This window comes from Haematobia irritans, unplaced genomic scaffold, assembly GCF_050003625.1.
Source record: "Haematobia irritans isolate KBUSLIRL unplaced genomic scaffold, ASM5000362v1 scaffold_8, whole genome shotgun sequence".
NCBI lineage: Eukaryota > Metazoa > Arthropoda > Insecta > Diptera > Muscidae > Haematobia > Haematobia irritans.
The window spans coordinates 222133-366311 of NW_027445841.1; the positions used below are offsets into that span (position 1 = coordinate 222133).

At 34.2% G+C, this 144179-nt stretch overlaps 2 protein-coding genes across 2 annotated transcripts in view; both read left to right on the forward strand.

The window, feature by feature from the left end:
* The first annotated feature begins 26841 nt into the window (after nucleotides 1-26841).
* LOC142242846 (uncharacterized) lies at nucleotides 26842-111818 on the forward strand. The gene is made up of 2 exons (XM_075314366.1): nucleotides 26842-30599; nucleotides 110969-111818. Exons 1-2 carry the CDS (start codon nucleotides 26842-26844, stop codon nucleotides 111816-111818), a joined length of 4608 nt encoding a protein of 1535 aa, XP_075170481.1.
* Nucleotides 111819-139591: 27773 nt separating this feature from the next.
* The window catches only part of LOC142242847 (uncharacterized), a 5757-nt gene continuing 1169 nt past the window's right edge, over nucleotides 139592-144179 (forward strand). The window contains exon 1 of the mRNA XM_075314367.1: nucleotides 139592-144179. This exon is cut by the window's right edge and continues 1169 nt beyond it. Within this exon, the coding sequence (XP_075170482.1) occupies nucleotides 139592-144179 (4588 nt within the window).

Here is a 144179-nt window from a genome sequence, read left to right on the forward strand (position 1 = left end):
ATCTCCTTAAATATGCGTCCTAGAGCGAAAAGGACGATAATTCGTGACCACCCTCAAAAAATTGAAAAATCCACCCAAAACCTAAAAAAATTGAAATTTTTATATGAAAAACTTCTTTTGGCCATATCTCCTAAACTAAGCCTCCTAGAGCGAAAAGGACGATAATTCGTGACCACCCTCAAAAAATTTAAAAATCCACCCAAAACCTAAAAAAATTGAAATTTTTATATGAAAAACTTCTTTTGGCCATATCTCCTAAACTAAGCCTCCTAGAGCGAAAAGGACGATAATTCGTGACCACCCTCAAAAAATTGAAAAATCCACCCAAAACCTTAAAAAATTGAAATTTTTATATGAAAAACTTCTTTTGGCCATATCTCCTAAACTAAGCGTCCTAGAGCGAAAAGGACGATAATTCGTGACCACCCTCAAAAATTTGAAAAATCCACCAAAAACCTAAAAAAATTGAAATTTTTATATGAAAAACTTCTTTTGGCCATATCTCCTTAAATATGCGTCCTAGAGCGAAAAGGACGATAATTCGTGACCACCCTCAAAAAATTCAAAAATCCACCCAAAACCTAAAAAAATTGAAATTTTTATATGAAAAACTTCTTTTGGCCATATCTCCTTAAATATGCGTCCTAGAGCGAAAAGGACGATAATTCGTGACCACCCTCAAAAAATTGAAAAATCCACCCAAAACCTTAAAAAATTGAAATTTTTATATGAAAAACTTCTTTTGGCCATATCTCCTTAAATATGCGTCCTAGAGCGAAAAGGACGATAATTCGTGACCACCCTCAAAAAATTGAAAAATCCACCCAAAACCTAAAAAAATTGAAATTTTTATATGAAAAACTTCTTTTGGCCATATCTCCTAAACTAAGCCTCCTAGAGCGAAAAGGACGATAATTCGTGACCACCCTCAAAAAATTTAAAAATCCACCCAAAACCTAAAAAAATTGAAATTTTTATATGAAAAACTTCTTTTGGCCATATCTCCTTAAATATGCGTCCTAGAGCGAAAAGGACGATAATTCGTGACCACCCTCAAAAATTTGAAAAATCCACCCAAAACCTAAAAAAATTGAAATTTTTATATGAAAAACTTCTTTTGGCCATATCTCCTAAACTAAGCGTCCTAGAGCGAAAAGGACGATAATTCGTGACCACCATCAAAAATTGAAAAATCCACCCAAACCCTAAAAAAATTGAAATATTTATATGAAAAACTTCTTTTGGCCATATCTACTAAACTAAGCGTCCTAGAGCGAAAAGGACGATAATTCGTGACCACCCTCAAAAAATTTAAAAATCCACCCAAAACCTAAAAAAATTTTAATTTTTATACGAAAAACTTCTTTTGGCCATATCTCCTTAAATATGCGTCCTAGAGCGAAAAGGACGATAATTCGTGACCACCCTCAAAAAGTTGAAAAATCCACCCAAAACCTAAAAAAATTGAAATTTTTATATGAAAAACTTCTTTTGGCCATATCTCCTAAACTAAGCCTCCTAGAGCGAAAAGGACGATAATTCGTGACCACCCTCAAAAAATTGAAAAATCCACCCAAAACCTAAAAAAATTGAAATTTTTATATGAAAAACTTCTTTTGGCCATATCTCCTAAACTAAGCGTCCTAGAGCGAAAAGGACGATAATTCGTGACCACCCTCAAAAAATTCAAAAATCCACCCAAAACCTAAAAAAATTCAAAGTTTTATATGAAAAGCTTCTTTTGGCCATATCTCCTTAAATATGCGTCCTAGAGCGAAAAGGATGATAATTCGTGACCATCCTCAAAAAATTGAAAAATCCACCCAAACCTAATATATATAGCGAAAAGGACGATAATTCGTGACCACCCTCAAAAATTTTAAAAATCCACCCAAAACCTAAAGAAATTTAAATTTTTATATGAAAAATTTCTTTTGGCCATATCTCCTAAACTAAGCGTCCTAGAGCGAAAAGGACGATAATTCGTGACCACCATCAAAAATTGAAAAATCCACCCAAATCCTAAAAAAATTGAAATTTTTATATGAAAAACTTCTTTTGGCCATATCTCCTTAAATATGCGTCCTAGAGCGAAAAGGATGATAATTCGTGACCATCCTCAAAAAATTGAAAAATCCACCCAAAACCTAATAAAATTGAAATTTTTATATGAAAAACTTCTTTTGGCCATATCTCCTTAAATATGCATCCTAGAAAAGGACGATAATTCGTGACCACCCTCAAAAAGTTGAAAAATCCACCCAAAACCTAAAAAAATTGAAATTTTTATATGAAAAACTTCTTTTGGCCATATCTCCTAAACTAAGCGTCCTAGAGCGAAAAGGACGATAATTCGTGACCACCCTCAAAAATTTTTAAAATCCACCCAAAACCTAAAGAAATTTAAATTTTTATATGAAAAACTTCTTTTGGCCATATCTCCTAAACTAAGCGTCCTAGAGCGAAAAGGACGATAATTCGTGACCACCATCAAAAATTGAAAAATCCACCCAAATCCTAAAAAAATTGAAATTTTTATATGAAAAACTTCTTTTGGCCATATCTCCTTAAATATGCGTCCTAGAGCGAAAAGGACGATAATTCGTGACCACCCTCAAAAAATTGAAAAATCCACCCAAAACCTAAAAAAATTGAAATTTTTATATGAAAAACTTCTTTTGGCCATATCTCCTAAACTAAGCCTCCTAGAGCGAAAAGGACGATAATTCGTGACCACCCTCAAAAAATTCAAAAATCCACCCAAAACCTAAAAAAATTGAAATTTTTATATGAAAAACTTCTTTTGGCCATATCTCCTAAACTAAGCGTCCTAGAGCGAAAAGGACGATAATTCGTGACCACCCTCAAAAAATTGAAAAATCCACCCAAAACCTAAAAAAATTGAAATTTTTATATGAAAAACTTCTTTTGGCCATATCTCCTTAAATATGCGTCCTAGAGCGAAAAGGACGATAATTCGTGACCACCCTCAAAAAATTTAAAAATCCACCCAAAACCTAAAAAAATTTTAATTTTTATATGAAAAACTTCTTTTTGCCATATCTCCTTAAATATGCGTCCTAGAGCGAAAAGGACGATAATTCGTGACCACCCTCAAAAATTTGAAAAATCCACCCAAAACCTAAAAAAAATTGAAATTTTTATATGAAAAACTTCTTTTGGCCATATCTCATTAAATATGCGTCCTAGAGCGAAAAGGACGATAATTCGTGACCACCATCAAAAATTGAAAAATCCACCCAAATCCTAAAAAAAAGAGCGAAAAGGACGATAATTCGTGACCACCCTCAAAAATTTGAAAAATCCACCCAAAACCTAAAAAAATTGAAATTTTTATATGAAAAACTTCTTTTGGCCATATCTCCTTAAATATGCGTCCTAGAGCGAAAAGGACGATAATTCGTGACCACCCTCAAAAAATTTAAAAATCCACCCAAAACCTAAAAAAATTTAAATTTTTATATGAAAAACTTCTTTTGGCCATATCTCCTTAAATATGCGTCCTAGAGCGAAAAGGACGATAATTCGTGACCACCCTCAAAAATTTGCAAAAATCCACCCAAAACCTAATAAAATTGAAATTTTTATATGAAAAACTTCTTTTGGCCATATCTCCTTAAATATGGGTCCTAGAGCGAAAAGGACGATAATTCGTGACCACCCTCAAAAAGTTGAAAAATCCACCCAAAACCTAAAAAAATTGAAATTTTTATATGAAAAACTTCTTTTGGCCATATCTCCTAAACTAAGCCTCCTAGAGCGAAAAGGACGATAATTCGTGACCACCCTCAAAAAATTCAAAAATCCACCCAAAACCTAAAAAAATTGAAAGTTTTATATGAAAAACTTCTTTTGGCCATATCTCCTTAAATATGCGTCCTAGAGCGAAAAGGATGATAATTCGTGACCATCCTCAAAAAAATTGAAAAATCCACCCAAACCTAATAAAATTGAAATTTTTATATGAAAAACTTCTTTTGGCCATATCTCCTTAAATATGCGTCCTATAGCGAAAAGGACGATAATTCGTGACCACCCTCCAAAATTTGAAAAATCCAGCCAAAACCTAAAAAAATTGAAATTTTTATATGAAAAACTTCTTTTGGCCATATCTCCTAAACTAAGCGTCCTAGAGCGAAAAGGACGATAATTCGTGACAACCCTCAAAAAATTGAAAAATCCACCCAAAACCTTAAAAAATTTAAATTTTTATATGAAAAACTTCTTTTGGTCATATCTCCTAAACTAAGCGTACTAGAGGGAAAAGGACGATAATTCGTGACCACCCTCAAAAAATTCAAAAATCCACCCAAAACCTAAAAAAATTCAAAGTTTTATATGAAAAGCTTCTTTTGGCCATATCTCCTTAAATATGCGTCCTAGAGCGAAAAGGATGATAATTCGTGACCATCCTCAAAAAATTGAAAAATCCACCCAAACCTAATATATATAGCGAAAAGGACGATAATTCGTGACCACCCTTCAAAATTTGAAAAATCCACCCAAAACCTAAAAAAATTGAAATTTTTATATGAAAGACTTCTTTTGGCCATATCTCCTAAACTAAGCGTCCTAGAGCGAAAAGGACGATAATTCGTGACCACCATCAAAAAGTGAAAAATCCACCCAAAACCTAAAAAAATTTAAATTTTTATATGAAAAACTTCTTTTGGCCATATCTCCTAAACTAAGCGTCCTAGAGCGAAAAGGACGATAATTCGTGACCACCATCAAAAATTGAAAAATCCACCCAAATCCTAAAAAAATTGAAATTTTTATATGAAAAACTTCTTTTGGCCATATCTCCTTAAATATGCGTCCTAGAGCGAAAAGGATGATAATTCGTGACCATCCTCAAAAAATTGAAAAATCCACCCAAAACCTAATAAAATTGAAATTTTTATATGAAAAACTTCTTTTGGCCATATCTCCTTAAATATGCATCCTAGAAAAGGACGATAATTCGTGACCACCCTCAAAAAGTTGAAAAATCCACCCAAAACCTAAAAAAATTGAAATTTTTATATGAAAAACTTCTTTTGGCCATATCTCCTAAACTAAGCGTCCTAGAGCGAAAAGGACGATAATTCGTGACCACCCTCAAAAATTTTTAAAATCCACCCAAAACCTAAAGAAATTTAAATTTTTATATGAAAAACTTCCTTTGGCCATATCTCCTAAACTAAGCGTCCTAGAGCGAAAAGGACGATAATTCGTGACCACCATCAAAAATTGAAAAATCCACCCAAATCCTAAAAAAATTGAAATTTTTATATGAAAAACTTCTTTTGGCCATATCTCCTAAACTAAGCGTCCTAGAGCGAAAAGGACGATAATTCGTGACCACCCTCAAAAATTTGAAAAATCCACCCAAAACCTAAAAAAATTGATATTTTTATATGAAAAACTTCTTTTGGCCATATTTCCTTAAATATGCGTCCTAGAGCGAAAAGGACGATAATTCGTGACCACCCTCAAAAAGTTGAAAAATCCACCCAAAACCTAAAAAAATTGAAATTTTTATATGAAAAACTTCTTTTGGCCATATCTCCTTAAATATGCGTCCTAGAGCGAAAAGGATGATAATTCGTGACCACCCTCAAAAAATTGAAAAATCCACCCAAAACCTAAAAAAATTGAAATTTTTATATGAAAAACTTCTTTTGGCCATATCTCCTTAAATATGCGTCCTAGAGCGAAAAGGACGATAATTCGTGACCACCCTCAAAAAATTGAAAAATCCACCCAAAACCTAAAAAAATTGAAATTTTTATATGAAAAACTTCTTTTGGCCATATCTCCTAAACTAAGCCTCCTAGAGCGAAAAGGACGATAATTCGTGACCACCCTCAAAAAATTCAAAAATCCACCCAAAACCTAAAAAAATTGAAATTTTTATATGAAAAACTTCTTTTGGCCATATCTCCTAAACTAAGCGTCCTAGAGCGAAAAGGACGATAATTCGTGACCACCCTCAAAAAATTGAAAAATCCACCCAAAACCTAAAAAAATTGAAATTTTTATATGAAAAACTTCTTTTGGCCATATCTCCTTAAATATGCGTCCTAGAGCGAAAAGGACGACAATACGTGACCACCCTCAAAAAATTTAAAAATCCACCCAAAACCTAAAAAAATTTTAATTTTTATATGAAAAACTTCTTTTGGCCATATCTCCTTAAATATGCGTCCTAGAGCGAAAAGGATGATAATTCGTGACCATCCTCAAAAAAATTGAAAAATCCACCCAAACCTAATAAAATTTAAATTTTTATATGAAAAACTTCTTTTGGCCATATCTCCTTAAATATGCGTCCTATAGCGAAAAGGACGATAATTCGTGACCACCCTCCAAAATTTGAAAAATCCAGCCAAAACCTAAAAAAATTGATATTTTTATATGAAAAACTTCTTTTGGCCATATCTCCTTAAATATGCGTCCTAGAGCGAAAAGGACGATAATTCGTGACCACCCTCAAAAAATTGAAAAATCCACCCAAAACCTAAAAAAATTGAAATTTTTATATGAAAAACTTCTTTTGGCCATATCTCCTAAACTAAGCCTCCTAGAGCGAATAGGACGATAATTCGTGACCACCCTCAAAAAATTGAAAAATCCACCCAAAACCTAAAAAAATTGAAATTTTTATATGAAAAACTTCTTTTGGCCATATCTCCTAAACTAAGCGTCCTAGAGCGAAAAGGACGATAATTCGTGACCACCCTCAAAAAATTCAAAAATCCACCCAAAACCTAATAAAATTGAAATTTTTATATGAAAAACTTCTTTTGGCCATATCTCCTTAAATATGGGTCCTAGAGCGAAAAGGACGATAATTCGTGACCACCCTCAAAAAGTTGAAAAATCCACCCAAAACCTAAAAAAATTGAAATTTTTATATGAAAAACTTCTTTTGGCCATATCTCCTAAACTAAGCCTCCTAGAGCGAAAAGGACGATAATTCGTGACCACCCTCAAAAAATTCAAAAATCCACCCAAAACCTAATAAAATTGAAATTTTTATATGGAAAACTTCTTTTGGCCATATCTCCTTAAATATGGGTCCTAGAGCGAAAAGGACGATAATTCGTGACCACCCTCAAAAAGTTGAAAAATCCACCCAAAACCTAAAAAAATTGAAATTTTTATATGAAAAACTTCTTTTGGCCATATCTCCTAAACTAAGCCTCCTAGAGCGAAAAGGACGATAATTCGTGACCACCCTCAAAAAATTGAAAAATCCACCCAAAACCTAAAAAAATTGATATTTTTATATGAAAAACTTCTTTTGGCCATATCTCCTTAAATATGCGTCCTAGAGCGAAAAGGACGATAATTCGTGACCACCCTCAAAAAGTTGAAAAATCCACCCAAAACCTAAAAAAATTGAAATTTTTATATGAAAAACTTCTTTTGGCCATATCTCCTTAAATATGCGTCCTAGAGCGAAAAGGACGATAATTCGTGACCACCCTCAAAAAATTGAAAAATCCACCCAAAACCTAAAAAAATTGAAATTTTTATATGAAAAACTTCTTTTGGCCATATCTCCTTAAATATGCGTCCTAGAGCGAAAAGGACGATAATTCGTGACCACCCTCAAAAAATTGAAAAATCCACCCAAAACCTAAAAAAATTGAAATTTTTATATGAAAAACTTCTTTTGGCCATATCTCCTAAACTAAGCCTCCTAGAGCGAATAGGACGATAATTCGTGAACACCCTCAAAAAATTGAAAAATCCACCCAAAACCTAAAAAAATTGAAATTTTTATATGAAAAACTTCTTTTGGCCATATCTCCTAAACTAAGCGTCCTAGAGCGAAAAGGACGATAATTCGTGACCACCCTCAAAAAATTCAAAAATCCACCCAAAACCTCAAAAAATTGAAATTTTTATATGAAAAACTTCTTTTGGCCATATCTTCTTAAATATGCGTCCTAGAGCGAAAAGGACGATAATTCGTGACCACCCTCAAAAATTTGAAAAATCCACCCAAAACCTTAAAAAATTGAAATTTTTATATGAAAAACTTCTTTTGGCCATATCTCCTTAAATATGCGTCCTAGAGCGAAAAGGACGATAATTCGTGACCACCCTCAAAAAATTTAAAAATCCACTCAAAACCTAAAAAAATTTTAATTTTTATATGAAAAACTTCTTTTGGCCATATCTCCTTAAATATGCGTCCAAGAGCGAAAAGGACGATAATTCGTGACCACCCTCAAAAAGTTGAAAAATCCACCCAAAACCTAAAAAAATTGAAATTTTTATATGAAAAACTTCTTTTGGCCATATCTCCTAAACTAAGCGTCCTAGAGCGAAAAGGACGATAATTCGTGACCACCCTCAAAAATTTTAAAAATCCACCCAAAACCTAAAGAAATTTAAATTTTTATATGAAAAACTTCTTTTGGCCATATCTCCTAAACTAAGCGTCCTAGAGCGAAAAGGACGATAATTCGTGACCACCATCAAAAATTGAAAAATCCACCCAAATCCTAAAAAAATTGAAATTTTTATATGAAAAACTTCTTTTGGCCATATCTCCTAAACTAAGCCTCCTAGAGCGAAAAGGACGATAATTCGTGACCACCCTCAAGAAATTGAAAAATCCACCCAAAACCTAAAAAATTGAAATTTTTATATGAAAAACTTCTTTTGGTCATATCTCCTAAACTAAGCCTCCTAGAGCGAAAAGGACGATAATTCGTGACCACCCTCAAAAAATTTAAAAATCCACCCAAAACCTAAAAAAATTTTAATTTTTATATGAAAAACTTCTTTTGGCCATATCTCCATAAATATGCGTCCTAGAGCGAAAAGGACGATAATTCGTGACCACCCTCAAAAAATTGAAAAATCCACCCAAAACCTAAAAAAATTGAAATTTTTATATGAAAAACTTCTTTTGGCCATATCTCCTAAACTAAGCGTCCTAGAGCGAAAAGGACGATAATTCGTGACCACCATCAAAAATTGAAAAATCCACCCAAATCCTAAAAAAATTGACATTTTTATATGAAAAACTTCTTTTGGCCATATCTCCTAAACTAAGCGTCCTAGAGCGAAAAGGACGATAATTCGTGACCACCCTCAAAAATTTGAAAAATCCACCCAAAACCTAAAAAAATTGAAATTTTTATATGAAATACTTCTTTTGGCCATATCTCCTTAAATATGCGTCCTAGAGCGAAAAGGACGATAATTCATGACCACCCTCAAAAAGTTGAAAAATCCACCCAAAACCTAAAAAAATTTAAATTTTTATATGAAAAACTTCTTTTGGCCATATCTCCTTAAATATGCGTCCTAGAGCGAAAAGGACGATAATTCGTGACCACCCTCAAAAATTTGAAAAATCCACCCAAAACCTAATAAAATTTAAATTTTTATATGAAAAACTTCTTTTGGCCATATCTCCTTAAATATGGGTCCTAGAGCGAAAAGGACGATAATTCGTGACCACCCTCAAAAAGTTGAAAAATCCACCCAAAACCTAAAAAAATTGAAATTTTTATATGAAAAACTTCTTTTGGCCATATCTCCTAAACTAAGCCTCCTAGAGCGAAAAGGACGATAATTCGTGACCACCCTCAAAAAATTGCAAAATCCACCCAAACCCTAAAAAAAATTGAAATTTTTATATGAAAAACTTCTTTTGGCCATATCTCCTAAACTAAGCGTCCTAGAGCGAAAAGGACGATAATTCGTGCCCACCCTCAAAAAATTAAAAAATCCACCCAAAACCTAAAAAAATTGAAATTTTTATATGAAAAACTTCTTTTGGCCATATCTCCTTAAATATGCGTCCTAGAGCGAAAAGGACGATAATTCGTGACCACCCTCAAAAAATTGAAAAATCCACCCAAAACCTTAAAAATTGAAATTTTTATATGAAAAACTTCTTTTGGCCATATCTCCTTAAATATGCGTCCTAGAGCGAAAAGGACGATAATTCGTGACCACCCTCAAAAAAGTGAAAAATCCACCCAAAACCTAAAAAAATTTTAATTTTTATATGAAAAACTTCTTTTGGCCATATCTCCTTAAATATGCGTCCTAGAGCGAAAAGGACGATAATTCGTGACCACCCTCAAAAAGTTGAAAAATCCACCCAAAACCTAAAAAAATTGAAATTTTTATATGAAAAACTTCTTTTGGCCATATCTCCTAAACTAAGCCTCCTAGAGCGAAAAGGACGATAATTCGTGACCACCCTCAAAAAATTGAAAAATCCACCCAAAACCTAAAAAAATTGAAATTTTTATATGAAAAACTTCTTTTGGCCATATCTCTTAAACTAAGCGTCCTAGAGCGAAAAGGACGATAATTCGTGACCACCCTCAAAAAATTCAAAAATCCACCCAAAACCTAAAAAAGTGAAATTTTTATATGAAAAACTTCTTTTGGCCATATCTCCTTAAATATGCGTCCTAGAGCGAAAAGGACGATAATTCGTGACCACCCTCAAAAAATTGAAAAATCCACCCAAAACCTAAAAAAATTGAAATTTTTATATGAACAACTTCTTTTGGCCATATCTCCTTAAATATGCGTCCTAGAGCGAAAAGGACGATAATTCGTGACCACCCTCAAAAAGTTGAAAAATCCACCCAAAACCTAAAAAAATTTAAATTTTTATATGAAAAACTTCTTTTGGCCATATCTCCTAAACTAAGCGTCCTAGAGCGAAAAGGACGATAATTCGTGACCACCCTCAAAAAATTCAAAAATCCACCCAAAACCTAAAAAAATTGAAAGTTTTATATGAAAAACTTCTTTTGGCCATATCTCCTTAAATATGCGTCCTAGAGCGAAAAGGATGATAATTCGTGACCATCCTCAAAAAATTGAAAAATCCACCCAAACCTAATAAAATTGAAATTTTTATATGAAAAACTTCTTTTGGCCATATCTCCTAAACTAGGCGTCCTAGAGCGAAAAGGACGATAATTCGTGACCACCATCAAAAATTGAAAAATCCACCCAAATCCTAAAAAAAATTGAAATTTTTATATGAAAAACTTCTTTTGGCCATATCTCCTAAACTAAGCGTCCTAGAGCGAAAAGGACGATAATTCGTGACAACCCTCAAAAAATTGAAAAATCCACCCAAAACCTAAAAAAATTTAAATTTTTATATGAAAAACTTCTTTTGGCCATATCTCCTAAACTAAGCGTCCTAGAGCGAAAAGGACGATAATTCGTGACCACCATCAAAAATTGAAAAATCCACCCAAATCCTAAAAAAATTGAAATTTTTATATGAAAAACTTCTTTTGGCCATATCTCCTTAAATATGCGTCCTAGAGCGAAAAGGATGATAATTCGTGACCACCCTCAAAAAATTGAAAAATCCACCCAAAACCTAATAAAATTGAAATTTTTATATGAAAAACTTTTTTTGGCCATATCTCCTTAAATATGCGTCCTAGAAAAGGACGATAATTCGTGACCACCCTCAAAAAGTTGAAAAATCCACCCAAAACCTAAAAAAATTGAAATTTTTATATGAAAAACTTCTTTTGGCCATATCTCCTAAACTAAGCGTCCTAGAGCGAAAAGGACGATAATTCGTGACCACCCTCAAAAATTTTAAAAATCCACCCAAAACCTAAAGAAATTGAAATTTTTATATGAAAAACTTCTTTTGGCCATATCTCCTAAACTAAGCCTCCTAGAGCGAAAAGGACGATAATTCGTGACCACCCTCAAAAAATTGAAAAATCCACCCAAAACCTAAAAAAATTGAAATTTTTATATGAAAAACTTCTTTTGGCCATATCTCCTAAACTAAGCGTCCTAGAGCGAAAAGGACGATAATTCGTGACCACCCTCAAAAAATTGAAAAATCCACCCAAAACCTAAAAAAATTGAAATTTTTATATGAAAAACTTCTTTTGGCCATATCTCCTTAAATATGCGTCCTAGAGCGAAAAGGACGATAATTCGTGACCACCCTCAAAAAATTGAAAAATCCACCCAAAACCTAAAAAAATTGAAATTTTTATATGAAAAACTTCTTTTGGCCATATCTCCTTAAATATGCGTCCTAGAGCGAAAAGGACGATAATTCGTGACCACCCTCAAAAAATTTAAAAATCCACCCAAAACCTAAAAAAATTTTAATTTTTATATGAAAAACTTCTTTTGGCCATATCTCCTTAAATATGCGTCCTAGAGCGAAAAGGACGATAATTCGTGACCACCCTCAAAAATTTGAAAAATCCACCCAAAACCTAAAAAAATTGAAATTTTTATATGAAAAACTTCTTTTGGCCATATCTCCTAAACTAAGCGTCCTAGAGCGAAAAGGACGATAATTCGTGACCACCCTCAAAAAATTCAAAAATCCACCCAAAACCTAAAAAAATTGAAATTTTTATATGAAAAACTTCTTTTGGCCATATCTCCTTAAATATGCGTCCTAGAGCAAAAAGGACGATAATTCGTGACCACCCTCAAAAAATTTAAAAATCCACCCAAAACCTAAAAAAATTTAAATTTTTATATGAAAAACTTCTTTTGGCCATATCTCCTTAAATATGCATCCTAGAGCGAAAAGGACGATAATTCGTGACCACCCTCAAAAATTTGAAAAATCCACCCAAAACCTAATAAAATTGAAATTTTTATATGAAAAACTTCTTTTGGCCATATCTCCTTAAATATGGGTCCTAGAGCGAAAAGGACGATAATTCGTGACCACCCTCAAAAAGTTGAAAAATCCACCCAAAACCTAAAAAAATTGAAATTTTTATATGAAAAACTTCTTTTGGCCATATCTCCTAAACTAAGCGTCCTAGGGCGAAAAGGACGATAATTCGTGACCACCCTCAAAAAATTCAAAAATCCACCCAAAACCTAAAAAAATTGAAAGTTTTATATGAAAAACTTCTTTTGGCCATATCTCCTTAAATATGCGTCCTAGAGCGAAAAGGATGATAATTCGTGACCATCCTCAAAAAATTGAAAAATCCACCCACCTAATAAAATTAAAATTTTTATATGAAAAACTTCTTTTGGCCATATCTCCTTAAATATGCGTCCTATAGCGAAAAGGACGATAATTCGTGACCACCATCAAAAATTGAAAAATCCACCCAAATCCTAAAAAAGTTGAAATTTTTATATGAAAAACTTCTTTTGGCCATATCTCCTTAAATATGCGTCCTAGAGCGAAAAGGATGATAATTCGTGACCATCCTCAAAAAATTGAAAAATCCACCCAAAACCTAATAAAATTGAAATTTTTATATGAAAAACTTCTTTTGGCCATATCTCCTTAAATATGCGTCCTAGAAAAGGACGATAATTCGTGACCACCCTCAAAAAGTTGAAAAATCCACCCAAAACCTAAAAAAATTGAAATTTTTATATGACAAACTTCTTTTGGCCATATCTCCTAAACTAAGCGTCCTAGAGCGAAAAGGACGATAATTCGTGACCACCATCAAAAATTGAAAAATCCACCCAAATCCTAAAAAAATTGAAATTTTTATATGAAAAACTTCTTTTGGCCATATCTCCTAAACTAAGCGTCCTAGAGCGAAAAGGACGATAATTCGTGACCACCCTCAAAAATTTGAAAAATCCACCCAAATCCTAAAAAAATTGAAATTTTTATATGAAAAACTTCTTTTGGCCATATCTCCTAAACTAAGCGTCCTAGAGCGAAAAGGACGATAATTCGTGACCACCCTCAAAAATTTGAAAAATCCACCCAAAACCTAAAAAAATTGATATTTTTATATGAAAAACTTCTTTTGGCCATATCTCCTTAAATATGCGTCCTAGAGCGAAAAGGACGATAATTCGTGACCACCCTCAAAAAGTTGAAAAATCCACCCAAAACCTAAAAAAATTGAAATTTTTATATGAAAAACTTCTTTTGGCCATATCTCCTTAAATATGCGTCCTAGAGCGAAAAGGACGATAATTCGTGACCACCCTCAAAAAATTGAAAAATCCACCCAAAACCTAAAAAAATTGAAATTTTTATATGAAAAACTTCTTTTGGCCATATCTCCTTAAATATGCGTCCTAGAGCGAAAAGGACGATAATTCGTGACCACCCTCAAAAAATTCAAAAATCCACCCAAAACCTAAAAAAATTAAAATTTTAATTTTTATATGAAAAACTTCTTTTGGCCATATCTCCTTAAATATGCGTCCTAGAGCGAAAAGGACGATAATTCGTGACCACCCTCAAAAATTTGAAAAATCCACCCAAAACCTAAAAAAATTGAAATTTTTATATGAAAAACTTCTTTTGGCCATATCTCCTAAACTAAGCGTCCTAGAGCGAAAAGGACGATAATTCGTGACCACCCTCAAAAATTTGAAAAATCCACCCAAAACCTAAAAAATTGATATTTTTATATGAAAAAGTTCTTTTGGCCATATCTCCTTAAATATGCGTCCTAGAGCGAAAAGGACGATAATTCGTGACCACCCTCAAAAAGTTGAAAAATCCACCCAAAACCTAAAAAAATTTAAATTTTTATATGAAAAACTTCTTTTGGCCATATCTCCTTAAATATGCGTCCTAGAGCGAAAAGGACGATAATTCGTGACGACCCTCAAAAAATTGAAAAATCCACCCAAAACCTAAAAAAATTGAAATTTTTATATGAAAAACTTCTTTTGGCCATATCTCCTTAAATATGCGTCCTAGAGCGAAAAGGGCGATAATTCGTGACCACCCTCAAAAAATTGAAAAATCCACCCAAAACCTAAAAAAATTGAAATTTTTATATGAAAAACTTCTTTTGGCCATTATCTCCTAAACTAAGCGTCCTAGAGCGAAAAGGACGATAATTCGTGACCACCCTCAAAAAATTGAAAAATCCACCCAAAACCTAAAAAAATTGAAATTTTTATATGAAAAACTTCTTTTGGCCATATCTCCTAAACTAAGCGTCCTAGAGCGAAAAGGACGATAATTCGTGACCACCCTCAAAAAATTGAAAAATCCACCCAAAACCTAAAAAAAATTGAAATTTTTATATGAAAAACTTCTTTTGGCCATATCTCCTTAAATATGCGTCCTAGAGCGAAAAGGACGATAATTCGTGACCACCCTCAAAAAATTTAAAAATCCACCCAAAACCTAAAAAAAATTAAATTTTTATATGAAAAACTTCTTTTGGCCATATCTCCTTAAATATGCGTCCTAGAGCGAAAAGGACGATAATTCGTGACCACCCTCAAAAATTTGAAAAATCCACCCAAAACCTAATAAAATTGAAATTTTTATATGAAAAACTTCTTTTGGCCATATCTCCTTAAATATGGGTCCTAGAGCGAAAAGGACGATAATTCGTGACCACCCTCAAAAAGTTGAAAAATCCACCCAAAACCTAAAAAAATTGAAATTTTTATATGAAAAACTTCTTTTGGCCATATCTCCTTAAATATGCGTCCTAGAGCGAAAAGGACGATAATTCGTGACCACCCTCAAAAAATTGAAAAATCCACCCAAAACCTAAAAAAATTGAAATTTTTATATGAAAAACTTCTTTTGACCATATCTCCTTAAATATGGGTCCTAGAGCGAAAAGGACGATAATTCGTGACCACCCTCAAAAAGTTGAAAAATCCACCCAAAACCTAAAAAAATTGAAATTTTTATATGAAAAACTTCTTTTGGCCATATCTCCTAGACTAAGCCTCCTAGAGCGAAAAGGACGATAATTCGTGACCACCCTCAAAAAATTGGAAAATCCACCCAAAACCTAAAAAAATTGAAATTTTTATATGAAAAACTTCTTTTGGCCATATCTCCTAAACTAAGCCTCCTAGAGCGAAAAGGACGATAATTCGTGACCACCCTCAAAAAGTTGAAAAATCCACCCAAAACCTAAAAAAATTGAAATTTTTATATGAAAAACTTCTTTTGGCCATATCTCCTAAACTAAGCGTCCTAGAGCGAAAAGGACGATAATTCGTGACCACCCTCAAAAAATTCAAAAATCCACCCAAAACCTAAAAAAAGTGAAATTTTTATATGAAAAACTTCTTTTGGCCATATCTCCTTAAATATGCGTCCTAGAGCGAAAAGGGCGATAATTCGTGACCACCCTCAAAAAATTGAAAAATCCACCCAAAACCTAAAAAAATTGAAATTTTTATATGAAAAACTTCTTTTGGCCATTATCTCCTAAACTAAGCGTCCTAGAGCGAAAAGGACGATAATTCGTGACCACCCTCAAAAAATTGAAAAATCCACCCAAAACCTAAAAAAATTGAAATTTTTATATGAAAAACTTCTTTTGGCCATATCTCCTAAACTAAGCGTCCTAGAGCGAAAAGGACGATAATTCGTGACCACTTCTTCTTTTGGCCATATCTCCTTAAATATGCGTCCTAGAGCGAAAAGGACGATAATTCGTGACCACCCTCAAAAAATTGAAAAATCCACCCAAAACCTAAAAAAATTGAAATTTTTATATGAAAAACTTCTTTTGGCCATATCTCCTAAACTAAGCGTCCTAGAGCGAAAAGGACGATAATTCGTGACCACCCTCAAAAATTTGAAAAATCCACCCAAAAACTAAAAAAATTGAAATTTTTATATGAAAAACTTCTTTTGGCCATATCTCCTTAAATATGCGTCCTAGAGCGAAAAGGACGATAATTCGTGACCACCCTCAAAAAATTGAAAAATCCACCCAAAACCTAAAAAAATTTAAATTTTTATATGAAAAACTTCTTTTGGCCATATCTCCTTAAATATGCGTCCTAGAGCGAAAAGGACGATAATTCGTGACCACCCTCAAAAAATTGAAAAATCCACCAAAAACCTAAAAAAATTGAAATTTTTATATGAAAAACTTCTTTTGGCCATATCTCCTAAACTAAGCCTCCTAGAGCGAAAAGGACGATAATTCGTGACCACCCTCAAAAAATTGAAAAATCCACCCAAAACCTAAAAAAATTGAAATTTTTATATGAAAAACTTCTTTTGGCCATATCTCCTAAACTAAGCGTCCTAGAGCGAAAAGGACGATAATTCGTGACCACCCTCAAAAAATTCAAAAATCCACCCAAAACCTAAAAAAATTGAAATTTTTATATGAAAAACTTCTTTTGGCCATATCTCCTTAAATATGCGTCCTAGAGCGAAAAGGACGATAATTCGTGACCGCCCTCAAAAAATTGAAAAATCCACCCAAAACCTAAAAAAATTTAATTTTTATATGAAAAACTTCTTTTGGCCATATCTCCTTAAATATGCGTCCTAGAGCGAAAAGGACGATAATTCGTGACCACCCTCAAAAATTTGAAAAATCCACCCAAAACCTAAAAAAATTGAAATTTTTATATGAAAAACTTCTTTTGGCCATATCTCCTAAACTAAGCGTCCTAGAGCGAAAAGGACGATAATTCGCGACCACCATCAAGAATTGAAAAATCCACCCAAATCCTAAAAAAATTGAAATTTTTATATGAAAAACTTCTTTTGGCCATATCTCCTAAACTAAGCGTCCTAGAGCGAAAAGGACGATAATTCGTGACCACCCTCAAAAATTTGAAAAATCCACCCAAAACCTTAAAAAATTGAAATTTTTATATGAAAAACTTCTTTTGGCCATATCTCCTTAAATATGCGTCCTAGAGCGAAAAGGACGATAATTCGTGACCACCGTTAAAAAATTGAAAAATCCACCCAAAACCTAAAAAAATTTAAATTGTTATATGAAAAACTTCTTTTGACCACCCTCAAAAAGTTGAAAAATCCACCCAAAACCTAAAAAAATTGAAATTTTTATATGAAAAACTTCTTTTGGCCATATCTCCTAAACTAAGCGTCCTAGAGCGAAAAGGACGATAATTCGTGACCACCCTCAAAAAATTGAAAAATCCACCCAAAACCTAAAAAAATTTTAATTTTTATATGAAAAACTTCTTTTGGCCATATCTCCTTAAATATGCGTCCTAGAGCGAAAAGGACGATAATTCGTGACCACCCGCAAAAATTTGAAAAATCCACCCAAAACCTAATAAAATTGAAATTTTTATATGAAAAACTTCTTTTGGCCATATCTCCTTAAATATGGGTCCTAGAGCGAAAAGGACGATAATTCGTGACCACCCTCAAAAAGTTGAAAAATCCACCCAAAACCTAAAAAAATTTAAATTTTTATATGAAAAACTTCTTTTGGCCATATCTCCTAAACTAAGCGTCCTAGCGCGAAAAGGACGATAATTCGTGACCACCCTCAAAAAATTCAAAAATCCACCCAAAACCTAAAAAAATTGAAATTTTTATATGAAAAACTTCTTTTGGCCATATCTCCTAAACTAAGCCTCCTAGAGCGAAAAGGACGATAATTCGTGACCACCCTCAAAAAATTGAAAAATCCACCCAAAACCTAAAAAAATTGAAATTTTTATATGAAAAGCTTCTTTTGGCCATATCTCCTAAACTAAGCGTCCTAGAGCGAAAAGGACGATAATTCGTGACCACCCTCAAAAAATTCAAAAATCCACCCAAAACCTAAAAAAAGTGAAATTTTTATATGAAAAACTTCTTTTGGCCATATCTCCTTAAATATGCGTCCTAGAGCGAAAAGGACGATAATTCGTGACCACCCTCAAAAAAACTTCTTTTGGCCATATCTCCTTAAATATGGGTCCTAGAGCGAAAAGGACGATAATTCGTGACCACCCTCAAAAAATCTAAAAATACACCCAAAACCTAAAAAAATTTAAATTTTTATATGAAAAACTTCTTTTGGCCATATCTCCTTAAATATGCGTCCTAGAGCGAAAAGGACGATAATTCGTGACCACCCTCAAAAATTTGAAAAATCCACCAAAAACCTAATAAAATTGAAATTTTTATATGAAAAACTTCTTTTGACCATATCTCCTTAAATATGCGTCCTAGAGCGAAAAGGACGATAATTCGTGACCACCCTCAAAAAATTCAAAAATCCACCCAAAACCTAAAAAAATTGAAATTTTTATATGAAAAACTTCTTTTGGCCATATCTCCTTAAATATGCGTCCTAGAGCGAAAAGGACGATAATTCGTGCCCACCCTCAAAAAATTTAAAAATCCACCCAAAACCTAAAAAAATTTTAATTTTTATATGAAAAACTTCTTTTGGCCATATCTCCTTAAATATGCGTCCTAGAGCGAAAAGGACGATAATTCGTGACCACCCTCAAAAATTTGAAAAATCCACCCAAAACCTAAAAAAATTGAAATTTTTATATGAAAAACTTCTTTTGGCCATATCTCCTAAACTAAGCCTCCTAGAGCGAAAAGGACGATAATTCGTGACCACCATCAAAAATTGAAAAATCCACCCACATCCTAAAAAAATTGAAATTTTTATATGAAAAACTTCTTTTGGCCATATCTCCTAAACTAAGCGTCCTAGAGCGAAAAGGACGATAATTCGTGACCACCCTCAAAAAATTGAAAATCCACCCAAAACCTAAAAAAATTTTAATTTTTATATGAAAAACTTCTTTTGGCCATATCTCCTTAAATATGCGTCCTAGAGCGAAAAGGACGATAATTCGTGACCACCCTCAAAAATTTGAAAAATCCACCCAAAACCTAAAAAAATTGAAATTTTTATATGAAAAACTTCTTTTGGCTATATCTCCTTAAATATGCGTCCTAGAGCGAAAAGGACGATAATTCGTGACCACCCTCAAAAAATTTAAAAATCCACCCAAAACCTAAAAAAATTTAAATTTTTATATGAAAAACTTCTTTTGGCCATATCTCCTTAAATATGCGTCCTAGAGCGAAAAGGACGATAATTCGTGACCACCCTCAAAAATTTGAAAAATCCACCCAAAACCTAATAAAATTGAAATTTTTATATGAAAAACTTCTTTTGGCCATATCTCCTTAAATATGGGTCCTAGAGCGAAAAGGACGATAATTCGTGACCACCCTCAAAAAGTTGAAAAATCCACCCAAAACCTAAAAAAAATTAAATTTTTATATGAAAAACTTCTTTTGGCCATATCACCTAAACTAAGCCTCCTAGAGCGAAAAGGACGATAATTCGTGACCACCCTCAAAAAATTGGAAAATCCACCCAAAACCTAAAAAAATTGAAATTTTTATATGAAAAACTTCTTTTGGCCATATCTCCTAAACTAAGCGTCCTAGAGCGAAAAGGACGATAATTCGTGACCACCCTCAAAAAATTCAAAAATCCACCCAAAACCTAAAAAAATTGAAATTTTTATATGAAAAACTTCTTTTGGCCATATCTCCTAAACTAAGCCTCCTAGAGCGAAAAGGACGATAATTCGTGACCACCCTCAAAAAATTGAAAAATCCACCCAAAACCTAAAAAAATTGAAATTTTTATATGAAAAGCTTGTTTTGGCCATATCTCCTAAACTAAGCGTCCTAGAGCGAAAAGGACGATAATTCGTGACCACCCTCAAAAAATTCAAAAATCCACCCAAAACCTAAAAAAAGTGAAATTTTTATATGAAAAACTTCTTTTGGCCATATCTCCTTAAATATGCGTCCTGGAGCGAAAAGGACGATAATTCGTGACCACCCTCAAAAAATTGAAAAATCCACCCAAAACCTAAAAAAATTGAAATTTTTATATGAAAAACTTCTTTTGGCCATATCTCCTAAACTAAGCCTCCTAGAGCGAAAAGGACGATAATTCGTGACCACCCTCAAAAATTTGAAAAATCCACCCAAAACCTAAAAAAATTGAAATTTTTATATGAAAAACTTCTTTTGGCCATATCTCCTAAACTAAGCGTCCTAGAGCGAAAAGGACGATAATTCGTGACCTCCATCAAAAATTGAAAAATCCACCCAAATCCTAAAAAAATTGAAATTTTTATATGAAAAACTTCTTTTGGCCATATCTCCTAAACTAAGCGTCCTAGAGCGAAAAGGACGATAATTCGTGACCACCCTCAAAAATTTGAAAAATCCACCCAAAACCTAAAAAAATTGAAATTTTTATATGAAAAACTTCTTTTGGCCATATCTCCTTAAATATGCGTCCTAGAGCGAAAAGGACGATAATTCGTGACCACCCTCAAAAAATTTAAAAACCCACCCAAAACCTAAAAAAATTTAAATTTTTATATGAAAAACTTCTTTTGGCCATATCTCCTTAAATATGCGTCCTAGAGCGAAAAGGACGATAATTCGTGACCACCCTCAAAAATTTGAAAAATCCACCCAAAACCTAATAAAATTGAAATTTTTATATGAAAAACTTCTTTTGGCCATATCTCCTTAAATATGGGTCCTAGAGCGAAAAGGACGATAATTCGTGACCACCCTCAAAAAGTTGAAAAATCCACCCAAAACCTAAAAAAATTTAAATTTTTATATGAAAAACTTCTTTTGGCCATATCTCCTAAACTAAGCCTCCTAGAGCGAAAAGGACGATAATTCGTGACCACCCTCAAAAAATTGGAAAATCCACCAAAACCTAAAAAAATTGAAATTTTTATATGAAAAACTTCTTTTGGCCATATCTCCTAAACTAAGCGTCCTAGAGCGAAAAGGACGATAATTCGTGACCACCCTCAAAAAATTCAAAAATCCACCCAAAACCTAAAAAAATTGAAATTTTTATATGAAAAACTTCTTTTGGCCATATCTCCTAAACTAAGCCTCCTAGAGCGAAAAGGACGATAATTCGTGACCACCCTCAAAAAATTGAAAAATCCACCCAAAACCTAAAAAAATTGAAATTTTTATATGAAAAGCTTCTTTTGGCCATATCTCCTAAACTAAGCGTCCTAGAGCGAAAAGGACGATAATTCGTGACCACCCTCAAAAAATTCAAAAATCCACCCAAAACCTAAAAAAAGTGAAATTTTTATATGAAAAACTTCTTTTGGCCATATCTCCTTAAATATGCGTCCTAGAGCGAAAAGGACGATAATTCGTGACCACCCTCAAAAAATTGAAAAATCCACCCAAAACCTAAAAAAATTGAAATTTTTATATGAAAAACTTCTTTTGGCCATATCTCCTAAACTAAGCCTCCTAGAGCGAAAAGGACGATAATTCGTGACCACCCTCAAAAAATTGAAAAATCCACCCAAAACCTAAAAAAATTGAAATTTTTATATGAAAAACTTCTTTTGGCCATATCTCCTAAACTAAGCCTCCTAGAGTGAAAAGGACGATAATTCGTGACCACCCTCAAAAAGTTGAAAAATCCACCCAAAACCTAAAAAAATTGAAATTTTTATATGAAAAACTTCTTTTGGCCATATCTCCTAAACTAAGCCTCCTAGAGTGAAAAGGACGATAATTCGTGACCACCCTCAAAAAGTTGAAAAATCCACCCAAAACCTAAAAAAATTGAAATTTTTATATTTAAAACTTCTTTTGGCCATATCTCCTTAAATATGCGTCCTAGAGCGAAAAGGACGATAATTCGTGACCACCCTCAAAAATTTGAAAAATCCACCAAAAACCTAATAAAATTGAAATTTTTATATGAAAAACTTCTTTTGGCCATATCTCCTTAAATATGGGTCCTAGAGCGAAAAGGACGATAATTCGTGACCACCCTCAAAAAGTTGAAAAATCCACCCAAAATCTAAAAAAATTGAAATTTTTATATGAAAAACTTCTTTTGGCCATATCTCCTAAACTAAGCCTCCTAGAGCGAAAAGGACGATAATTCGTGACCACCCTCAAAAATTTGGAAAATCCACCCAAAACCTAAAAAAATTGAAATTTTTATATGAAAAACTTCTTTTGGCCATATCTCCTAAACTAAGCGTCCTAGAGCGAAAAGGACGATAATTCGTGACCACCATCAAAAAATTCAAAAATCCACCCAAAACCTAAAAAAAATTGAAATTTTTATATGAAAAACTTCTTTTGGCCATATCTCCTAAACTAAGCCTCCTAGAGCGAAAAGGACGATAATTCGTGACCACCCTCAAAAAATTGAAAAATCCACCCAAAACCTAAAAAAATTGAAATTTTTATATGAAAAACTTCTTTTGGCCATATCTCCTAAACTAAGCGTCCTAGAGCGAAAAGGACGATAATTCGTGACCACCCTCAAAAAATTCAAAAATCCACCCAAAACCTAAAAAAAGTGAAATTTTTATATGAAAAACTTCTTTTGGCCATATCTCCTTAAATATGCGTCCTAGAGCGAAAAGGACGATAATTCGTGACCACCCTCAAAAAATTGAAAAATCCACCCAAAACCTAAAAAAATTTTAATTTTTATATGAAAAACTTCTTTTGGCCATATCTCCTTAAATATGCGTCCTAGAGCGAAAAGGACGATAATTCCTGACCACCCTCAAAAAGTTGAAAAATCCACCCAAAACCTAAAAAAATTTAAATTTTTATATGAAAAACTTCTTTTGGTCATATCTCCTAAACTAAGCGTCCTAGAGCGAAAAGGACGATAATTCGTGACCACCCTCAAAAAATTCAAAAATCCACCCAAAACCTAAAAAAATTGAAAGTTTTATATGAAAAACTTCTTTTGGCCATATCTCCTTAAATATGCGTCCTAGAGCGAAAAGGATGATAATTCGTGACCATCCTCAAAAAATTGAAAAATCCACCCAAACCTAATAAAATTGAAATTTTTATATGAAAAACTTCTTTTGGCCATATCTCCTTAAATATGCGTCCTATAGCGAAAAGGACGATAATTCGTGACCACCCTCCAAAATTTGAAAAATCCACCCAAAACCTAAAAAAATTGAAATTTTTGTATGAAAAACTTCTTTTGGCCATATCTCCTAAACTAAGCGTCCTAGAGCGAAAAGGACGATAATTCGTGACCACCCTCAAAAAATTCAAAAATCCACCCAAAACCTAAAAAAAATTGAAATTTTTATATGAAAAACTTCTTTTGGCCATATCTCCTTAAATATGCGTCCTAGAGCGAAAAGGACGATAATTCGTGACCACCCTCAAAAAAATTTAAAAATCCACCCAAAACCTAAAAAAATTGAAATTTTTATATGAAAAACTTCTTTTGGCCATATCTCCTTAAATATGCGTCCTAGAGCGAAAAGGATGATAATTCGTGACCATCCTCAAAAAACTGAAAAAAGGACGATAATTCGTGACCACCAGCAAAAATTGAAAAATCCACCCAAAACCTAAAAAAATTGAAATTTTTATATGAAAAACTTCTTTTGGCCATATCTCCTTAAATATGCATCCTAGAGCGAAAAGGACGATAATTCGTGACCACCCTCAAAAAATTCAAAAATCCACCCAAAATCTAAAAAAATTGAAATTTTTATATGAAAAACTTCTTTTGGCCATATCTCCTTAAATATGCATCCTAGAGCGAAAAGGACGATAATTCGTGACCACCCTCAAAAAATTGAAAAATCCATTTAAAACCTAAAAAAATTGAAATTTTTATATGAAAAACTTCTTTTGGCCATATCTCCTAAACTAAGCGTCCTAGAGCGAAAAGGACGATAATTCGTGACCACCCTCAAAAATTTGAAAAATCCACCCAAAACCTAAAAAAATTGAAATTTTTATATGAAAAACTTCTTTTGGCCATATCTCCTTAAATATGCGTCCTAGAGCGAAAAGGACGATAATTCGTGACCACCCTTGTTATCGACCGTATCAAGTACCAAACAAAAGCACACCACTGCTCAAGCATTTACAACGCTGTAACATCTGATTATCATACTTGTACTAAATTGCATACCCCTTTTATTTAATATATCCGCTTTATTAGCTTTACCCATTGTAACCTCAGGCGGTGTTACGCAACAAAATATTTAAATTTGTTAAGAAAGAAAACTAAGGTATAATTTGAATAATCATTGAACTATCAAATAAATAAAAACTTCGTTTTCAGAATTTTAAAGCTTACCGAAGGCTCAACGAAGTCGTATTGCTCTTAAAACTTGGTTTTATTTTCAACATTTCTTTAAAATTCTTAACTGGAAATATGGCGCAACACAACGCAACTTTGAATGCCCGGTGTACCCTGTGCTCCGATCCCGATGATGGAAATATGATAGGCTGCTCTAAATGTAATACCATTTATCATTATAGTTGCTGCGACTTAGACGAGGAATCTGATATCTGTCAATGGCTTTGTGAGTTTTGCTGTCAAAGCATACAGCAAAACTCCCTATTGAATACCAACAAATCACAAGAAACCCATTCTGTCCAATTTGCTGGAATAGCCGCAGCAAGTCAACATGATGAAACCAACAACGAAATTGCTGGCTCTTCATCAACTCGCCAAAACTCGCCTCTCCGTACTGGTTCAGTCATGAAAGATATTAACTCTCATATAAGTATAAAAAAACAACTCCAACTTAAAATGCTTGAAGAAGAGTTCCGGTTAAGAGAAGAGTTTCTGAGACGTAAGTATGAGTTGCTGCAGTCAAACGATGAAGAATTGAACAACGAGATTGAACACACCACGACTCTCTTTAATAATTATGCCTCTACGCAAGAGAGCCCAATAATTCAACAAAACGCTGACGCTGACAGAGGTTTACACAACCCTCACTCAAACTTGAGTGATAGCTACAGAGCTGATATTCATTCGCTCATACATCAGCCACAGTGCCAAAGCACAGTTATTCAGCGAGTTCAAAATAAAACTTCTTCCCCTCCATCCCTCTTTCCACAACCAATTGTAGAAGTGCCACAGAAGGAGAATGGAGCGAACATTCTCAATGGAAGTAATCAAAACAAAACAAATAATAATAATAACAACACCTACACCATAGCCGGTTGTCAAAACGCGAATTCTTCCAATTTTAGTAATTCACGTACAGAGTGTAATTTAACCACAACGCAAATCATGGCTCGGCAATGCATTTCAAAAGATCTTCCACCATTTAATGGGGACCCAAGAGAATGGCCCATATTTATAAGTGCCTTTGAACAAAGCACTAACATAGCCGGTTATGGCAACGATGAAAATCTAATACGACTCCAAAAATGTTTACACGGCAAGGCCCGGGACGCAGTGAGGAATTGTTTAATGTTACCTGAGATGGTTCCAGACATAATACGTACTCTGAAAATGTATTTTGGTAGGCCGGAATGTGTCGTAAGAAATCTTATTGACGAAGTACGTAAAATGAATATACCCAAAGGTAAACTCGACGCTCTTATAGAATTCGGGTTTGCTGTTAAAAACATATGTGCTACCATTCGCGCATCTAAATTGGACGATTTTTTGATAAATCCAACTCTTTTGTAGGAATTAGTTGAAAAGCTTCCACCCGATACCATATTTCAGTGGGCAATTCATTCTAAAAACATCACGCGTCCAACATTAGTGGACTTTTCCAACTGGTTGTATGACGTTGCTGAAGCCACATGCAAAGTTACGGTTCCTGTATTCGACAGCCTTGGCGATAAACGCTCATCGAGAAAGGAAACCCGCCTAAATGCCCATATAAACTCACCATTAAACAAGAAACGAGTCAACTGCATTGTGTGTGAGGAAAATCACAAAATTGCCGACTGCGATCAATTTCAAGCCTTCGAAGTTGCCGATAGGTGGAACATTGTAAAAACCAACCACCTATGTCGCATATGCCTTTGCAAGCATAGGGGACATTGTTGGTTTCGAAAGCAGTGCGGTGTAAGTGGTTGCACTGTTCAACACAACCCTCTATTGCACAGTGATGTCGGACTACTGGAGAAGACGGTAACTACACTTAATAACCATACAAACAAAGAAGGTGAGTCCTATTTTCGTATTGTACCCGTCACTCTTCATCACGATAATAAATCCATATCAATCAATATATGCCCTAATGGACGACGGTTCAACGTTGACTTTGCTTGAAGAGAATGTTGCTAACATGTTGGGGGTCCGCGGTACTATTGACCCTCTTTGCATACGTTGGACTGGGGATGTATCACGTCGCGAAGATAGTTCTAGAGAATTTGATTTGAAAATATCGTCGACACATAAAAATGCCAAAATATTTCCTATTAAAAATGTCCATACAGTTAAAAACCTCAATTTGGCAGCAGAGTCAATAAACGTTGAAAACATAAAGGAAAAGTATTCGTATCTTCGGGATATACCACTTATAGGTTACGCGAATGCTGTGCCCTCCATGATTATTGGGGTTAACAATCCAAACTTAATAGCTTCCATGAAAATACGCGAGGGCGGCTGGAATCAGCCCGTTGCCTCCAAAACGCGATTGGGTTGGACAATCTTTGGAGGAACACAGAAAAGAGTGTTCAACTTGAATATACACAAATGTGTTTGCGGAAGTGACATAATATTACATGATTTGGTAAAGGCGTTTTTTTCTGACGAAAATATTGGTATTTTACCCCCCGAAGCAATGCCAAATTCGAAGGAGGACCAACGCGCTATTGACATTATTGAGAACACATGTTCGTTTAAAGATGGTCGATACGAAGTAGGGCTCTTGTGGAAAAATGACGGGATAGTGTTACCACCGAGTTTAAAAACAGCTATGAAACGATTGGATTGCTTGAAACGTAGAATTTTGCGAGACTCATCTTTGGCTAATGAATTACAACAACAAATTTCAAACCTGTTGGAAAAGAAATATGCCCGTAAGCTTTCAAAAAGTGCCGCCGAACAACAGGGTGGAAAGATATGGTATCTGCCTACATTCATTGTTAAAAACCCTCAAAAGCCGAACAAGGTGAGATTAGTGTGGGACGCGGCTGCCAAATCTGGGAACGTTGCTTTAAATGATTTTCTCCTTAAAGGGCCAGATCTACTCATTCCTCTAATGCAAATATTATATAAATTTAGAATTGGCGCTGTGGCGATATGTGGAGACATTGCAGAGATGTTCCACCGCATTAAGGTTCAAGAAGAAGATGCATGCGCACAACGTTTTTTATGGTGGGGTGAAAACGATACAATTGATGTCTACCAATTAGATGTACTCACATTTGGAGCTTCTTGTTCTCCATTCATTTCACATTTTATCAGAAACAAAAACGCAGAAATTCATTGCCAAGAAATCCCGGCAATTTTAAACGCTATAAAAAATCAGCACTATGTCGATGATTATATTGACTCTACAAACACTGTTAATGAAGCTATAGATTTAGCTTTAGGCGTTCGAGAGGTCCATAAGAGAGGAGGGTTTCATATGCGAAACTGGGCCTCCAACTCTACGGAGGTTCTGCAAGCTCTAGGGGAACCCAGTGGATGCGAGAGCAAAACTTTTGAGGTAGAAGTCGGCATAAATCAATGCAATAAAATTCTCGGTTTATACTGGGAACCAAAAACCGACGTCTTTAAAATCAATTTAAAATTTGTACGCCTTAATCGACCGGTCCTCGTCGATGACATTGTTCCAACAAAAAGGGAGGTACTTCAGGTACTAATGTCTGTTTTTGATCCGTTGGGATTTGTCTCATGCTTCATGTCGTATTTAAAAATCGTCTTGCAAGAAATATGGCGTTGTGGAATAGAATGGGACCAGCCTCTTACAAGCGAACTTTTCGAAAAATGGAAGAAATGGTTGCAGTGTCTACCAATAATAACAAGAATTGAAATTCCTCGATGCTATTCACACTACCTGCAAAGTCCAAATTGTGTAGTCCAACTACACACATTTGTCGATGCTAGCGAGGAAGCATTTGCGGCCGTGTGTTATTTCCGAATTGAGTTTGAAGGCAAAGTTGATATACGATTAGTAGCGTCAAAATCGAAGGTGGCGCCCCTTCAACCAATGTCCATCCCAAGATTAGAATTGCAGGCTGCAGTAATAGGAACGAGGCTAATGAAGACTGTAGAATGTCATGGGATACAAATAGAACAAAGGGTTATGTGGACAGATTCAAAAACGGTTCTAAATTGGCTCGTTGGAGACCCACGGAAATATAAACAATTTGTGATGTTTCGTGTAGCAGAAATATTAAAGTATACAGATATTGCCAATTGGAGATGGGTGCCGTCAAATAATAATATAGCCGACCTTGCCACAAAATACAAACCACCAACTTATAACTACAAGGAGTGGTTCGAGGGCCCATTATGGCTAAAGAAGGAGGAGTCGAAGTGGCCACATAATGCTACAGACGCAGAGTTGGATATGACCGAACTACGCCCACGCTATTTAAACATACACTCGAGGAAAAATGTTTCTATTGTGATCAACTTCGACTATTTTTCTAGTTGGTTTAGACTTTGTCGTGCTATCGCTAACTGGTATCAGATTTTCGATTATTTATATTTGAAAGTAAAAAATGAAAATAGTATACGATACAATGTGGTCCATATAAATAAGGCAAAAAATTTTATCTACAAAAATGTTCAACTGTCCTGTTTCCCGGATGAGTATGCTGCAACACAAGTGGGAAAAGTTACGAAGGGAGCATTTGTTGGACTGCATGTTTTTATGGATTCGAATGGGGTCATCAGAGTGAAAAATAGAGCACAATATGCAAAGGAATTATGTGGGGTTCAAAAAGATCCCATTATTCTACCGTGGAACCACCATGTTACACGTCTCATTGTGTTACACTATCATGAATCTTATCACCACCTAAACCATGAAACTGTAATAAATGAAATACGGCAACAGTATTTTATAACAAGACTGAGAGTCCTTTATAAAACCACTAGGAGAGGTTGTCAAAAATGTAAAAATGATTTAGCTAAACCAGTTTCACCTCAAATAGCTCCTTTGCCTCCAGCTCGTCTAGGTGCATATCAGAGACCGTTCACATTTGTGGGTGTGGATTATTTTGGTCCTATTTCAATAGTATCTGGCCGGAAATCATTAAAGCGTTGGGGTGTTATATTCACTTGCCTAACCATCAGAGCTATACATATTGAAATAGCACACACCCTAACTACTGATTCTTTCCTTATGTGTTTGAGGAATTTTATGGCAAGGCGAGGTACACCTTCCGAAATTTATAGTGATAATGGAACAAATTTTCGAGGCGCCGAAAGATTTCTCAAACAAGAGTTGGAAAAAATAAATTATAACGATGTGCAGAGTGCCTTGAGTTTTAAGGGAATAACCTGGAGGTTTAATCCTCCCGCAGCTCCTCATATGGGGGGAGCGTGGGAGCGGCTGATAAGGTCCATAAAAACAATTCTTTATAAAATATCACCGTCACACAAATTTTGTGAAGAAAGTCTACGTTGTGCTTTGATGGAAGTCGAGCTTATAATAAACTCGCGCCCTCTTACTTACGTCTCGCTAGAAACTCAGGATGAAGAAGCAATTACACCGAATCACTTCTTACTAGGTAGCTCAAATGGGTCGAAACCATTTTGTAGCTCGGAAGATCTAGACCATAGGATGTGTCTCAAACAAAGCGAAATATTTGCTAATTTATTCTGGCGTCGATGGGTAAAAGAAATGATCCCAACATTGACTAGGAGGAACATATGGTTTGAAAAGGTCAAGCCGATTGAAGTTGGAGATATAGTTCTTGTTGTTGACGAAAACGCTGAGAGAAATTCATGGCTAAAAGGAAGAGTTATTGAAGTAATAACAGCAAAAGACGGGCAGGTGAGAAGGGCAAAAGTCAAGACTATTAATGGAGAAATAGAGCGCCCAGCTGCAAAATTAGCAGTGCTTGATATCGGTTCGAATTTGAGGTAAGATTTTTAAAATCTTACCGGGGGGAGAATTGTTATCGACCGTATCAAGTACCAAACAAAAGCACACCACTGCTCAAGCATTTACAACGCTGTAACATCTGATTATCATACTTGTACTAAATTGCATACCCCTTTTTTTTAATATATCCGCTTTATTAGCTTTACCCATTGTAACCTCAGGCGGTGTTACGCAACAAAATATTTAAATTTGTTAAGAAAGAAAACTAAGGTATAATTTGAATAATCATTGAACTATCAATAAATAAAAACTTCGTTTTCAGAATTTTAAAGCTTACCGAAGGCTCAACGAAGTCGTATTGCTCTTAAAACTTGGTTTTATTTTCAACAACCCTCAAAAAATTTAAAAATCCACCCAAAACCTAAAAAAAAATTAATTTTTATATGAAAAACTTCTTTTGGCCATATCTCCTTAAATATGCGTCCTAGAGCGAAAAGGACGATAATTCGTGACCACCCTCAAAAAGTTGAAAAATCCACCCAAAACCTAAAAAAATTGAAATTTTTATATGAAAAACTTCTTTTGGCCATATCTCCTAAACTAAGCCTCCTAGAGCGAAAAGGACGATAATTCGTGACCACCCTCAAAAAATTGAAAAATCCACCCAAAACCTAAAAAAATTGAAATTTTTATATGAAAAACTTCTTTTGGCCATATCTCCTAAACTAAGCGTCCTAGAGCGAAAAGGACGATAATTCGTGACCACCCTCAAAAAATTCAAAAATCCACCCAAAACCTAAAAAAAGTGAAATTTTTATATGAAAAACTTCTTTTGGCCATATCTCCTTAAATATGCGTCCTAGAGCGAAAAGGACGATAATTTGTGACCACCCTCAAAAAATTGAAAAATCCACCCAAAACCTAAAAAAAATTGAAATTTTTATATGAAAAACTTCTTTTGGCCATATCTCCTAAACTAAGCCTCCTAGAGCGAAAAGGACGATAATTCGTGACCACCCTCAAAAAGTTGAAAAATCCACCCAAAACCTAAAAAAATTTAAATTTTTATATGAAAAACTTCTTTTGGCCATATCTCCTAAACTAAGCGTCCTAGAGCGAAAAGGACGATAATTCGTGACCACCCTCAAAAAATTCAAAAATCCACCCAAAACCTAAAAAAATTGAAAGTTTTATATGAAAAACTTCTTTTGGCCATATCTCCTTAAATATGCGTCCTAGAGCGAAAAGGATGATAATTCGTGACCATCCTCAAAAAATTGAAAAATCCACCCAAACCTAATAAAATTGAAATTTGTATATGAAAAACTTCTTTTGGCCATATCTCCTTAAATATGCGTCCTATAGCGAAAAGGACGATAATTCGTGACCATCCTCCAAAATTTGAAAAATCCACCCAAAACCTAAAAAAATTGAAATTTTTATATGAAAAACTTCTTTTGGCCATATCTCCTAAACTAAGCGTCCTAGAGCGAAAAGACGATAATTCGTGACCACCATCAAAAATTGAAAAATCCACCCAAATCCTAAAAAAAATTGAAATTTTTATATGAAAAACTTCTTTTGGCCATATCTCCTAAACTAAGCGTCCTAGAGCGAAAAGGACGATAATTCGTGACAACCCTCAAAAAATTGAAAAATCCACCCAAAACCTAAAAAAATTTAAATTTTTATATGAAAAACTTCTTTTGGCCATATCTCCTTAAATATGCGTCCTAGAGCGAAAAGGACGATAATTCGTGACCACCCTCAAAAATTTGAAAAATCCACCCAAAACCTAATAAAATTGAAATTTTTATATGAAAAACTTCTTTTGGCCATATCTCCTTAAATATGGGTCCTAGAGCGAAAAGGACGATAATTCGTGACCACCATCAAAAATTGAAAAATCCACCCAAATCCTAAAAAAATTGAAATTTTTATATGAAAAACTTCTTTTGGCCATATCTCCTTAAATATGCGTCCTAGAGCGAAAAGGATGATAATTCGTGACCATCCTCAAAAAATTGAAAAATCCACCCAAATCCTAATAAAATTGAAATTTTTATATGAAAAACTTCTTTTGGCCATATCTCCTTAAATATGCGTCCTAGAAAAGGACGATAATTCGTGACCACCCTCAAAAAGTTGAAAAATCCACCCAAAACCTAAAAAAATTTAAATTTTTATATGAAAAACTTCTTTTGGCCATATCTCCTAAACTAAGCGTCCTAGAGCGAAAAGGACGATAATTCGTGACCACCCTCAAAAATTTTAAAAATCCACCCAAAACCTAAAGAAATTTAAATTTTTATATGAAAAACTTCTTTTGGCCATATCTCCTAAACTAAGCGTCCTAGAGCGAAAAGGACGATAATTCGTGACCACCATCAAAAATTGAAAAATCCACCCAAATCCTAAAAAAATTGAAATTTTTATATGAAAAACTTCTTTTGGCCATATCTCCTAAACTAAGCGTCCTAGAGCGAAAAGGACGATAATTCGTGACCACCTTCAAAAATTTGAAAAATCCACCCAAAACCTAAAAAAATTCATATTTTTATATGAAAAACTTCTTTTGGCCATATCTCCTTAAATATGCGTCCTAGAGCGAAAAGGACGATAATTCGTGACCACCCTCACAAAGTTGAAAAATCCACCCAAAACCTAAAAAAATTGAAATTTTTATATGAAAAACTTCTTTTGGCCATATCTCCTTAAATATGCGTCCTAGAGCGAAAAGGACGATAATTCGTGACCACCCTCAAAAAATTCAAAAATCCACCCAAAACCTAAAAAAATTGAAATTTTTATATGAAAAACTTCTTTTGGCCATATCTCCTTAAATATGCGTCCTAGAGCGAAAAGGACGATAATTCGTGACCACCCTCAAAAAATTGAAAAATCCACCCAAAACCTAAAAAAATTGAATTTTTATATGAAAAACTTCTTTTGGCCATATCTCCTAAACTAAGCCTCCTAGAGCGAAAAGGACGATAATTCGTGACCACCCTCAAAAAATTGAAAAATCCACCCAAAACCTAAAAAAATTGAAATTTTTATATGAAAAACTTCTTTTGGCCATATCTCCTTAAATATGCGTCCTAGAGCGAAAAGGACGATAATTCGTGACCACCCTCAAAAAATTCAAAAATCCACCCAAAACCTAAAAAAATTGAAATTTTTATATGAAAAACTTCTTTTGGCCATATCTCCTTAAATATGCGTCCTAGAGCGAAAAGGACGATAATTCGTGACCACCCTCAAAAAATTTAAAAATCCACCCAAAACCTAAAAAAATTTTAATTTTTATATGAAAAACTTCTTTTGGCCATATCTCCTTAAATATGCGTCCTAGAGCGAAAAGGACGATAATTCGTGACCACCCTCAAAAAGTTGAAAAATCCACCCAAAACCTAAAAAAATTGAAATTTTTATATGAAAAACTTCTTTTGGCCATATCTCCTAAACTAAGCCTCCTAGAGCAAAAAGGACGATAATTCGTGACCACCCTCAAAAAATTGAAAAATCCACCCAAAACCTAAAAAAATTGAAATTTTTATATGAAAAACTTCTTTTGGCCATATCTCCTAAACTAAGCGTCCTAGAGCGAAAAGGACGATAATTCGTGACCACCATCAAAAATTGAAAAATCCACCCAAATCCTAAAAAAAATTGAAATTTTTATATGAAAAACTTCTTTTGGCCATATCTCCTAAACTAAGCGTCCTAGAGCGAAAAGGACGATAATTCGTGACAACCCCCAAAAAATTGAAAAATCCACCCAAAACCTAAAAAAATTTAAATTTTTATATGAAAAACTTCTTTTGGCCATATCTCCTAAACTAAGCGTCCTAGAGCGAAAAGGACGATAATTCGTGACCACCATCAAAAATTGAAAAATCCACCCAAATCCTAAAAAAATTGAAATTTTTATATGAAAAACTTCTTTTGGCCATATCTCTTTAATATGCGTCCTAGAGCGAAAAGGATGATAATTCGTGACCATCCTCAAAAAATTGAAAAATCCACCCAAAACCTAATAAAATTGAAATTTTTATATGAAAAACTTCTTTTGGCCATATCTCCTTAAATATGCGTCCTAGAAAAGGACGATAATTCGTGACCACCCTCAAAAAGTTGAAAAATCCACCCAAAACCTAAAAAAATTGAAATTTTTATATGAAAAACTTCTTTTGGCCATATCTCCTAAACTAAGCCTCCTAGAGCGAAAAGGACGATAATTCGTGACCACCCTCAAAAATTTTAAAAATCCACCCAAAACCTAAAGAAATTTAACTTTTTATATGAAAAACTTCTTTTGGCCATATCTCCTTAAATATGCGTCCTAGAGCGAAAAGGACGATAATTCGTGACCACCATCAAAAATTGAAAAATCCACCCAAATCCTAAAAAAATTTAAATTTTTATATGAAAAACTTCTTTTGGCCATATCTCCTAAACTAAGCGTCCTAGAGCGAAAAGGACGATAATTCGTGACCACCCTCAAAAATTTGAAAAATCCACCCAAAACCTAAAAAAATTCATATTTTTATATGAAAAACTTCTTTTGGCCATATCTCCTTAAATATGCGTCCTAGAGCGAAAAGGACGATAATTCGTGACCACCATCAAAAAGTTGAAAAATCCACCCAAAACCTAAAAAAATTGAAATTTTTATATGAAAAACTTCTTTTGGCCATATCTCCTTAAATATGCGTCCTAGAGCGAAAAGGACGATAATTCGTGACCACCCTCAAAAAATTGAAAAATCCACCCAAAACCTAAAAAAATTGAATTTTTATATGAAAAACTTCTTTTGGCCATATCTCCTAAACTAAGCGTCCTAGAGCGAAAAGGACGATAATTCGTGACCACCCTCAAAAAATTCAAAAATCCACCCAAAACCTAAAAAAATTGAAATTTTTATATGAAAAACTTCTTTTGGCCATATCTCCTAAACTAAGCGTCCTAGAGCGAAAAGGACGATAATTCGTGACCATCCTCAAAAAATTGAAAAATCCACCCATAACCTAAAAAAATTGAAATTTTTATATGAAAAACTTCTTTTGGCCATATCTCCTTAAATATGCGTCCTAGAGCGAAAAGGACGATAATTCGTGACCACCCTCAAAAAATTTAAAAATCCACCCAAAACCTAAAAAAATTTTAATTTTTATATGAAAAACTTCTTTTGGCCATATCTCCTTAAATATGCGTCCTAGAGCGAAAAGGACGATAATTCGTGACCACCCTCAAAAATTTGAAAAATCCACCCAAAACCTAAAAAAATTGAAATTTTTATATGAAAAACTTCTTTTGGCCATATCTCCTAAACTAAGCGTCCTAGAGCGAAAAAGACGATAATTCGTGACCACCATCAAAAATTGAAAAATCCACCCAAATCCTAAAAAAATTGAAATTTTTATATGAAAAACTTCTTTTGGCCATATCTCCTAAACTAAGCGTCCTAGAGCGAAAAGGACGATAATTCGTGACCACCCTCAAAAATTTGAAAAATCCACCCAAAACCTAAAAAAATTGAAATTTTTATATGAAAAACTTCTTTTGGCCATATCTCCTTAAATATGCGTCCTAGAGCGAAAAGGACGATATTTCGTGACCACCCTCAAAAAATTTAAAAATCCACCTAAAACCTAAAAAAATTTAAATTTTTATATGAAAAACTTCTTTTGGCCATATCTCCTTAAATATGCGTCCTAGAGCGAAAAGGACGATAATTCGTGACCACCCTCAAAAATTTGAAAATCCACCCAAAACCTAATAAAATTGAAATTTTTATATGAAAAACTTCTTTTGGCCATATCTCCTTAAATATGGGTCCTAGAGCGAAAAGGACGATAATTCGTGACCACCCTCAAAAAATTGAAAAATACACCTAAAACCTAAAAAAATTGAAATTTTTATATGAAAAACTTCTTTTGGCCATATCTCCTAAACTAAGCGTCCTAGAGCGAAAAGGACGATAATTCGTGACCACCCTCAAAAAATTCAAAAATCCACCCAAAACCTAAAAAACTTGAAATTTTTATATGAAAAACTTCTTTTGGCCATATCTCCTTAAATATGCGTCCTAGAGCGAAAAGGACGATAATTCGTGACCACCCTCAAATAATTGAAAAATCCACCCAAAACCTAAAAAAATTGAAATTTTTATATGAAAAACTTCTTTTGGCCATATCTCCTAAACTAAGCCTCCTAGAGCGAAAAGGACGATAATTCGTGACCACCCTCAAAAAGTTGAAAAATCCACCCAAAACCTAAAAAAATTTAAATTTTTATATGAAAAACTTCTTTTGGCCATATCTCCTAAACTAAGCCTCCTAGAGCGAAAAGGACGATAATTCGTGACCACCCTCAAAAAATTCAAAAATCCACCCAAAACCTAAAAAAATTGAAAGTTTTATATGAAAAACTTCTTTTGGCCATATCTCCTTAAATATGCGTCCTAGAGCGAAAAGGATGATAATTCGTGACCATCCTCAAAAAATTGAAAAATCCACCCAAACCTAATAAAATTGAAATTTTTATATGAAAAACTTCTTTTGGCCATATCTCCTTAAATATGCGTCCTATAGCGAAAAGGACGATAATCAATCGTGACCACCCTCCAAAATTTGAAAAATCCACCCAAAACCTAAAAAAATTGAAATTTTTATATGAAAAACTTCTTGTGGCCATATCTCCTTAAATATGCGTCCTAGAAAAGGACGATAATTCGTGACCACCCTCAAAAAGTTGAAAAATCCACCCAAAACCTAAAAAAATTGAAATTTTTATATGAAAAACTTCTTTTGGCCATATCTCCTAAACTAAGCGTCCTAAAGCGAAAAGGACGATAATTCGTGACCACCCTCAAAAATTTTAAAAATCCACCCAAAACCTAAAGAAATTTAAATTTTTATATGAAAAACTTCTTTTGGCCATATCTCCTAAACTAAGCGTCCTAGAGCGAAAAGGACGATAATTCGTGACCACCATCAAAAATTGAAAAATCCACCCAAAACCTGAAAAAATTGAAATTTTTATATGAAAAACTTCTTTTGGCCATATCTCCTAAACTAAGCGTCCTAGAGCGAAAAGGACGATAATTCGTGACCACCCTCAAAAATTTGAAAAATCCACCCAAAACCTAATAAAATTGAAATTTTTATATGAAAAACTTCTTTTGGCCATATCTCCTTAAATATGGGTCCTAGAGCGAAAAGGACGATAATTCGTGACCACCCTCAAAAAGTTGAAAAATCCACCCAAAACCTAAAAAAATTGAAATTTTTATATGAAAAACTTCTTTTGGCCATATCTCCTTAAATATGCGTCCTAGAGCGAAAAGGACGATAATTCGTGACCACCCTCAAAAAATTGAAAAATCCACCCAAAACCTAAAAAAATTGAATTTTTATATGAAAAACTTCTTTTGGCCATATCTCCTAAACTAAGCGTCCTAGAGCGAAAAGGACGATAATTCGTGACCACCCTCAAAAAATTCAAAAATCCACCCAAAACCTAAAAAAATTGAAATTTTTATATGAAAAACTTCTTTTGGCCATATCTCCTAAACTAAGCGTCCTAGAGCGAAAAGGACGATAATTCGTGACCATCCTCAAAAAATTGAAAAATCCACCCATAACCTAAAAAAATTGAAATTTTTATATGAAAAACTTCTTTTGGCCATATCTCCTTAAATATGCGTCCTAGAGCGAAAAGGACGATAATTCGTGACCACCCTCAAAAAATTTAAAAATCCACCCAAAACCTAAAAAAATTTTAATTTTTATATGAAAAACTTCTTTTGGCCATATCTCCTTAAATATGCGTCCTAGAGCGAAAAGGACGATAATTCGTGACCACCCTCAAAAATTTGAAAAATCCACCCAAAACCTAAAAAAATTGAAATTTTTATATGAAAAACTTCTTTTGGCCATATCTCCTAAACTAAGCGTCCTAGAGCGAAAAAGACGATAATTCGTGACCACCATCAAAAATTGAAAAATCCACCCAAATCCTAAAAAAATTTAAATTTTTATATGAAAAACTTCTTTTGGCCATATCTCCTAAACTAAGCGTCCTAGAGCGAAAAGGACGATAATTCGTGACCACCCTCAAAAATTTGAAAAATCCACCCAAAACCTAAAAAAATTGAAATTTTTATATGAAAAACTTCTTTTGGCCATATCTCCTTAAATATGCGTCCTAGAGCGAAAAGGACGATATTTCGTGACCACCCTCAAAAAATTTAAAAATCCACCTAAAACCTAAAAAAATTTAAATTTTTATATGAAAAACTTCTTTTGGCCATATCTCCTTAAATATGCGTCCTAGAGCGAAAAGGACGATAATTCGTGACCACCCTCAAAAATTTGAAAAATCCACCCAAAACCTAATAAAATTGAAATTTTTATATGAAAAACTTCTTTTGGCCATATCTCCTTAAATATGGGTCCTAGAGCGAAAAGGACGATAATTCGTGACCACCCTCAAAAAGTTGAAAAATCCACCCAAAACCTAAAAAAATTGAAATTTTTATATGAAAAACTTCTTTTGGCCATATCTCCTAAACTAAGCCTCCTAGAGCGAAAAGGACGATAATTCGTGACCACCCTCAAAAAATTCAAAAATCCACCCAAAACCTAAAAAAATTGAAATTTTTATATGAAAAACTTCTTTTGGCCATATCTCCTTAAATATGCGTCCTAGAGCGAAAAGGACGATAATTCGTGACCACCCTCACAAAATTGAAAAATCCACCCAAAACCTTAAAAAATTGAAATTTTTATATGAAAAACTTCTTTTGGCCATATCTCCTTAAATATGCGTCCTAGAGCGAAAAGGACGATAATTCGTGACCTCCCTCAAAAAGTTGAAAAATCATCCCAAAACCTAAAAAATTGAAATTTTTATATGAAAAACTTCTTTTGGCCATATCTCCTAAACTAAGCCTCCTAGAGCGAAAAGGACGATAATTCGTGACCACCCTCAAAAAATTGAAAAATACACCTAAAACCTAAAAAAATTGAAATTTTTATATGAAAAACTTCTTTTGGCCATATCTCCTAAACTAAGCGTCCTAGAGCGAAAAGGACGATAATTCGTGACCACCCTCAAAAAATTCAAAAATCCACCCAAAACCTAAAAAACTTGAAATTTTTATATGAAAAACTTCTTTTGGCCATATCTCCTTAAATATGCGTCCTAGAGCGAAAAGGACGATAATTCGTGACCACCCTCAAAAAATTTAAAAATCCACCCAAAACCTAAAAAAATTGAAATTTTTATATGAAAAACTTCTTTTGGCCATATCTCCTAAACTAAGCCTCCTAGAGCGAAAAGGACGATAATTCGTGACCACCCTCAAAAAGTTGAAAAATCCACCCAAAACCTAAAAAAATTTAAATTTTTATATGAAAAACTTCTTTTGGCCATATCTCCTAAACTAAGCCTCCTAGAGCGAAAAGGACGATAATTCGTGACCACCCCTCAAAAAATTCAAAAATCCACCCAAAACCTAAAAAAATTGAAAGTTTTATATGAAAAACTTCTTTTGGCCATATCTCCTTAAATATGCGTCCTAGAGCGAAAAGGATGATAATTCGTGACCATCCTCAAAAAATTGAAAAATCCACCCAAACCTAATAAAATTGAAATTTTTATATGAAAAACTTCTTTTGGCCATATCTCCTTAAATATGCGTCCTATAGCGAAAAGGACGATAATCAATCGTGACCACCCTCCAAAATTTGAAAAATCCACCCAAAACCTAAAAAAATTGAAATTTTTATATGAAAAACTTCTTGTGGCCATATCTCCTTAAATATGCGTCCTAGAAAAGGACGATAATTCGTGACCACCCTCAAAAAGTTGAAAAATCCACCCAAAACCTAAAAAAATTGAAATTTTTATATGAAAAACTTCTTTTGGCCATATCTCCTAAACTAAGCGTCCTAAAGCGAAAAGGACGATAATTCGTGACCACCCTCAAAAATTTTAAAAATCCACCCAAAACCTAAAGAAATTTAAATTTTTATATGAAAAACTTCTTTTGGCCATATCTCCTAAACTAAGCGTCCTAGAGCGAAAAGGACGATAATTCGTGACCACCATCAAAAATTGAAAAATCCACCCAAAACCTAAAAAAATTGAAATTTTTATATGAAAAACTTCTTTTGGCCATATCTCCTAAACTAAGCGTCCTAGAGCGAAAAGGACGATAATTCGTGACAACCCTCAAAAATTTGAAAAATCCACCCAAAACCTAATAAAATTGAAATTTTTATATGAAAAACTTCTTTTGGCCATATCTCCTTAAATATGGGTCCTAGAGCGAAAAGGACGATAATTCGTGACCACCCTCAAAAAGTTGAAAAATCCACCCAAAACCTAAAAAAATTGAAATTTTTATATGAAAAACTTCTTTTGGCCATATCTCCTAAACTAAGCGTCCTAGAGCGAAAAGGACGATAATTCGTGACCACCCTCAAAAAATTGAAAAATCCACCCAAAACCTAAAAAAATTGAAATTTTTATATGAAAAACTTCTTTTGGCCATATCTCCTAAACTAAGCGTCCTAGAGCGAAAAGGACGATAATTCGTGACCACCCTCAAAAAATTGAAAAATCCACCCAAAACCTTAAAAAATTGAAATTTTTATATGAAAAACTTCTTTTGGCCATATCTCCTTAAATATGCGTCCTAGAGCGAAAAGGACGATAATTCGTGACCACCCTCACAAAATTGAAAAATCCACCCAAAACCTAAAAAATTCAAATTTTTATATGAAAAACATCTTTTGGCCATATCTCCTAAACTAAGCGTCCTAGAGCGAAAAGGACGATAATTCGTGACCACCATCAAAAATTGAAAAATCCACCCAAATCCTAAAAAAAATTGAAATTTTTATATGAAAAACTTCTTTTGGCCATATCTCCTTAAATATGTGTCCTAGAGCGAAAAGGATGATAATTCGTGACAATCCTCAAAAAATTGAAAAATCCACCCAAAGCCTAATAAAATTGAAATTTTTATATGAAAAACTTCTTTTGGCCATATCTCCTTAAATATGAGTCCTAGAAAAGGACGATAATTCGTGACCACCCTCAAAAAGTTGAAAAATCCACCCAAAACCTAAAAAAATTGAAATTTTTATATGAAAAACTTCTTTTGGCCATATCTCCTAAACTAAGCGTCCTAGAGCGAAAAGGACGATAATTCGTGACCACCATCAAAAATTGAAAAATCCACCCAAATCCTAAAAAAATTGTAATTTTTATATGAAAAACTTCTTTTGGCCATATCTCCTAAACTAAGCGTCCTAGAGCGAAAAGGACGATAATTCGTGACCACCCTCAAAAATTTGAAAAATCCACCCAAAACCTAAAAAAATTAAAATTTTTATATGAAAAACTTCTTTTGGCCATATCTCCTTAAATATGCGTCCTAGAGCGAAAAGGACGATAATTCGTGACCACCCTCAAAATGTTGAAAAATCCACCCAAAACCTAAAAAAATTGAAATTTTTATATGAAAAACTTCTTTTGGCCATATCTCCTTAAATATGCGTCCTAGAGCGAAAAGGACGATAATTCGTGACCACCCTCAAAAAATTGAAAAATCCACCCAAAACCTAAAAAAATTGAAATTTTTATATGAAAAACTTCTTTTGGCCATATCTCCTTAAATATGCGTCCTAGAGCGAAAAGGACGATAATTCGTGACCACCCTCAAAAAATTGAAAAATCCACTCAAAACCTAAAAAAATTGAAATTTTTATATGAAAAACTTCTTTTGGCCATATCTCCTAAACTAAGCCTCCTAGAGCGAAAAGGACGATAATTCGTGACCACCCTCAAAAAATTGAAAAATCCACCCAAAACCTAAAAAAATTGAAATTTTTATATGAAAAACTTCTTTTGGCCATATCTCCTAAACTAAGCGTCCTAGAGCGAAAAGGACGATAATTCGTGACCACCCTCAAAAAATTCACAAATCCACCCAAAACCTAAAAAAATTGAAATTTTTATATGAAAAACTTCTTTTGGCCACATCTCCTTAAATATGCGTCCTAGAGCGAAAAGGACGATAATTCGTGACCACCCTCAAAAAATTGAAAAATCCACCCAAAACCTAAAAAAATTGAAATTTTTATATGAAAAACTTCTTTCGGCCATATCTCCTTAAATATGCGTCCTAGAGCGAAAAGGGCGATAATTCGTGACCACCCTCAAAAAATTTAAAAATCCACCCAAAACCTAAAAAAATTTTAATTTTTATATGAAAAACTTCTTTTGGCCATATCTCCTTAAATATGCGTCCTAGAGCGAAAAGGACGATAATTCGTGACCACCCTCAAAAATTTGAAAAATCCACCCAAAACCTAAAAAAATTGAAATTTTTATATGAAAAACTTCTTTTGGCCATATCTCCTAAACTAAGCGTCCTAGAGCGAAAAGGACGATAATTCGTGACCACCATCAAAAATTGAAAAATCCACCCAAATCCTAAAAAAATTGAAATTTTTATATGAAAAACTTCTTTTGGCCATATCTCCTAAACTAAGCGTCCTAGAGCGAAAAGGACGATAATTCGTGACCACCCTCAAAAATTTGAAAAATCCACCCAAAACCTAAAAAAATTGAAATTTGTATATGAAAAACTTCTTTTGGCCATATCTCCTTAAATATGCGTCCTAGAGCGAAAAGGACGATAATTCGTGACCACCCTCAAAAAGTTGAAAAATCCACCCAAAACCTAAAAAAATTGAAATTTTTATATGAAAAACTTCTTTTGGCCATATCTCCTAAACTAAGCGTCCTAGAGCGAAAAGGACGATAATTCGTGACCACCCTCAAAAAATTGAAAAATCCACCCAAAACCTAAAAAAATTGAAATTTTTATATGAAAAACTTCTTTTGGCCATATCTCCTAAACTAAGCGTCCTAGAGCGAAAAGGACGATAATTCGTGACCACCCTCAAAAAATTGAAAAATCCACCCAAAACCTTAAAAAATTGAAATTTTTATATGAAAAACTTCTTTTGGCCATATCTCCTTAAATATGCGTCCTAGAGCGAAAAGGACGATAATTCGTGACCACCCTCACAAAATTGAAAAATCCACCCAAAACCTAAAAAATTCAAATTTTTATATGAAAAACATCTTTTGGCCATATCTCCTAAACTAAGCGTCCTAGAGCGAAAAGGACGATAATTCGTGACCACCATCAAAAATTGAAAAATCCACCCAAATCCTAAAAAAAATTGAAATTTTTATATGAAAAACTTCTTTTGGCCATATCTCCTTAAATATGTGTCCTAGAGCGAAAAGGATGATAATTCGTGACAATCCTCAAAAAATTGAAAAATCCACCCAAAGCCTAATAAAATTGAAATTTTTATATGAAAAACTTCTTTTGGCCATATCTCCTTAAATATGAGTCCTAGAAAAGGACGATAATTCGTGACCACCCTCAAAAAGTTGAAAAATCCACCCAAAACCTAAAAAAATTGAAATTTTTATATGAAAAACTTCTTTTGGCCATATCTCCTAAACTAAGCGTCCTAGAGCGAAAAGGACGATAATTCGTGACCACCATCAAAAATTGAAAAATCCACCCAAATCCTAAAAAAATTGTAATTTTTATATGAAAAACTTCTTTTGGCCATATCTCCTAAACTAAGCGTCCTAGAGCGAAAAGGACGATAATTCGTGACCACCCTCAAAAATTTGAAAAATCCACCCAAAACCTAAAAAAATTAAAATTTTTATATGAAAAACTTCTTTTGGCCATATCTCCTTAAATATGCGTCCTAGAGCGAAAAGGACGATAATTCGTGACCACCCTCAAAATGTTGAAAAATCCACCCAAAACCTAAAAAAATTGAAATTTTTATATGAAAAACTTCTTTTGGCCATATCTCCTTAAATATGCGTCCTAGAGCGAAAAGGACGATAATTCGTGACCACCCTCAAAAAATTGAAAAATCCACCCAAAACCTAAAAAAATTGAAATTTTTATATGAAAAACTTCTTTTGGCCATATCTCCTTAAATATGCGTCCTAGAGCGAAAAGGACGATAATTCGTGACCACCCTCAAAAAATTGAAAAATCCACTCAAAACCTAAAAAAATTGAAATTTTTATATGAAAAACTTCTTTTGGCCATATCTCCTAAACTAAGCCTCCTAGAGCGAAAAGGACGATAATTCGTGACCACCCTCAAAAAATTGAAAAATCCACCCAAAACCTAAAAAAATTGAAATTTTTATATGAAAAACTTCTTTTGGCCATATCTCCTAAACTTAGCGTCCTAGAGCGAAAAGGACGATAATTCGTGACCACCCTCAAAAAATTCACAAATCCACCCAAAACCTAAAAAAATTGAAATTTTTATATGAAAAACTTCTTTTGGCCACATCTCCTTAAATATGCGTCCTAGAGCGAAAAGGACGATAATTCGTGACCACCCTCAAAAAATTGAAAAATCCACCCAAAACCTAAAAAAATTGAAATTTTTATATGAAAAACTTCTTTCGGCCATATCTCCTTAAATATGCGTCCTAGAGCGAAAAGGGCGATAATTCGTGACCACCCTCAAAAAATTTAAAAATCCACCCAAAACCTAAAAAAATTTTAATTTTTATATGAAAAACTTCTTTTGGCCATATCTCCTTAAATATGCGTCCTAGAGCGAAAAGGACGATAATTCGTGACCACCCTCAAAAATTTGAAAAATCCACCCAAAACCTAAAAAAATTGAAATTTTTATATGAAAAACTTCTTTTGGCCATATCTCCTAAACTAAGCGTCCTAGAGCGAAAAGGACGATAATTCGTGACCACCATCAAAAATTGAAAAATCCACCCAAATCCTAAAAAAATTGAAATTTTTATATGAAAAACTTCTTTTGGCCATATCTCCTAAACTAAGCGTCCTAGAGCGAAAAGGACGATAATTCGTGACCACCCTCAAAAATTTGAAAAATCCACCCAAAACCTAAAAAAATTGAAATTTGTATATGAAAAACTTCTTTTGGCCATATCTCCTTAAATATGCGTCCTAGAGCGAAAAGGACGATAATTCGTGACCACCCTCAAAAAGTTGAAAAATCCACCCAAAACCTAAGAAAATTGAAATTTTTATATGAAAAACTTCTTTTGGCCATATCTCCTAAACTAAGCCTCCTAGAGCGAAAAGGACGATAATAAATTGAAAAATCCACCCAAATCCTAAAAAAAATTGAAATTTTTATATGAAAAACTTCTTTTGGCCATATCTCCTAAACTAAGCGTCCTAGAGCGAAAAGGACGATAATTCGTGACAACCCTCAAAAAATTGAAAAATCCACCCAAAACCTAAAAAAATTTAAATTTTTATATGAAAAACTTCTTTTGGCCATATCTCCTAAACTAAGCGTCCTAGAGCGAAAAGGACGATAATTCGTGACCACCATCAAAAATTGAAAAATCCACCCAAATCCTAAAAAAATTGATATTTTTATATGAAAAACTTCTTTTGGCCATATCTCCTTAAATATGCGTCCTAGAAAAGGACGATAATTCGTGACCACCCTCAAAAAGTTGAAAAATCCACCCAAAACCTAAAAAAATTGAAATTTTTATATGAAAAACTTCTTTTGGCCATATCTCCTAAACTAAGCGTCCTAGAGCGAAAAGGACGATAATTCGTGACCACCCTCAAAAATTTTAAAAATCCACCCAAAACCTAAAGAAATTTAAATTTTTATATGAAAAACTTCTTTTGGCCATATCTCCTAAACTAAGCGTCCTAGAGCGAAAAGGACGATAATTCGAGACCACCCTCAAAAATTTTAAAAATCCACCCAAAACCTAAAGAAATTTAAATTTTTATATGAAAAACTTCTTTTGGCCATATCTCCTAAACTAAGCGTCCTAGAGCGAAAAGGACGATAATTCGTGACCACCCTCAAAAATTTGAAAAATCCCCAAAACCTAAAAAAATTGATATTTTTATATGAAAAACTTCTTTTGGCCATATCTCCTTAAATATGCGTCCTAGAGCGAAAAGGACGATAATTCGTGACCACCCTCAAAAAGTTGAAAAATCCACCCAAAACCTAAAAAAATTGAAATTTTTATATGAAAAACTTCTTTTGGCCATATCTCCTTAAATATGCGTACTAGAGCGAAATGGACGATAATTCGTGACCACCATCAAAAATTGAAAAATCCACCCAAATCCTAAAAAAATTGAAATTTTTATATGAAAAACTTCTTTTGGCCATATCTCCTAAACTAAGCGTCCTAGAGCGAAAAGGACGATAATTCGTGACAACCCTCAAAAATTTGAAAAATCCACCCAAAACCTAAAAAAAATGATATTTTTATATGAAAAACTTCTTTTGGCCATATCTCCTTAAATATGCGTCCTAGAGCGAAAAGGACGATAATTCGTGACCACCCTCAAAAAGTTGAAAAATCCACCCAAAACCTAAAAAAATTGAAATTTTTATATGAAAAACTTCTTTTGGCCATATCTCCTTAAATATGCCTCCTAGAGCGAAAAGGACGATAATTCGTGACCACCCTCAAAAAATTGAAAAATCCACCCAAAACCTAAAAAAATTGAAAATTTTATATGAAAAACTTCTTTTGGCCATATCTCCTTAAATATGCGTCCTAGAGCGAAAAGGACGATAATTCGTGACCACCCTCAAAAAATTGAAAAATCCACCCAAAACCTAAAAAAATTGAAAGTTTTATATGAAAAACTTCTTTTGGCCATATCTCCTTAAATATGCGTCCTAGAGCGAAAAGGATGATAATTCGTGACCACCCTCAAAAAATTGAAAAATCCACCCAAACCTAATAAAATTGAAATTTTTATATGAAAAACTTCTTTTGGCCATATCTCCTTAAATATGCGTCCTAGAGCGAAAAGGACGATAATTCGTAACCACCCTCCAAAATTTGAAAAGACCACCCAAAACCTAAAAAAATTGAAATTTTTATATGAAAAACTTCTTTTGGCCATATCTCCTAAACTAAGCGTCCTAGAGCGAAAAGGACGATAATTCGTGACCACCATCAAAAATTGAAAAATCTACCCAAATCCTAAAAAAAATTGAAATTTTTATATGAAAAACTTCTTTTGGCCATATCTCCTAAACTAAGCGTCCTAGAGCGAAAAGGACGATAATTCGTGACCACCCTCAAAAATTTGAAAAATCCACCCAAAACCTAACAAAATTGAAATTTTTATATGAAAAACTTCTTTTGGCCATATCTCCTTAAATATGGGTCCTAGAGCGAAAAGGACGATAATTCGTGACCACCCTCAAAAAGTTGAAAAATCCACCCAAAACCTAAAAAATTGAAATTTTTATATGAAAAACTTCTTTTGGCCATATCTCCTTAAATATGCGTCCTAGAGCGAAAAGGACGATATTTCGTGACCACCCTCAAAAAATTTAAAAATCCACCCAAAACCTAAAAAAATTGAAAGTTTTATATGAAAAACTTCTTTTGGCCATATCTCCTTAAATATGCGTCCTAGAGCGAAAAGGATGATAATTCGTGACCATCCTCAAAAAAATGAAAAATCCACCCAAACCTAATAAAATTGAAATTTTTATATGAAAAACTTCTTTTGGCCATATCTCCTTAAATATGCGTCCTATAGCGAAAAGGACGATAATTCGTGACCACCCTCCAAAATTTGAAAAATCCACCCAAAACCTAAAAAAATTGAAATTTTTATATGAAAAACTTCTTTTGGCCATATCTCCTAAACTAAGCGTCCTAGAGCGAAAAGGACGATAATTCGTGACCACCATCAAAAATTGAAAAATCTACCCAAATCCTAAAAAAAATTTAAATTTTTATATGAAAAACTTCTTTTGGCCATATCTCCTAAACTAAGCGTCCTAGAGCGAAAAGGACGATAATTCGTGACCACCCTCAAAAAATTGAAAAATCCACCCAAAACCTAAAAAAATTTAAATTTTTATATGAAAAACTTCTTTTGGCCATATCTCCTAAACTAAGCGTCCTAGAGCGAAAAGGACGATAATTCGTGACCACTATCAAAAATTGAAAAATCCACCCAAATCCTAAAAAAATTGAAATTTTTATATGAAAAACTTCTTTTGGCCATATCTCCTTAAATATGCGTCCTAGAGCGAAAAGGATGATAATTCGTGACCATCCTCAAAAAATTGAAAAATCCACCCAAAACCTAATAAAATTGAAATTTTTATATGAAAAACTTCTTTTGGCCATATCTCCTTAAATATGCGTCCTATAAAAGGACGATAATTCGTGACCACCCTCAAAAAGTTGAAAAATCCACCCAAAACCTAAAAAAATTGAAATTTTTATATGAAAAACTTCTTTTGGCCATATCTCCTAAACTAAGCCTCCTAGAGCGAAAAGGACGATAATTCGTGACCACCCTCAAAAATTTTAAAAATCCACCCAAAACCTAAAGAAATTTAAATTTTTATATGAAAAACTTCTTTTGGCCATATCTCCTAAACTAAGCGTCCTAGAGCGAAAAGGACGATAAATCGTGACCACCATCAAAAATTGAAAAATCCACCCAAATCCTAAAAAAATTGAAATTTTTATATGAAAAACTTTTTTTGGCCATATCTCCTAAACTAAGCGTCCTAGAGCGAAAAGGACGATAATTCGTGACCACCCTCAAAAATTTGAAAAATCCACCCAAAACCTAAAAAAATTGATATTTTTATATGAAAAACTTCTTTTGGCCATATCTCCTTAAATATGCGTCCTAGAGCGAAAAGGACGATAATTCGTGACCACCCTCAAAAAATTGAAAAATCCACCCAAAACCTTAAAAAATTGAAATTTTTATATGAAAAACTTCTTTTGGCCATATCTCCTTAAATATGCGTCCTAGAGCGAAAAGGACGATAATTCGTGACCACCCTCAAAAAATTTAAAAATCCACCCAAAACCTAAAAAAATTTTAATTTTTATATGAAAAACTTCTTTTGGCCATATCTCCTTAAATATGCGTCCTAGAGCGAAAAGGACTATAATTCGTGACCACCCTCAAAAAGTTGAAAAATCCACCCAAAACCTAAAAAAATTGAAATTTTTATATGAAAAACTTCTTTTGGCCATATCTCCTAAACTAAGCCTCCTAGAGCGAAAAGGACGATAATTCGTGACCACCCTCAAAAAATTTAAAAATCCACCCAAAACCTAAAAAAATTGAAATTTTTATATGAAAAACTTCTTTTGGCCATATCTCCTTAAATATGCATCCTAGAGCGAAAAGGACGATAATTCGTGACCACCCTCAAAAATTTGAAAAATCCACCCAAAACCTAAAAAAATTGAAATTTTTATATGAAAAACTTCTTTTGGCCATATCTCCTAAACTAAGCGTCCTAGAGCGAAAAGGACGATAATTCGTGACCACCCTCAAAAAATTGAAAAATCCACCCAAAACCTAAAAAAATTGAAATTTTTATATGAAAAACTTCTATTGGCCTTAAATATGCGTCCTAGAGCGAAAAGGATGATAATTCGTGACCATCCTCAAAAAATTGAAAAATCCACCCAAACCTAATAAAATTGAAATTTTTATATGAAAAACTTCTTTTGGCCATATCTCCTTAAATATGCGTCCTAGAGCGAAAAGGACGATAATTCGTGACCACCCTCCAAAATTTGAAAAATCCACCCAAAACCTAAAAAAATTGAAATTTTTATATGAAAAACTTCTTTTGGCCATATCTCCTAAACTAAGCGTCCTAGAGCGAAAAGGACGATAATTCGTGACCACCATCAAAAATTGAAAAATCTACCCAAATCCTAAAAAAAATTGAAATTTTTATATGAAAAACTTCTTTTGGCCATATCTCCTAAACTAAGCGTCCTAGAGCGAAAAGGACGATAATTCGTGACCACCCTCAAAAAATTGAAAAATCCACCCAAAACCTAAAAAAATTTAAATTTTTATATGAAAAACTTCTTTTGGCCATATCTCCTTAAATATGGGTCCTAGAGCGAAAAGGACGATAATTCGTGACCACCATCAAAAATTGAAAAATCCACCCAAATCCTAAAAAAATTGAAATTTTTATATGAAAAACTTCTTTTGGCCATATCTCCTAAACTAAGCGTCCTAGAGCGAAAAGGATGATAATTCGTGACCATCCTCAAAAAATTGAAAAATCCACCCAAAACCTAATAAAATTGAAATTTTTATATGAAAAACTTCTTTTGGCCATATCTCCTTAAATATGCGTCCTAGAAAAGGACGATAATTCGTGACCACCCTCAAAAAGTTGAAAAATCCACCCAAAACCTAAAAAAATTTAAATTTTTATATGAAAAACTTCTTTTGGCCATATCTCCTAAACTAAGCCTCCTAGAGCGAAAAGGACGATAATTCGTGACCACCCTCAAAAATTTTAAAAATCCACCCAAAACCTAAAGAAATTTAAATTTTTATATGAAAAACTTCTTTTGGCCATATCTCCTAAACTAAGCGTCCTAGAGCGAAAAGGACGATAATTCGTGACCACCATCAAAAATTGAAAAATCCACCCAAATCCTAAAAAAATTGAAATTTTTATATGAAAAACTTTTTTTGGCCATATCTCCTAAACTAAGCGTCCTAGAGCGAAAAGGACGATAATTCGTGACCACCCTCAATAATTTGAAAAATCCACCCAAAACCTAAAAAAATTGATATTTTTATATGAAAAACTTCTTTTGGCCATATCTCCTTAAATATGCGTCCTAGAGCGAAAAGGACGATAATTCGTGACCACCCTCAAAAAATTGAAAAATCCACCCAAAACCTTAAAAAATTGAAATTTTTATATGAAAAACTTCTTTCGGCCATATCTCCTTAAATATGCGTCCTAGAGCGAAAAGGACGATAATTCGTGACCACCCTCAAAAAATTTAAAAATCCACCCAAAACCTAAAAAAATTTTAATTTTTATATGAAAAACTTCTTTTGGCCATATCTCCTTAAATATGCGTCCTAGAGCGAAAAGGACTATAATTCGTGACCACCCTCAAAAAGTTGAAAAATCCACCCAAAACCTAAAAAAATTGAAATTTTTATATGAAAAACTTCTTTTGGCCATATCTCCTAAACTAAGCCTCCTAGAGCGAAAAGGACGATAATTCGTGACCACCCTCAAAAAATTTAAAAATCCACCCAAAACCTAAAAAAATTGAAATTTTTATATGAAAAACTTCTTTTGGCCATATCTCCTTAAATATGCGTCCTAGAGCGAAAAGGACGATAATTCGTGACCACCCTCAAAAATTTGAAAAATCCACCCAAAACCTAAAAAAATTGAAATTTTTATATGAAAAACTTCTTTTGGCCATATCTCCTAAACTAAGCGTCCTAGAGCGAAAAGGACGTTAATTCGTGACCACCCTCAAAAAATTGAAAAATCCACCCAAAACCTAAAAAAATTGAAATTTTTATATGAAAAACTTCTTTTGGCCATATCTCCTAAACTAAGCGTCCTAGAGCGAAAAGGACGATAATTCGTGACCACCCTCAAAAAAATTCAAAAATCCACCCAAAACCTAAAAAAAATGAAATTTTTATATGAAAAACTTCTTTTGGCCATATCTCCTTAAATATGCGTCCTATAGCGAAAAAGACGATAATTCGTGACCACCCTCAAAAAATTCAAAAATCCACCCAAAACCTAAAAAAATTGAAAGTTTTATATGAAAAATTTCTTTTGGCCATATCTCCTTAAATATGCGTCCTAGAGCGAAAAGGATGATAATTCGTGACCATCCTCAAAAAATTGAAAAATCCACCCAAACCTAATAAAATTGAAATTTTTATATGAAAAACTTCTTTTGGCCATATCTCCTTAAATATGCGTCCTATAGCGAAAAGGACAATAATTCGTGACCACCCTCCAAAATTTGAAAAATCCACCCAAAACCTAAAAAAATTGAAATTTTTATATGAAAAACTTCTTTTGGCCATATCTCCTAAACTGAGCGTCCTAGAGCGAAATGGACGATAATTCGTGACCACCATCAAAAATTGAAAAATCCACCCAAATCCAAAAAAAATTGAAATTTTTATATGAAAAACTTCTTTTGGCCATATCTCCTAAACTAAGCGTCCTAGAGCGAAAAGGACGATAATTCGTGACAACCCTCAAAAATTTGAAAAATCCACCCAAAACCTAAAAAAAAATGATATTTTTATATGAAAAACTTCTTTTGGCCATATCTCCTTAAATATGCGTCCTAGAGCGAAAAGGACGATAATTCGTGACCACCCTCAAAAAGTTGAAAAATCCACCCAAAACCTAAAAAAATTGAAATTTTTATATGAAAAACTTCTTTTGGCCATATCTCCTTAAATATGCCTCCTAGAGCGAAAAGGACGATAATTCGTGACCACCCTCAAAAAATTGAAAAATCCACCCAAAACCTAAAAAAATTGAAAATTTTATATGAAAAACTTCTTTTGGCCATATCTCCTTAAATATGCGTCCTAGAGCGAAAAGGACGATAATTCGTGACCACCCTCAAAAAATTGAAAAATCCACCCAAAACCTAAAAAAATTGAAATTTTTATATGAAAAACTTCTTTTGGCCATATCTCCTAAACTAAGCCTCCTAGAGCGAAAAGGACGATAATTGTGACCACCCTCAAAAAATTCAAAAATCCACCCAAAACCTAAAAAAATTGAAATTTTTATATGAAAAACTTCTTTTGGCCATATCTCCTAAACTAAGCGTCCTAGAGCGAAAAGGACGATAATTCGTGACCACCCTCAAAAAATTTAAAAATCCACCCAAAACCTAAAAAAATTTAAATTTTTATATGAAAAACTTCTTTTGGCCATATCTCCTTAAATATGCGTCCTAGAGCGAGAAGGACGATAATTCGTGACCACCCTCAAAAATTTGAAAAATCCACCCAAAACCTAAAAAAATTCATATTTTTATATAAAAAACTTCTTTTGGCCATATCTCCTTAAATATGCGTCCTAGAGCGAAAAGGACGATAATTCGTGACCACCCTCAAAAAGTTGAAAAATCCACCCAAAACCTAAAAAAATTTAAATTTTTATATGAAAAACTTCTTTTGGCCATATCTCCTAAACTAAGCCTCCTAGAGCGAAAAGGACGATAATTCGTGACCACCCTCAAAAAATTGGAAAATCCACCCAAAACCTAAAAAAATTGAAATTTTTATATGAAAAACTTCTTTTGGCCATATCTCCTAAAATAAGCGTCCTAGAGCGAAAAGGACGATAATTCGTGACCACCCTCAAAAAATTCAAAAATCCACCCAAAACCTAAAAAAATTGAAATTTTTATATGAAAAACTTCTTTTGGCCATATCTCCTTAAATATGCGTCCTAGAGCGAAAAGGACGATAATTCGTGACCACCCTCAAAAAATTGGAAAATCCACCCAAAACCTAAAAAAATTGAAATTTTTATATGAAAAACTTCTTTTGGCCATATCTCCTAAAATAAGCGTCCTAGAGCGAAAAGGACGATAATTCGTGACCACCCTCAAAAAATTCAAAAATCCACCCAAAACCTAAAAAAATTGAAATTTTTATATGAAAAACTTCTTTTGGCCATATCTCCTTAAATATGCGTCCTAGAAAAGGACGATAATTCGTGACCACCCTCAAAAAGTTGAAAAATCCACCCAAAACCTAATAAAATTGAAATTTTTATATGAAAAACTTCTTTTGGCCATATCTCCTAAACAAAGCGTCCTAGAGCGAAAAGGACGATAATTCGTGACCACCCTCAAAAATTTTAAAAATCCACCCAAAACCTAAAGAAATTTAAATTTTTATATGAAAAACTTCTTTTGGCCATATCTCCTAAACTAAGCGTCCTAGAGCGAAAAGGACGATAATTCGTGACCACCATCAAAAATTGAAAAATCCACCCAAATCCTAAAAAAATTGAAATTTTTATATGAAAAACTTCTTTTGGCCATATCTCCTAAACTAAGCGTCCTAGAGCGAAAAGGACGATAATTCGTGACCACCCTCAAAAATTTGAAAAATCCACCCAAAACCTAAAAAAATTGATATTTTTATATGAAAAACTTCTTTTGGCCATATCTCCTTAAATATGCGTCCTAGAGCGAAAAGGACGATAATTCGTGACCAAAACCTAATAAAATTGAAATTTTTATATGAAAAACTTCTTTTGGCCATATCTCCTTAAATATGCGTCCTAGAGCGAAAAGGACGATAATTCGTGACCACCCTCAAAAAGTTGAAAAATCCACCCAAAACCTAAAAAAATTGAAATTTTTATATGAAAAACTTCTTTTGGCCATATCTCCTAAACTAAGCGTCCTAGAGCGAAAAGGACGATAATTCGTGACCACCCTCAAAAATTTTAAAAATCCACCCAAAACCTAAAGAAATTTAAATTTTTATATGAAAAACTTCTTTTGGCCATATCTCCTAAACTAAGCGTCCTAGAGCGAAAAGGACGATAATTCGTGACCACCATCAAAAATTGAAAAATCCACCCAAATCCTAAAAAAATTGAAATTTTTATATGAAAAACTTCTTTTGGCCATATCTCCTAAACTAAGCGTCCTAGAGCGAAAAGGACGATAATTCGTGACCACCCTCAAAAATTTGAAAAATCCACCCAAAACCTAAAAAAATTGATATTTTTATATGAAAAACTTCTTTTGGCCATATCTCCTTAAATATGCGTCCTAGAGCGAAAAGGACGATAATTCGTGACCACCCTCCAAAATTTGAAAAATCCACCCAAAACCTAAAAAAATTGAAATTTTTATATGAAAAACTTCTTTTGGCCATATCTCCTAAACTAAGCGTCCTAGAGCGAAAAGGACGATAATTCGTGACCACCATCAAAAATTGAAAAATCCACCCAAATCCTAAAAAAAATTGAAATTTTTATATGAAAAACTTCTTTTGGCCATATCTCCTAAACTAAGCGTCCTAGAGCGAAAAGGACGATAATTCGTGACAACCCTCAAAAAATTGAAAAATCCACCCAAAACATAAACAAATTTAAATTTTTATATGAAAAACTTCTTTTGGCCATATCTCCTAAACTAAGCGTCCTAGAGCGAAAAGGACGATAATTCGTGACCACCATCAAAAATTGAAAAATCCACCCAAATCCTAAAAAAATTGAAATTTTTATATGAAAAACTTCTTTTGGCCATATCTCCTTAAATATGCGTCCTAGAGCGAAAAGGATGATAATTCGTGACCATCCTCAAAAAATTGAAAAATCCACCCAAAACCTAATAAAATTGAAATTTTTATATGAAAAACTTCTTTTGGCCATATCTCCTTAAATATGCGTCCTAGAAAAGGACGATAATTCGTGACCACCCTCAAAAAGTTGAAAAATCCACCCAAAACCTAATAAAATTGAAATTTTTATATGAAAAACTTCTTTTGGCCATATCTCCTAAACTAAGCGTCCTAGAGCGAAAAGGACGATAATTCGTGACCACCCTCAAAAATTTTTAAAATCCACCCAAAACCTAAAGAAATTTAAATTTTTATATGAAAAACTTCTTTTGGCCATATCTCCTAAACTAAGCGTCCTAGAGCGAAAAGGACGATAATTCGTGACCACCATCAAAAATTGAAAAATCCACCCAAATCCTAAAAAAATTGAAATTTTTATATGAAAAACTTCTTTTGGCCATATCTCCTAAACTAAGCGTCCTAGAGCGAAAAGGACGATAATTCGTGACCACCCTCAAAATTTTGAAAAATCCACCCAAAACCTAAAAAAATTGATATTTTTATATGAAAAACTTCTTTTGGCCATATCTCCTTAAATATGCGTCCTAGAGCGAAAAGGACGATAATTCGTGACCAAAACCTAATAAAATTGAAATTTTTATATGAAAAACTTCTTTTGGCCATATCTCCTTAAATATGCGTCCTAGAAAAGGACGATAATTCGTGACCACCCTCAAAAAGTTGAAAAATCCACCCAAAACCAAAAAAAATTGAAATTTTTATATGAAAAACTTCTTTTGGCCATATCTCCTAAACTAAGCGTCCTAGAGCGAAAAGGACGATAATTCGTGACCACCCTCAAAAATTTTAAAAATCCACCCAAAACCTAAAGAAATTTAAATTTTTATATGAAAAACTTCTTTTGGCCATATCTCCTAAACTAAGCGTCCTAGAGCGAAAAGGACGATAATTCGTGAAAACCATCAAAAATTGAAAAATCCACCCAAATCCTAAAAAAATTGAAATTTTTATATGAAAAACTTCTTTTGGCCATATCTCCTAAACTAAGCGTCCTAGAGCGAAAAGGACGATAATTCGTGACCACCCTCAAAAATTTGAAAAATCCACCCAAAACCTAAAAAAATTGATATTTTTATATGAAAAACTTCTTTTGGCCATATCTCCTTAAATATGCGTCCTAGAGCGAAAAGGACGATAATTCGTGACCACCCTCAAAAAGTTGAAAAATCCACCCAAAACCTAAAAAAATTGAAATTTTTATATGAAAAACTTCTTTTGGCCATATCTCCTTAAATATGCGTCCTAGAGCGAAAAGGACGATAATTCGTGACCACCCTCAAAAAATTTAAAAATCCACCCAAAACCTAAAAAAATTGAAATTTTTATATGAAAAACTTCTTTTGGCCATATCTCCTTAAATATGCGTCCTAGAGCGAAAAGGACGATAATTCGTGACCATCCTCAAAAAATTGAAAAATCCACCCAAAACCTAAAAAAATTGAAATTTTTATATGAAAAACTTCTTTTGGCCATATCTCCTAAACTAAGCCTCCTAGAGCGAAAAGGACGATAATTCGTGACCACCCTCAAAAAATTGAAAAATCCACCCAAAACCTAGAAAAATTGAAATTTTTATCTGAAAAACTTCTTTTGGCCATATCTCCTAACCTAAGCGTCCTAGAGCGAAAAGGACGATAATTCGTGACCACCCTCAAAAAATTCAAAAATCCACCCAAAACCTAAAAAAATTGAAATTTTTATATGAAAAACTTCTTTTGGCCATATCTCCTTAAATATGCGTCCTAGAGCGAAAAGGACGATAATTCGTGACTACCCTCAAAAAATTGAAAAATCCACCCAAAACCTAAAAAAATTGAAATCTTTATATGAAAAACTTCTTTTGGCCATATCTCCTTAAATATGCGTCCTAGAGCGAAAAGGACGATAATTTGTGACCACCCTCAAAAAATTTAAAAATCCACCCAAAACCTAAAAAAATTTTAATTTTTTATGAAAAACTTCTTTTGGCCATATCTCCTTAAATATGCGTCCTAGAGCGAAAAGGACGATAATTCGTGACCACCCTCAAAAATTTGAAAAATCCACCCAAAACCTAAAAAATTGAAATTTTTATATGAAAAACTTCTTTTGGCCATATCTCCTAAACTAAGCGTCCTAGAGCGAAAAGGACGATAATTCGTGACCACCATCAAAAATTGAAAAATCCACCCAAAACCTAAAAAAATTGATATTTTTATATGAAAAACTTCTTTTGGCCATATCTCCTTAAATATGCGTCCTAGAGCGAAAAGGACGATAATTCGTGACCAAAACCTAATAAAATTGAAATTTTTATATGAAAAACTTCTTTTGGCCATATCTCCTTAAATATGCGTCCTAGAAAAGGACGATAATTCGTGACCACCCTCAAAAAGTTGAAAAATCCACCCAAAACCTAAAAAAATTGAAATTTTTATATGAAAAACTTCTTTTGGCCATATCTCCTAAACTAAGCGTCCTAGAGCGAAAAGGACGATAATTCGTGACCACCCTCAAAAATTTTAAAAATCCACCCAAAACCTAAAGAAATTTAAATTTTTATATGAAAAACTTCTTTTGGCCATATCTCCTAAACTAAGCGTCCTAGAGCGAAAAGGACGATAATTCGTGACCACCATCAAAAATTGAAAAATCCACCCAAATCCTAAAAAAATTGAAATTTTTATATGAAAAACTTCTTTTGGCCATATCTCCTAAACTAAGCGTCCTAGAGCGAAAAGGACGATAATTCGTGACCACCCTCAAAAATTTGAAAAATCCACCCAAAACCTAAAAAAATTGATATTTTTATATGAAAAACTTCTTTTGGCCATATCTCCTTAAATATGCGTCCTAGAGCGAAAAGGACGATAATTCGTGACCACCCTCCAAAATTTGAAAAATCCACCCAAAACCTAAAAAAATTGAAATTTTTATATGAAAAACTTCTTTTGGCCATATCTCCTAAACTAAGCGTCCTAGAGCGAAAAGGACGATAATTCGTGACCACCATCAAAAATTGAAAAATCCACCCAAATCCTAAAAAAAATTGAAATTTTTATATGAAAAACTTCTTTTGGCCATATCTCCTAAACTAAGCGTCCTAGAGCGAAAAGGACGATAATTCGTGACAACCCTCAAAAAATTGAAAAATCCACCCAAAACATAAACAAATTTAAATTTTTATATGAAAAACTTCTTTTGGCCATATCTCCTAAACTAAGCGTCCTAGAGCGAAAAGGACGATAATTCGTGACCACCATCAAAAATTGAAAAATCCACCCAAATCCTAAAAAAATTGAAATTTTTATATGAAAAACTTCTTTTGGCCATATCTCCTTAAATATGCGTCCTAGAGCGAAAAGGATGATAATTCGTGACCATCCTCAAAAAATTGAAAAATCCACCCAAAACCTAATAAAATTGAAATTTTTATATGAAAAACTTCTTTTGGCCATATCTCCTTAAATATGCGTCCTAGAAAAGGACGATAATTCGTGACCACCCTCAAAAAGTTGAAAAATCCACCCAAAACCTAATAAAATTGAAATTTTTATATGAAAAACTTCTTTTGGCCATATCTCCTAAACTAAGCGTCCTAGAGCGAAAAGGACGATAATTCGTGACCACCCTCAAAAATTTTAAAAATCCACCCAAAACCTAAAGAAATTTAAATTTTTATATGAAAAACTTCTTTTGGCCATATCTCCTAAACTAAGCGTCCTAGAGCGAAAAGGACGATAATTCGAGACCACCATCAAAAATTGAAAAATCCACCCAAATCCTAAAAAAATTGAAATTTTTATATGAAAAACTTCTTTTGGCCATATCTCCTAAACTAAGCGTCCTAGAGCGAAAAGGACGATAATTCGTGACCACCCTCAAAAATTTGAAAAATCCACCCAAAACCTAAAAAAATTGATATTTTTATATGAAAAACTTCTTTTGGCCATATCTCCTTAAATATGCGTCCTAGAGCGAAAAGGACGATAATTCGTGACCAAAACCTAATAAAATTGAAATTTTTATATGAAAAAATTCTTTTGGCCATATCTCCTTAAATATGCGTCCTAGAAAAGGACGATAATTCGTGACCACCCTCAAAAAGTTGAAAAATCCACCCAAAACCAAAAAAAATTGAAATTTTTATATGAAAAACTTCTTTTGGCCATATCTCCTAAACTAAGCGTCCTAGAGCGAAAAGGACGATAATTCGTGACCACCCTCAAAAATTTTAAAAATCCACCCAAAACCTAAAGAAATTTAAATTTTTATATGAAAAACTTCTTTTGGCCATATCTCCTAAACTAAGCCTCCTAGAGCGAAAAGGACGATAATTCGTGACCACCCTCAAAAAATTCAAAAATCCACCCAAAACCTAGAAAAATTGAAATTTTTATCTGAAAAACTTCTTTTGGCCATATCTCCTAACCTAAGCGTCCTAGAGCGAAAAGGACGATAATTCGTGACCACCCTCAAAAAATTCAAAAATCCACCCAAAACCTAAAAAAATTGAAATTTTTATATGAAAAACTTCTTTTGGCCATATCTCCTTAAATATGCGTCCTAGAGCGAAAAGGACGATAATTCGTGACCACCCTCAAAAAATTGAAAAATCCACCCAAAACCTAAAAAAATTGAAATCTTTATATGAAAAACTTCTTTTGGCCATATCTCCTTAAATATGCGTCCTAGAGCGAAAAGGACCATAATTTGTGACCACCCTCAAAAAATTTAAAAATCCACCCAAAACCTAAAAAAATTTTAATTTTTTATGAAAAACTTCTTTTGGCCATATCTCCTTAAATATGCGTCCTAGAGCGAAAAGGACGATAATTCGTGACCACCCTCAAAAATTTGAAAAATCCACCCAAAACCTAAAAAATTGAAATTTTTATATGAAAAACTTCTTTTGGCCATATCTCCTAAACTAAGCGTCCTAGAGCGAAAAGGACGATAATTCGTGACCACCATCAAAAATTGAAAAATCCACCCAAATCCTAAAAAAATTGAAATTTTTATATGAAAAACTTCTTTTGGCCATATCTCCTTAAATATGCGTCCTAGAGCGAAAAGGACGATAATTCGTGACCACCCTCAAAAAATTGAAAAATCCACCCAAAACCTAAAAAAATTGAAATTTTTATATGAAAAACTTCTTTTGGCCATATCTCCTCAAATATGCGTCCTAGAGCGAAAAGGACGATAATTCGTGACCACCCTCAAAAATTTGAAAAATCCACCCAAAACCTAATAAAATTGAAATTTTTATATGAAAAACTTCTTTTGGCCATATCTCCTTAAATATAGGTCCTAGAGCGAAAAGGACGATAATTCGTGACCACCCTCAAAAAGTTGAAAAATCCACCCAAAACCTAAAAAAATTTAAATTTTTATATGAAAAACTTCTTTTGGCCATATCTCCTAAACTAAGCGTCCTAGAGCGAAAAGGACGATAATTCGTGACCACCCTCAAAAAATTGAAAAATCCACCCAAAACCTAAAAAAATTGAAATTTTTATATGAAAAACTTCTTTTGGCCATATCTCCTAAACTAAGCGTCCTAGAGCGAAAAGGACGATAATTCGTGACCACCCTCAAAAAATTCAAAAATCCACCCAAAATCTAAAAAAATTGAAATTTTTATATGAAAAACTTCTTTTGGCCATATCTCCTTAAATATGCGTCATAGAGCGAAAAGGACGATAATTCGTGACCACCCTCAAAAAATTGAAAAATCCACCCGAAACCTTAAAAAATTGAAATTTTTATATGAAAAACTTCTTTTGGCCATATCTCCTTAAATATGCGTCCTAGAGCGAAAAGGACGATAATTCGTGACCACCCTCAAAAAATTTAAAAATTCACCCAAAACTTAAAAAAATTTTAATTTTTATATGAAAAACTTCTTTTGGCCATATCTCCTTAAATATGCGTCCTAGAGCGAAAAGGACGATAATTCGTGACCACCCTCAAAAAGTTGAAAAATCCACCCAAAACCTAAAAAAATTGAAATTTTTATATGAAAAACTTCTTTTGGCCATATCTCCTAAACTAAGCCTCCTAGCGCGAAAAGGACGATAATTCGTGACCACCCTCAAAAAATTGAAAAATCCACCCAAAACCTAAAAAAATTGAAATTTTTATATGAATAACTTCTTTTGGCCATATCTCCTAAACTAAGCGTCCTAGAGCGAAAAGGACGATAATTCGTGACCACCCTCAAAAAATTCAAAAATCCACCCAAAACCTAAAAAAATTTAAATTTTTATATGAAAAACTTCTTTTGGCCATATCTCCTTAAATATGCGTCCTAGAGCGAAAAGGACGATAATTCGTGACCACCCTCAAAAAATTGAAAAATCCACCCAAAACCTAAAAAATTGAAATTTTTATATGAAAAACTTCTTTTGGCCATATCTCCTAAACTAAGCCTCCTAGAGCGAAAAGGACGATAATTCGTGACCACCCTCAAAAAGTTGAAAAATCCACCCAAAACCTAAAAAAATTGAAATTTTTATATGAAAAACTTCTTTTGGCCATATCTCCTAAACTAAGCCTCCTAGAGCGAAAAGGACGATAATTCGTGACCACCCTCAAAAAATTCAAAAATCCACCCAAAACCTAAAAAAATTGAAAGTTTTATATGAAAAACTTCTTTTGGCCATATCTCCTTAAATATGCGTCCTAGAGCGAAAAGGATGATAATTCGTGACCACCCTCAAAAAATTTAAAAATCCACCCAAACCTAATAAAATTGAAATTTTTATATGAAAAACTTCTTTTGGCCATATCTCCTTAAATATGCGTCCTATAGCGAAAAGGACGATAATTCGTGACCACCCTCCAAAATTTGAAAAATCCACCCAAAACCTAAAAAAATTGAAATTTTTATATGAAAAACTTCTTTTGGCCATATCTCCTAAACTAAGCGTCCTAGAGCGAAAAGGACGATAATTCGTGACCACCATCAAAAAGTTGAAAAATCCACCCAAAACCTAAAAAAATTGAAATTTTTATATGAAAAACTTCTTTTGGCCATATCTCCTAAACTAAGCGTCCTAGAGCGAAAAGGACGATAATTCGTGACAACCCTCAAAAAATTGAAAAATCCACCCAAAACCTAAAAAAATTTAAATTTTTATATGAAAAACTTCTTTTGGCCATATCTCCTAAGCTAAGCGTCCTAGAGCGAAAAGGACGATAATTCGTGACCACCATCAACAATTGAAAAATCCACCCAAATCCTAAAAAAATTGAAATTTTTATATGAAAAACTTCTTTTGGCCATATCTCCTTAAATATGCGTCCTAGAGCGAAAAGGATGATAATTCGTGACCATCCTCAAAAAATTGAAAAATCCACCCAAAACCTAATAAAATTGAAACTTTTATATGAAAAACTTCTTTTGGCCATATCTCCTTAAATATGCGTCCTAGAAAAGGACGATAATTCGTGACCACCCTCAAAAAGTTGAAAAATCCACCCAAAACCTAAAAAAATTGAAATTTTTATATGAAAAACTTCTTTTGGCCATATCTCCTAAACTAAGCGTCCTAGAGCGAAAAGGACGATAATTCGTGACCACCCTCAAAAATTTTTAAAATCCACCCAAACCTAAAGAAATTTAAATTTTTATATGAAAAACTTCTTTTGGCCATATCTCCTAAACTAAGCGTCCTAGAGCGAAAAGGACGATAATTCGTGACCACCATCAAAAATTGAAAAATCCACCCAAATCCTAAAAAAATTGAAATTTTTATATGAAAAACTTCTTTTGGCCATATCTCCTAAACTAAGCGTCCTAGAGCGAAAAGGACGATAATTCGTGACCACCCTCAAAAATTTGAAAAATCCACCCAAAACCTAAAAAAATTGATATTTTTATATGAAAAACTTCTTTTGGCCATATCTCCTTAAATATGCGTCCTAGAGCGAAAAGGACGATAATTCGTGACCACCCTCAAAAAATTCAAAAATCCACCCAAAACCTAAAAAAATTGAAATTTTTATATGAAAAACTTCTTTTGGCCATATCTCCTTAAATATGCGTCCTAGAGCGAAAAGGACGATAATTCGTGACCACCCTCAAAAAATTGAAAAATCCACCCAAAACCTAAAAAAATTGAAATTTTTATATGAAAAACTTCTTTTGGCCATATCTCCTTAAATATGCGTCCTAGAGCGAAAAGGACGATAATTCGTGACCACCCTCAAAAAATTGAAAAATCCACCCAAAACCTAAAAAAATTGAAATTTTTATATGAAAAACTTCTTTTGGCCATATCTCCTAAACTAAGCCTCCTAGAGCGAAAAGGACGATAAATCGTGACCACCCTCAAAAAATTGAAAAATCCACCCAAAACCTAAAAAAATTGAAATTTTTATATGAAAAACTTCTTTTGGACATATCTCCTAAACTAAGCGTCCTAGAGCGAAAAGGACGATAATTCGTGACCACCCTCAAAAAATTCAAAAATCCACACAAAACCTAAAAAAATTGAAATTTTTATATGAAAAACTTCTTTTGGCCATATCTCCTTAAATATGCGTCCTAGAGCGAAAAGGACGATAATTCGTGACCACCCTCAAAAAATTGAAAAATCCACCCAAAACCTAAAAAAATTGAAATTTTTATATGAAAAACTTCTTTTGGCCATATCTCCTTAAATATGCGTCCTAGAGCGAAAAGGACGATAATTCGTGACCACCCTCAAAAATTTGAAAAATCCACCCAAAACCTAAAAAAATTGAAATTTTTATATGAAAAACTTCTTTTGGCCATATCTCCTAAACTAAGCGTCCTAGAGCGAAAAGGACGATAATTCGTGACCACCATCAAAAATTGAAAAATCCACCCAAATCCTAAAAAAATTGAAATTTTTATATGAAAAACTTCTTTTGGCCATATCTCCTTAAATATGCGTCCTAGAGCGAAAAGGACGATAATTCGTGACCACCCTCAAAAAATTGAAAAATCCACCCAAAACCTAAAAAATTGAAATTTTTATATGAAAAACTTCTTTTGGCCATATCTCCTAAACTAAGCCTCCTAGAGCGAAAAGGACGATAATTCGTGACCACCCTCAAAAAGTTGAAAAATCCACCCAAAACCTAAAAAAATTGAAATTTTTATATGAAAAACTTCTTTTGGCCATATCTCCTAAACTAAGCCTCCTAGAGCGAAAAGGACGATAATTCGTGACCACCCTCAAAAAATTCAAAAATCCACCCAAAACCTAATAAAATTGAAATTTTTATATGAAAAACTTCTTTTGGCAATATCTCCTTAAATATGCGTCCTATAGCGAAAAGGACGATAATTCGTGACCACCCTCCAAAATTTGAAAAATCCACCCAAAACCTAAAAAAATTGAAATTTTTATATGAAAAACTTCTTTTGGCCATATCTCCTAAACTAAGCGTCCTAGAGCGAAAAGGACGATAATTCGTGACCACCATCAAAAAGTTGAAAAATCCACCCAAAACCTAAAAAAATTGAAATTTTTATATGAAAAACTTCTTTTGGCCATATCTCCTAAACTAAGCGTCCTAGAGCGAAAAGGACGATAATTCGTGACAACCCTCAAAAAATTGAAAAATCCACCCAAAACCTAAAAAAATTTAAATTTTTATATGAAAAACTTCTTTTGGCCATATCTCCTAAGCTAAGCGTCCTAGAGCGAAAAGGACGATAATTCGTGACCACCATCAACAATTGAAAAATCCACCCAAATCCTAAAAAAATTGAAATTTTTATATGAAAAACTTCTTTTGGCCATATCTCCTTAAATATGCGTCCTAGAGCGAAAAGGATGATAATTCGTGACCATCCTCAAAAAATTGAAAAATCCACCCAAAACCTAATAAAATTGAAATTTTTATATGAAAAACTTCTTTTGGCCATATCTCCTTAAATATGCGTCCTAGAAAAGGACGATAATTCGTGACCACCCTCAAAAAGTTGAAAAATCCACCCAAAACCTAAAAAAATTGAAATTTTTATATGAAAAACTTCTTTTGGCCATATCTCCTAAACTAAGCGTCCTAGAGCGAAAAGGACGATAATTCGTGACCACCCTCAAAAATTTTAAAAATCCACCCAAACCTAAAGAAATTTAAATTTTTATATGAAAAACTTCTTTTGGCCATATCTCCTAAACTAAGCGTCCTAGAGCGAAAAGGACGATAATTCGTGACCACCATCAAAAATTGAAAAATCCACCCAAATCCTAAAAAAATTGAAATTTTTATATGAAAAACTTCTTTTGGCCATATCTCCTTAAATATGCGTCCTAGAGCGAAAAGGACGATAATTCGTGACCACCCTCAAAAAATTGAAAAATCCACCCAAAACCTAAAAAAATTGAAATTTTTATATGAAAAACTTCTTTTGGCCATATCTCCTTAAATATGCGTCCTAGAGCGAAAAGGACGATAATTCGTGACCACCCTCAAAAATTTGAAAAATCCACCCAAAACCTAAAAAAATTGAAATTTTTATATGAAAAACTTCTTTTGGCCATATCTCCTAAACTAAGCGTCCTAGAGCGAAAAGGACGATAATTCGTGACCACCATCAAAAATTGAAAAATCCACCCAAATCCTAAAAAAATTGAAATTTTTATATGAAAAACTTCTTTTGGCCATATCTCCTAAACTAAGCGTCCTAGAGCGAAAAGGACGATAATTCGTGACCACCCTCAAAAAGTTGAAAAATCCACCCAAAACCTAAAAAAATTGAAATTTTTATATGAAAAACTTCTTTTGGCCATATCTCCTAAACTAAGCCTCCTAGAGCGAAAAGGACGATAATTCGTGACCACCCTCAAAAAATTGAAAAATCCACCCAAAACCTAAAAAAATTGAAATTTTTATATGAAAAACTTCTTTTGGCCATATCTCCTAAACTAAGCGTCCTAGAGCGAAAAGGACGATAATCCGTGACCACCCTCAAAAAATTCAAAAATCCACCCAAAACCTAAAAAAATTGAAATTTTTATATGAAAAACTTCTTTTGGCCATATCTCCTTAAATATGCGTCCTAGAGCGAAAAGGACGATAATTCGTGACCACCCTCAAAAAATTGAAAAATCCACGCAAAACCTTAAAAAATTGAAATTTTTATATGAAAAACTTCTTTTGGCCATATCTCCTTAAATATGCGTCCTAGAGCGAAAAGGACGATAATTCGTGATCACCCTCAAAAAATTGAAAAATCCACCCAAAACCTAAAAAAATTGAAATTTTTATATGAAAAACTTCTTTTGGCCATATCTCCTTAAATATGCGTCCTAGAGCGAAAAGGACGATAATTCGTGACCACCCTCAAAAAATTCAAAAATCCACCCAAAACCTAAAAAAATTGAAATTTTTATATGAAAAACTTCTTTTGGCCATATCTCCTTAAATATGCGTCCTAGAGCGAAAAGGACGATAATTCGTGACCACCCTCAAAAAATTGAAAAATCCACCCAAAACCTAAAAAAATTGAAATTTTTATATGAAAAACTTCTTTTGGCCATATCTCCTAAACTAAGCGTCCTAGAGCGAAAAGGACGATAATTCGTGACCACCCTCAAAAATTGAAAAATCCACTCAAAACCTAAAAAAATTGAAATTTTTATATGAAAAACTTCTTTTGGCCATATCTCCTTAAATATGCGTCCTAGAGCGAAAAGGACGATAATTCGTGACCACCCTCAAAAATTTGAAAAATCCACCCAAAACCTAATAAAATTGAAATTTTTATATGAAAAACTTCTTTTGGCCATATCTCCTTAAATATGGGTCCTAGAGCGAAAAGGACGATAATTCGTGACCACCCTCAAAAAGTTGAAAAATCCACCCAAAACCTAAAAAAATTGAAATTTTTATATGAAAACTTCTTTTGGCCATATCTCCTAAACTAAGCCTCCTAGAGCGAAAAGGACGATAATTCGTGACCACCCTCAAAAAATTGAAAAATCCACCCAAAACCTAAAAAAATTGAAATTTTTATATGAAAAACTTCTTTTGGCCATATCTCCTAAACTAAGCGTCCTAGAGCGAAACGGACGATAATTCGTGACCACCCTCAAAAAATTCAAAAATCCACCCAAAACCTAAAAAAATTGAAATTTTTATATGAAAAACTTCTTTTGGCCATATCTCCTTAAATATGCGTCCTAGAGCGAAAAGGACGATAATTCGTGACCACCCTCAAAAAATTGAAAAATCCACCCAAAACCTTAAAAAATTGAAATTTTTATATGAAAAACTTCTTTTGGCCATATCTCCTTAAATATGCGTCCTAGAGCGAAAAGGACGATAATTCGTGACCACCCTCAAAAAATTGAAAAATCCACCGAAAACCTAAAAAAATTGAAATTTTTATATGAAAAACTTCTTTTGGCCATATCTCCTTAAATATGCGTCCTAGAGCGAAAAGGACGATAATTCGTGACCACCCTCAAAAAATTGAAAAATCCACCCAAAACCTAAAAAAATTGAAATTTTTATATGAAAAACTTCTTTTGGCCATATCTCCTTAAATATGCATCCTAGAGCGAAAAGGACGATAATTCGTGACCACCCTCAAAAAATTGAAAAATCCACCCAAAACCTAAAAAAATTGAAATTTTTATATGAAAAACTTCTTTTGGCCATATCTCCTAAACTAAGCCTCCTAGAGCGAAAAGGACGATAAATCGTGACCACCCTCAAAAAATTGAAAAATCCACACAAAACCTAAAAAAATTTAAATTTTTATATGAAAAACTTCTTTTGGCCATATCTCCTAAACTAAGCGTCCTAGAGCGAAAAGGACGATAATTCGTGACCACCCTCTAAAAATTCAAAAATCCACCCAAAACCTAAAAAAATTGAAATTTTTATATGAAAAACTTCTTTTGGCCATATCTCCTTAAATATGCGTCCTAGAGCGAAAAGGACGATAGTTCGTGACCACCCTCAAAAAATTGAAAAATCCACCCAAAACCTAAAAAAAATTGAAATTTTTATATGAAAAACTTCTTTTGGCCATATCTCCTTAAATATGCGTCCTAGAGCGAAAAGGACGATAATTCGTGACCACCCTCAAAAAATTGAAAAATCCACCCAAAACCTAAAAAAATTGAAATTTTTATATGAAAAACTTCTTTTGGCCATATCTCCTAAACTAAGCGTCCTACAGCGAAAAGGAGGATAAAAATTGAAATTTTTATATGAAAAACTTCTTTTGGCCATATCTCCTTAAATATGCGTCCTAGAGCGAAAAGGACGATAATTCGTGACCACCCTCAAAAAATTGAAAAATCCACCCAAAACCTAAAAAAATTGAAATTTTTATATGAAAAACTTCTTTTGGCCATATCTCCTAAACTAAGCGTCCTAGAGCGAAAAGGACAATAATTCGTGACCACCCTCAAAAAATTGAAAAGTCCACCCAACACCTAAAAAATTGAAATTTTTATATAAAAAACTTCTTTTGGCCATATCTCCTAAACTAAGCGTCCTACAGCGAAAAGGAGGATAATTCGTGACCACCCTCAAAAATTTTAAAAATCCACCCAAACCTAAAAAAATTGAAATTTTTATATGAAAAACTTCTTTTGGCCATATCTCCTAAACTAAGCGTCCTAGAGCGAAAAGGACGATAATTCGTGACTACCCTTGAAAAATCCACCCAAAACCTAAAAAAATTGAAATTTTTATATGAAAAACTTCTTTTGGCCATATCTCCTTAAATATGCGTCCTAGAGCGAAAAGGATGATAATTCGTGACGACCCTCAAAAAATTGAAAAATCCACCCAACACCTAAAAAATTGAAATTTTTATATGAAAAACTTCTTTTGGCCATATCTCCTAAACTAAGCGTCCTAGAGCGAAATGGGCAATAATTCGTGACCACCCTCAAAAAATTGAAAAATCCACCCAAAACCTAATAAAATTGAAATTTTTATATGAAAAACTTCTTTTGGCCATATCTCCTTAAATATGGGTCCTAGAGCGAAAAGGACGATAATTCGTGACCACCCTCAAAAAGTTGAAAAATCCACCCAAAACCTAAAAAAAATTGAAATTTTTATATGAAAAACTTCTTTTGGCCATATCTCCTAAACTAAGCCTCCTAGAGCGAAAAGGACGATAATTCGTGACCACCCTCAAAAAATTGAAAAATCCACCCAAAACCTAAAAAATTGAAATTTTTATATGAAAAACTTCTTTTGGCCATATCTCCTAAACTAAGCGTCCTAGAGCGAAAAGGACGATAATTCGTGACCACCCTCAAAAAATTCAAAAATCCACCCAAAACCTAAAAAATTGAAATTTTTATATGAAAAACTTCTTTTGGCCATATCTCCTTAAATATGCGTCCTAGAGCGAAAAGGACGATAATTCGTGACCACCCTCAAAAAATTGAAAAATCCACCCAAAACCTTAAAAAATTGAAATTTTTATATGAAAAACTTCTTTTGGCCATATCTCCTTAAATATGCGTCCTAGAGCGAAAAGGACGATAATTCGTGACCACCCTCAAAAATTGAAAAATCCACTCAAAACCTAAAAAAATTGAAATTTTTATATGAAAAACTTCTTTTGGCCATATCTCCTTAAATATGCGTCCTAGAGCGAAAAGGACGATAATTCGTGACCACCCTCAAAAATTTGAAAAATCCACCCAAAACCTAATAAAATTGAAATTTTTATATGAAAAACTTCTTTTGGCCATATCTCCTTAAATATGGGTCCTAGAGCGAAAAGGACGATAATTCGTGACCACCCTCAAAAAGTTGAAAAATCCACCCAAAACCTAAAAAAATTGAAATTTTTATATGAAAAACTTCTTTTGGCCATATCTCCTAAACTAAGCCTCCTAGAGCGAAAAGGACGATAATTCGTGACCACCCTCAAAAAATTGAAAAATCCACCCAAAACCTAAAAAAATTGAAATTTTTATATGAAAAACTTCTTTTGGCCATATCTCCTAAACTAAGCGTCCTAGAGCGAAACGGACGATAATTCGTGACCACCCTCAAAAAATTCAAAAATCCACCCAAAACCTAAAAAAATTGAAATTTTTATATGAAAAACTTCTTTTGGCCATATCTCCTTAAATATGCGTCCTAGAGCGAAAAGGACGATAATTCGTGACCACCCTCAAAAAATTGAAAAATCCACCCAAAACCTTAAAAAATTGAAATTTTTATATGAAAAACTTCTTTTGGCCATATCTCCTTAAATATGCGTCCTAGAGCGAAAAGGACGATAATTCGTGACCACCCTCAAAAAATTGAAAAATCCACCCAAAACCTAAAAAAATTGAAATTTTTATATGAAAAACTTCTTTTGGCCATATCTCCTTAAATATGCGTCCTAGAGCGAAAAGGACGATAATTCGTGACCACCCTCAAAAAATTGAAAAATCCACCCAAAACCTAAAAAAATTGAAATTTTTATATGAAAAACTTCTTTTGGCCATATCTCCTTAAATATGCATCCTAGAGCGAAAAGGACGATAATTCGTGACCACCCTCAAAAAATTGAAAAATCCACCCAAAACCTAAAAAAATTGAAATTTTTATATGAAAAACTTCTTTTGGCCATATCTCCTAAACTAAGCCTCCTAGAGCGAAAAGGACGATAAATCGTGACCACCCTCAAAAAATTGAAAAATCCACACAAAACCTAAAAAAATTTAAATTTTTATATGAAAAACTTCTTTTGGCCATATCTCCTAAACTAAGCGTCCTAGAGCGAAAAGGACGATAATTCGTGACCACCCTCTAAAAATTCAAAAATCCACCCAAAACCTAAAAAAATTGAAATTTTTATATGAAAAACTTCTTTTGGCCATATCTCCTTAAATATGCGTCCTAGAGCGAAAAGGACGATAGTTCGTGACCACCCTCAAAAAATTGAAAAATCCACCCAAAACCTAAAAAAAATTGAAATTTTTATATGAAAAACTTCTTTTGGCCATATCTCCTTAAATATGCGTCCTAGAGCGAAAAGGACGATAATTCGTGACCACCCTCAAAAAATTGAAAAATCCACCCAAAACCTAAAAAAATTGAAATTTTTATATGAAAAACTTCTTTTGGCCATATCTCCTAAACTAAGCGTCCTACAGCGAAAAGGAGGATAATTCGTGACCACCCTCAAAAATTTAAAAAATCCACCCAAAACCTAAAAAAATTGAAATTTTTATATGAAAAACTTCTTTTGGCCATATCTCCTAAACTAAGCGTCCTAGAGCGAAAAGGACAATAATTCGTGACCACCCTCAAAAAATTGAAAAGTCCACCCAACACCTAAAAAATTGAAATTTTTATATAAAAAACTTCTTTTGGCCATATCTCCTAAACTAAGCGTCCTACAGCGAAAAGGAGGATAATTCGTGACCACCCTCAAAAATTTTAAAAATCCACCCAAACCTAAAAAAATTGAAATTTTTATATGAAAAACTTCTTTTGGCCATATCTCCTAAACTAAGCGTCCTAGAGCGAAAAGGACGATAATTCGTGACTACCCTTGAAAAATCCACCCAAAACCTAAAAAAATTGAAATTTTTATATGAAAAACTTCTTTTGGCCATATCTCCTTAAATATGCGTCCTAGAGCGAAAAGGATGATAATTCGTGACGACCCTCAAAAAATTGAAAAATCCACCCAACACCTAAAAAATTGAAATTTTTATATGAAAAACTTCTTTTGGCCATATCTCCTAAACTAAGCGTCCTAGAGCGAAATGGGCAATAATTCGTGACCACCCTCAAAAAATTGAAAAATCCACCCAAAACCTAATAAAATTGAAATTTTTATATGAAAAACTTCTTTTGGCCATATCTCCTTAAATATGGGTCCTAGAGCGAAAAGGACGATAATTCGTGACCACCCTCAAAAAGTTGAAAAATCCACCCAAAACCTAAAAAAAATTTAAATTTTTATATGAAAAACTTCTTTTGGCCATATCTCCTAAACTAAGCCTCCTAGAGCGAAAAGGACGATAATTCGTGACCACCCTCAAAAAATTGAAAAATCCACCCAAAACCTAAAAAATTGAAATTTTTATATGAAAAACTTCTTTTGGCCATATCTCCTAAACTAAGCGTCCTAGAGCGAAAAGGACGATAATTCGTGACCACCCTCAAAAAATTCAAAAATCCACCCAAAACCTAAAAAAATTGAAATTTTTATATGAAAAACTTCTTTTGGCCATATCTCCTTAAATATGCGTCCTAGAGCGAAAAGGACGATAATTCGTGACCACCCTCAAAAAATTGAAAAATCCACCCAAAACCTTAAAAAATTGAAATTTTTATATGAAAAACTACTTTTGGCCATATCTCCTTAAATATGCGTCCTAGAGCGAAAAGGACGATAATTCGTGACCACCCTCAAAAAATTGAAAAATCCACCCAAAACCTAAAAAAATTGGAATTTTTATATGAAAAACTTCTTTTGGCCATATCTCCTTAAATATGCGTCCTAGAGCGAAAAGGACGATAATTCGTGACCACCCTCAAAAAATTGAAAAATCCACCCAAAACCTAAAAAAATTGAAATTTTTATATGAAAAACTTCGTTTGGCCATATCTCCTTAAATATGCGTCCTAGAGCGAAAAGGACGATAATTCGTGACCACCCTCAAAAATTTGAAAAATCCACCCAAAACCTAATAAAATTGAAATTTTTATATGAAAAACTTCTTTTGGCCATATCTCCTTAAATATGGGTCCTAGAGCGAAAAGGACGATAATTCGTGACCACCCTCAAAAAGTTGAAAAATCCACCCAAAACCTAAAAAATTTAAATTTTTATATGAAAAACTTCTTTTGGCCATATCTCCTAAACTAAGCCTCCTAGAGCGAAAAGGACGATAATTCGTGACCACCCTCAAAAAATTGAAAAATCCACCCAAAACCTAAAAAAATTGAAACTTTTATATGAAAAACTTCTTTTGGCCATATCTCCTAAACTACGCGTCCTAGAGCGAAAAGGACGATAATTCGTGACCACCCTCAAAAAATTCAAAAATCCACCCAAAACCTAAAAAAATTGAAATTTTTATATGAAAAACTTCTTTTGGCCATATCTCCTTAAATATGCGTCCTAGAGCGAAAAGGACGATAATTCGTGACCACCCTCAAAAAATTGAAAAATCCACCCAAAACCTTAAAAAATTGAAATTTTTATATGAAAAACTTCTTTTGGCCATATTTCCTTAAATATGCGTCCTAGAGCGAAAAGGACGATAATTCGTGACCACCGTTAAAAAATTGAAAAATCCACCCAAAACCTAAAAAAATTGAAATTTTTATATGAAAAACTTCTTTTGGCCATATCTCCTTAAATATGCGTCCTAGAGCGAAAAGGTCGATAATTCGTGACCACCCTCAAAAAATTGAAAAATCCACCCAAAACCTAAAAAAATTGAAATTTTTATATGAAAAACTTCTTTTGGCCATATCTCCTTAAATATGCGTCCTAGAGCGAAAAGGACGATAATTCGTGACCACCATCAAAAATTGAAAAATCCACCCAAATCCTAAAACAATTGAAATTTTTATATGAAACACTTCTTTTAGCCATATCTCCTAAACTAAGCGTCCTAGAGCGAAAAGGACGATAATTCGTGACCACCCTCAAAAATTTGAAAAATCCACCCAAAACCTAAAAAAATTTAAATTTTTATATGAAAAACTTCTTTTGGCCATATCTCCTTAAATATGCGTCCTAGAGCGAAAAGGACGATAATTCGTGACCACCCTCAAAAATTTGAAAAAACTTCTTTTGGCCATATCTCCTTAAATATGCGTCCTAGAGCGAAAAGGACGATAATTCGTGACCACCCTCAAAAAATTCAAAAATCCACCCAAAACCTAAAAAAATTGAAATTTTTATATGAAAAACTTCTTTTGGCCATATCTCCTTAAATATGCGTCCTAGAGCGAAAAGGACGATAATTCGTGACCACCCTCAAAAAATTGAAAAATCCACCCAAAACCTTAAAAAATTGAAATTTTTATATGAAAAACTTCTTTTGGCCAATCTCCTTAAATATGCGTCCTAGAGCGAAAAGGACGATAATTCGTGACCACCCTCAAAAAATTGAAAAATCCACCCAAAACCTAAAAAAATTGAAATTTTTATATGAAAAACTTCTTTTGGCCATATCTCCTTAAATATGCGTCCTAGAGCGAAAAGGACGATAATTCGTGACCACCCTCAAAAAATTGAAAAATCCACCCAAAACCTAAAAAAATTGAAATTTTTATATGAAAAACTTCTTTTGGCCATATCTCCTAAACTAAGCCTCCTAGAGCGAAAAGGACGATAAATCGTGACCACCCTCAAAAAATTGAAAAATCCACCCAAAACCTAAAAAAATTGAAATTTTTATATGAAAAACTTCTTTTGGCCATATCTCCTAAACTAAGCGTCCTAGAGCGAAAAGGACGATAATTCGTGACCACCATCAAAAATTGAAAAATCCACCCAAATCCTAAAAAAATTGAAATTTTTATATGAAAAACTTCTTTTGGCCATATCTCCTTAAATATGCGTCCTAGAGCGAAAAGGACGATAATTCGTGACCACCATCAAAAATTGAAAAATCCACCCAAATCCTAAAAAAATTGAAATTTTTATATGAAAAACTTCTTTTGGCCATATCTCCTAAACTAAACGTCCTAGAGCGAAAAGGACGATAATTCGTGACCACCCTCAAAAATTTGAAAAATCCACCCAAAACCTAAAAAAATTGAAATTTTTATATGAAAAACTTCTTTTGGCCATATCTCCTAAACTAAGCGTCCTAGAGCGAAAAGGACGATAATTCGTGACCACCCTCAAAAAATTGAAAAATCCACCCAAAACCTAAAAAAATTGAAATTTTTATATGAAAAACTTCTTTTGGCCATATCTCCTAAACTAAGCGTCCTAGATCGAAAAGGACGATAATTCGTGACCACCCTCAAAAAATTCAAAAATCCACCCAAAACCTAAAAAAATTGAAATTTTTATATGAAAAACTTCTTTTGGCCATATCTCCTTAAATATGCGTCCTAGAGCGAAGAGGACGATAATTCGTGACCACCCTCAAAAAATTGAAAAATCCACCCAAAACCTTAAAAAATTGAAATTTTTATATGAAAAACTTCTTTTGGCCATATCTCCTTAAATATGCGTCCTAGAGCGAAAAGGACGATAATTCGTGACCACCCTCAAAAAATTGAAAAATCCACCCAAAACCTAAAAAAATTGAAATTTTTATATGAAAAACTTCTTTTGGCCATATCTCCTTAAATATGCGTCCTAGAGCGAAAAGGACGATAATTCGTGACCACCCTCAAAAAATTGAAAAATCCACCCAAAACCTAAAAAAATTGAAATTTTTATATGAAAAACTTCTTTTGGCCATATCTCCTAAACTAAGCCTCCTAGAGCGAAAAGGACGATAAATCGTGACCACCCTCAAAAAATTGAAAAATCCACCCAAAACCTAAAAAAATTGAAATTTTTATATGAAAAACTTCTTTTGGCCATATCTCCTAAACTAAGCGTCCTAGAGCGAAAAGGACGATAATTCGTGACCACCCTCAAAAAATTGAAAAATCCACCCAAAACCTAAAAAAATTGAAATTTTTATATGAAAAACTTCTTTTGGCCATATCTCCTAAACTAAGCCTCCTAGAGCGAAAAGGACGATAAATCGTGACCACCCTCAAAAAATTTAAAAATCCACCCAAAACCTAAAAAAATTGAAATTTTTATATGAAAAACTTCTTTTGGCCATATCTCCTAAACTAAGCGTCCTAGAGCGAAAAGGACGATAATTCGTGACCACCCTCAAAAAATTCAAAAATCCACCCAAAACCTAAAAAAATTGAAATTTTTATATGAAAAACTTCTTTTGGCCATATCTCCTTAAATATGCGTCCTAGAGCGAAAAGGACGATAATTCGTGACCACCCTCAAAAAATTGAAAAATCCACCCAAAACCTAAAAAAATTGAAATTTTTATATGAAAAACTTTTTGCCATATCTCCTAAACTAAGCCTCCTAGAGCGAAAAGGACGATAATTCGTGACCACCCTCAAAAAATTGAAAAATCCACCCAAAACCTAAAAAAATTGAAATTTTTATATGAAAAACTTCTTTTTGCCATATCTCCTAAACTAAGCGTCCTAGAGCGAACAGGACGATAATTCGTGACCACCCTCAAAAAATTCAAAAATCCACCCAAAACCTACAAAAATTGAAATTTTTATATGAAAAACTTCTTTTGGCCATATCTCCTTAAATATGCGTCCTAGAGCGAAAAGGACGATAATTCGTGACCACCCTCAAAAAATTGAAAAATCCACCCAAAACCTAAAAAAATTGACATTTTTATATGAAAAACTTCTTTTGGCCATATCTCCTTAAATATGCGTCCTAGAGCGAAAAGGACGATAATTTGTGACCACCCTCAAAAAATTTAAAAATCCACCCAAAACCTAAAAAAATTTTAATTTTTATATGAAAAACTTCTTTTGGCCATATCTCCTTAAATATGCGTCCTAGAGCGAAAAGGACGATAATTCGTGACCACCCTCAAAAATTTGAAAAATCCACCCAAAACCTAAAAAATTGAAATTTTTATATGAAAAACTTCTTTTGGCCATATCTCCTAAACTAAGCGTCCTAGAGCGAAAAGGACGATAATTCGTGACCACCATCAAAAATTGAAAAATCCACCCAAATCCTAAAAAAATTGAAATTTTTATATGAAAAAATTCTTTTGGCCATATCTCCTAAACTAAGCGTCCTAGAGCGAAAAGGACGATAATTCGTGACCACCCTCAAAAATTTGAAAAATCCACCCAAAACCTAAAAAAATTGAAATTTTTATATGAAAAACTTCTTTTGGCCATATCTCCTTAAATATGCGTCCTAGAGCGAAAAGGACGATAATTCGTGACCACCCTCAAAAAATTTAAAAATCCACCCAAAACCTAAAAAAATTTTAATTTTTATATGAAAAACTTCTTTTGGCCATATCTCCTTAAATATGCGTCCTGGAGCGAAAAGGACGATAATTCGTGACCACCCTCAAAAATTTGAAAAATCCACCCAAAACCTAATAAAATTGAAATTTTTATATGAAAAACTTCTTTTGGCCATATCTCCTTAAATATGGGTCCTAGAGCGAAAAGGACGATAATTCGTGACCACCCTCAAAAAGTTGAAAAATCCACCCAAAACCTAAAAAAATTGAAATTTTTATATGAAAAACTTCTTTTGGCCATATCTCCTAAACTAAGCCTCCTAGAGCGAAAAGGACGATAATTCGTGACCACCCTCAAAAAATTGAAAAATCCACCCAAAACCTAAAAAAATTTAAATTTTTATATAAAAAACTTCTTTTGGCCATATCTCCTAAACTAAGCGTCCTAGAGCGAAAAGGACGATAATTCGTGACCACCCTCAAAAAATTCAAAAATCCACCCAAAACCTAAAAAAATTTAAATTTTTATATGAAAAACTTATTTTGGCCATATCTCCTTAAATATGCGTCCTAGAGCGAAAAGGACGATAATTCGTGATCACCCTCAAAAAATTGAAAAATCCACCCAAAACCTTAAAAAATTGAAATTTTTATATGAAAAACTTCTTTTGGCCATATCTCCTTAAATATGCGTCCTAGAGCGAAAAGGACGATAATTCGTGACCACCCTCAAAAAATTTAAAAATCCACCCAAAACCTAAAAAAATGTTAATTTTTATATGAAAAACTTCTTTTGGCCATATCTCCTTAAATATGCGTCCTAGAGCGAAAAGGACGATAATTCGTGACCACCCTCAAAAAGTTGAAAAATCCACCCAAAACCTAAAAAAATTGAAATTTTTATATGAAAAACTTCTTTTGGCCATATCTCCTAAACTAAGCCTCCTAGAGCGAAAAGGACGATAATTCGTGACCACCCTCAAAAAATTGAAAAATCCACCCAAAACCTAAAAAATTGAAATTTTTATATGAAAAACTTCTTTTGGCCATATCTCCTTAAATATGGGTCCTAGAGCGAAAAGGACGATAATTCGTGACCACCCTCAAAAAGTTGAAAAATCCACCCAAAACCTAAAAAAAATTGAAATTTTTATAAGAAAAACTTCTTTTGGCCATATCTCCTAAACTAAGCCTCCTAGAGCGAAAAGGACGATAATTCGTGACCACCCTCAAAAAATTGAAAAATCCACCCAAAACCTAAAAAATTGAAATTTTTATATGAAAAACTTCTTTTGGCCATATCTCCTAAACTAAGCGTCCTAGAGCGAAAAGGACGATAATTCGTGACCACCCTCAAAAAATTGAAAAATCCACCCAAAACCTAAAAAAATTGAAATTTTTATATGAAAAACTTCTTTTGGCCATATCTCCTTAAATATGCGTCCTAGAGCGAAAAGGACGATAATTCGTGACCACCATCAAAAATTGAAAAATCCACCCAAATCCTAAAACAATTGAAATTTTTATATGAAACACTTCTTTTAGCCATATCTCCTAAACTAAGCGTCCTAGAGCGAAAAGGACGATAATTCGTGACCACCCTCAAAAATTTGAAAAATCCACCCAAAACCTAAAAAAATTTAAATTTTTATATGAAAAACTTCTTTTGGCCATATCTCCTTAAATATGCGTCCTAGAGCGAAAAGGACGATAATTCGTGACCACCCTCAAAAATTTGAAAAATCCACCCAAAACCTAAAAAAATTTAAATTTTTATATGAAAAACTTCTTTTGGCCATATCTCCTTAAATATGCGTCCTAGAGCGAAAAGGACGATAATTCGTGACCACCCTCAAAAAATTCAAAAATCCACCCAAAACCTAAAAAAATTGAAATTTTTATATGAAAAACTTCTTTTGGCCATATCTCCTTAAATATGCGTCCTAGAGCGAAAAGGACGATAATTCGTGACCACCCTCAAAAAATTGAAAAATCCACCCAAAACCTTAAAAAATTGAAATTTTTATATGAAAAACTTCTTTTGGCCAATCTCCTTAAATATGCGTCCTAGAGCGAAAAGGACGATAATTCGTGACCACCCTCAAAAAATTGAAAAATCCACCCAAAACCTAAAAAAATTGAAATTTTTATATGAAAAACTTCTTTTGGCCATATCTCCTTAAATATGCGTCCTAGAGCGAAAAGGACGATAATTCGTGACCACCCTCAAAAAATTGAAAAATCCACCCAAAACCTAAAAAAATTGAAATTTTTATATGAAAAACTTCTTTTGGCCATATCTCCTAAACTAAGCCTCCTAGAGCGAAAAGGACGATAAATCGTGACCACCCTCAAAAAATTGAAAAATCCACCCAAAACCTAAAAAAATTGAAATTTTTATATGAAAAACTTCTTTTGGCCATATCTCCTAAACTAAGCGTCCTAGAGCGAAAAGGACGATAATTCGTGACCACCATCAAAAATTGAAAAATCCACCCAAATCCTAAAAAAATTGAAATTTTTATATGAAAAACTTCTTTTGGCCATATCTCCTTAAATATGCGTCCTAGAGCGAAAAGGACGATAATTCGTGACCACCATCAAAAATTGAAAAATCCACCCAAATCCTAAAAAAATTGAAATTTTTATATGAAAAACTTCTTTTGGCCATATCTCCTAAACTAAACGTCCTAGAGCGAAAAGGACGATAATTCGTGACCACCCTCAAAAATTTGAAAAATCCACCCAAAACCTAAAAAAATTGAAATTTTTATATGAAAAACTTCTTTTGGCCATATCTCCTAAACTAAGCGTCCTAGAGCGAAAAGGACGATAATTCGTGACCACCCTCAAAAAATTGAAAAATCCACCCAAAACCTAAAAAAATTGAAATTTTTATATGAAAAACTTCTTTTGGCCATATCTCCTTAAATATGCGTCCTAGAGCGAAAAGGACGATAATTCGTGACCACCCTCAAAAAATTGAAAAATCCACCCAAAACCTAAAAAAATTGAAATTTTTATATGAAAAACTTCGTTTGGCCATATCTCCTTAAATATGCGTCCTAGAGCGAAAAGGACGATAATTCGTGACCACCCTCAAAAATTTGAAAAATCCACCCAAAACCTAATAAAATTGAAATTTTTATATGAAAAACTTCTTTTGGCCATATCTCCTAAACTAAGCCTCCTAGAGCGAAAAGGACGATAATTCGTGACCACCCTCAAAAAATTCAAAAATCCACCCAAAACCTAAAAAAATTGAAATTTTTATATGAAAAACTTCTTTTGGCCATATCTCCTTAAATATGCGTCCTAGAGCGAAAAGGACGATAATTCGTGACCACCCTCAAAAAATTGAAAAATCCACCCAAAACCTTAAAAAATTGAAATTTTTATATGAAAAACTTCTTTTGGCCATATTTCCTTAAATATGCGTCCTAGAGCGAAAAGGACGATAATTCGTGACCACCGTTAAAAAATTGAAAAATCCACCCAAAACCTAAAAAATTTAAATTTTTATATGAAAAACTTCTTTTGGCCATATCTCCTAAACTAAGCCTCCTAGAGCGAAAAGGACGATAATTCGTGACCACCCTCAAAAAATTGAAAAATCCACCCAAAACCTAAAAAAATTGAAACTTTTATATGAAAAACTTCTTTTGGCCATATCTCCTAAACTACGCGTCCTAGAGCGAAAAGGACGATAATTCGTGACCACCCTCAAAAAATTCAAAAATCCACCCAAAACCTAAAAAAATTGAAATTTTTATATGAAAAACTTCTTTTGGCCATATCTCCTTAAATATGCGTCCTAGAGCGAAAAGGACGATAATTCGTGACCACCCTCAAAAAATTGAAAAATCCACCCAAAACCTTAAAAAATTGAAATTTTTATATGAAAAACTTCTTTTGGCCATATTTCCTTAAATATGCGTCCTAGAGCGAAAAGGACGATAATTCGTGACCACCGTTAAAAAATTGAAAAATCCACCCAAAACCTAAAAAAATTGAAATTTTTATATGAAAAACTTCTTTTGGCCATATCTCCTTAAATATGCGTCCTAGAGCGAAAAGGACGATAATTCGTGACCACCCTCAAAAAATTGAAAAATCCACCCAAAACCTAAAAAAATTGAAATTTTTATATGAAAAACTTCTTTTGGCCATATCTCCTTAAATATGCGTCCTAGAGCGAAAAGGACGATAATTCGTGACCACCATCAAAAATTGAAAAATCCACCCAAATCCTAAAACAATTGAAATTTTTATATGAAACACTTCTTTTAGCCATATCTCCTAAACTAAGCGTCCTAGAGCGAAAAGGACGATAATTCGTGACCACCCTCAAAAATTTGAAAAATCCACCCAAAACCTAAAAAAATTTAAATTTTTATATGAAAAACTTCTTTTGGCCATATCTCCTTAAATATGCGTCCTAGAGCGAAAAGGACGATAATTCGTGACCACCCTCAAAAATTTGAAAAAACTTCTTTTGGCCATATCTCCTTAAATATGCGTCCTAGAGCGAAAAGGACGATAATTCGTGACCACCCTCAAAAAATTCAAAAATCCACCCAAAACCTAAAAAAATTGAAATTTTTATATGAAAAACTTCTTTTGGCCATATCTCCTTAAATATGCGTCCTAGAGCGAAAAGGACGATAATTCGTGACCACCCTCAAAAAATTGAAAAATCCACCCAAAACCTTAAAAAATTGAAATTTTTATATGAAAAACTTCTTTTGGCCAATCTCCTTAAATATGCGTCCTAGAGCGAAAAGGACGATAATTCGTGACCACCCTCAAAAAATTGAAAAATCCACCCAAAACCTAAAAAAATTGAAATTTTTATATGAAAAACTTCTTTTGGCCATATCTCCTTAAATATGCGTCCTAGAGCGAAAAGGACGATAATTCGTGACCACCCTCAAAAAATTGAAAAATCCACCCAAAACCTAAAAAAATTGAAATTTTTATATGAAAAACTTCTTTTGGCCATATCTCCTAAACTAAGCCTCCTAGAGCGAAAAGGACGATAAATCGTGACCACCCTCAAAAAATTGAAAAATCCACCCAAAACCTAAAAAAATTGAAATTTTTATATGAAAAACTTCTTTTGGCCATATCTCCTAAACTAAGCGTCCTAGAGCGAAAAGGACGATAATTCGTGACCACCATCAAAAATTGAAAAATCCACCCAAATCCTAAAAAAATTGAAATTTTTATATGAAAAACTTCTTTTGGCCATATCTCCTTAAATATGCGTCCTAGAGCGAAAAGGACGATAATTCGTGACCACCATCAAAAATTGAAAAATCCACCCAAATCCTAAAAAAATTGAAATTTTTATATGAAAAACTTCTTTTGGCCATATCTCCTAAACTAAACGTCCTAGAGCGAAAAGGACGATAATTCGTGACCACCCTCAAAAATTTGAAAAATCCACCCAAAACCTAAAAAAATTGAAATTTTTATATGAAAAACTTCTTTTGGCCATATCTCCTAAACTAAGCGCCCTAGAGCGAAAAGGACGATAATTCGTGACCACCCTCAAAAAATTGAAAAATCCACCCAAAACCTAAAAAAATTGAAATTTTTATATGAAAAACTTCTTTTGGCCATATCTCCTAAACTAAGCGTCCTAGATCGAAAAGGACGATAATTCGTGACCACCCTCAAAAAATTCAAAAATCCACCCAAAACCTAAAAAAATTGAAATTTTTATATGAAAAACTTCTTTTGGCCATATCTCCTTAAATATGCGTCCTAGAGCGAAGAGGACGATAATTCGTGACCACCCTCAAAAAATTGAAAAATCCACCCAAAACCTTAAAAAATTGAAATTTTTATATGAAAAACTTCTTTTGGCCATATCTCCTTAAATATGCGTCCTAGAGCGAAAAGGACGATAATTCGTGACCACCCTCAAAAAATTGAAAAATCCACCCAAAACCTAAAAAAATTGAAATTTTTATATGAAAAACTTCTTTTGGCCATATCTCCTTAAATATGCGTCCTAGAGCGAAAAGGACGATAATTCGTGACCACCCTCAAAAAATTGAAAAATCCACCCAAAACCTAAAAAAATTGAAATTTTTATATGAAAAACTTCTTTTGGCCATATCTCCTAAACTAAGCCTCCTAGAGCGAAAAGGACGATAAATCGTGACCACCCTCAAAAAATTGAAAAATCCACCCAAAACCTAAAAAAATTGAAATTTTTATATGAAAAACTTCTTTTGGCCATATCTCCTAAACTAAGCGTCCTAGAGCGAAAAGGACGATAATTCGTGACCACCCTCAAAAAATTGAAAAATCCACCCAAAACCTAAAAAAATTGAAATTTTTATATGAAAAACTTCTTTTGGCCATATCTCCTAAACTAAGCCTCCTAGAGCGAAAAGGACGATAAATCGTGACCACCCTCAAAAAATTTAAAAATCCACCCAAAACCTAAAAAAATTGAAATTTTTATATGAAAAACTTCTTTTGGCCATATCTCCTAAACTAAGCGTCCTAGAGCGAAAAGGACGATAATTCGTGACCACCCTCAAAAAATTCAAAAATCCACCCAAAACCTAAAAAAATTGAAATTTTTATATGAAAAACTTCTTTTGGCCATATCTCCTTAAATATGCGTCCTAGAGCGAAAAGGACGATAATTCGTGACCACCCTCAAAAAATTGAAAAATCCACCCAAAACCTTAAAAAATTGAAATTTTTATATGAAAAACTTCTTTTGGCCATATCTCCTTAAATATGCGTCCTAGAGCGAAAAGGACGATAATTCGTGACCACCGTTAAAAAATTGAAAAATCCACCCAAAACCTAAAAAAATTGAAATTTTTATATGAAAAACTTCTTTTGGCCATATCTCCTTAAATATGCGTCCTAGAGCGAAAAGGACGATAATTCGTGACCACCCTCAAAAAATTGAAAAATCCACCCAAAACCTAAAAAAATTGAAATTTTTATATGAAAAACTTCTTTTGGCCATATCTCCTTAAATATGCGTCCTAGAGCGAAAAGGACGATAATTCGTGACCACCATCAAAAATTGAAAAATCCACCCAAATCCTAAAACAATTGAAATTTTTATATGAAACACTTCTTTTAGCCATATCTCCTAAACTAAGCGTCCTAGAGCGAAAAGGACGATAATTCGTGACCACCCTCAAAAATTTGAAAAATCCACCCAAAACCTAAAAAAATTTAAATTTTTATATGAAAAACTTCTTTTGGCCATATCTCCTTAAATATGCGTCCTAGAGCGAAAAGGACGATAATTCGTGACCACCCTCAAAAATTTGAAAAAACTTCTTTTGGCCATATCTCCTTAAATATGCGTCCTAGAGCGAAAAGGACGATAATTCGTGACCACCCTCAAAAAATTCAAAAATCCACCCAAAACCTAAAAAAATTGAAATTTTTATATGAAAAACTTCTTTTGGCCATATCTCCTTAAATATGCGTCCTAGAGCGAAAAGGACGATAATTCGTGACCACCCTCAAAAAATTGAAAAATCCACCCAAAACCTTAAAAAATTGAAATTTTTATATGAAAAACTTCTTTTGGCCAATCTCCTTAAATATGCGTCCTAGAGCGAAAAGGACGATAATTCGTGACCACCCTCAAAAAATTGAAAAATCCACCCAAAACCTAAAAAAATTGAAATTTTTATATGAAAAACTTCTTTTGGCCATATCTCCTTAAATATGCGTCCTAGAGCGAAAAGGACGATAATTCGTGACCACCCTCAAAAAATTGAAAAATCCACCCAAAACCTAAAAAAATTGAAATTTTTATATGAAAAACTTCTTTTGGCCATATCTCCTAAACTAAGCCTCCTAGAGCGAAAAGGACGATAAATCGTGACCACCCTCAAAAAATTGAAAAATCCACCCAAAACCTAAAAAAATTGAAATTTTTATATGAAAAACTTCTTTTGGCCATATCTCCTAAACTAAGCGTCCTAGAGCGAAAAGGACGATAATTCGTGACCACCATCAAAAATTGTAAAATCCACCCAAATCCTAAAAAAATTGAAATTTTTATATGAAAAACTTCTTTTGGCCATATCTCCTTAAATATGCGTCCTAGAGCGAAAAGGACGATAATTCGTGACCACCATCAAAAATTGAAAAATCCACCCAAATCCTAAAAAAATTGAAATTTTTATATGAAAAACTTCTTTTGGCCATATCTCCTAAACTAAACGTCCTAGAGCGAAAAGGACGATAATTCGTGACCACCCTCAAAAATTTGAAAAATCCACCCAAAACCTAAAAAAATTGAAATTTTTATATGAAAAACTTCTTTTGGCCATATCTCCTAAACTAAGCGTCCTAGAGCGAAAAGGACGATAATTCGTGACCACCCTCAAAAAATTGAAAAATCCACCCAAAACCTAAAAAAATTGAAATTTTTATATGAAAAACTTCTTTTGGCCATATCTCCTAAACTAAGCGTCCTAGATCGAAAAGGACGATAATTCGTGACCACCCTCAAAAAATTCAAAAATCCACCCAAAACCTAAAAAAATTGAAATTTTTATATGAAAAACTTCTTTTGGCCATATCTCCTTAAATATGCGTCCTAGAGCGAAGAGGACGATAATTCGTGACCACCCTCAAAAAATTGAAAAATCCACCCAAAACCTTAAAAAATTGAAATTTTTATATGAAAAACTTCTTTTGGCCATATCTCCTTAAATATGCGTCCTAGAGCGAAAAGGACGATAATTCGTGACCACCCTCAAAAAATTGAAAAATCCACCCAAAACCTAAAAAAATTGAAATTTTTATATGAAAAACTTCTTTTGGCCATATCTCCTTAAATATGCGTCCTAGAGCGAAAAGGACGATAATTCGTGACCACCCTCAAAAAATTGAAAAATCCACCCAAAACCTAAAAAAATTGAAATTTTTATATGAAAAACTTCTTTTGGCCATATCTCCTAAACTAAGCCTCCTAGAGCGAAAAGGACGATAAATCGTGACCACCCTCAAAAAATTGAAAAATCCACCCAAAACCTAAAAAAATTGAAATTTTGAAAAGGACGATAAATCGTGACCACCCTCAAAAAATTGAAAAATCCACCCAAAACCTAAAAAAATTGAAATTTTTATATGAAAAACTTCTTTTGGCCATATCTCCTAAACTAAGCGTCCTAGAGCGAAAAGGACGATAATTCGTGACCACCCTCAAAAAATTGAAAAATCCACCCAAAACCTAAAAAAATTGAAATTTTTATATGAAAAACTTCTTTTGGCCATATCTCCTAAACTAAGCCTCCTAGAGCGAAAAGGACGATAAATCGTGACCACCCTCAAAAAATTTAAAAATCCACCCAAAACCTAAAAAAATTGAAATTTTTATATGAAAAACTTCTTTTGGCCATATCTCCTAAACTAAGCGTCCTAGAGCGAAAAGGACGATAATTCGTGACCACCCTCAAAAAATTCAAAAATCCACCCAAAACCTAAAAAAATTGAAATTTTTATATGAAAAACTTCTTTTGGCCATATCTCCTTAAATATGCGTCCTAGAGCGAAAAGGACGATAATTCGTGACCACCCTCAAAAAATTGAAAAATCCACCCAAAACCTAAAAAAATTGAAATTTTTATATGAAAAACTTTTTGCCATATCTCCTAAACTAAGCCTCCTAGAGCGAAAAGGACGATAATTCGTGACCACCCTCAAAAAATTGAAAAATCCACCCAAAACCTAAAAAAATTGAAATTTTTATATGAAAAACTTCTTTTTGCCATATCTCCTAAACTAAGCGTCCTAGAGCGAACAGGACGATAATTCGTGACCACCCTCAAAAAATTCAAAAATCCACCCAAAACCTACAAAAATTGAAATTTTTATATGAAAAACTTCTTTTGGCCATATCTCCTTAAATATGCGTCCTAGAGCGAAAAGGACGATAATTCGTGACCACCCTCAAAAAATTGAAAAATCCACCCAAAACCTAAAAAAATTGACATTTTTATATGAAAAACTTCTTTTGGCCATATCTCCTTAAATATGCGTCCTGGAGCGAAAAGGACGATAATTTGTGACCACCCTCAAAAAATTTAAAAATCCACCCAAAACCTAAAAAAATTTTGATTTTTATATGAAAAACTTCTTTTGGCCATATCTCCTTAAATATGCGTCCTAGAGCGAAAAGGACGATAATTCGTGACCACCCTCAAAAATTTGAAAAATCCACCCAAAACCTAAAAAATTGAAATTTTTATATGAAAAACTTCTTTTGGCCATATCTCCTAAACTAAGCGTCCTAGAGCGAAAAGGACGATAATTCGTGACCACCATCAAAAATTGAAAAATCCACCCAAATCCTAAAAAAATTGAAATTTTTATATGAAAAAATTCTTTTGGCCATATCTCCTAAACTAAGCGTCCTAGAGCGAAAAGGACGATAATTCGTGACCACCCTCAAAAATTTGAAAAATCCACCCAAAACCTAAAAAAATTGAAATTTTTATATGAAAAACTTCTTTTGGCCATATCTCCTTAAATATGCGTCCTAGAGCGAAAAGGACGATAATTCGTGACCACCCTCAAAAAATTTAAAAATCCACCCAAAACCTAAAAAAATTTTAATTTTTATATGAAAAACTTCTTTTGGCCATATCTCCTTAAATATGCGTCCTGGAGCGAAAAGGACGATAATTCGTGACCACCCTCAAAAATTTGAAAAATCCACCCAAAACCTAATAAAATTGAAATTTTTATATGAAAAACTTCTTTTGGCCATATCTCCTTAAATATGGGGCCTAGAGCGAAAAGGACGATAATTCGTGACCACCCTCAAAAAGTTGAAAAATCCACCCAAAACCTAAAAAAATTGAAATTTTTATATGAAAAACTTCTTTTGGCCATATCTCCTAAACTAAGCCTCCTAGAGCGAAAAGGACGATAATTCGTGACCACCCTCAAAAAATTGAAAAATCCACCCAAAACCTAAAAAAATTTAAATTTTTATATGAAAAACTTCTTTTGGCCATATCTCCTAAACTAAGCGTCCTAGAGCGAAAAGGACGATAATTCGTGACCACCCTCAAAAAATTCAAAAATCCACCCAAAACCTAAAAAAATTTAAATTTTTATATGAAAAACTTATTTTGGCCATATCTCCTTAAATATGCGTCCTAGAGCGAAAAGGACGATAATTCGTGATCACCCTCAAAAAATTGAAAAATCCACCCAAAACCTTAAAAAATTGAAATTTTTATATGAAAAACTTCTTTTGGCCATATCTCCTTAAATATGCGTCCTAGAGCGAAAAGGAGGATAATTCGTGACCACCCTCAAAAAATTTAAAAATCCACCCAAAACCTAAAAAAATGTTAATTTTTATATGAAAAACTTCTTTTGGCCATATCTCCTTAAATATGCGTCCTAGAGCGAAAAGGACGATAATTCGTGACCACCCTCAAAAAGTTGAAAAATCCACCCAAAACCTAAAAAAATTGAAATTTTTATATGAAAAACTTCTTTTGGCCATATCTCCTAAACTAAGCCTCCTAGAGCGAAAAGGACGATAATTCGTGACCACCCTCAAAAAATTGAAAAATCCACCCAAAACCTAAAAAAATTGAAATTTTTATATGAAAAACTTCTTTTGGCCATATCTCCTAAACTAAGCGTCCTAGAGCGAAAAGGACGATAATTCGTGACCACCCTCAAAAAATTCAAAAATCCACACAAAACCTAAAAAAATTTAAATTTTTATATGAAAAACTTCTTTTGGCCATATCTCCTTAAATATGCGTCCTAGGGCGAAAAGGACGATAATTCGTGACCACCCTCGAAAAATTGAAAAATCCACCCAAAACCTAAAAAAATTGAAATTTTTATATGAAAAACTTCTTTTGGCCATATCTCCTAAACTAAGCCTCCTAGAGCGAAAAGGACGATAATTCGTGACCACCCTCAAAAAGTTGAAAAATCCACCCAAAACCTAAAAAAATTTAAATTTTTATATGAAAAACTTCTTTTGGCCATATCTCCTAAACTAAGCGTCCTAGAGCGAAAAGGACGATAATTCGTGACCACCCTCAAAAAAATCAAAAATCCACCCAAAACCTAAAAAAATTGAAAGTTTTATATGAAAAACTTCTTTTGGCCATATCTCCTTAAATATGCGTCCTAGAGCGAAAAGGATGATAATTCGTGACCATACTCAAAAAATTGAAAAATCCACCCAAACCTAATAAAATTGAAATTTTTATATGAAAAACTTCTTTTGGCCATATCTCTTTAAATATGCGTCCTATAGCGAAAAGGACGATAATTCGTGACCACCCTCCAAAATTTGAAAAATCCACCCAAAACCTAAAAAAATTGAAATTTTTATATGAAAAACTTCTTTTGGCCATATCTCCTAAACTAAGCGTCCTACAGCGAAAAGGACGATAATTCGTGACCACCATCAAAAATTGAAAAATCCACCCAAATCCTAAAAAAAATTGAAATTTTTATATGAAAAACTTCTTTTGGCCATATCTCCTAAACTAAGCGTCCTAGAGCGAAAAGGACGATAATTCGTGACAACCCTCAAAAAATTGAAAAATCCACCCAAAACCTAAAAAAATTTAAATTTTTAAATGAAAAACTTCTTTTGGCCACATCTCCTAAGCTAAGCGTCCTAGAGCGAAAAGGACGATAATTCGTGACCACCATCAAAAATTGAAAAATCCACCCAAATCCTAAAAAAATTGAAATTTTTATATGAAGAACTTCTTTTGGCCATATCTCCTTAAATATGCGTCCTAGAGCGAAAAGGATGATAATTCGTGACCATCCTCAAAAAATTGAAAAATCCACCCAAAACCTAATAAAATTGAAATTTTTATATGAAAAACTTCTTTTGGCCATATCTCCTTAAATATGCGTCCTAGAAAAGGACGATAATTCGTGACCACCCTCAAAAAGTTGAAAAATCCACCCAAAACCTAAAAAAATTGAAATTTTTATATGAAAAACTTCTTTTGGCCATATCTCCTAAACTAAGCGTCCTAGAGCGAAAAGGACGATAATTCGCGACCACCCTCAAAAATTTTAAAAATCCACCCAAAACCTAAAGAAATTTAAATTTTTATATGAAAAACTTCTTTTGGCCATATCTCCTAAACTAAGCGTCCTAGAGCGAAAAGGACGATAATTCGTGACCACCATCAAAAATTGAAAAATCCACCCAAATCCTAAAAAAATTGAAATTTTTATATGAAAAACCTCTTTTGGCCATATCTCCTAAACTAAGCGTCCTAGAGCGAAAAGGACGATAATTCGTGACCACCCTCAAAAATTTGAAAAATCCACCCAAAACCTAAAAAAATTGATATTTTTATATGAAAAACTTCTTTTGGCCATATCTCCTTAAATATGCGTCCTAGAGCGAAAAGGACGATAATTCGTGACCACCCTCAAAAAGTTGAAAAATCCACCCAAAACCTAAAAAAATTGAAATTTTTATATGAAAAACTTCTTTTGGCCATATCTCCTTAAATATGCGTCCTAGAGCGAAAAGGACGATAATTCGTGACCACCCTCAAAAAATTGAAAAATCCACCCAAAACCTAAAAAAATTGAAATTTTTATATGAAAAACTTCTTTTGGCCATATCTCCTTAAATATGCGTCCTAGAGCGAAAAGGACGATAATTCGTGACCACCCTCAAAAAATTTAAAAATCCACCAAAAACCTAAAAAAATTGAAATTTTTATATGAAAAACTTCTTTTGGCCATATCTCCTAAACTAAGCGTCCTAGAGCGAAAAGGACGATAATTCGTGACCACCCTCAAAAAATTCAAAAATCCACCCAAAACCTAAAAAAATTGAAATTTTTATATGAAAAACTTCTTTTGGCCATATCTCCTTAAATATGCGTCCTAGAGCGAAAAGGACGATAATTCGTGACCACCCTCAAAAAATTGAAAAATCCACCCAAAACCTAAAAAAATTGAAATTTTTATATGAAAAACTTCTTTTGGCCATATCTCCTTAAATATGCGTCCTAGAGCGAAAAGGACGATAATTCGTGACCACCCTCAAAAAATTTAAAAATCCACCCAAAACCTAAAAAAAATTTAATTTTTATATGAAAAACTTCTTTTGGCCATATCTCCTTAAATATGCGTCCTAGAGCGAAAAGGACGATAATTCGTGACCACCCTCAAAAATTTGAAAAATCCACCCAAAACCTAAAAAAATTGAAATTTTTATATGAAAAACTTCTTTTGGCCATATCTCCTAAACTAAGCGTCCTAGAGCGAAAAGGACGATAATTCGTGACCACCCTCAAAAATTTGAAAAATCCACCCAAAACCTAAAAAAATTGAAATTTTTATATGAAAAACTTCTTTTGGCCATATCTCCTAAACTAAGCGTCCTAGAGCGAAAAGGACGATAATTCGTGACCACCATCAAAAATTGAAAAATCCACCCAAATCCTAAAAAAATTGAAATTTTTATATGAAAAACTTCTTTTGGCCATATCTCCTAAACTAAGCCTCCTAGAGCGAAAAGGACGATAATTCGTGACCACCCTCAAAAAGTTGAAAAATCCACCCAAAACCTAAAAAAATTTAAATTTTTATATGAAAAACTTCTTTTGGCCATATCTCTTTAAATATGCGTCCTATAGCGAAAAGGACAATAATTCGTGACCACCCTCAAAAAATTGAAAAATCCACCCAAAACCTAAAAAAATTGAAATTTTTATATGAAAAACTTCTTTTGGCCATATCTCCTAAACTAAGCGTCCTAGAGCGAAAAGGACGATAATTCGTGACCACCATCAAAAATTGAAAAATCCACCCAAATCCTAAAAAAATTGAAATTTTTATATGAAAAACTTCTTTTGGCCATATCTCCTAAACTAAGCGTCCTAGAGCGAAAAGGACGATAATTCGTGACCACCCTCAAAAATTTGAAAAATCCACCCAAAACCTAAAAAAATTGATATTTTTATATGAAAAACTTCTTTTGGCCATATCTCCTTAAATATGCGTCCTAGAGCGAAGAGGACGATAATTCGTGACCACCCTCAAAAAGTTGAAAAATCCACCCAAAACCTAAAAAAATTGAAATTTTTATATGAACAACTTCTTTTGGCCATATCTCCTTAAATATGCGTCCTAGAGCGAAAAGGACGATAATTCGTGACCACCCTCAAAAAATTGAAAAATCCACCCAAAACCTAAAAAAATTGAAATTTTTATATGAAAAACTTCTTTTGGCCATATCTCCTTAAATATGCGTCCTAGAGCGAAAAGGACGATAATTCGTGACCACCCTCAAAAAATTGAAAAATCCACCCAAAACCTAAAAAAATTGAAATTTTTATATGAAAAACTTCTTTTGGCCATATCTCCTTAAATATGCGTCCTAGAGCGAAAAGGATGATAATTCGTGACCATCCTCAAAAAATTGAAAAATCCACCCAAACCTAATAAAATTGAAATTTTTATATGAAAAACTTCTTTTGGCCATATCTCTTTAAATATGCGTCCTATAGCGAAAAGGACGATAATTCGTGACCACCATCAAAAATTGAAAAATCCACCCAAACCTAATAAAATTGAAATTTTTATATGAAAAACTTCTTTTGGCCATATCTCTTTAAATATGCGTCCTAGAGCGAAAAGGACGATAATTCGTGACCACCCTCAAAAAATTTAAAAATCCACCCAAAACCTAAAAAAAATTTAATTTTTATATGAAAAACTTCTTTTGGCCATATCTCCTTAAATATGCGTCCTAGAGCGAAAAGGACGATAATTCGTGACCACCCTCAAAAATTTGAAAAATCCACCCAAAACCTAAAAAAATTGAAATTTTTATATGAAAAACTTCTTTTGGCCATATCTCCTAAACTAAGCGTCCTAGAGCGAAAAGGACGATAATTCGTGACCACCATCAAAAATTGAAAAATCCACCCAAATCCTAAAAAAATTGAAATTTTTATATGAAAAACTTCTTTTGGCCATATCTCCTAAACTAAGCGTCCTAGAGCGAAAAGGACGATAATTCGTGACCACCCTCAAAAATTTGAAAAATCCACCCAAAACCTAAAAAAATTGAAATTTTTATATGAAAAACTTCTTATGGCCATATCTCCTTAAATATGCGTCCTAGAGCGAAAAGGACGATAATTCGTGACCACCCTCAAAAAATTTAAAAATCCACCCAAAACCTAAAAAAATTGAAATTTTTATATGAAAAACTTCTTTTGGCCATATCTCCTAAACTAAGCCTCCTAGAGCGAAAAGGACGATAATTCGTGACCACCCTCAAAAAATTCAAAAATCCACCCAAAACCTAAAAAAATTGAAATTTTTATATGAAAAACTTCTTTTGGCCATATCTCCTAAACTAAGCGTCCTAGAGCGAAAAGGACGATAATTCGTGACCACCCTCAAAAAATTGAAAAATCCACCCAAAACCTAAAAAAATTGAAATTTTTATATGAAAAACTTCTTTTGGCCATATCTCCTTAAATATGCGTCCTAGAGCGAAAAGGACGATAATTCGTGACCACCCTCAAAAAATTGAAAAATCCACCCAAAACCTTAAAAAATTGGAATTTTTATATGAAAAACTTCTTTTGGCCATATCTCCTTAAATATGCGTCCTAGAGCGAAAAGGACGATAATTCGTGACCACCCTCAAAAAATTTAAAAATCCACCCAAAACCTAAAAAAATTTTAATTTTTATATGAAAAACTTCTTTGGCCATATCTCCTTAAATATGCGTCCTAGAGCGAAAAGGACGATAATTCGTGACCACCCTCAAAAAATTTAAAAATCCACCCAAAACCTAAAAAAAATGAAATTTTTATATGAAAAACTTCTTTTGGCCATATCTCCTAAACTAAGCGTCCTAGAACGAAAAGGACGATAATTCGTGACCACCCTCAAAAAATTCAAAAATCCACCCAAAACCTAAAAAAGTGAAATTTTTATATGAAAAACATCTTTTGGCCATATCTCTTTAAATATGCGTCCTAGAGCGAAAAGGACGATAATTCGTGACCACCATCAAAAATTGAAAAATCCACCCAAAACCTAAAAAAATTGAAATTTTTATATGAAAAACTTCTTTTGGCCATATCTCCTAAACTAAGCGTCCTAGAGCGAAAAGGACGATAATTCGTGACCACCATCAAAAATTGAAAAATCCACCCAAATCCTAAAAAAATTGAAATTTTTATATGAAAAACTTCTTTTGGCCATATCTCCTAAACTAAGCGTCCTAGAGCGAAAAGGACGATAATTCGTGACCACCCTCAAAAATTTGAAAAATCCACCCAAAACCTAAAAAAATTGATATTTTTATATGAAAAACTTCTTTTGGCCATATCTCCTTAAATATGCGTCCTAGAGCGAAAAGGACGATAATTTGTGACCACCCTCAAAAAGTTGAAAAATCCACCCAAAACCTAAAAAAATTGAAATTTGTATATGAAAAACTTCTTTTGGCCATATCTCCTTAAATATGCGTCCTAGAGCGAAAAGGACGATAATTCGTGACCACCATCAAAAATCCACCCAAATCCTAAAAAAATTGAAATTTTTATATGAAAAACTTCTTTTGGCCATATCTCCTAAACTAAGCGTCCTAGAGCGAAAAGGACGATAATTCGTGACCACCCTCAAAAATTTGAAAAATCCACCCAAAACCTAAAAAAATTGAAATTTTTATATGAAAAACTTCTTTTGGCCATATCTCCTTAAATATGCGTCCTAGAGCGAAAAGGACGATAATTCGTGACCACCCTCAAAAAATTTAAAAATCCACCCAAAACCTAAAAAAATTTAAATTTTTATATGAAAAACTTTTTTTGGCCATATCTCCTTAAATATGCGTCCTAGAGCGAAAAGGACGATAATTCGTGACCACCCTCAAAAATTTGAAAAATCCACCCAAAACCTAAAAAAATTGAAATTTTTATATGAAAAACTTCTTTTGGCCATATCTCCTTAAATATGCGTCCTAGAGCGAAAAGGACGATAATTCGTGACCACCCTCAAAAAATTGAAAAATCCACCCAAAACCTAAAAAAATTTAAATTTTTATATGAAAAACTTCTTTTGGCCATATCTCCTTAAATATGCGTCCTAGAGCGAAAAGGACGATAATTCGTGACCACCCTCAAAAAGTTGAAAAATCCACCCAAAACCTAAAAAAATTGAAATTTTTATATGAAAAACTTCTTTTGGCCATATCTCCTTAAATATGCGTCCTAGAGCGAAAAGGATGATAATTCGTGACCATCCTCAAAAAATTGAAAAATCCACCCAAACCTAATAAAATTGAAATTTTTATATGAAAAACTTCTTTTGGCCATATCTCTTTAAATATGCGTCCTATAGCGAAAAGGACGATAATTCGTGACCACCATCAAAAATTGAAAAATCCACCCAAACCTAATAAAATTGAAATTTTTATATGAAAAACTTCTTTTGGCCATATCTCTTTAAATATGCGTCCTAGAGCGAAAAGGACGATAATTCGTGACCACCCTCAAAAAATTTCAAAATCCACCCAAAACCTAAAAAAAATTTAATTTTTATATGAAAAACTTCTTTTGGCCATATCTCCTTAAATATGCGTCCTAGAGCGAAAAGGACGATAATTCGTGACCACCCTCAAAAATTTGAAAAATCCACCCAAAACCTAAAAAAATTGAAATTTTTATATGAAAAACTTCTTTTGGCCATATCTCCTAAACTAAGCGTCCTATAGCGAAAAGGACGATAATTCGTGACCACCATCAAAAATTGAAAAATCCACCCAAATCCTAAAAAAATTGAAATTTTTATATGAAAAACTTCTTTTGGCCATATCTCCTAAACTAAGCGTCCTAGAGCGAAAAGGACGATAATTCGTGACCACCCTCAAAAATTTGAAAAATCCACCCAAAACCTAAAAAAATTGAAATTTTTATATGAAAAACTTCTTATGGCCATATCTCCTTAAATATGCGTCCTAAAGCGAAAAGGACGATAATTCGTGACCACCCTCAAAAAATTTAAAAATCCACCCAAAACCTAAAAAAATTGAAATTTTTATATGAAAAACTTCTTTTGGCCATATCTCCTAAACTAAGCCTCCTAGAGCGAAAAGGACGATAATTCGTGACCACCCTCAAAAAATTCAAAAATCCACCCAAAACCTAAAAAAATTGAAATTTTTATATGAAAAACTTCTTTTGGCCATATCTCCTAAACTAAGCGTCCTAGAGCGAAAAGGACGATAATTCGTGACCACCCTCAAAAAATTGAAAAATCCACCCAAAACCTAAAAAAATTGAAATTTTTATATGAAAAACTTCTTTTGGCCATATCTCCTTAAATATGCGTCCTAGAGCGAAAAGGACGATAATTCGTGACCACCCTCAAGAAATTGAAAAATCCACCCAAAACCTTAAAAAATTGAAATTTTTATATGAAAAACTTCTTTTGGCCATATCTCCTTAAATATGCGTCCTAGAGCGAAAAGGACGATAATTCGTGACCACCCTCAAAAAATTTAAAAATCCACCCAAAACCTAAAAAAATTTTAATTTTTATATGAAAAACTTCTTTGGCCATATCTCCTTAAATATGCGTCCTAGAGCGAAAAGGACGATAATTCGTGACCACCCTCAAAAAATTTAAAAATCCACCCAAAACCTAAAAAAAATGAAATTTTTATATGAAAAACTTCTTTTGGCCATATCTCCTAAACTAAGCGTCCTAGAGCGAAAAGGACGATAATTCGTGACCACCCTCAAAAAATTCAAAAATCCACCCAAAACCTAAAAAAGTGAAATTTTTATATGAAAAACATCTTTTGGCCATATCTCCTTAAATATGCGTCCTAGAGCGAAAAGGACGATAATTCGTGACCACCCTCAAAAAATTGAAAAATCCACCCAAAACCTAAAAAAATTGAAATTTTTATATGAAAAACTTCTTTTGGCCATATCTCCTAAACTAAGCGTCCTAGAGCGAAAAGGACGATAATTCGTGACCACCATCAAAAATTGAAAAATCCACCCAAATCCTAAAAAAATTGAAATTTTTATATGAAAAACTTCTTTTGGCCATATCTCCTAAACTAAGCGTCCTAGAGCGAAAAGGACGATAATTCGTGACCACCCTCAAATATTTGAAAAATCCACCCAAAACCTAAAAAAATTGATATTTTTATATGAAAAACTTCTTTTGGCCATATCTCCTTAAATATGCGTCCTAGAGCGAAAAGGACGATAATTCGTGACCACCCTCAAAAAGTTGAAAAATCCACCCAAAACCTAAAAAAATTGAAATTTGTATATGAAAAACTTCTTTTGGCCATATCTCCTTAAATATGCGTCCTAGAGCGAAAAGGACGATAATTCGTGACCACCCTCAAAAAATGGAAAAATCCACCCAAAACCTAAAAAAATTGAAATTTTTATATGAAAAACTTCTTTTGGCCATATCTCCTTAAATATGCGTCCTAGAGCGAAAAGGACGATAATTCGTGACCATCCTCAAAAAATTGAAAAATCCACCCAAAACCTAAAAAAATTGAAATTTTTATATGAAAAACTTCTTTTGGCCATATCTCCTAAACTAAGCCTCCTAGAGCGAAAAGGACGATAATTCGTGACCACCCTCAAAAAATTGAAAAATCCACCCAAAACCTAAAAAAATTTAAATTTTTATATGAAAAACTTCTTTTGGCCATATCTCCTAAACTAAGCGTCCTAGAGCGAAAAGGACGATAATTCGTGACCACCCTCAAAAAATTGAAAAATCCACCCAAAACCTAAAAAAATTGAAATTTTTATATGAAAAACTTCTTTTGGCCATATCTCCTAAACTAAGCGTCCTAGAGCGAAAAGGACGATAATTCGTGACCACCCTCAAAAAATTCAAAAATCCACCCAAAACCTAAAAAAATTTTAATTTTTATATGAAAAACTTCTTTTGGCCATATCTCCTTAAATATGCGTCCTAGAGCGAAAAGGACGATAATTCGTGACCACAATCAAAAATTTGAAAATTCCACCCAAAACATAAAAAAAATTGAATTTTTTATATGAAAAACTTCTTTTGGCCATATCTCCTAAACTAAGCGTCTTAGAGCGAAAAGGACGATAATTCGTGACCACCATCAAAAATCCACCCAAATCCTAAAAAATTTGAAATTTTTATATGAAAAACTTCTTTTGGCCATATCTCCTAAACTAAGCGTCCTAGAGCGAAAAGGACGATAATTCGTGACCACCCTCAAAAATTTGAAAAATCCACCCAAAACCTAAAAAAATTGAAATTTTTATATGAAAAACTTCTTTTGGCCATATCTCCTTAAATATGCGTCCTAGAGCGAAAAGGACGATAATTCGTGACCACCCTCAAAAAATTTAAAAATCCACCCAAAACCTAAAAAAATTTAAATTTTTATATGAAAAACTTCTTTTGGCCATATCTCCTAAACTAAGCGTCCTAGAGCGAAAAGGACGATAATTCGTGACCACCCTCAAAAATTTGAAAAATCCACCCAAAACCTAAAAAAATTGAAATTTTTATATGAAAAACTTCTTATGGCCATATCTCCTTAAATATGCGTCCTAAAGCGAAAAGGACGATAATTCGTGACCACCCTCAAAAAATTTAAAAATCCACCCAAAACCTAAAAAAATTTTAATTTTAACCCACCCAAAACCTAAAAAAATTGAAATTTTTATATGAAAAACTTCTTTTGGCCATATCTCCTAAACTAAGCCTCCTAGAGCGAAAAGGACGATAATTCGTGACCACCCTCAAAAAATTCAAAAATCCACCCAAAACCTAAAAAAATTGAAATTTTTATATGAAAAACTTCTTTTGGCCATATCTCCTAAACTAAGCGTCCTAGAGCGAAAAGGACGATAATTCGTGACCACCCTCAAAAAATTGAAAAATCCACCCAAAACCTAAAAAAATTGAAATTTTTATATGAAAAACTTCTTTTGGCCATATCTCCTTAAATATGCGTCCTAGAGCGAAAAGGACGATAATTCGTGACCACCCTCAAGAAATTGAAAAATCCACCCAAAACCTTAAAAAATTGAAATTTTTATATGAAAAACTTCTTTTGGCCATATCTCCTTAAATATGCGTCCTAGAGCGAAAAGGACGATAATTCGTGACCACCCTCAAAAAATTTAAAAATCCACCCAAAACCTAAAAAAATTTTAATTTTTATATGAAAAACTTCTTTGGCCATATCTCCTTAAATATGCGTCCTAGAGCGAAAAGGACGATAATTCGTGACCACCCTCAAAAAATTTAAAAATCCACCCAAAACCTAAAAAAATGAAATTTTTATATGAAAAACTTCTTTTGGCCATATCTCCTAAACTAAGCGTCCTAGAGCGAAAAGGACGATAATTCGTGACCACCCTCAAAAAATTCAAAAATCCACCCAAAACCTAAAAAAGTGAAATTTTTATATGAAAAACATCTTTTGGCCATATCTCCTTAAATATGCGTCCTAGAGCGAAAAGGACGATAATTCGTGACCACCCTCAAAAAATTGAAAAATCCACCCAAAACCTAAAAAAATTGAAATTTTTATATGAAAAACTTCTTTTGGCCATATCTCCTAAACTAAGCGTCCTAGAGCGAAAAGGACGATAATTCGTGACCACCATCAAAAATTGAAAAATCCACCCAAATCCTAAAAAAATTGAAATTTTTATATGAAAAACTTCTTTTGGCCATATCTCCTAAACTAAGCGTCCTAGAGCGAAAAGGACGATAATTCGTGACCACCCTCAAAAATTTGAAAAATCCACCCAAAACCTAAAAAAATTGATATTTTTATATGAAAAACTTCTTTTGGCCATATCTCCTTAAATATGCGTCCTAGAGCGAAAAGGACGATAATTCGTGACCACCCTCAAAAAGTTGAAAAATCCACCCAAAACCTAAAAAAATTGAAATTTGTATATGAAAAACTTCTTTTGGCCATATCTCCTTAAATATGCGTCCTAGAGCGAAAAGGACGATAATTCGTGACCACCCTCAAAAAATGGAAAAATCCACCCAAAACCTAAAAAAATTGAAATTTTTATATGAAAAACTTCTTTTGGCCATATCTCCTTAAATATGCGTCCTAGAGCGAAAAGGACGATAATTCGTGACCATCCTCAAAAAATTGAAAAATCCACCCAAAACCTAAAAAAATTGAAATTTTTATATGAAAAACTTCTTTTGGCCATATCTCCTAAACTAAGCCTCCTAGAGCGAAAAGGACGATAATTCGTGACCACCCTCAAAAAATTGAAAAATCCACCCAAAACCTAAAAAAATTTAAATTTTTATATGAAAAACTTCTTTTGGCCATATCTCCTAAACTAAGCGTCCTAGAGCGAAAAGGACGATAATTCGTGACCACCCTCAAAAATTTGAAAAATCCACCCAAAACCTAAAAAAATTGAAATTTTTATATGAAAAACTTCTTTTGGCCATATCTCCTTAAATATGCGTCCTAGAGCGAAAAGGACGATAATTCGTGACCACCCTCAAAAAATTTAAAAATCCACCCAAAACCTAAAAAAATTTAAATTTTTATATGAAAAACTTTTTTTGGCCATATCTCCTTAAATATGCGTCCTAGAGCGAAAAGGACGATAATTCGTGACCACCCTCAAAAATTTGAAAAATCCACCCAAAACCTAAAAAAATTGAAATTTTTATATGAAAAACTTCTTTTGGCCATATCTCCTTAAATATGCGTCCTAGAGCGAAAAGGACGATAATTCGTGACCACCCTCAAAAAATTGAAAAATCCACCCAAAACCTAAAAAAATTTAAATTTTTATATGAAAAACTTCTTTTGGCCATATCTCCTTAAATATGCGTCCTAGAGCGAAAAGGACGATAATTCGTGACCACCCTCAAAAAGTTGAAAAATCCACCCAAAACCTAAAAAAATTGAAATTTTTATATGAAAAACTTCTTTTGGCCATATCTCCTTAAATATGCGTCCTAGAGCGAAAAGGATGATAATTCGTGACCATCCTCAAAAAATTGAAAAATCCACCCAAACCTAATAAAATTGAAATTTTTATATGAAAAACTTCTTTTGGCCATATCTCTTTAAATATGCGTCCTATAGCGAAAAGGACGATAATTCGTGACCACCATCAAAAATTGAAAAATCCACCCAAACCTAATAAAATTGAAATTTTTATATGAAAAACTTCTTTTGGCCATATCTCTTTAAATATGCGTCCTAGAGCGAAAAGGACGATAATTCGTGACCACCCTCAAAAAATTTAAAAATCCACCCAAAACCTAAAAAAAATTTAATTTTTATATGAAAAACTTCTTTTGGCCATATCTCCTTAAATATGCGTCCTAGAGCGAAAAGGACGATAATTCGTGACCACCCTCAAAAATTTGAAAAATCCACCCAAAACCTAAAAAAATTGAAATTTTTATATGAAAAACTTCTTTTGGCCATATCTCCTAAACTAAGCGTCCTAGAGCGAAAAGGACGATAATTCGTGACCACCATCAAAAATTGAAAAATCCACCCAAATCCTAAAAAAATTGAAATTTTTATATGAAAAACTTCTTTTGGCCATATCTCCTAAACTAAGCGTCCTAGAGCGAAAAGGACGATAATTCGTGACCACCCTCAAAAATTTGAAAAATCCACCCAAAACCTAAAAAAATTGAAATTTTTATATGAAAAACTTCTTATGGCCATATCTCCTTAAATATGCGTCCTAAAGCGAAAAGGACGATAATTCGTGACCACCCTCAAAAAATTTAAAAATCCACCCAAAACCTAAAAAAATTGAAATTTTTATATGAAAAACTTCTTTTGGCCATATCTCCTAAACTAAGCCTCCTAGAGCGAAAAGGACGATAATTCGTGACCACCCTCAAAAAATTCAAAAATCCACCCAAAACCTAAAAAAATTGAAATTTTTATATGAAAAACTTCTTTTGGCCATATCTCCTAAACTAAGCGTCCTAGAGCGAAAAGGACGATAATTCGTGACCACCCTCAAAAAATTGAAAAATCCACCCAAAACCTAAAAAAATTGAAATTTTTATATGAAAAACTTCTTTTGGCCATATCTCCTTAAATATGCGTCCTAGAGCGAAAAGGACGATAATTCGTGACCACCCTCAAAAAATTGAAAAATCCACCCAAAACCTTAAAAAATTGAAATTTTTATATGAAAAACTTCTTTTGGCCATATCTCCTTAAATATGCGTCCTAGAGCGAAAAGGACGATAATTCGTGACCACCCTCAAAAAATTTAAAAATCCACCCAAAACCTAAAAAAATTTTAATTTTTATATGAAAAACTTCTTTGGCCATATCTCCTTAAATATGCGTCCTAGAGCGAAAAGGACGATAATTCGTGACCACCCTCAAAAAATTTAAAAATCCACCCAAAACCTAAAAAAAATGAAATTTTTATATGAAAAACTTCTTTTGGCCATATCTCCTAAACTAAGCGTCCTAGAGCGAAAAGGACGATAATTCGTGACCACCCTCAAAAAATTCAAAAATCCACCCAAAACCTAAAAAAGTGAAATTTTTATATGAAAAACATCTTTTGGCCATATCTCCTTAAATATGCGTCCTAGAGCGAAAAGGACGATAATTCGTGACCACCCTCAAAAAATTGAAAAATCCACCCAAAACCTAAAAAAATTGAAATTTTTATATGAAAAACTTCTTTTGGCCATATCTCCTAAACTAAGCGTCCTAGAGCGAAAAGGACGATAATTCGTGACCACCATCAAAAATTGAAAAATCCACCCAATCCTAAAAAAATTGAAATTTTTATATGAAAAACTTCTTTTGGCCATATCTCCTAAACTAAGCGTCCTAGAGCGAAAAGGACGATAATTCGTGACCACCCTCAAAAATTTGAAAAATCCACCCAAAACCTAAAAAAATTGATATTTTTATATGAAAAACTTCTTTTGGCCATATCTCCTTAAATATGCGTCCTAGAGCGAAAAGGACGATAATTCGTGACCACCCTCAAAAAGTTGAAAAATCCACCCAAAACCTAAAAAAATTGAAATTTGTATATGAAAAACTTCTTTTGGCCATATCTCCTTAAATATGCGTCCTAGAGCGAAAAGGACGATAATTCGTGACCACCCTCAAAAAATGGAAAAATCCACCCAAAACCTAAAAAAATTGAAATTTTTATATGAAAAACTTCTTTTGGCCATATCTCCTTAAAAATCCACCCAAAACCTAAAAAAATTGAAATTTTTATATGAAAAACTTCTTTTGGCCATATCTCCTAAACTAAGCCTCCTAGAGCGAAAAGGACGATAATTCGTGACCACCCTCAAAAAATTGAAAAATCCACCCAAAACCTAAAAAAATTTAAATTTTTATATGAAAAACTTCTTTTGGCCATATCTCCTAAACTAAGCGTCCTAGAGCGAAAAGGACGATAATTCGTGACCACCCTCAAAAAATTGAAAAATCCACCCAAAACCTAAAAAAATTGAAATTTTTATATGAAAAACTTCTTTTGGCCATATCTCCTAAACTAAGCGTCCTAGAGCGAAAAGGACGATAATTCGTGACCACCCTCAAAAAATTCAAAAATCCACCCAAAACCTAAAAAAATTTTAATTTTTATATGAAAAACTTCTTTTGGCCATATCTCCTTAAATATGCGTCCTAGAGCGAAAAGGATGATAATTCGTGACCATTCTCAAAAAATTGAAAAATCCACCCAAACCTAATAAAATTGAAATTTTTATATGAAAAACTTCTTTTGGCCATATCTCTTTAAATATGCGTCCTAGAGCGAAAAGGACGATAATTCGTGACCACCCTCAAAAAATTTAAAAATCCACCCAAAACCTAAAAAAAATTTAATTTTTATATGAAAAACTTCTTTTGGCCATATCTCCTTAAATATGCGTCCTAGAGCGAAAAGGACGATAATTCGTGACCACCCTCAAAAATTTGAAAAATCCACCCAAAACCTAAAAAAATTGAAATTTTTATATGAAAAACTTCTTTTGGCCATATCTCCTAAACTAAGCGTCCTAGAGCGAAAAGGACGATAATTCGTGACCACCATCAAAAATTGAAAAATCCACCCAAATCCTAAAAAAATTGAAATTTTTATATGAAAAACTTCTTTTGGCCATATCTCCTAAACTAAGCGTCCTAGAGCGAAAAGGACGATAATTCGTGACCACCCTCAAAAATTTGAAAAATCCACCCAAAACCTAAAAAAATTGAAATTTTTATATGAAAAACTTCTTATGGCCATATCTCCTTAAATATGCGTCCTAGAGCGAAAAGGACGATAATTCGTGACCACCCTCAAAAAATTTAAAAATCCACCCAAAACCTAAAAAAATTGAAATTTTTATATGAAAAACTTCTTTTGGCCATATCTCCTAAACTAAGCCTCCTAGAGCGAAAAGGACGATAATTCGTGACCACCCTCAAAAAATTCAAAAATCCACCCAAAACCTAAAAAAATTGAAATTTTTATATGAAAAACTTCTTTTGGCCATATCTCCTAAACTAAGCGTCCTAGAGCGAAAAGGACGATAATTCGTGACCACCCTCAAAAAATTGAAAAATCCACCCAAAACCTAAAAAAATTGAAATTTTTATATGAAAAACTTCTTTTGGCCATATCTCCTTACATATGCGTCCTAGAGCGAAAAGGACGATAATTCGTGACCACCCTCAAAAAATTGAAAAATCCACCCAAAACCTTAAAAAATTGAAATTTTTATATGAAAAACTTCTTTTGGCCATATCTCCTTAAATATGCGTCCTAGAGCGAAAAGGACGATAATTCGTGACCACCCTCAAAAAATTTAAAAATCCACCCAAAACCTAAAAAAAATTTAATTTTTATATGAAAAACTTCTTTGGCCATATCTCCTTAAATATGCGTCCTAGAGCGAAAAGGACGATAATTCGTGACCACCCTCAAAAAATTTAAAAATCCACCCAAAACCTAAAAAAAATGAAATTTTTATATGAAAAACTTCTTTTGGCCATATCTCCTAAACTAAGCGTCCTAGAGCGAAAAGGACGATAATTCGTGACCACCCTCAAAAAATTCAAAAATCCACCCAAAACCTAAAAAAGTGAAATTTTTATATGAAAAACATCTTTTGGCCATATCTCCTTAAATATGCGTCCTAGAGCGAAAAGGACGATAATTCGTGACCACCCTCAAAAAATTGAAAAATCCACCCAAAACCTAAAAAAATTGAAATTTTTATATGAAAAACTTCTTTTGGCCATATCTCCTAAACTAAGCGTCCTAGAGCGAAAAGGACGATAATTCGTGACCACCATCAAAAATTGAAAAATCCACCCAAATCCTAAAAAAATTGAAATTTTTATATGAAAAACTTCTTTTGGCCATATCTCCTAAACTAAGCGTCCTAGAGCGAAAAGGACGATAATTCGTGACCACCCTCAAAAATTTGAAAAATCCACCCAAAACCTAAAAAAATTGATATTTTTATATGAAAAACTTCTTTTGGCCATATCTCCTTAAATATGCGTCCTAGAGCGAAAAGGACGACAATTCGTGACCACCCTCAAAAAGTTGAAAAATCCACCCAAAACCTAAAAAAATTGAAATTTGTATATGAAAAACTTCTTTTGGCCATATTTCCTTAAATATGCGTCCTAGAGCGAAAAGGACGATAATTCGTGACCATCCTCAAAAAATTGAAAAATCCACCCAAAACCTAAAAAAATTGAAATTTTTATATGAAAAACTTCTTTTGGCCATATCTCCTAAACTAAGCCTCCTAGAGCGAAAAGGACGATAATTCGTGACCACCCTCAAAAAATTGAAAAATCCACCCAAAACCTAAAAAAATTTAAATTTTTATATGAAAAACTTCTTTTGGCCATATCTCCTAAACTAAGCGTCCTAGAGCGAAAAGGACGATAATTCGTGACCACAATCAAAAATTTGAAAATTCCACCCAAAACATAAAAAAAATTGAATTTTTTATATGAAAAACTTCTTTTGGCCATATCTCCTAAACTAAGCGTCCTAGAGCGAAAAGGACGATAATTCGTGACCACCATCAAAAATCCACCCAAATCCTAAAAAAATTGAAATTTTTATATGAAAAACTTCTTTTGGCCATATCTCCTAAACTAAGCGTCCTAGAGCGAAAAGGACTATAATTCGTGACCACCCTCAAAAAATTTAAAAATCCACCCAAAACCTAAAAAAATTGAAATTTTTATATGAAAAACTTCTTTTGGCCATATCTCCTTAAATATGCGTCCTAGAGCGAAAAGGACGATAATTCGTGACCACCCTCAAAAAATTTAAAAATCCACCCAAAACCTAAAAAAATTGAAATTTTTATATGAAAAACTTCTTTTGGCCATATCTCCTAAACTAAGCCTCCTAGAGCGAAAAGGACGATAATTCGTGACCACCATCAAAAATTGAAAAATCCACCCAAAACCTAAAAAAATTGAAATTTTTATATGAAAAACTTCTTTTGGCCATATCTCCTAAACTAAGCGTCCTAGAGCGAAAAGGACGATAATTCGTGACCACCCTCAAAAAATTCAAAAATCCACCCAAAACCTAAAAAAAGTGAAATTTTTATATGAAAAACTTCTTTTGGCCATATCTCCTTAAATATGCGTCCTAGAGCGAAAAGGACGATAATTCGTGACCACCCTCAAAAAATTGAAAAATCCACCCAAAACCTAAAAAAATTGAAATTTTTATATGAAAAACTTCTTTTGGCCATATCTCCTAAACTAAGCCTCCTAGAGCGAAAAGGACGATAATTCGTGACCACCCTCAAAAAGTTGAAAAATCCACCCAAAACCTAAAAAAATTTAAATTTTTATATGAAAAACTTCTTTTGGGCATACTCCTAAACTAAGCGTCCTAGAGCGAAAAGGACGATAATTCGTGACCACCCTCAAAAAATTCAAAAATCCACCCAAAACCTAAAAAAATTGAAAGTTTTATATGAAAAACTTCTTTTGGCCATATCTCCTTAAATATGCGTCCTAGAGCGAAAAGGATGATAATTCGTGACCATCCTCAAAAAATTGAAAAATCCACCCAAAACCTAAAAAAATTGAAATTTTTATATGAAAAACTTCTTTTGGCCATATCTCCTAAACTAAGCGTCCTAGAGCGAAAAGGACGATAATTCGTGACAACCCTCAAAAAATTGAAAAATCCACCCAAAACCTAAAAAAATTTAAATTTTTATATGAAAAACTTCTTTTGGCCATATCTCTTAAACTAAGCGTCCTAGAGCGAAAAGGACGATAATTCGTGACCACCATCAAAAATTGAAAAATCCACCCAAATCCTAAAAAAAAATTGAAATTTTTATATGAAAAACTTCTTTTGGCCATATCTCCTAAACTAAGCGTCCTAGAGCGAAAAGGACGATAATTCGTGACAACCCTCAAAAAATTGAAAAATCCACCCAAAACCTAAAAAAATTTAAATTTTTATATGAAAAACTTCTTTTGGCCATATCTCCTAAACTAAGCGTCCTAGAGCGAAAAGGACGATAATTCGTGACCACCATCAAAAATTGAAAAATCCACCCAAATCCTAAAAGAATTGAAATTTTTATATGAAAAACTTCTTTTGGCCATATCTCCTAAACTAAGCGTCCTAGAGCGAAAAGGACGATAATTCGTGACCACCCTCAAAAATTTGAAAAATCCACCCAAAACCAAAAAAAATTGATATTTTTATATGAAAAACTTCTTTTGGCCATATCTCCTTAAATATGCGTCCTAGAGCGAAAAGGACGATAATTCGTGACCACCCTCAAAAAGTTGAAAAATCCACCCAAAACCTAAAAAAATTGAAATTTTTATATGAAATACTTCTTTTGGCCATATCGCCTTAAATATGCGTCCTAGAGCGAAAAGGACGATAATTCGTGACCACCCTCAAAAAATTGGAAAATCCACCCAAAACCTAAAAAAATTTAAATTTTTATATGAAAAACTTCTTTTGGCCATATCTCCTTAAATATGCGTCCTAGAGCGAAAAGGACGATAATTCGTGACCATCCTCAAAAAATTGAAAAATCCACCCAAAACCTAAAAAAATTGAAATTTTTATATGAAAAACTTCTTTTGGCCATATCTCCTATACTAAGCCTCCTAGAGCGAAAAGGACGATAATTCGTGACCACCCTCAAAAAATTGAAAAATCCACCCAAAACCTAAAAAAATTGAAATTTTTATATGAAAAACTTCTTTTGGCCATATCTCCTAAACTAAGCGTCCTAGAGCGAAAAGGACGATAATTCGTGACCACCCTCAAAAAATTCAAAAATCCACCCAAAACCTAAAAAAATTGAAATTTTTATATGAAAAACTTCTGTTGGTCATATCTCCTTAAATATGCGTCCTAGAGCGAAAAGGACGATAATTCGTGACCACCCTCAAAAATTTTAAAAATCCACCCAAAACCTAAAAAAATTTTAATTTTTATATGAAAAACTTCTTTTGGCCATATCTCCTTAAATATGCGTCCTAGAGCGAAAAGGACGATAATTCGTGACCACCCTCAAAAATTTGAGAAATCCACCCAAAACCTAAAAAAATTGAAATTTTTATATGAAAAACTTCTTTTGGCCATATCTCCTAAACTAAGCGTCCTAGAGCGAAAAGGACGATAATTCGTGACCACACTCAAAAAATTGAAAAATCCACCCAAAACCTTAAAAAATTGAAATTTTTATATGAAAAACTTCTTTTGGCCATATCTCCTTAAATATGCGTCCTAGAGCGAAAAGGACGATAATTCGTGACCACCCTCAAAAATTTTAAAAATCCACCCAAAACCTAAAAAAATTTTAATTTTTATATGAAAAACTTCTTTTGGCCATATCTCCTTAAATATGCGTCCTAGAGCGAAAAGGACGATAATTCGTGACCACCCTCAAAAATTTGAGAAATCCACCCAAAACCTAAAAAAATTGAAATTTTTATATGAAAAACTTCTTTTGGCCATATCTCCTAAACTAAGCGTCCTAGAGCGAAAAGGACGATAATTCGTGACCACACTCAAAAAATTGAAAAATCCACCCAAAACCTAAAAAAATTGAAATTTTTATATGAAAAACTTCTTTTGGCCATATCTTGTAACGAGCCAATTACTCGTACATATTTATTTCATTTCTGTTACCATCGTTTTCTACTATTTTTCTCTTTGTACCACTGTACCCACTTGTTAACTGTGAGCCACAGTATCCATTATAGCTATATTTCATTTTTGCCATATGGTGCAAGTGGTATCAAAGGGAAACATGTTTTCATCACCCAACGTTGGTGAGATGACATGTTGATAATTCTCTCTGGGTTGATGTCTCGGTCGACTTAAGAAGGCAGGCTTTCGGCGACAATGGCATGAATCACCCGAAGCTCAACGACCAGTAAAGCGAGTGGCCCGACCGCTGCCGAACCTCCGAGAGCCGACCCGATTCATCGCAACGCGATTCGTTCGCATCAGTAGTTTGTAAACGCGATTCGTTCGCTTCATAATTGTGTAGTAGATTAGCGCTCCCACTACCTCCGCTCCCCCCCTTACTCTTCCCCTTCCCGGCTATACTAACACCCTCCTAACGCGGTTCGTCCGCTTCCGCGATTCGTTCGCTTCAGCGGTTCGTCCGCATCCGCGACTCGTTCGCTTCAGCGGTTCGTCCGCATCCGCGACTCGTTCGCTTCAGCGGTTCGTCCGCATCCGCGATTCGTTCGCTTCAGCGGTTCGTCCGCATCCGCGACTCGTTCGCTTCAGCGGTTCGTCCGCATCCGCGATTCGTTCGCTTCAGCGGTTCGTCCGCATCCGCGATTCGTTCGCTTCAGCGGTTCGTCCGCATCCGCGGTTCGTCCGCTTCAGCGGTTCGTCCGCATCCGCGATTCGTTCGCTTCAGCGGTTCGTCCGCATCCGCGATTCGTTCGCTTCAGCGGTTCGTCCGCATCCGCGGTTCGTCCGCTTCAGCGGTTCGTCCGCATCACACGGGTACTAGTATAGCCGAATCCTGTCCTTTTCCCTTTCCCCTCTTACCGTTCTAGGAAACAACATCACCGTGCACGGACACCATCGGCCCGACATCATCGCCATCATCGTATACGACCACCATCGGCCCGACATCATCGTCATCATCGTATACGACCACCGTCGGCCCGACATCATCGCCATCATCGTATACGACCACCATCGGCCCGACATCATCGTCATCACCGTATACGACCACCATCGGCCCGACATCATCGCCAACATCGTATACGACCACCATCGGCCCGATATCATCGTCATCATCGTATACGACCACCGTCGGCCCGACATCATCGCCATCATCGTATACGACCACCATCGGCCCGACATCATCGTCATCACCGTATACGACCACCATCGGCCCGACATCATCGCCAACATCGTATACGACCACCATCGGCCCGATATCATCGTCATCATCGTATACGACCACCGTCGGCCCGACATCATCGCCATCATCGTATACGACCACCATCGGCCCGATACCATCGTCATCATCGTATACGACCACCGTCGAACCGACACCGCTCATCATCGTACCCAGCCAATTCACCGTTCATCATCGTATCCAATCAATTCACCGACACCGTTCATCATCGTACCCAGCCAATTCACCGATCACCGTTCATCATCGTACGCAGTCAATTCACCGACACCGTTCATCATCGTATCCAGTCAATTCACCGACACCGTTCACCATCGTATCCAGTCAATTCACCGACACCGTTCATCATCGTACCCAGCCAATTCACCGACCACCGTTCATCATCCTATCCAGTCAACTCACCGACACCGTTCATCATCGTACCCCGTCAATTCATCAACCCCGTTTCACCATCGTCATCACGCAACATCACCATACATTAACCTACAACGCCCGAGTCTTCGCCATCGTCCGATCCAGACCAGCCTACATCTCATAGCCGAAGCCCCACCAGTCGTCGTCGCCCCTTCAGCCCAATCATTGCCCATTACCCACAATTGTATGGTATATAAGCAAGAATCGTCAATAAAACCCACAAAAGAATAAAAGTAGTGTGTTATTATTTAAGGTTTGTGGATCCTTGAAATTAGCCCTGGACGGCCACTGGCCTACCTCAGCCCACGAAGAAAACCACGTTACAAAATGGCGCCCGAGCAGGGACCCGACCAGAATCGATCTGCGGAAAACCGAGAAACGACCGCCAACGAGGATGAATCGAGTTCCACACACTACAACAACAAGCCCGGCGGTTCCAAGCAATTGACAACCGACTCGTTGGGTTGGATATATTTGCTGCGGAGAGAGCAGCTAATTGAGCAATGTCAGACCGCAAATATCCCCACCGACGGCTACACGGTGGAGCACCTGAGAAAAGAACTGGCCAAATACATTCGGGCCAAACGATTGAGAGCCTCTACAGAAAACATTTTCAAAGAACTGGAGGCCGAGCTCAAAGCCGAAGAAAAGACAGTAGTGCAGTCGTTACCCGTGCCGAACTTAGCCGTAAGAGTTGGTCACGGACTTCCCGCAACGACCTCCAGACACGAACCGGCCGACCATGAAATAATGGGCATCGTGCAGCGATGGGATTTGAAGTACACAGGCGAAGGGGACCTCATGGAGTTCCTAGAGAGGATGGAAGAGCTCGCCGAATGCCACCATCTCTCCCAAGATCGGTTGTTGCCCACGCTCCTCAGTGTCCTACAGGGAAACGCCCTGAGATGGTTCAGGGTGAAGAGGGTTGATATCACGAGCTGGTCACAATTCCGAGCGGAGGTGGAAAAATTTTTCTTATCTAAACGACATGCCACCCAACTGGAACATGCATTCTACAACCGCCGGCAGTTCCAGCGCGAAAGAGCAAAAGACTACATTCTGCATATGTTGACAACAGCACGACAGCATCCACGGCTTCGCGAGATGAACCACCTCGACCGAATATACGACGGGCTGAGATCCGAATATCGCCACTATATCCGAAGACACGACTTCCATACGTTGGACGAGTTAATCGATCTAACCGATGATTATGAGCTATTGAAGAGAGACGAGTCACGTCAATCGCAGCCTCATACGTCACATATGGTGGTAGAAACTCCTTACTCCAGAAACGACCACTGTTGGCGTTGCAAGCGCCCGGGTCACTTCCGTACTCAGTGCAGAAACCGCCGTATTTTGTTCTGCTCTTATTGTGGTACGGAAGGAACATTAACTAAGGACTGCAGTTGCAGGACTCAGCTCCACGACGAACGAAAGGATGAGCCACCCACAACCCGATACTTCATTGAGGTAATGATATATGGCCAGCCTTTCGAGGCGCTTATCGACACCGGGGCCTCCTCGAGCTATATCTCGGATACCGTAAGGAGCTTCTTGAACCATCGGGGCATTCAGCCGGAAGTCGTGCAACGTAACGTCCAAATGTCAGACGGACGATTGACCACATGCACAAATTTGTATGACATCGACATATTTTATAACGAGAAGAGTACCACTCTGAAAGCAGCGGTGCTTCCTACGCTGGCCGAGAATCTCATACTTGGTATGGACTTCCTCTGTCAGCGAAATGCCACTCTCTACATAGATGATAAGCCCATATGCCGCCCCGTTACTGAACATTTTGTGCCAGCACACTGCCTAAGTGCACTCGTATCACATGATTTCTCCTTGAAAGGGCAGGAGGTCTGTCCTCTCAGGAAAAATACAAAATCCAGGAAACTAACCCAAACACATATACCCACAAAACGTCATTCTACTATAACAAGAGAAATGCAGGGCGATCGTCATTCGGTCCTAAAAGACCCTTCGAGGAAGTCGGGGCGAAAGCAATCATACCCGAAGAAGGTTGCTCCGCCAAAGGGACTAACGCCCCCACTCCAATCCACAACACAGAGGAAAGCCAGGGCAAGAGCAAGTTTAGGTCAAGAGTCGGTACCCCGAAAAGTGACAATGGGGTCCCCTAGGGGGTCCATTCCGTCGCTACAGCCAGCACAATATCTCAAAATACCTAGACGACAAAACCCAGCAACAAAGCCAGTATCCGTGCCATCACCGCTTAAAAAAAAAGGAGTTGAGTTGCACAACTTCCGCAAAACCAAAATGGAATATACGCATTGGAGATCGTATACACACGTCAAGACGGAGTAGAAGTACTATGGTGACGTGCCGATGTCTTACTACTAATATATTAGAATAGTGAATTATATTTTCAATTATAACATTGTAATCTGAAAAAAAAAGGGAAAATAATAAATAAATAAAAAAATAAAAAAATATATATATAGGAAAAAAAAAAAACAAAAAAAAATATTAAAAGAAAATTATTAAAAAAAAAAATATATATATACATATAAAAAAAAAAAAAAAAAAAAAAAAAAAAAAAAGTAACAAAAAAGTAAAAAAAAAAAAAAAGTTAAAACAAAAAAAAAAAAAAAAAAAAAAAAAAAAACGATAAATAGTTTAGTTTCTTAAGTATACCGGGGCTTTTGGTAACCCATCATAACTGGAATATATAAATTCGGATTTAATTTTCTTTTGTAATTTTGAATAACAATAATTAGTTTAAGTATACCGTAGTGTAGGATTATAGAAAAAAAAAAGCAAAGATTGGGCTGAGCTCTCGTTCAGAGAGTAAAATATACCTCTTTGAGGTAGTGCGGGTCTTCGGACCATAACTCGCCCACGGCCACGACTCGGGAAAGAAAACTGACGTTTTCTTCCCACTAAGTAGGGGGGGGATGTAACGAGCCAATTACTCGTACATATTTATTTCATTTCTGTTACCATCGTTTTCTACTATTTTTCTCTTTGTACCACTGTACCCACTTGTTAACTGTGAGCCACAGTATCCATTATAGCTATATTTCATTTTTGCCATATGGTGCAAGTGGTATCAAAGGGAAACATGTTTTCATCACCCAACGTTGGTGAGATGACATGTTGATAATTCTCTCTGGGTTGATGTCTCGGTCGACTTAAGAAGGCAGGCTTTCGGCGACAATGGCATGAATCACCCGAAGCTCAACGACCAGTAAAGCGAGTGGCCCGACCGCTGCCGAACCTCCGAGAGCCGACCCGATTCATCGCAACGCGATTCGTTCGCATCAGTAGTTTGTAAACGCGATTCGTTCGCTTCATAATTGTGTAGTAGATTAGCGCTCCCACTACCTCCGCTCCCCCCCTTACTCTTCCCCTTCCCGGCTATACTAACACCCTCCTAACGCGGTTCGTCCGCTTCCGCGATTCGTTCGCTTCAGCGGTTCGTCCGCATCCGCGACTCGTTCGCTTCAGCGGTTCGTCCGCATCCGCGACTCGTTCGCTTCAGCGGTTCGTCCGCATCCGCGATTCGTTCGCTTCAGCGGTTCGTCCGCATCCGCGACTCGTTCGCTTCAGCGGTTCGTCCGCATCCGCGATTCGTTCGCTTCAGCGGTTCGTCCGCATCCGCGATTCGTTCGCTTCAGCGGTTCGTCCGCATCCGCGGTTCGTCCGCTTCAGCGGTTCGTCCGCATCCGCGATTCGTTCGCTTCAGCGGTTCGTCCGCATCCGCGATTCGTTCGCTTCAGCGGTTCGTCCGCATCCGCGGTTCGTCCGCTTCAGCGGTTCGTCCGCATCACACGGGTACTAGTATAGCCGAATCCTGTCCTTTTCCCTTTCCCCTCTTACCGTTCTAGGAAACAACATCACCGTGCACGGACACCATCGGCCCGACATCATCGCCATCATCGTATACGACCACCATCGGCCCGACATCATCGTCATCATCGTATACGACCACCGTCGGCCCGACATCATCGCCATCATCGTATACGACCACCATCGGCCCGACATCATCGTCATCACCGTATACGACCACCATCGGCCCGACATCATCGCCAACATCGTATACGACCACCATCGGCCCGATATCATCGTCATCATCGTATACGACCACCGTCGGCCCGACATCATCGCCATCATCGTATACGACCACCATCGGCCCGACATCATCGTCATCACCGTATACGACCACCATCGGCCCGACATCATCGCCAACATCGTATACGACCACCATCGGCCCGATATCATCGTCATCATCGTATACGACCACCGTCGGCCCGACATCATCGCCATCATCGTATACGACCACCATCGGCCCGATACCATCGTCATCATCGTATACGACCACCGTCGAACCGACACCGCTCATCATCGTACCCAGCCAATTCACCGTTCATCATCGTATCCAATCAATTCACCGACACCGTTCATCATCGTACCCAGCCAATTCACCGATCACCGTTCATCATCGTACGCAGTCAATTCACCGACACCGTTCATCATCGTATCCAGTCAATTCACCGACACCGTTCACCATCGTATCCAGTCAATTCACCGACACCGTTCATCATCGTACCCAGCCAATTCACCGACCACCGTTCATCATCCTATCCAGTCAACTCACCGACACCGTTCATCATCGTACCCCGTCAATTCATCAACCCCGTTTCACCATCGTCATCACGCAACATCACCATACATTAACCTACAACGCCCGAGTCTTCGCCATCGTCCGATCCAGACCAGCCTACATCTCATAGCCGAAGCCCCACCAGTCGTCGTCGCCCCTTCAGCCCAATCATTGCCCATTACCCACAATTGTATGGTATATAAGCAAGAATCGTCAATAAAACCCACAAAAGAATAAAAGTAGTGTGTTATTATTTAAGGTTTGTGGATCCTTGAAATTAGCCCTGGACGGCCACTGGCCTACCTCAGCCCACGAAGAAAACCACGTTACAATCTCCTAAACTAAGCGTCCTAGAGCGAAAAGGACGATAATTCGTGACCACACTCAAAAAATTGAAAAATCCACCCACAACCTAAAAAAATTGATATTTTTATATGAAAAACTTCTTTTGGCCATATCTCCTTAAATATGCGTCCTAGAGCGAAAAGGACGATAATTCGTGACCACCATCAAAAATTGAAAAATCCACCCAAATCCTAAAAAAATTGAAATTTTTATATGAAAAACTTCTTTTGGCCATATCTCCTAAACTAAGCGTCCTAGAGCGAAAAGGACGATAATTCGTGACCACCCTCAAAAATTTGAAAAATCCACCCAAAACCTAAAAAAATTGAAATTTTTATATGAAAAACTTCTTTTGGCCATATCTCCTTAAATATGCGTCCTAGAGCGAAAAGGACGATAATTCGTGACCACCCTCAAAAAATTTAAAAATCCACCCAAAACCTAAAAAAATTGAAATTTTTATATGAAAAACTTCTTTTGGCCATATCTCCTTAAATATGCGTCCTAGAGCGAAAAGGACGATAATTCGTGACCACCCTCAAAAATTTGAAAAATCCACCCAAAACCTAAAAAAATTGAAATTTTTATATGAAAAACTTCTTTTGGCCATATCTCCTAAACTAGAGCGAAAGGGACGATAATTCGTGACCACCCTCAAAAAATTCAAAAATCCACCCAAAACCTAAAAAAATTGAAATTTTTATATGAAAAACTTCTTTTGGCCATATCTCCTTAAATATGCGTCCTAGAGCGAAAAGGACGATAATTCGTGACCACACTCAAAAAATTGAAAAATCCACCCAAAACCTTAAAAAATTGAAATTTTTATATGAAAAACTTCTTTTGGCCATATCTCCTTAAATATGCGTCCTAGAGCGAAAAGGACGATAATTCGTGACCACCCTCAAAAAATTTAAAAATCCACCCAAAACCTAAAAAAATTTTAATTTTTATATGAAAAACTTCTTTTGGCCATATCTCCTTAAATATGCGTCCTAGAGCGAAAAGGACGATAATTCGTGACCACCCTCAAAAAGATGAAAAATCCACCCAAAACCTAAAAAAATTGAAATTTTTATATGAAAAACTTCTTTTGGCCATATCTCCTAAACTAAGCGTCCTAGAGCGAAAAGGACGATAATTCGTGCCCACCCTCAAAAAATTGAAAAATCCACCCAAAACCTAAAAAAATTGAAATTTTTATATGAAAAACTTCTTTTGGCCATATCTCCTAAACTAAGCGTCCTAGAGCGAAAAGGACGATAATTCGTGACCACCATCAAAAATTGAAAAATCCACCCAAATCCTAAAAAAATTGAAATTTTTATATGAAAAACTTCTTTTGGCCATATCTCCTAAACTAAGCGTCCTAGAGCGAAAAGGACGATAATTCGTGACCACCCTCAAAAATTTGAAAAATCCACCCAAAACCTAAAAAAATTGATATTTTTATATGAAAAACTTCTTTTGGCCATATCTCCTTAAATATGCGTCCTAGAGCGAAAAGGACGATAATTCGTGACCACCCTCAAAAAGTTGAAAAATCCACCCAAAACCTAAAAAAATTGAAATTTTTATATGAAAAACTTCTTTTGGCCATATCTCCTTAAATATGCGTCCTAGAGCGAAAAGGACGATAATTCGTGACCACCCTCAAAAAATTGAAAAATCCACCCAAAACCTAAAAAAATTGAAATTTTTATATGAAAAACTTCTTTTGGCCATATCTCCTTAAATATGCGTCCTAGAGCGAAAAGGACGATAATTCGTGACCACCCTCAAAAAATTGAAAAATCCACCCAAAACCTAAAAAAATTGAAATTTTTATATGAAAAACTTCTTTTGGCCATATCTCCTTAAATATGCGTCCTAGAGCGAAAAGGACGATAATTCGCGACCACCCTCAAAAATTTTAAAAATCCACCCAAAACCTAAAAAAAATTTAATTTTTATATGAAAAACTTCTTTTGGCCATATCTCCTTAAATATGCGTCCTAGAGCGAAAAGGACGATAATTCGTGACCACCATCAAAAATTTGAGAAATCCACCCAAAACCTAAAAAAATTGAAAATTTTATATGAAAAACTTCTTTTGGCCATATCTCCTAAACTAAGCGTCCTAGAGCGAAAAGGACGATAATTCGTGACCACCATCAAAAATTGAAAAATCCACCCAAATCCTAAAAAAATTGAAATTTTTATATGAAAAACTTCTTTTGGCCATATCTCCTAAACTAAGCGTCCTAGAGCGAAAAGGACGATAATTCGTGACCACCCTCAAAAATTTGAAAAATCCACCCAAAACCTAAAAAAATTTAAATTTTTATATGAAAAACTTCTTTTGGCCATATCTCCTAAACTAAGCCTCCTAGAGCGAAAAGGACGATAATTCGTGACCACCCTCAAAAATTTGAAAAATCCACCCAAACCTAAAAAAATGATATTTTTATATGAAAAACTTCTTTTGGCCATATCTCCTTAAATATGCGTCCTAGAGCGAAAAGGACGATAATTCGTGACCACCCTCAAAAAGTTGAAAAATCCACCCAAAACCTAAAAAAATTGAAATTTTTATATGAAAAACTTCTTTTGGCCATATCTCCTTAAATATGCGTCCTAGAGCGAAAAGGACGATAATTCGTGACCACCCTCAAAAATTTGAAAAATCCACCCAAAACCTAATAAAATTGAAATTTTTATGTGAAAAACTTCTTTTGGCCATATCTCCTTAAATATGGGTCCTAGAGCGAAAAGGACGATAATTCGTGACCACCCTCAAAAAGTTGAAAAATCCACCCAAAACCTAAAAAAATTGAAATTTTTATATGAAAAACTTCTTTTGGCCATATCTCCTAAACTAAGCCTCCTAGAGCGAAAAGGACGATAATTCGTGACCACCCTCAAAAAATTGAAAAATCCACCCAAAATCTAAAAAATTTGAAATTTTTATATGAAAAACTTCTTTTGGCCATATCTCCTAAACTAAGCGTCCTAGAGCGAAAAGGACGATAATTCGTGACCACCCTCAAAAAATTCAAAAATCTACCCAAAACCTAAAAAAATTGAAATTTTTATATGAAAAACTTCTTTTGGCCATATCTCCTTAAATATGCGTCCTAGAGCGAAAAGGACGATAATTCGTGACCACCATCAAAAATTTGAAAAATCCACCCAAAACCTAAAAAAATTGATAGTTTTATATGAAAAACTTCTTTTGGCCATATCTCCTTAAATATGCGTCCTAGAGCGAAAAGGACGATAATTCGTGACCACCCTCAAAAAGTTGAAAAATCCACCCAAAACCTAAAAAAATTGAAATTTTTATATGAAAAACTTCTTTTGGCCATATCTCCTAAACTAAGCGTCCTAGAGCGAAAAGGACGATAATTCGTGACCACCATCAAAAATTGAAAAATCCACCCAAATCCTAAAAAAATTGAAATTTTTATATGAAAAACTTCTTTTGGCCATATCTCCTAAACTAAGCGTCCTAGAGCGAAAAGGACGATAATTCCTTAAATATGCGTGCTAGAGCGAAAAGGACGATAATTCGTGACCACCCTCAAAAAATTGAAAAATCCACCCAAAACCTAAAAAAATTGAAATTTTTATATGAAAAACTTCTTTTGGCCATATCTCCTTAAATATGCGTCCTAGAGCGAAAAGGACGATAATTCGTGACCACCCTCAAAAAATTTAAAAATCCACCCAAAACCTAAAAAAATTTTAATTTTTATATGAAAAACTTCTTTTGGCCATATCTCCTAAACTAAGCCTCCTAGAGCGAAAAGGACAATAATTCGTGACCACCCTCAAAAAATTTAAAATTCCACCCAAAACCTAAAAAAATTGAAATTTTTATATGAAAAACTTCTTTTGGCCATATCTCCTAAACTAAGCGTCCTAGAGCGAAAAGGACGATAATTCGTGACCACCATCAAAAATTGAAAAATCCACCCAAATCCTAAAAAAATTGAAATTTTTATATGAAAAACTTCTTTTGGCCATATCTCCTAAACTAAGCGTCCTAGAGCGAAAAGGACGATAATTCGTGACCACCCTCAAAAATTTGAAAAATCCACCCAAAACCTAAAAAAATTGATATTTTTATATGAAAAATTTTAAAAATCCACCCAAAACCTAAAAAAATTTTAATTTTTATATGAAAAACTTCTTTTGGCCATATCTCCTTAAATATGCGTCCTAGAGCGAAAAGGACGATAATTCGTGACCACCCTCAAAAATTTGAGAAATCCACCCAAAACCTAAAAAAATTGAAATTTTTATATGAAAAACTTCTTTTGGCCATATCTCCTAAACTAAGCGTCCTAGAGCGAAAAGGACGATAATTCGTGACCACCATCAAAAATTGAAAAATCCACCCAAATCCTAAAAAAATTGAAATTTTTATATGAAAAACTTCTTTTGGCCATATCTCCTAAACTAAGCGTCCTAGAGCGAAAAGGACGATAATTCGTGACCACCCTCAAAAATTTGAAAAATCCACCCAAAACCTAAAAAAATTGAAATTTTTATATGAAAAACTTCTATTGGCCATATCTCCTTAAATATGCGTCCTAGAGCGAAAAGGACGATAATTCGTGACCACCCTCAAAAAATTTAAAAATCCACCCAAAACCTAAAAAAATTTAAATTTTATATGAAAAACTTCTTTTGGCCATATCTCCTAAACTAAGCCTCCTAGAGCGAAAAGGACGATAATTCGTGACCACCCTCAAAAAAATTGAAAAATCCACCCAAAACCTAAAAAAATTTAAATTTTTATATGAAAAACTTCTTTTGGCCATATCTCCTTAAATATGCGTGCTAGAGCGAAAAGCACGATAATTCGTGACCACCCTCAAAAAATTGAAAAATCCACCCAAAACCTAAAAAAATTGAAATTTTTATATGAAAAACTTCTTTTGGCCATATCTCCTTAAATATGCGTCCTAGAGCGAAAAGGACGATAATTCGTGACCACCCTCAAAAAATTCAAAAATCCACCCAAAACCTAAAAAAATTGAAATTTTTATATGAAAAACTTCTTTTGGCCATATCTCCTTAAATATGCGTCCTAGAGCGAAAAGGACGATAATTCGTGACCACCCTCAAAAAATTTAAAAATCCACCCAAAACCTAAAAAAATTGAAATTTTTATATGAAAAACTTCTTTTGGCCATATCTCCTTAAATATGCGTCCTAGAGCGAAAAGGACGATAATTCGTGACCACCCTCAAAAATTTGAAAAATCCACCCAAAACCTAAAAAAATTGAAATTTTTATATGAAAAACTTCTTTTGGCCATATCTCCTAAACTAGAGCGAAAGGGACGATAATTCGTGACCACCCTCAAAAAATTCAAAAATCCACCCAAAACCTAAAAAAATTGAAATTTTTATATGAAAAACTTCTTTTGGCCATATCTCCTTAAATATGCGTCCTAGAGCGAAAAGGACGATAATTCGTGACCACACTCAAAAAATTGAAAAATCCACCCAAAACCTTAAAAAATTGAAATTTTTATATGAAAAACTTCTTTTGGCCATATCTCCTTAAATATGCGTCCTAGAGCGAAAAGGACGATAATTCGTGACCACCCTCAAAAAATTTAAAAATCCACCCAAAACCTAAAAAAATTTTAATTTTTATATGAAAAACTTCTTTTGGCCATATCTCCTTAAATATGCGTCCTAGAGCGAAAAGGACGATAATTCGTGACCACCCTCAAAAAGATGAAAAATCCACCCAAAACCTAAAAAAATTGAAATTTTTATATGAAAAACTTCTTTTGGCCATATCTCCTAAACTAAGCGTCCTAGAGCGAAAAGGACGATAATTCGTGCCCACCCTCAAAAAATTGAAAAATCCACCCAAAACCTAAAAAAATTGAAATTTTTATATGAAAAACTTCTTTTGGCCATATCTCCTAAACTAAGCGTCCTAGAGCGAAAAGGACGATAATTCGTGACCACCATCAAAAATTGAAAAATCCACCCAAATCCTAAAAAAATTGAAATTTTTATATGAAAAACTTCTTTTGGCCATATCTCCTAAACTAAGCGTCCTAGAGCGAAAAGGACGATAATTCGTGACCACCCTCAAAAATTTGAAAAATCCACCCAAAACCTAAAAAAATTGATATTTTTATATGAAAAACTTCTTTTGGCCATATCTCCTTAAATATGCGTCCTAGAGCGAAAAGGACGATAATTCGTGACCACCCTCAAAAAGTTGAAAAATCCACCCAAAACCTAAAAAAATTGAAATTTTTATATGAAAAACTTCTTTTGGCCATATCTCCTTAAATATGCGTCCTAGAGCGAAAAGGACGATAATTCGTGACCACCCTCAAAAAATTGAAAAATCCACCCAAAACCTAAAAAAATTGAAATTTTTATATGAAAAACTTCTTTTGGCCATATCTCCTTAAATATGCGTCCTAGAGCGAAAAGGACGATAATTCGTGACCACCCTCAAAAAATTGAAAAATCCACCCAAAACCTAAAAAAATTGAAATTTTTATATGAAAAACTTCTTTTGGCCATATCTCCTTAAATATGCGTCCTAGAGCGAAAAGGACGATAATTCGCGACCACCCTCAAAAATTTTAAAAATCCACCCAAAACCTAAAAAAATTTTAATTTTTATATGAAAAACTTCTTTTGGCCATATCTCCTTAAATATGCGTCCTAGAGCGAAAAGGACGATAATTCGTGACCACCATCAAAAATTTGAGAAATCCACCCAAAACCTAAAAAAATTGAAAATTTTATATGAAAAACTTCTTTTGGCCATATCTCCTAAACTAAGCGTCCTAGAGCGAAAAGGACGATAATTCGTGACCACCATCAAAAATTGAAAAATCCACCCAAATCCTAAAAAAATTGAAATTTTTATATGAAAAACTTCTTTTGGCCATATCTCCTAAACTAAGCGTCCTAGAGCGAAAAGGACGATAATTCGTGACCACCCTCAAAAATTTGAAAAATCCACCCAAAACCTAAAAAAATTTAAATTTTTATATGAAAAACTTCTTTTGGCCATATCTCCTAAACTAAGCCTCCTAGAGCGAAAAGGACGATAATTCGTGACCACCCTCAAAAATTTGAAAAATCCACCCAAACCTAAAAAAATGATATTTTTATATGAAAAACTTCTTTTGGCCATATCTCCTTAAATATGCGTCCTAGAGCGAAAAGGACGATAATTCGTGACCACCCTCAAAAAGTTGAAAAATCCACCCAAAACCTAAAAAAATTGAAATTTTTATATGAAAAACTTCTTTTGGCCATATCTCCTTAAATATGCGTCCTAGAGCGAAAAGGACGATAATTCGTGACCACCCTCAAAAATTTGAAAAATCCACCCAAAACCTAATAAAATTGAAATTTTTATGTGAAAAACTTCTTTTGGCCATATCTCCTTAAATATGGGTCCTAGAGCGAAAAGGACGATAATTCGTGACCACCCTCAAAAAGTTGAAAAATCCACCCAAAACCTAAAAAAATTGAAATTTTTATATGAAAAACTTCTTTTGGCCATATCTCCTAAACTAAGCCTCCTAGAGCGAAAAGGACGATAATTCGTGACCACCCTCAAAAAATTGAAAAATCCACCCAAAACCTAAAAAATTTGAAATTTTTATATGAAAAACTTCTTTTGGCCATATCTCCTAAACTAAGCGTCCTAGAGCGAAAAGGACGATAATTCGTGACCACCCTCAAAAAATTCAAAAATCTACCCAAAACCTAAAAAAATTGAAATTTTTATATGAAAAACTTCTTTTGGCCATATCTCCTTAAATATGCGTCCTAGAGCGAAAAGGACGATAATTCGTGACCACCATCAAAAATTTGAAAAATCCACCCAAAACCTAAAAAAATTGATAGTTTTATATGAAAAACTTCTTTTGGCCATATCTCCTTAAATATGCGTCCTAGAGCGAAAAGGACGATAATTCGTGACCACCCTCAAAAAGTTGAAAAATCCACCCAAAACCTAAAAAAATTGAAATTTTTATATGAAAAACTTCTTTTGGCCATATCTCCTAAACTAAGCGTCCTAGAGCGAAAAGGACGATAATTCGTGACCACCATCAAAAATTGAAAAATCCACCCAAATCCTAAAAAAATTGAAATTTTTATATGAAAAACTTCTTTTGGCCATATCTCCTAAACTAAGCGTCCTAGAGCGAAAAGGACGATAATTCCTTAAATATGCGTGCTAGAGCGAAAAGGACGATAATTCGTGACCACCCTCAAAAAATTGAAAAATCCACCCAAAACCTAAAAAAATTGAAATTTTTATATGAAAAACTTCTTTTGGCCATATCTCCTTAAATATGCGTCCTAGAGCGAAAAGGACGATAATTCGTGACCACCCTCAAAAAATTTAAAAATCCACCCAAAACCTAAAAAAATTTTAATTTTTATATGAAAAACTTCTTTTGGCCATATCTCCTAAACTAAGCCTCCTAGAGCGAAAAGGACAATAATTCGTGACCACCCTCAAAAAATTGAAAATTCCACCCAAAACCTAAAAAAATTGAAATTTTTATATGAAAAACTTCTTTTGGCCATATCTCCTAAACTAAGCGTCCTAGAGCGAAAAGGACGATAATTCGTGACCACCATCAAAAATTGAAAAATCCACCCAAATCCTAAAAAAATTGAAATTTTTATATGAAAAACTTCTTTTGGCCATATCTCCTAAACTAAGCGTCCTAGAGCGAAAAGGACGATAATTCGTGACCACCCTCAAAAATTTGAAAAATCCACCCAAAACCTAAAAAAATTGATATTTTTATATGAAAAATTTTAAAAATCCACCCAAAACCTAAAAAAATTTTAATTTTTATATGAAAAACTTCTTTTGGCCATATCTCCTTAAATATGCGTCCTAGAGCGAAAAGGACGATAATTCGTGACCACCCTCAAAAATTTGAGAAATCCACCCAAAACCTAAAAAAATTGAAATTTTTATATGAAAAACTTCTTTTGGCCATATCTCCTAAACTAAGCGTCCTAGAGCGAAAAGGACGATAATTCGTGACCACCATCAAAAATTGAAAAATCCACCCAAATCCTAAAAAAATTGAAATTTTTATATGAAAAACTTCTTTTGGCCATATCTCCTAAACTAAGCGTCCTAGAGCGAAAAGGACGATAATTCGTGACCACCCTCAAAAATTTGAAAAATCCACCCAAAACCAAAAAAAATTGAAATTTTTATATGAAAAACTTCTATTGGCCATATCTCCTTAAATATGCGTCCTAGAGCGAAAAGGACGATAATTCGTGACCACCCTCAAAAAATTTAAAAATCCACCCAAAACCTAAATAAATTTAAATTTTTATATGAAAAACTTCTTTTGGCCATATCTCCTAAACTAAGCCTCCTAGAGCGAAAAGGACGATAATTCGTGACCACCCTCAAAAAAATTGAAAAATCCACCCAAAACCTAAAAAAATTTAAATTTTTATATGAAAAACTTCTTTTGGCCATATCTCCTTAAATATGCGTGCTAGAGCGAAAAGGACGATAATTCGTGACCACCCTCAAAAAATTGAAAAATCCACCCAAAACCTAAAAAAATTGAAATTTTTATATGAAAAACTTCTTTTGGCCATATCTCCTTAAATATGCGTCCTAGAGCGAAAAGGACGATAATTCGTGACCACCCTCAAAAAATTCAAAAATCCACCCAAAACCTAAAAAAATTGAAATTTTTATATGAAAAACTTCTTTTGGCCATATCTCCTTAAATATGCGTCCTAGAGCGAAAAGGACGATAATTCGTGACCACCCTCAAAAAGTTGAAAAATCCACCCAAAACCTAAAAAAATTGAAATTTTTATATGAAAAACTTCTTTTGGCCATATCTCCTAAACTAAGCCTCCTAGAGCGAAAAGGACAATAATTCGTGACCACCCTCAAAAAATTTAAAATTCCACCCAAAACCTAAAAAAATTGAAATTTTTATATGAAAAACTTCTTTTGGCCATATCTCCTAAACTAAGCGTCCTAGAGCGAAAAGGACGATAATTCGTGACCACCATCAAAAATTGAAAAATCCACCCAAATCCTAAAAAAATTGAAATTTTTATATGAAAAACTTCTTTTGGCCATATCTCCTAAACTAAGCGTCCTAGAGCGAAAAGGACGATAATTCGTGACCACCCTCAAAAATTTGAAAAATCCACCCAAAACCTAAAAAAATTGATATTTTTATATGAAAAACTTCTTTTGGCCATATCTCCTTAAATATGCGTCCTAGAGCGAAAAGGACGATAATTCGTGACCACCCTCAAAAAATTGAAAAATCCACCCAAAACCTAAAAAAATTGAAATTTTTATATGAAAAACTTCTTTTGGCCATATCTCCTTAAATATGCGTCCTAGAGCGAAAAGGACGATAATTCGTGACCACCCTCAAAAAATTGAAAAATCCACCCAAAACCTAAAAAAATTGAAATTTTTATATGAAAAACTTCTTTTGGCCATATCTCCTTAAATATGCGTCCTAGAGCGAAAAGGACGATAATTCGTGACCACCCTCAAAAATTTTAAAAATCCACCCAAAACCTAAAAAAATTTTAATTTTTATATGAAAAACTTCTTTTGGCCATATCTCCTTAAATTTGCGTCCTAGAGCGAAAAGGACGATAATTCGTGACCACCCTCAAAAATTTGAGAAATCCACCCAAAACCTAAAAAAATTGAAATTTTTATATGAAAAACTTCTTTTGGCCATATCTCCTAAACTAAGCGTCCTAGAGCGAAAAGGACGATAATTCGTGACCACCATCAAAAATTGAAAATCCACCCAAATCCTAAAAAAATTGAAATTTTTATATGAAAAACTTCTTTTGGCCATATCTCCTAAACTAAGCGTCCTAGAGCGAAAAGGACGATAATTCGTGACCACCCTCAAAAATTTGAAAAATCCACCCAAAACCTAAAAAAATTGAAATTTTTATATGAAAAACTTCTTTTGGCCATATCTCCTTAAATATGCGTCCTAGAGCGAAAAGGACGATAATTCGTGACCACCCTCAAAAAATTTAAAAATCCACCCAAAACCTAAAAAAATTGAAATTTTTATATGAAAAACTTCTTTTGGCCATATCTCCTTAAATATGCGTCCTAGAGCGAAAAGGACGATAATTCGTGACCACCCTCAAAAATTTGAAAAATCCACCCAAAACCTAAAAAAATTGAAATTTTTATATGAAAAACTTCTTTTGGCCATATCTCCTAAACTAGAGCGAAAGGGACGATAATTCGTGACCACCCTCAAAAAATTCAAAAATCCACCCAAAACCTAAAAAAATTGAAATTTTTATATGAAAAACTTCTTTTGGCCATATCTCCTTAAATATGCGTCCTAGAGCGAAAAGGACGATAATTCGTGACCACACTCAAAAAATTGAAAAATCCACCCAAAACCTTAAAAAATTGAAATTTTTATATGAAAAACTTCTTTTGGCCATATCTCCTTAAATATGCGTCCTAGAGCGAAAAGGACGATAATTCGTGACCACCCTCAAAAAATTTAAAAATCCACCCAAAACCTAAAAAAATTTTAATTTTTATATGAAAAACTTCTTTTGGCCATATCTCCTTAAATATGCGTCCTAGAGCGAAAAGGACGATAATTCGTGACCACCCTCAAAAAGTTGAAAAATCCACCCAAAACCTAAAAAAATTGAAATTTTTATATGAAAAACTTCTTTTGGCCATATCTCCTAAACTAAGCGTCCTAGAGCGAAAAGGACGATAATTCGTGACCACCCTCAAAAAATTGAAAAATCCACCCAAAACCTAAAAAAATTGAAATTTTTATATGAAAAACTTCTTTTGGCCATATCTCCTAAACTAAGCGTCCTAGAGCGAAAAGGACGATAATTCGTGACCACCATCAAAAATTGAAAAATCCACCCAAATCCTAAAAAAATTGAAATTTTTATATGAAAAACTTCTTTTGGCCATATCTCCTAAACTAAGCGTCCTAGAGCGAAAAGGACGATAATTCGTGACCACCCTCAAAAATTTGAAAAATCCACCCAAAACCTAAAAAAATTGATATTTTTATATGAAAAACTTCTTTTGGCCATATCTCCTTAAATATGCGTCCTAGAGCGAAAAGGACGATAATTCGTGACCACCCTCAAAAAGTTGAAAAATCCACCCAAAACCTAAAAAAATTGAAATTTTTATATGAAAAACTTCTTTTGGCCATATCTCCTTAAATATGCGTCCTAGAGCGAAAAGGACGATAATTCGTGACCACCCTCAAAAAATTGAAAAATCCACCCAAAACCTAAAAAAATTGAAATTTTTATATGAAAAACTTCTTTTGGCCATATCTCCTTAAATATGCGTCCTAGAGCGAAAAGGACGATAATTCGTGACCACCCTCAAAAAATTGAAAAATCCACCCAAAACCTAAAAAAATTGAAATTTTTATATAAAAAACTTCTTTTGGCCATATCTCCTTAAATATGCGTCCTAGAGCGAAAAGGACGATAATTCGCGACCACCCTCAAAAACTTTAAAAATCCACCCAAAACCTAAAAAAATTTTAATTTTTATATGAAAAACTTCTTTTGGCCATATCTCCTTAAATATGCGTCCTAGAGCGAAAAGGACGATAATTCGTGACCACCATCAAAAATTTGAGAAATCCACCCAAAACCTAAAAAAATTGAAATTTTTATATGAAAAACTTCTTTTGGCCATATCTCCTAAACTAAGCGTCCTAGAGCGAAAAGGACGATAATTCGTGACCACCATCAAAAATTGAAAAATCCACCCAAATCCTAAAAAAATTGAAATTTTTATATGAAAAACTTCTTTTGGCCATATCTCCTAAACTAAGCGTCCTAGAGCGAAAAGGACGATAATTCGTGACCACCCTCAAAAATTTGAAAAATCCACCCAAAACCTAAAAAAATTTAAATTTTTATATGAAAAACTTCTTTTGGCCATATCTCCTTAAATATGCGTCCTAGAGCGAAAAGGACGATAATTCGTGACCACCCTCAAAAAATTTAAAAATCCACCCAAAACCTAAAAAAATTTTAATTTTTATATGAAAAACTTCTTTTGGCCATATCTCCTTAAATATGCGTCCTAGAGCGAAAAGGACGATAATTCGTGACCACCCTCAAAAAGTTGAAAAATCCACCCAAAACCTAAAAAAATTGAAATTTTTATATGAAAAACTTCTTTTGGCCATATCTCCTTAAATATGCGTCCTAGAGCGAAAAGGACGATAATTCGTGACCACCCTCAAAAATTTGAAAAATCCACCCAAAACCTAAAAAAATTGAAATTTTTATATGAAAAACTTCTTTTGGCCATATCTCCTAAACTAAGCCTCCTAGAGCGAAAAGGACGATAATTCGTGACCACCCTCAAAAAATTGAAAAATCCACCCAAAACCTAAAAAATTTGAAATTTTTATATGAAAAACTTCTTTTGGCCATATCTCCTAAACTAAGCGTCCTAGAGCGAAAAGGACGATAATTCGTGACCACCCTCAAAAAATTCAAAAATCTACCCAAAACCTAAAAAAATTGAAATTTTTATATGAAAAACTTCTTTTGGCCATATCTCCTTAAATATGCGTCCTAGAGCGAAAAGGACGATAATTCGTGACCACCATCAAAAATTTGAAAAATCCACCCAAAACCTAAAAAAATTGATAGTTTTATATGAAAAACTTCTTTTGGCCATATCTCCTTAAATATGCGTCCTAGAGCGAAAAGGACGATAATTCGTGACCACCCTCAAAAAGTTGAAAAATCCACCCAAAACCTAAAAAAATTGAAATTTTTATATGAAAAACTTCTTTTGGCCATATCTCCTAAACTAAGCGTCCTAGAGCGAAAAGGACGATAATTCGTGACCACCCTCAAAAAATTCAAAAATCCACCCAAAACCTAAAAAAATTGAAATTTTTATATGAAAAACTTCTTTTGGCCATATCTCCTTAAATATGCGTCCTAGAGCGAAAAGGACGATAATTCGTGACCACCCTCAAAAAATTCAAAAATCCACCCAAAACCTAAAAAAATTGAAATTTTTATATGAAAAACTTCTTTTGGCCATATCTCCTTAAATATGCGTCCTAGAGCGAAAAGGACGATAATTCGTGACCACCCTCAAAAAATTGAAAAATCCACCCGAAACCTAAAAAAATTGAAATTTTTATATGAAAAACTTCTTTTGGCCATATCTCCTAAACTAAGCGTCCTAGAGCGAAAAGGACGATAATTCGTGACCACCCTCAAAAAATTCAAAAATCCACCCAAAACCTAAAAAAATTTTAATTTTTATATGAAAAACTTCTTTTGGCCATATCTCCTTAAATATGCGTCCTAGAGCGAAAAGGACGATAATTCGTGACCACCCTCAAAAAATTGAAAAATCCACCCAAAACCTAAAAAAATTGAAATTTTTATATGAAAAACTTCTTTTGGCCATATCTCCTTAAATATGCGTCCTAGAGCGAAAAGGACGATAATTCGTGACCACCCTAAAAAAATTGAAAAATCCACCCAAAACCTAAAAAAATTTTAATTTTTATATGAAAAACTTATTTTGGCCATATCTCCTTAAATATGCGTCCTAGAGCGAAAAGGACGATAATTCGTGACCACCCTCAAAAATTTGAAAAATCCACCCAAAACCTAAAAAAATTGAAATTTTTATATGAAAAACTTCTTTTGGCCATATCTCCTAAACTAAGCGTCCTAGAGCGAAAAGGACGATAATTCGTGACCACCATCAAAAATTGAAAAATCCACCCAAATCCTAACAAAATTGAAATTTTTATATGAAAAACTTCTTTTGTCCATATCTCCTAAGCTAAGCGTCCTAGAGCGAAAAGGACGATAATTCGTGACCACCCTCAAAAATTTGAAAAATCCACCCAAAACCTAAAAAAATTGAAATTTTTTATGAAAAACTTCTTTTGGCCATATCTCCTTAAATATGCGTCCTAGAGCGAAAAGGACGATAATTCGTGACCACCATCAAAAATTTGAAAAATCCACCCAAAACCTAAAAAAATTGATATTTTTATATGAAAAACTTCTTTTGGCCATATCTCCTTAAATATGCGTCCTAAAAAAATTGAAATTTTTATATGAAAAACTTCTTTTGGCCATATCTCCTTAAATATGCGTCCTAGAGCGAAAAGGACGATAATTCGTGACCACCCTCAAAAAATTGAAAAATCCACCCAAAACCTAAAAAAATTGAAATTTTTATATGAAAAACTTCTTTTGGCCATATCTCCTAAACTAAGCCTCCTAGAGCGAAAAGGACGATAATTCGTGACCACCCTCAAAAAATTGAAAAATCCACCCAAAACCTAAAAAAATTGCAATTTTTATATGAAAAACTTCTTTTGGCCATATCTCCTAAACTAAGCGTCCTAGAGCGAAAAGGACGATAATTCGTGACCACCCTCAAAAAATTCAAAAATCCACCCAAAACCTAAAAAAATTTAAATTTTTATATGAAAAACTTCTTTTGGCCATATCTCCTTAAATATGCGTCCTAGAGCGAAAAGGACGATAATTCGTGACCACCCTCAAAAAGTTGAAAAATCCACCCAAAACCTAAAAAAATTGAAATTTTTATATGAAAAACTTCTTTTGGCCATATCTCCTTAAATATGCGTCCTAGAGCGAAAAGGACGATAATTCGTGACCACCCTCAAAAAATTCAAAAATCCACCCAAAACCTAAAAAAATTGAAATTTTTATATGAAAAACTTCTTTTGGCCATATCTCCTTAAATATGCGTCCTAGAGCGAAAAGGACGATAATTCGTGACCACCCTCAAAAAATTCAAAAATCCACCCAAAACCTAAAAAAATTGAAATTTTTATATGAAAAACTTCTTTTGGCCATATCTCCTTAAATATGCGTCCTAGAGCGAAAAGGACGATAATTCGTGACCACCCTCAAAAAATTGAAAAATCCACCCGAAACCTAAAAAAATTGAAATTTTTATATGAAAAACTTCTTTTGGCCATATCTCCTAAACTAAGCGTCCTAGAGCGAAAAGGACGATAATTCGTGACCACCCTCAAAAAATTCAAAAATCCACCCAAAACCTAAAAAAATTTTAATTTTTATATGAAAAACTTCTTTTGGCCATATCTCCTTAAATATGCGTCCTAGAGCGAAAAGGACGATAATTCGTGACCACCCTCAAAAAATTGAAAAATCCACCCAAAACCTAAAAAAATTGAAATTTTTATATGAAAAACTTCTTTTGGCCATATCTCCTAAACTAAGCGTCCTAGAGCGAAAAGGACGATAATTCGTGACCACCATCAAAAATTGAAAAATCCACCCAAATCCTAACAAAATTGAAATTTTTATATGAAAAACTTCTTTTGTCCATATCTCCTAAGCTAAGCGTCCTAGAGCGAAAAGGACGATAATTCGTGACCACCCTCAAAAATTTGAAAAATCCACCCAAAACCTAAAAAAATTGAAATTTTTTATGAAAAACTTCTTTTGGCCATATCTCCTTAAATATGCGTCCTAGAGCGAAAAGGACGATAATTCGTGACCACCATCAAAAATTTGAAAAATCCACCCAAAACCTAAAAAAATTGATATTTTTATATGAAAAACTTCTTTTGGCCATATCTCCTTAAATATGCGTCCTAAAAAAATTGAAATTTTTATATGAAAAACTTCTTTTGGCCATATCTCCTTAAATATGCGTCCTAGAGCGAAAAGGACGATAATTCGTGACCACCCTCAAAAAATTGAAAAATCCACCCAAAACCTAAAAAAATTGAAATTTTTATATGAAAAACTTCTTTTGGCCATATCTCCTAAACTAAGCCTCCTAGAGCGAAAAGGACGATAATTCGTGACCACCCTCAAAAAATTGAAAAATCCACCCAAAACCTAAAAAAATTGCAATTTTTATATGAAAAACTTCTTTTGGCCATATCTCCTAAACTAAGCGTCCTAGAGCGAAAAGGACGATAATTCGTGACCACCCTCAAAAAATTCAAAAATCCACCCAAAACCTAAAAAAATTAAAATTTTTATATGAAAAACTTCTTTTGGCCATATCTCCTTAAATATGCGTCCTAGAGCGAAAAGGACGATAATTCGTGACCACCCTCAAAAAGTTGAAAAATCCACCCAAAACCTAAAAAAATTGAAATTTTTATATGAAAAACTTCTTTTGGCCATATCTCCTTAAATATGCGTCCTAGAGCGAAAAGGACGATAATTCGTGACCACCCTCAAAAAATTCAAAAATCCACCCAAAACCTAAAAAAATTGAAATTTTTATATGAAAAACTTCTTTTGGCCATATCTCCTTAAATATGCGTCCTAGAGCGAAAAGGACGATAATTCGTGACCACCCTCAAAAAATTCAAAAATCCACCCAAAACCTAAAAAAATTGAAATTTTTATATGAAAAACTTCTTTTGGCCATATCTCCTTAAATATGCGTCCTAGAGCGAAAAGGACGATAATTCGTGACCACCCTCAAAAAATTGAAAAATCCACCCGAAACCTAAAAAAATTGAAATTTTTATATGAAAAACTTCTTTTGGCCATATCTCCTAAACTAAGCGTCCTAGAGCGAAAAGGACGATAATTCGTGACCACCCTCAAAAAATTCAAAAATCCACCCAAAACCTAAAAAAATTTTAATTTTTATATGAAAAACTTCTTTTGGCCATATCTCCTTAAATATGCGTCCTAGAGCGAAAAGGACGATAATTCGTGACCACCCTCAAAAAATTGAAAAATCCACCCAAAACCTAAAAAAATTGAAATTTTTATATGAAAAACTTCTTTTGGCCATATCTCCTTAAATATGCGTCCTAGAGCGAAAAGGACGATAATTCGTGACCACCCTCAAAAAATTGAAAAATCCACCCAAAACCTAAAAAAATTTTAATTTTTATATGAAAAACTTCTTTTGGCCATATCTCCTTAAATATGCGTCCTAGAGCGAAAAGGACGATAATTCGTGACCACCCTCAAAAATTTGAAAAATCCACCCAAAACCTAAAAAAATTGAAATTTTTATATGAAAAACTTCTTTTGGCCATATCTCCTAAACTAAGCGTCCTAGAGCGAAAAGGACGATAATTCGTGACCACCATCAAAAATTGAAAAATCCACCCAAATCCTAACAAAATTGAAATTTTTATATGAAAAACTTCTTTTGTCCATATCTCCTAAGCTAAGCGTCCTAGAGCGAAAAGGACGATAATTCGTGACCACCCTCAAAAATTTGAAAAATCCACCCAAAACCTAAAAAAATTGAAATTTTTTATGAAAAACTTCTTTTGGCCATATCTCCTTAAATATGCGTCCTAGAGCGAAAAGGACGATAATTCGTGACCACCATCAAAAATTTGAAAAATCCACCCAAAACCTAAAAAAATTGAAATTTTTATATGAAAAACTTCTTTTGGCCATATCTCCTAAACTAAGCCTCCTAGAGCGAAAAGGACGATAATTCGTGACCACCCTCAAAAAATTGAAAAATCCACCCAAAACCTAAAAAAATTGCAATTTTTATATGAAAAACTTCTTTTGGCCATATCTCCTAAACTAAGCGTCCTAGAGCGAAAAGGACGATAATTCGTGACCACCCTCAAAAAATTCAAAAATCCACCCAAAACCTAAAAAAATTAAAATTTTTATATGAAAAACTTCTTTTGGCCATATCTCCTTAAATATGCGTCCTAGAGCGAAAAGGACGATAATTCGTGACCACCCTCAAAAAGTTGAAAAATCCACCCAAAACCTAAAAAAATTGAAATTTTTATATGAAAAACTTCTTTTGGCCATATCTCCTTAAATATGCGTCCTAGAGCGAAAAGGACGATAATTCGTGACCACCCTCAAAAATTTTAAAAATCCACCCAAAACCTAAAAAAATTTTAATTTTTATATGAGAAACTTCTTTTGGCCATATCTCCTTAAATATGCGTGCTAGAGCGAAAAGGACGATAATTCGTGACCACCCTCAAAAATTTGAAAAATCCACCCAAAACCAAAAAAAATTGAAATTTTTATATGAAAAACTTCTTTTGGCCATATCTCCTTAAATATGCGTCCTACAGCGAAAAGGACGATAATTCGTGACCACCATCAAAAATTGAAAAATCCACCCAAATCCTAAAAAAATTGAAATTTTTATATGAAAAACTTCTTTTGGCCATATCTCCTAAACTAAGCGTCCTAGAGCGAAAAGGACGATAATTCGTGACCACCCTCAAAAATTTGAAAAATCCACCCAAAACCTAAAAAAATTGAAATTTTTATATGAAAAACTTCTTTTGGCCATATCTCCTTAAATATGCGTCCTAGAGCGAAAAGGACGATAATTCGTGACCACCCTCAAAAAATTTAAAAATCCACCCAAAACCTAAAAAAATTGAAATTTTTATATGAAAAACTTCTTTTGGCCATATCTCCTTAAATATGCGTCCTAGAGCGAAAAGGACGATAATTCGTGACCACCCTCAAAAATTTGAAAAATCCACCCAAAACCTAAAAAAATTGAAATTTTTATATGAAAAACTTCTTTTGGCCATATCTCCTAAACTAAGCCTCCTAGAGCGAAAAGGACGATAATTCGTGACCACCCTCAAAAAATTCAAAAATCCACCCAAAACCTAAAAAAATTGAAATTTTTATATGAAAAACTTCTTTTGGCCATATCTCCTTAAATATGCGTCCTAGAGCGAAAAGGACGATAATTCGTGACCACCCTCAAAAAATTGAAAAATCCACCCAAAACCTTAAAAAATTGAAATTTTTATATGAAAAACTTCTTTTGGCCATATCTCCTTAAATATGCGTCCTAGAGCGAAAAGGACGATAATTTGTGACCACCCTCAAAAAATTTAAAAATCCACCCAAAACCTAAAAAAATTGAAATTTTTATATGAAAAACTTCTTTTGGCCATATCTCCTAAACTAAGCGTCCTAGAGCGAAAAGGACGATAATTCGTGACCACCCTCAAAAAGTTGAAAAATCCACCCAAAACCTAAAAAAATTGAAATTTTTATATGAACAACTTCTTTTGGCCATATCTCCTTAAATATGCGTCCTAGAGCGAAAAGGACGATAATTCGTGACCACCCTCAAAAAATTGAAAAATCCACCCAAAACCTAAAAAAATTGAAATTTTTATATGAAAAACTTCTTTTGGCCATATCTCCTTAAATATGCGTCCTAGAGCGAAAAGGACGATAATTCGTGACCACCCTCAAAAAATTGAAAAATCCACCCAAAACCTAAAAAAATTGAAATTTTTATATGAAAAACTTCTTTTGGCCATATCTCCTAAACTAAGCGTCCTAGAGCGAAAAGGACGATAATTCGTGACCACCCTCAAAAAATTCAAAAATCCACCCAAAACCTAAAAAAATTGAAATTTTTATATGAAAAACTTCTTTTGGCCATATCTCCTTAAATATGCGTCCTAGAGCGAAAAGGACGATAATTCGTGACCACCCTCAAAAAATTGAAAAATCCACCCAAAATCTAAAAAAATTGAAATTTTTATATGAAAAACTTCTTTTGGCCATATCTCCTTAAATATGCGTCCTAGAGCGAAAAGGACGATAATTCGTGACCACCCTCAAAAAATTTAAAAATCCACCCAAAACCTAAAAAAATTTTAATTTTTATATGAAAAACTTCTTTTGGCCATATCTCCTTAAATATGCGTCCTAGAGCGAAAAGGACGATAATTCGTGACCACCCTCAAAAATTTGAAAAATCCACCCAAAACCTAAAAAAATTGAAATTTTTATATGAAAAACTTCTTTTGGCCATATCTCCTAAACTAAGCGTCCTAGAGCGAAAAGGACGATAATTCGTGACCACCATCAAAAATTGAAAAATCCACCCAAATCCTAAAAAAAATGAAATTTTTATATGAAAAACTTCTTTTGGCCATATCTCCTAAGCTAAGCGTCCTAGAGCGAAAAGGACGATAATTCGTGACCACCCTCAAAAATTTGAAAAATCCACCCAAAACCTAAAAAAATTGAAATTTTTATATGAAAAACTTCTTTTGGCCATATCTCCTTAAATATGCGTCCTAGAGCGAAAAGCACGATAATTCGTGACCACCATCAAAAATTTGAAGAATCCACCCAAAACCTAAAAAAAATGATATTTTTATATGAAAAACTTCTTTTGGCCATATCTCCTTAAATATGCGTCCTAGAGCGAAAAGGACGATAATTCGTGACCACCCTCAAAAAGTTGAAAAATCCACCCAAAACCTAAAAAAATTGAAATTTTTATATGAAAAACTTCTTTTGGCCATATCTCCTTAAATATGCGCCCTAGTGCGAAAAGGACGATAATTCGTGACCACCCTCAAAAAATTGAAAAATCCACCCAAAACCTAAAAAAATTGAAATTTTTATATGAAAAACTTCTTTTGGCCATATCTCCTTAAATATGCGTCCTAGAGCGAAAAGGACGATAATTCGTGATCACCCTCAAAAAATTGAAAAATCCACCCAAAACCTAAAAAAATTGAAATTTTTATATGAAAAACTTCTTTTGGCCATATCTCCTAAACTAAGCCTCCTAGAGCGAAAAGGACGACAATTCGTGACCACCCTCAAAAAATTGAAAAATCCACCCAAAACCTAAAAAAATTGAAATTTTTATATGAAAAACTTCTTTTGGCCATATCTCCTAAACTAAGCCTCCTAGAGCGAAAAGGACGACAATTCGTGACCACCCTCAAAAAATTGAAAAATCCACCCAAAACCTAAAAAAATTGAAATTTTTATATGAAAAACTTCTTTTGGCCATATCTCCTAAACTAAGCGTCCTAGAGCGAAAAGGACGATAATTCGTGACCACCCTCAAAAAATTCAAAAATCCACCCAAAACCTAAAAAATTGAAATTTTTATATGAAAAACTTCTTTTGGCCATATCTCCTTAAATATGCGTCCTAGAGCGAAAAGGACGATAATTCGTGACCACCCTCAAAAAATTGAAAAATCCACCCAAAACCTAAAAAAATTGAAATTTTTATATGAAAAACTTCTTTCGGCCATATCTCCTTAAATATGCGTCCTAGAGCGAAAAGGACGATAATTCGTGATCACCCTCAAAAAATTTAAAAATCCACCCAAACCCTAAAAAAATTTTAATTTTTATATGAAAAACTTCTTTTGGCCATATCTCCTTAAATATGCGTCCTAGAGCGAAAAGGACGATAATTCGTGACCACCCTCAAAAAATTTAAAAATCCACCCAAAACCTTAAAAAATTGAAATTTTTATATGAAAAACTTCTTTTGGCCATATCTCCTTAAATATGCGTCCTAGAGCGAAAAGGACGATAATTCGTGACCACCATCAAAAAATTGAAAAATCCACCTGTTACTACGTGCAAAAGTCCCTATGACTTTCCAGTGTATCAAATACAACACTATAAACATCAATAGAATAGCATAATAATTTGACATACTATGAACTTCCCATTTATTGTTTCCTTTTAATTTCGACCTCCAATTGAATTGAAACAAATCTTAACTTAGGTCGCAAATCATATTATTTCAGTCAATAGTTGGTTAATTTTTAGTGCAGAAAAACACAAGTGTATGTAAATATGTAATATTTTTGGAATGTATACAATAATTGAATTAATAAAACTTACAGATTTTAGCCTAAATTGCAACGGCAATATTTGCTGTTCAAACCTGAGCTCAAAATAAGTTTTTACTGGTACACCAACGGGCTGACATTCTAAAATACTTGTTCTATACTATCGTCTACTGTTTACGGCAACGTGACCGGCAAAGTACTAAAATGTCAAACTCGTCTCAAGATGAAGAATGGCAAATTGCATCGAAGGACGTCAATATAGAAAACGCTGGAGCTGCTGCTCAGTCCCCAGAAGCAGAAAGGCCGCTTCAGGGTCTTCACGCAGAGAGCATACCACAACGTGATGACAAAATCGAGGGACAATCCACCGTTCAATCAAGCGAGACGAAAAGGACAGCTTCAACACCCAAGTCATCTGCCAAGGTAAGACATACATCTTTTAGAATTATACCCTCAACCACTCGTTCGGGTCTCATAAGAAGAGAGCCTGTGTTAAAGCGTGCGCGTAGCACAATAAAAAACAAAGATAAAGGAATGTCTAAAGAGCAGTTGCCAAAGTCAGTCCCAGCTAACGCTGTTGTTTCTCTGTCATCGGCAACGAGTACGACTAACTCAAACATGGGCATATTGACTAGTCAGACATCAGGATTATCTATTAATGACAACAACAATGCACAAATTCCAATTGCTGCCACATCATCATCAATACTACCAGCGAATACTCTCGCTAACAACATATTCTCCGGTAATCAAAATAACGAATTAATTGCCTCAACATATAACCCACAGATTATGGCAGCTGTTCGAAGCACTAATGTTGCAAGTGGAATAAGTTCTGTTAATAACACCTTCGCTGTTAACCACAGTGGTAGTAACATATTCCACACTCCGTTCAATAACACGAGTTTACCCTCTGTTTCCATCTCGTCTATACATCCAGCCAGTTCGTCCAATTCCATTTTTACATCGTCCCATATATTTCCAAACAGTGCCATTAACCAACATTTATCTTCAAGTTTAAATCCCAATTCGAGTTTTCCATCGCAGTTTCAATTTCAACCAAATCAACGTCCAATTATTTACAACGGATTTAGCCCATCGTTATCTCATTATCCCACACTAAACACTGCTCCTGATATATCACTGTCCACATCTCATATAGCCGCCCGGCAAGCAATAAGTAAAGACCTGCCGATTTTCTCGGGCAAACCCGAAGACTGGCCAATATTTATCACCAACTATATTCAATCGACCGAAAGATGTGGATTTACAGAGCAGGAAAATTTAATAAGATTACAAAAATGTTTGAAGGGAGCTGCATTGGAGGCAGTTAGGGGGAAACTAATGATGCCAACTACAGTCAACTTGGCTATAGAAACTCTAAGGATGTTGTATGGCAGACCAGAGGTCATCCATCAATCACTGCAAAGAAACCTAAGGAATGAACCAGTTGTGCGTAAAGAGAGGCTCGATACCCTTATACATTTTGCATTGGCCGTTCAAAATTATAGAACTACGTTACAAGCCATGGGCCTCGATGATTACTTAAACGATCCCATGCTGCTCCAGGAGATGGTAGAGAAGCTGCCGGCAGATTTTAAATTGGATTGGGGAAAATATCGAATCACTTTGTCAAAAGTTGATATCGTTTCATTTGACACTTGGCTCTTTAACTTAGCTTCATGTGCTACCCAAGTCACATCAGCTGTTCCAGGTGTATTAGAAACGAAAGCTAGCAAAAAAGAACAAAGATTATTAATGCACGACGTTGTCAATGAACCGCAATCAAAAAACACAATTTCATGCTTTAAGTGCGCATGCAGTCATATGTTATACGATTGTCCAGAATTTAAAGAGCTTAGCGTGAGCGAGAGGTGGAATTTTGTCCGCTCCAATAATTTATGTATTCGCTGTTTTAAAAAACATCACATAAAAAGATGCAAATCGAAACGTCAGTGTGGAGTCGACAGTTGCAAAATGTCACACAACTCGTTATTACACAAAAACAATATAACGAACAGCAGCAACAATAACAATCTGCAACAACAAACTGAAAATCACTCAGTACTCTTTCACTCGAGAGATGAAGTTCTCTTTAAGTATATGCCAGTAACACTCTCTAGCAACAGACATTCTCTTAATACATATGCTTTAATCGATGAAGGTGCGTCTTGCTCTTTGATTGAAAAGGAATTAGCAGATCAGCTGGGGCTAGATGGCCCATCCAATGAGTTATGTTTACGTTGGACTGGCAAAATCACTCAAAAAGAGGAAGAATCAAAAACGGTATCACTGCATATTTCGGATCGTGAGCATAAAACAAAGTTGATAATGAATGATGTGAGGACAGTAAAAAATCTTGATTTGCCCGTACAGACGTTGACAAAAAAACAAATCGATGAGTGTGAACATCTACGTAATTTGCCAATTTTGCCATATAACTCTGCAAAAGCAAGAATTATAATTGGAGTGGACAATGCCAAACTGTGCGTACCCCTGGAAATAAAAGAGAGTGCAACAAGTGGTTTAATTGCCGTAAAAAGCAGAATTGGATGGGGAGTGTATGGCAAACATAAAAAAGGTAATTTGGCGAGCAATAGAATTTTTCACATATGTTCGTGTAATACAGAAAATAAAATGTGGGATGAATTGTTAAAAAATTACTTCTCTCTCGATTCGGTAGGGGTAGTACAAAACCAAAACAAAATGCGCTCAGTAGAGGACGAGAGAGCCAAAATAATAATGGAAAATACCACAAAATATGACGAAATTGAGAAGCGCTGGGAGACTGGCTTATTATGGAAGTACGATAAAATTAATCTTCCCAATTCTTTTCCTATGGCAAAACGTCGTTTACTTTGTTTGGAAAACAAAATGAACAGGGATGCTAAGTTAAAAGCCTTTTTGATCGAAAAATTTAAAGAATACGAAAACAAAGGTTATGTGCGAAAACTCGAACCTGGTGAAATAAAGACAAATAATTCATGGTATATACCAGTTTTTACAGTTTATAACAAACATAAAGATAAAACACGTATCGTGTGGGATGCGGCAGCGAGTGTCGATAACATTTCTTTGAATTCTTTGTTATTAAAGGGACCCGATCAGCTTAGGTCATTAGTGGGCATTTTAATACGATTTCGTGAAAGGCCTATTGCAATTTCTGGTGATATCAGAGAGATGTTTCACCAGATCCGAATAAGGCAAGAAGATCTGCGTTACCAACAGTTCTTATGGCGGTCTGGCGATTCATCAAAACCTATTTCTGTATATGCTATGACTGTTATGACGTTTGGAGCTTCTTGTTCGCCATCCTTGGCAAATTACATCAAGAACAGAAATGCACTACGTTTTATGACGGATTACCCAAAAGCCGTGAAATCAATTTTAAATAATACCTTTGTCGATGATTGGCTTCAAAGTGTAGATATGGAAGACGAAATGATCGACTTGGCTAGGACTGTCCATTCAATTCACGATTCAGGCGGCTTTGAAATGCGTAATTGGCACACAAACTCAAATAGAGTGCTGCATAGCCTCGATACAAAAGAGCAGACACAAGGCAAGAAATTTGAAGGGCCAAACAGCGACATGGAAAAAGTTTTAGGCATGTGGTGGGATACCGAAAAGGATGAATTTGGATTTTTTGAGAATTACAGTGACACCATTAAAGATCAAAATTTTAAACCCACAAAGCGAAACGTTCTTCGTGTAATCATGACAATATTTGATCCGTTAGGATTGTTAGCGCACTTTGTAATACACGGTAAAATTCTAATGCAAGACATATGGAGATCAGGAGTTGGTTGGGACGAACCTATAGAATCTGCTGAATGCGAGAAATGGTGGAAATGGATTAACATTCTGCCAAAAATATCAACAGTCCGTATTCCCCGATGTTACCCACTAGCATACAAGTCGGGCAACATTCAACTCCATGTATTCGTCGATGCGAGTATTGACGCCTACGCCGCTGTCGCATACATCCGATCAGAGTACAGCAAAGAATATAACTGTTCCATAATCTGCTCCAAAACACGGGTTGCTCCATTGAAGCCTATATCGGTTCCCAAAATGGAGCTAATGGCGGCCCTTATTGGTCTTCGATTAGCCAAATTTTGCTGCTCTGAATTTTCTTTGAAAATTAGCCGCCGTGTGTTTTGGTCCGATTCAAAGGACGTCCTTTATTGGATACGGTCGGACGCGAGAAAATTTCAGCAATTCGTAGCAGTAAGAATAGGCGAAATTTTGGAAGATTCTAATGTCTCCGAGTGGAAATGGGTACCATCGGCACAAAATGTAGCAGACGATGCCACAAAGTGGAAGGGACCGCCGGATTTCAACAAGGAAAGTCGATGGTTCAGAGGTCCATCGTTCCTACGATTAAGTGAAGATTCTTGGCCTCAATCGGAATTCAGTTTCTCCAAAAATGAGGACGATACATTATACCACATATCGTTAAGGAAAACGTGTCCTACATTTATTGATATTACAGTGGATTCGAATCGATTTAGCACCTGGGAAAGAATGCATAGAAGCCAAAAGGTCGTCTTCGAATTTTTAAACAAGATTTCAAGAGGTAAAATAGACAATGGTGACTTACGCAAATACTTAGAAACTCCACTGTATGAAGCAGCTGAATTGATTTTAATTAGGACATGCCAAGAAGAAGTGTATTTCAACGAAATTCAAGAACTTAAACACAATAGCTCACTGAGTAACAAGAGTGATCTCTATAAGTGTTCACCCTACCTTGACCAATTTGGCTTGCTACGTATTAAGGGCAGGATTG

What these genes read in the sequence shown, in the direction of transcription:
- LOC142242846 (XM_075314366.1), top strand. Translation starts at nt 26,842, where the DNA reads ATGTTGGGGGTCCGCGGTACTATTGACCCTCTTTGCATACGTTGGACT. An exon ending in GATATCGGTTCGAATTTGAG is followed by an intron (nt 30,600 to 110,968) that starts GTAAGATTTTTA and finishes TTACCGTTCTAG; the next exon opens with GAAACAACATCACCGTGCAC.